At 43.3% G+C, this 142,608-nt stretch overlaps 6 protein-coding genes and 2 long non-coding RNA genes across 22 annotated transcripts in view; 2 read left to right on the plus strand and 6 right to left on the minus strand.

The window, feature by feature from the left end:
- LOC110087273 (uncharacterized) overlaps window positions 1-11,708 on the minus strand; it is a 15,692-nt gene extending 3,984 nt beyond the window's left edge. The window contains exons 1-8 of one of the 3 annotated variants that reach the window (XM_078388744.1): window positions 11,276-11,708; window positions 9,008-9,088; window positions 7,407-7,631; window positions 6,626-6,648; window positions 6,421-6,533; window positions 4,441-4,473; window positions 3,162-3,247; window positions 1,821-1,929 (exon numbers count right to left, since the gene is read on the minus strand). In XM_078388744.1, the coding sequence (XP_078244870.1) occupies window positions 1,821-1,929; window positions 3,162-3,247; window positions 4,441-4,473; window positions 6,421-6,533; window positions 6,626-6,648; window positions 7,407-7,631; window positions 9,008-9,088; window positions 11,276-11,668 (1,063 nt within the window). In that variant the 5' untranslated portion in view covers window positions 11,669-11,708. Of the gene's footprint in view, window positions 1-1,820; window positions 1,930-3,161; window positions 3,248-4,440; window positions 4,474-6,420; window positions 6,534-6,625; window positions 6,649-7,406; window positions 7,635-9,007; window positions 9,089-11,275 lie in introns of all 3 variants that reach the window. The other 2 variants (XM_072988853.2, XM_072988854.2) reach the window with 2 other exon arrangements.
- Window positions 11,709-23,688: 11,980 nt separating this feature from the next.
- On the minus strand, window positions 23,689-36,889 carry LOC140701258 (uncharacterized). Its single transcript, XM_020808820.3, has 5 exons — window positions 36,875-36,889; window positions 36,442-36,508; window positions 31,185-31,314; window positions 28,911-29,114; window positions 23,689-28,048 (listed from the first exon to the last, which is right to left on the minus strand). Exons 2-5 carry the CDS (start codon window positions 36,448-36,450, stop codon window positions 24,663-24,665), a joined length of 3,729 nt encoding a protein of 1,242 aa, XP_020664479.3. The 5' UTR covers window positions 36,451-36,508; window positions 36,875-36,889; the 3' UTR covers window positions 23,689-24,662.
- LOC144587607 (uncharacterized) lies at window positions 29,745-51,722 on the plus strand. The gene is made up of 2 exons (XR_013542766.1): window positions 29,745-29,855; window positions 51,505-51,722. It is a non-coding gene; the product is annotated as an uncharacterized LOC144587607 (long non-coding RNA).
- LOC110087267 (uncharacterized) lies at window positions 44,066-58,175 on the minus strand. Of its 6 annotated transcripts, none has more exons than XM_020808819.3 (6): window positions 57,420-58,041; window positions 54,965-55,025; window positions 54,760-54,841; window positions 51,651-51,854; window positions 50,181-50,360; window positions 44,066-48,384 (listed from the first exon to the last, which is right to left on the minus strand). In XM_020808819.3, exons 2-6 carry the CDS (start codon window positions 54,992-54,994, stop codon window positions 45,149-45,151), a joined length of 3,732 nt encoding a protein of 1,243 aa, XP_020664478.3. In that variant the 5' UTR covers window positions 54,995-55,025; window positions 57,420-58,041; the 3' UTR covers window positions 44,066-45,148. The 6 variants fall into 6 exon arrangements, with proteins under 6 accessions (XP_020664478.3, XP_020664477.3, XP_072845330.2 ...); XM_020808818.3 differs by having other exon boundaries at window positions 57,638-58,033; XM_072989229.2 differs by lacking the exons at window positions 50,181-50,360; window positions 57,420-58,041 and adding an exon at window positions 58,075-58,175.
- A 6,956-nt stretch (window positions 58,176-65,131) lies between these two features.
- On the minus strand, window positions 65,132-88,488 carry LOC110087268 (kyphoscoliosis peptidase). 8 transcript variants are annotated; one of them, XR_013542750.1, is made up of 11 exons: window positions 88,293-88,488; window positions 82,760-82,799; window positions 81,038-81,157; window positions 80,429-80,524; window positions 78,810-78,880; window positions 76,130-76,241; window positions 74,856-74,973; window positions 73,363-73,439; window positions 71,426-71,602; window positions 68,590-68,682; window positions 65,132-66,100 (listed from the first exon to the last, which is right to left on the minus strand). XR_013542750.1 is itself a non-coding variant. In XM_072989234.2 (10 exons), the coding sequence occupies exons 2-9, from the start codon at window positions 82,794-82,796 to the stop codon at window positions 68,622-68,624; spliced, it is 789 nt and encodes a 262-aa protein (XP_072845335.2). In that variant the 5' UTR covers window positions 82,797-82,799; window positions 88,293-88,449; the 3' UTR covers window positions 65,132-66,100; window positions 68,590-68,621. The 8 variants fall into 8 exon arrangements, 7 of the variants coding, with proteins under 7 accessions (XP_072845335.2, XP_072845331.2, XP_072845334.2 ...); XM_072989234.2 differs by lacking the exon at window positions 73,363-73,439 and having other exon boundaries at window positions 76,130-76,238; window positions 88,293-88,449; XM_072989230.2 differs by lacking the exon at window positions 73,363-73,439 and having other exon boundaries at window positions 88,293-88,447.
- Window positions 88,489-91,809: 3,321 nt separating this feature from the next.
- On the minus strand, window positions 91,810-122,695 carry LOC110087261 (kyphoscoliosis peptidase). Its single transcript, XM_072989241.2, has 17 exons — window positions 122,027-122,695; window positions 116,998-117,107; window positions 115,923-115,970; window positions 115,079-115,132; window positions 114,864-114,929; window positions 113,240-113,281; window positions 111,350-111,394; window positions 110,539-110,592; window positions 110,321-110,386; window positions 108,857-108,898; window positions 107,524-107,583; window positions 106,160-106,242; window positions 104,798-104,906; window positions 103,413-103,530; window positions 100,818-101,006; window positions 97,593-97,783; window positions 91,810-94,899 (listed from the first exon to the last, which is right to left on the minus strand). The coding sequence occupies exons 2-17, from the start codon at window positions 117,086-117,088 to the stop codon at window positions 93,992-93,994; spliced, it is 2,166 nt and encodes a 721-aa protein (XP_072845342.2). The 5' UTR covers window positions 117,089-117,107; window positions 122,027-122,695; the 3' UTR covers window positions 91,810-93,991.
- LOC144587609 (uncharacterized) lies at window positions 94,897-98,318 on the plus strand. The gene is made up of 2 exons (XR_013542768.1): window positions 94,897-96,290; window positions 97,940-98,318. It is a non-coding gene; the product is annotated as an uncharacterized LOC144587609 (long non-coding RNA).
- Window positions 122,696-126,040: 3,345 nt separating the features above from the next.
- Window positions 126,041-142,608, minus strand: part of LOC110087260 (uncharacterized) — a 22,256-nt gene continuing 5,688 nt past the window's right edge. The window contains exons 4-5 of the mRNA XM_078388777.1: window positions 127,576-127,903; window positions 126,041-127,458 (exon numbers count right to left, since the gene is read on the minus strand). Of these exons, the coding sequence (XP_078244903.1) occupies window positions 127,068-127,458; window positions 127,576-127,903 (719 nt within the window). The 3' untranslated portion in view covers window positions 126,041-127,067. The remainder of the gene's footprint in view (window positions 127,459-127,575; window positions 127,904-142,608) is intronic.

The raw sequence follows: 142,608 nt of genomic DNA on the forward strand, positions 1-142,608 counted from the left end.
GACGGCAAGAGGAGAAGGGGACGACCGAGGATGAGATGGCTGGACAGTGTCTGCGAAGCAACCAACATGAATTTGACACAACTATGGGAGGCAGTGGAAGATAGAAGGGCCTAGCGTGCTCTGGTCCATGGGGTCATGAAGAGTCGGACACGACTAAACGACAACGTGCAAAGATAAAGCAACACAGATGTTTTCGCAGGAAGGAGGAAGACTATTTATTTTGCCTGAGGGATCACAGCCTCTATGGAATCAGAAGATGCAAAAAAAATTTGGACTACAACTCCCAAAATTCCTGAGCCAGCATGGCCACCCACTCTATCGAATCAAAAAACACAATCATCTTCTACAGTTTTAACAGGATAGGTGTATTCCAATGCTCTTCCCACAAAGCAGCTTGAGATAAAGGTCAATCCACTTCTCTTCCGACCAAGCATTTAGTCCCTATTGCTCTTGTGCTAAGCATTTTAAATGTAACCGTCAAGTGGTCTATTTTAATTTTTAAATTTTAATTCAGTGGTTCCCAGCCTTGGCTCCCCAGATGTTCTTGGACAACTCCTCCAAGAAATCCTGGCCAGGACAGGTCGTAGTGAAGGCTTCTGGGTTTTTTAGTCCAAGAACATCTGGGGACCCAAAGTTGGGAACCACTGATTTAATTGATTGTTGGCTTCCAGGCTGAAGAGAGGGGGGGATTTCCTCTTAATCTGTGTTATTTTTTTTTCCAATTTTTCTTTTGAATGTGGTATGTTCAGACTATGCCTGAAGAAAAGGAAATGGACTTGAGGGAGGTCCATTGTTGGCAACAGACAACTGTTGCACTGAAAACAAACAGCGGCTAAACAGAAATGCCCTCCATTCCGCAGGGCACCTCCAGCATGCGAAGGACGAGTCTTGCCACTGGGCGTCTGGGTCTTCCACAAAGAGGTGGTCCTGTACCGCCTAAGACTCAAGCCAAGGCTACCTCTCTTACGTGATACCTGCACCCACTGGAACAGCCACCAGCAGCACAGAACGGAAAGGCAGAATAGAGGAAGGCTTAGGTACTCCTTGCACCATCTTTGTCACCCAGAGGCTTAAGTGAGCACAACAGCTCAAAGTGTCCAGGGCAGTGATTGTGGACCTTTTTGAACCCGAGTGCCCAAACGGCAACACAAAATCAACTTATTTATTTCAAAGCGCCAACACTGCAATTAAGCCTGAATTCTGAGGTTTTAGTTTAGAAAAAAAACAACTACCCCTGCACCGCATGGGTTAAATGCTTGTTTATTTTCCCCCTAGCGGTGATATTAACAGAGAAATACTTACTAGTCCTCCAATCCCCTGATGGGCTAGACCAGTAATAGCCACCATTGCACCCCTCTGCTGGGCCACTGCACCAGCAGAGGGAAGAGCCAAAATCCGGGATCAGAGGACGGGTAAGTATTTCTCAATTACAACTTATGGCTTGTGTGCCCACAGAGAGGTCTCTGTGTGCCAGCTGTGACATGTGTGCCATAGGTTTGCCATCGCTGGTCTAGGGCCATCTTCAGTGACCCTTCCTGGGCAAAGACAAGCTGACTACAATAGTGCCTCCTGCTTAGACTACTGTAGTGTACTTCACATAGGGATGCGCTTGGAGATGACACAGATGCTACCAGACATGATGGGAGTTTTAATTCAGCAAGACCTGAAAGGCTTCAAGCTTGTTAGTACTTTTCTGGAGTACCATATCATGCAATTCCAGTGTCCTCATGACATTTGTACATCCATTGGCCTTGGTGTTCTGCAACGCGATGGCATACTATTCTTATCATACTCAAACAAGAGGAACACAAGGCTCCTACCTGCGGAGACGCCAGTTTCCTCCTCCTTGATCATCCTGGGGACAGCAGTAGGAGTGGTCAGAGACTCCTCCTCTAAAAGCCCAGAGGTTCTTTTGAGTGGAGTCAGTTCCTGAAACACCAAGAGCTTTGAATTAGCATCTCCTTTTCCAGCTGTCCTCAGTTCACAGGAAAACTCAGAAAGAGAATCGGTTCCTGCACCAGAAGATATCCCGTCTTTAAAGCTGCTGCACTGTTAAAGACATTAATTCAGAGCTAAAATGCAGAATTTCCACTTGATGAATATGGTCAAAAATAAGAACAAGAGGAAAAACGATCAACCTCAGGAAGCAGGTTCTTCATTATGCCAGACCAGTAGCCACAATCCTGGGCATCACAAATACAGAAAAAAGCAACAGAGTTTAAGTGAGTTCCTATTTTAGACTACAACACCCAGAATCCTGCAGCCACCAGTGGCCATACTAGCTAGGCAACTCTGGAAGTGGTGTGTTCTTTTCAAGAACATATCACTTCTTAGAATGCTCACCCAAAGTTGAACTGGAGGATTCATCAAGTGTCCAGTCTTGCAAAACAGTTTATCTCAGGTTCTCAAGCCCCGACACGTGGAGCCTTGAACTTTCCTCACGTCAAGCAGACAAAAGCAAAGAGAGGCAGGCATCAGCTTGTGGAGGTTTTGTCCAAAAAGGCCCCTCAGGCTTTTCATCACATAGATGTTTTTCAGAAATGCCTCTCCATAATAACAAGCATTCAGCGACAGGCATTAAATGAACACTGAAATCTCTTACAGTGAAGAGAAATGGGTTTAGACTCTTTCTAGGCCTGCATGAAAAAGTGCTAGTCAAATCCCTGTTTTCAGAGAAGCAGCCATGTTAGTTTGTGCAGACATACTCAGACAACAATTAAAACAAAGAAACGAAAATGCTGTGGCACTTTAAAGACTTATATTTCAATGTGTGATTTTGTGGGTGCTTCCTGAAGAAATGGAAATAACCACAAAAGATCACATTGGCACACAACGGTCTACAAGGTACAACAGCATTTTCAGTTTTTTTATGTTTTGTTTAAAATATTTTTTGCCAGATCTCAAATTCCTATTATGCAAGCCTGATATCCAGCCAGATTCAGGATATTTCTTTTACCTTCTTTCATTTCTTTCCGCCAATTATCATTATACGAAAAAGCTTAGACATGGGGGGGGGGCTCTAACTAAATGCTGAGTGCGAGTTTTGTTTGTTTTGATTTTCCCCCCTGCAAACCTAGGGGTTTCCTCCAGTCTAGAATGCTCTTGCCTGTTGTCAGTGATTAAGGAGTATGAAGTGATGCTGCTTTCTTAAAATCACATACCTGAAGCATCTCAGCTGACATTTCCTTTCTGTCTTCCTGGGAAAGATGGCTCAGTGTAGACTGAAATGGGGATGTTATACTGTAGCCTGAACAAGAAGGAGAAAGATTATGGGATATAAGCTTTAGTCCATGAGGGAATGTGTTTGGGAGTGTGTGACTTACTGTTAATGGCTCCAAACAAGCAACATGTGGGGTTTTTTTTGGGGGGGGGGTTCACCAAAATGAATCAACAGCTCAGATATGAAGGCTACTCAGCTGCCTAAATAAAGTAAAGCCTTTGATTTAACTAAGTCAAGTGCCACTATCTTTGCTTATAATGCCGCTAACTCCACTGAGAATCAAGAAGTCAGCACTAAATGTGATGCACAAATTCAGGACACAGATTGACATTTCAAGTTCAAATTCCACTTCACACATACTGTACTCACACTCTGAAAATACTGAGGAGAAGGGAAGAGAAAGGAAAAATATAAAATAATACTTGACTGTGTATCATATGTCTGCATCTCAAGGCAAGATGTTGCATTTCTGGCATGTATCCATGCTAAAAGCACATACCCAGTTCCAAGAGGAGCAAGAAAGATGCAACAAACAGCATGCCACACCAGTGCTGTGCCTAGGCCAGGGTGAATCCAGGAGCCATTTCCCCCTCCACGTAACTACTAAAAATACAGGAGCCTTTTTATGTGGCTCCCAAATGAATCCAGGGTTTGCTATTATATATGTTGCACACTTAATATGTGTTTAGAAGGAAGTACAGGAAATCTATAGGGTCTTTCTCACTCTCTTTCATACACACATTCATTTTCAGTTGTCACCCAAGCACCTGTCCTCTGTGACTTCCCAAGTCTCCACCCCCGCTGGTCTCCAGTTCTCCTTTTGGTATGTTCCACTCTTGGCCTTAATTGGAGCTTAGGAAAAGCATCAGGGAAGTTGCCTTGTGTTGTATCCGGTGAAATATTAAAAAATGGGAATCTGTTGACCGAGCAACCTTTAAAAGGACTGCAGTTTGGAGCACCTGGCCTCCATGCCGAAGGTCTGGGCAAGATGGCTGCCTGCAACTCTGGAGAGCTACTCTTAGCTGATGAAGCTCATGTTGGCCTACATGACCGGATATAACACAAGGCGACTTCCCCGATGCCTTTCCTAAGCTCCAATTAAGACAAAGAGTGGAACATACCAAAAGGAGAACTACTGAAGTAGTGGGAATTCATCCTCTCCCCTCACTCACTGTTACTATTGTTTAGGGTGACCCCACAATTGTCCCCAGGTCACATACCTGCGTTGCCATTCATTTCCAGCTGAAGCTCCTCTGTGGAAAAGCAATAAAGTTAGGAAGAAAACAACACATGGGCTGCCGTGTGGAGAAGGTGGGAGATGACACAACCCTCAAAACACATCAGGGGTATCTTCCTCTTTTTCGGACTATAACCACCAGAGTCCCCTCCCCACCTGTCAAGATTTCTGGAAGCTGAAGTTCAGAAAAAGGACCCTCCCAAGCTCTACCTATTACTTATGATGATCAAAGCTATCATGACGATAGCTTTGGTCCTAGCAAGCAAAACTGTACAGTAAGTTTGTAAACACGGCTGCTATTTGCAAAGTTTTTCACCTCCTACACTTTTGCTTCTCCCAACAAACATACAGTATGAGTAACCCCTCCAGCTGTGCAGAAAGTAACTGTAAATGCTTGGAATATCCAGAGCATTTCTAAGGCACAGACAAATGGCTGGGCTCTTTGTGTGTGGTCTTTGGAGATAAGTATGTATTATCAAAGAGCCTGTAAGACAGAGACAGCACCACTGCTCAGGCCTTGTATCCGGAAATTCAGCACCTTAGATACATGCTTCTCATCTTAGAGCAGATTCCTCCGGTTAGGTTACTGTAAATGCACTCTTTCAGGGGCCATCCTTAAGTGTGGTCCAGAAGCTACTCCTAATGTAGAATTCAGCAGCTCAGCCATCAGTAGAGGGGTTGATCCTGTCACATATTTGGCACATTCCACACCTTTTATGGAGGACCTGTGCTGGCTGCCTGTTTGCTCCTATGAGAGCTTTACAGTTTTGCTGTTACCGTATAAAATTGGAAAGACTGCATTTTACCCTTACCAATGTGCTTAGTTTCTGGGATCATCAGAACAGATACTCCTGGTGGCCGGGGATAGCCCTCTGTTTTGCACTATGAGTCCTACCCTGGCACAAGTTAGCTGATATAGATGAAAAGCCACTCTTCCAAGCACTCCTTGGGGACAGAGATTATACCCATAGCCAAAATGCATTAAGATCTGGCTTATCCACAGAATTGTTTTCACTATCTAACCACTCAAATGCCACAGCTTCAAAGTTGCCCTCTCCTTCTTCTGGAAACCAGTGGTCCTTCCACAATGAACATATCCATTATGTTATGCAGCAGCCGCTTCTCCACACGTTTTGAGCCAGGCTCAAAAACACAACCGTTCCCACCACTCCATTCAGTAGGGTAATAAATGGATTAAAAAAAATATAGGACATATTCATGTCACAACAAACCATGGTTTGTATTAACCATGGTTTGCTCCTTAAGCTAAGAATTACATGGTAGACGTGCCAAACATACTGTGTCTCATCTGCCTTGCTTCTGGTTTTTTTTTCTTCCCCATCAGGGACAGTTCTACATTTTGGTTGAATGGGACACCACACAGCTAATTCCCAACCATTTTCTGACGGCAGTAACATTTACACTAAAGAGTACAATCTATTTGCATCAACCTGGAGGAGTTTGTATCTCTGTTCCCCTCCTCCATTTTTTAAAAACACTATTGCCTATTTGACCCAATTCTAACAAGTCAAGAAGCATGTCTAGGGAAGGAACCAAGGAGCTGGCTATGTCTCCTAGGCCCTTTGCCTGAATTTGTTTCAGAGTAGGCTGCTGGGGAAGTCATCCAGGGACAAGTCATAGACGTGGGCTTGGACACTAAAAGCCACAATCTAAACAAGTCAGAGTCCATAAGGCAACAGTAAGTCATGGATATAAATTGCGGATTGTGGCTGGCAAATAATAAACCATGATGTGTTAGCAGATGTGGCTTTGCACATAGTAACCAATCAGATCTCAGAAAATAAAGCCGCAGTTTTTGCAGAAATATAGGTGCAACGACATGGCCTAGTGGCCCAACTCAATATAAAAAGCTGCTTCATGCATGTGCAAAGCAACACAACACAACTTTGCCCATCTGGCTGTGCCAGGGATCTAAAGCCACAGAGAGGAGGCTGGTGCTCACCCTTGAGATGCAGCAGTGCCTCCTGCAGGACGGCCCGTTTCCAGGAGAAGCTGGCGAGCCTCTGCTTAAGTTCTGCTATCGTAAAGTCTATCTTCAACACTCCATCTCCCATGCTATGGAAGGAAAGAAAAGGAGAACTCCAAAGGCCCCGGCTTCTTACAAATCCATCAGAGATGGGCAAAAGAAGACGAAGAAGTGGACTGACCTTTTCCTGGAGATTTCAAAATCCTGAAAAGAATATATATATTAAAAAAAATGAAAAAATGGTGTGAATGCCGACCAAGAAACAGCCATGCTGCAAAACCACAAATATGGAATCAGCTGTTGGCTAAATATAGCAACCGTTCAAATTACAACATAACGTTTAGCTCTGCAGAAACTTCAGGAAACCCTGACTTCCAGAGTAGATAACATTCCAGCCCTCCACAAGTTTTAACATAAGGAACGATTTTGCAAAATAACACCTCGTTTTACCAACAAAAAGGTGCCAGTGTCTTTTCCAGGAGCAAAAAACAAAAACAATGTGCCCCCCCCAAAAAATAACAACAACCCCCATCTCCATTTCTAGGAGTGTTCTCTCCTTCCAATACCTGAGCCCTGTGGCAGCTGCTTTCTCTCCTTGGGACATCCTGAAGTCTGTTTGGAACTGACAAGGAACTGGGGGGGGGGGAATCGTTCTATCTTGTGGACAGAACTGGACCTGAAGACATTTACTGTGCCAGGCCATTGGTCCAGCTAAACGAATAGTGCTAATTAACTAGCAGGGGTAGCTCCTTTTCTAGCGCCCCCCCAAGTAGTCTCCCATCCAAGAACTGACCCAACTCAACTCTGCTTAGCTTCCAAAAGCCAGCGCACATCCAGAGTCTTCACAGCGGTGCAACAGTATCTTCTATGATGGCACTGGCAGGAAAGGGTCTGTTTCCCAGGGTCTGTTTGCAGGCAAGGTGCCCGTCCTTGTCTACTAAGACAGAGCCAGGCAGCCTTACCTGCGAGGATCGGTTCGGCAGTTGCTCTCTTCCTGGCTCCCGGAGCAGGTTGTGTCGCAGGGAATCCTCGTTGACAGCTTTGGGGACACTTTGCCCGTAGCTCCCCCGGAAAATGTCTCTCTTCAGCTCTTCCAAATGGTTTAGCCAATGCCTCTCCCACTCCTCCAAGAACCCCTTCAGCTCTTTCCATTCCCAGATCACCTGCTGCTCTTCCACTTCCATCTGCTTCTGTGGTCATAGGATCCAAACAAAAGAAAGCCCAGTAGATTAGAAAGCTCGGGCTCCACAGGGGTCCAGGAAAGGCTCCCCAGGTTGGGCGGGGGGGGGTTTCTTTCCCACCTAGCATGGTTCTGTGTAGGTGATCACGGAACAGAAGGAAGGCTAATGATGTGGGTGATCACTGACAATAGGAAGGCAATTAGACTTTAGAGAAGTTGCAAAGAAGTTGACAAGCAGATATCCACCGGAACCAACAAGCAGATATCCGAACCAGCGGAGCTTCAAGTCATGCCTTGAGGAGATTACACAGTATGTGGAAAGAGTTCAGATAGGATATTAGTTACCTAATCGCCACTAGGACTGATTGGAGAAAGTCTGTGAACTTATGATCTAAATCTAAGGGGAAAGGCAGAATGAGAGGTCACCCCACCTATCAGGAGCCGCTGATCTCTGCCAGGAGTGTTTGCTCTCACTGAAACAGGAATGTAACTAACGACCTTGAGCAGGGTCTCCCTCCCACAGTTCTGGTGCCTCTTGTAGCTCCCTGGGGAGTAAAATGCCTCCTAGCACAAAGATGACTTGTAGAGAAGCTTCACCTGTTAAATTTCTGCCTGTGACATGTCACTATTACTTGCAGCAGTTAGTTAAAAGTCTTGTGGTCTTCAAAATGTTATTTATTTATTTATTTATTACATTTCTATCCCACTTTTTCTGCATGGAACTCAAGGCAGTTAATGTATTTCTCCTCCTCCTCATTTTCATCCTCACAACAACCCTCCAGGTAAGTCATGCTGAGAAAAGGTGACTCACCCATCTGTTAATTTATGCCTCCCATCATCCACTAATGGTTATCCTATTTGGGGCAGATGGGATATGCAGTCCAGCAGCCAGAGGGCCACATGTTGATCACTTGTGGGTTAAAGCCTCAGACTAGGCCTGAGATGAATCAGTGGGGGGGGGGGGGCGGACAGACAGCTGCAGTCGGACTCAGAAGACCTGTTTAAATCACTACTTGATCACAGAGGGTGGCAGTCCTAAACCACTCCTTGAATGGCTCATACAATTCATTCAAGCAATTCATTCCAATTGCTTACACCTTGGAAGCAGCTCAATGACACATAACAACAAACTACTCTGATAGGACTGGCACAGATTAATCTCTGTATAAACATGGTGTTCACTGGTAAACCTAGAACTCACTACCATCTATTAGCCTGGCCCACTTCACAAGGTGCTTGTGAGGAGAGGAAGGAGAGGGTGAAAAGACTGTGCGTCCCTCCCCCCAAGCATCTTGGCTGAAAAGCGGGACAGCAAGAAAACAGAACAAAATAGAAATAATCAGGGACCTGCGGAAGTTGGAAGCATTAGTTCAAAAGACCCACCAGCAGTTCCTCTCGTTCCTCGTTGTGAGTTTTGGCTTTTCTTTCTCTCTTGGATTTATCCGGGTGCTCCAATGGTTCTCCCTGGGAAAAGCAAAGCGTGGCTGTTTACATCATAAAGCAGCAAAGAAGGCTGACCATCTTCTGCCTTTAGCGGTGGACAACGCTCGCCTTGGCCACGAAAAATCTCCACCTGCCAATTTATAAAGGTCAAACTCCACTTAAAAGTGCAACAGGAGGCCAGCCCCTTCATCTTTTGGGGTCCGATGGTAGCCCTAATTTCTGTAAAAAAAACTTCCAGTTTTTCCCCGTTTCATTAGTCTGAGGCCTAGAAGAAGAAAAGGAGTCAGCTCCTGTAAGAGCATCAGCATTTTCTGGACTATCATCAGCTTGGAGAGGAAGCCAGGGGGCTATTTAAAGACAACCTATGAGCACTGCTGCAGGTGTCTTCGCTTATCCTGCTTGCCTTCGTGATTTTCTACTTAGTTTGTGAAATCCCCAGTTTAAAAACTATTATGTGAACAGTTGTTGTGGGTTTTTTCGGGCTCTTTGGCCGTGTTCTGAAGGTTGTTCTTCCTAACATTTCGCCAGTCTCTGTGGCCATGGGCATCTTCAGAGGACAGCACTCTGTGCTCTGGTAATGCTGTCCTCTGAAGATGCCAGCCACAGAGACTGGCGAAACGTCAGGAAGAACAACCTTCAGAACACGGCCAAAGAGCCCGAAAAACCCACAACCATTAGATCCCCGCCGTGAAAGCCTTCGCAAATAAGTTATGTGAATAATTATGTTTTTTAAAAAATCCAAATGAAAGTCTGGACTTCAATTCAGGCATCAGACATCAACTCACTAGGTTATGTGGTTTTCTGTCCAAGAGTGACAGACAATCTGTGATGCTGTTAGACTGCAAGGCCCATCAACCCTGCCCAATATAGACAATACTGAGGGACTCTGGGAGTTGTAGTCCAGCATCAACTAGGAGGCCAAATGCTCTCCAGTCTTTGATGCCTGAACTATGCCTTAGCAAAACTGTTATCTCACAAGATGAAGTTATAATCAGTCCACTCACAGATTGTTAGGGTGGACTGACAAAATAATTGACAAAATGTGATTTGATCACTTATTGAAAATTAACTCGTATGCCGCCCTGCAGCCTAAAGAACTCAAAGACCTGTTGCATTTGCTTCTGGAACTTTATAATATATGCTGGATCCAAACAATGTTTTTCAGTCTTTGAGAGAAATGGAAGCTTTGTTTTCTAGCATGTGCTTTTGAATACCTAAATATTACTCCACAATATGCATGTACAGTATTTAGGTATACATACCCAGTGTATGCATATTTAAACTTCTGTTTTAAAAAGCCCAGGAAATTCATTCTTAAAAATACCCTCTGGTTTATGAATGTGGGATATTGTTCTTTGGTATCCTGTATTCAAAACGTCAGGTAATGGCCTGACACTGCAACACAGTATCATGCCTGCGTTGCCAGCAGGAAGATGGATGTCATGCTTTACATAGCAAAGGGCAGCCTGAATGCTCACAACACCAATGGCAACAGTCAAGATGGCCTTGCAGTGGATTCCCAGATGTTCTTGGACTAAAACTCCCAGAAGCCTTCACCACTAGCTGAGCTGGCCAGGATTTCTGGGAGTTGTAGTGGAAAAGCTTGAGAACCACAGACAACCTCTTGTACTGTACTTACTACCATTTACAAAGTGGCTTCAAACAAGGGGAAATCCCAGAAGTTGGGTCCTTTTCCCCCCCATCAGTTCACCATTTCTCACCCCAACACACAGCAAGGGTCAGGGTTGTTTTTCAACCAGTGTGAAGGGTAGTCAGCAAGCACACAAGGACATCCTGTAACCGCAAGAACAAACTTTTTTTTGTTTTGTTTTTTTAAATGTCAGCTCGAAAGTTAAAAAGCCTGGTGGATAAACGCCTCCCGGGGATAACAGGAGGCAGAGACAACAAGAAAATGCTGGACAGAGCAGAGTACATCGCTGCAGCATACAGCCTTCCCTAGGCTGGGAAACACCCCCCAACTAAAGCTTACTGGACTACAGTGCCCATCATCCTCAGCAATGTTAGTCAGGGATGACGAGCACAGAGAAAGACATCTGGAAAACACCAGGTTGGGGAAGGCCACCCCAAGATTGCCAATGCCTCCCCTCCCCTCTGTTTTTCCACCTTCCCCCCCCCCCGCCGCCGCCCTCGCCCGTCCAGCCCATCTTCCATCCATCAACCCCATTTCGGAGTATCTTTCTTGCTCACAGACATTCCCCAAAACACCCCCGCCGCCGTTCCCGCGATCGGGGCCGAACCAGGCGCAATGCTGGGTCCCTCCGCGTCGCCGCCGCCGTCGTCGTCTACGGCTGTGGCCGGCCTGGGAGCCTCGGGCCGCGTCCCGCCCTGCCTCCGGACCCGCTGGGCGATGGCCCCCAAGACCTCGTTGGGCTGAAGCAGCCTCTGCAGCGGGAGCGGCTCCCGGCACTGCGGGCAGCGCAGGCTCCTTTCCAAGGGGCCCCAGCACTTGGCCACGCAGGCCCGGCAAAGGTTGTGGCCGCAGCCGGAGACCATCACCGGGTCCCGGAGAAGGTCCGAGCAGACGGGGCACGCCAGGGCGTCCCGCAGGCCTCCTCCGCCGCCGCCGCCGGCATCCTCCATGGCCGCTCCCGCTTCGCCCAGCGCACAAAAGGATCGATAGGACGGGGGGGGGAGGCGGGAAAGGGGGGGCGGCAGGGGTTGGGGAAGGGGGAGGGGCTTCTCCCAGACCCCGCCCACGCTATCTAGAGGTGGGGGGCCCGTACGGCGAGGGTCCTTTCCTGCCAACCCCCCCCCCCCCTGCCCTGCGTAGCCCGTGAAAAACTCGTGCGGAATTTGGCGGAAGAAGCAACTCGTTCCGGCGGGGCAGCCCTGCTCGTTACTGTAACGAAAGTCCCTGCGGCAATGCCTATGCATTGCCGCTGGGACTTTCTTGGACTAGTGGAAAGAGTGGACTAGATCTATCCATGGAGGTGCTGAGTTCGAATCCCCAGTTGGCCATGGAAACTCCCTGGCGACGGTGCAAAATCACCTCTTAAAAATTTCACACACGTTGAAAATCTTACCAGCATCTCTGTTAACAGTAGCTAACACAATAGTATTACTAGCAGCTATAATAATCCGGTGCAAAGATGCTGGCGGGAATGAGGAACTCCTGGTACCGGCGCTGCTAAACTGGAAGCCCATCAGCTCTCTACCCAGCATAGCCCACGGTGAGGGATGATGTGAGTTGCAGAAGTTTCCTCAGAGGGGCGGCGCCTTTCTCATCTGAGCTGCTGCAACGAAAGCAACCCTAACCCGTGCCAGCGCCTCCTATTGAGTGAATTTCGGAATCTTTCAGATAGGGATCTCCTTGAGTGTTTTAATATATTTAAAAACAAATTATAGTACTTGGGAAGGGCTCACCTTGCTTTTTTTTTAATTGCAGCCATGGAAATAAAGTGTGCAAAAAAGTATTTTGTAGGCAGATTTCCAGGCTCTTTAACTTTGCAGCTACATCCTCTCATCCAGGCCTCCAGCACTACACCTTGCACTTAGTACGTAGGATGTACAGTATATACTGTACAATGAAATATAGTAGGACCGCAGTAGTCAGTGATATCACAGATAAAGGAGCCCTACTGTACTTGCAGAAAGGTAATACTGTCAGTCTGTGCTAGGGTATCACACAAAAACAAAAGAAAAAAAAACAGAAACATTCTGGCACCTTAAAGATTAAATGTTATATTGTAATATGAACTTTCATGGGCAAATCCTCTTTCTGAGACATCTGACAAAGTGGACTTGTCCACAAAAGCTGATCTTTTAATATGTGACTTAAAAGGGTGTGATCAGACAGGACTTTGTTCTGTGGTTTGGTCCAGTTAAGAGCAGTGGTTCCCATCCATGGGCAACCCAATTGTAAAAGCTCCTTCTCTATTCTTTTTATTGCAATTGACTGAACTAGCCACCCACCTATGGAAACAGAATATACATTTCACTATGAATATATCTGCCTCAAGAAAAGTGTCTCAATAACTCAGGAGGGCAAGAACATGGTCCGGCCATTGCGCCACATTCCCTGAAAGGAAAGCTTCTAGGGTTTTAAAAAATATTAATTCAAAGAAAAGAAAAATATCTAGAGGAGAGACCATGAGAGAGATTTAAAACAACAAAAACAACAACTGTGTATTAAGAAAGAGAGGGACCATTTTGTCCTTTCTAGAACCTGCTAGAGCCCGCCAGGGCTGCTGCAAGTTCTCCTGCCACCTGGGGCAGGAAGAGGAGCGCAGCCGGCCACTGCCCTCACTGTCGCTCGGGACCCACAAGGCTCAACCGGAGGAGGAAGAAGGTGGCAGGGCACCATCTCAATAACCCGGCTACTTCTCAGGCAGGTCTGGGCATAATGCCTCTCACACACTTCCAAGTCCTTGGGGGGTGAAGTAGTATATGGGGAGGGGGTGATTTTTTAAAAAAATTCACTAACCTTCCCCATAATGCCTCACACACCCCCAAGGATCTTGGGGGCTGAGGCATTATTGTCAAAGCCAGCTGAAGAGCAGCTGGGTTACGGAAGAGCTTGGTTGGGAGGAGAAGGAAGAAAGAGGCCAGTGGCAGGTGGTCCAGACGATGGAGAACAGGGTGGAATTCCATCACGTGAGGTGACTTCCTCAGTTAGGCGAATGGCTGGGCTGGCCTGAGAGGGAGGAATTAAGCAGTTCATTTGATTTGTGGGAGATTCAAACCAAACAAAGGGAAGAGCCTATTTACACACACAACATGTGTGAAATTTGCTCTCACACTCTGCCATGAAGTGTTTATAATGGGATATGATGAAAAGGCCTCTATTGTCTGACGTTAGCCATAGCAGTAATGTTAGAAAAAGCTGAAAGCAGCAGGGGTAGGAGTAAGACCAAATATGAGGTGGTTTGACTCAATAAAGCCACCGCCTTGCGTTTGCAAGAATGGAGCAGAGCCATTAAGGACAAGACACATTGGAGGTAAAATCATTCATAGGGTCGAACAGACATAACAACAAGAAGTCATAACAATGAAATGGAATTAAATGAGTTGGGCAAGGGGTGACAGAAGTATGTATGGTCTTCCTAGCCCAGCTGTGGAGAATCAGTCCTTAAACTGTCCTTTGGACATCAACAACAACAAAAGCTGTATGATAAAAGACATACTCCCATCTATTGGTGAAAGCTCTTATTGCACATATAATAATAAAAGATTGGGATGATATGGTGGATTTTAAACCATGTTTATCAAAAGCAAAACCCTTACATAAATAAGAATCTAAATGCCCCAGATGCAAACAATGAAAGGAGAAAGGGTACATTTACTCCTCAGCCTTTCACAGCTGACTCACAGGCAAAAATGAAGCCGGGGGAAGGGCTCCTTTTTCTATCCTTTCCTCTGCTATGCAGACCACGCAGGTTTGGGTATCAGCACAGACATCCAAGATGGACCCTGTTCCTAGAGCTGCCAGGTCAGCATCTTCTCGTTCCCTGAAGTTTGAGGAAAGCCAAGACCAGGGAGTTGATACTTGTAAATTCACAGGGGTGGGCAATGGTGTAAGAATGGCATGTTTCTGTAATAACATTCTGTAAGAAGTAAAAAAGTAAAGGTTCCCCTTGACAATTTTTGTCCAGTCGTGTTCGACTCTAGGAGGCGGTGCTCATCCCCGTTTCCAAGCCATAGAGCCAGCGTTTTGTCCGAAGACAATCTTCCGTGGTCACATGGCCAGTGCGACTTAGACACGGAACGCTGTTACCTTCCCACCGAGGTGGTCCCTATTAATCTACTCGCATTTGCATGCTTTCGAACCGCTAGGTTGGCGGGAGCTGGGACAAGCGACGGGAGCTCACTCCGTCGCATGGATTCGATCTTACGACTGCTTGGTCTTCTGACCCTGCAGCACAGGCTTCTGCGGTTTAGCCCGCAGCACCACCACGTCCCTAATTCTGTAAGAAGTATTCTGAAATAAATATTCTGTAAGAGTAAAATAAAAATAAGCTGGCTGGATAACTCTGGTTTAGAGGCTGTGAGTTTCATTCCCCCACTGGGCCTCCTGAGAGAAGAACCAATTTGTGAAGCCATGGAAAAGCTGCACCGTCCCAGGGTGCTCCTCAGAAGAAGGGAAAGGTAAACCTTGTGTGTCTATTGTCTATCTAGATAACCTTGGAAAGCGTTGCCACAAGTCAGAATTGACTTGATTATACAGACTGTGAATTTTGTTTTTATTTAAAATACTTGTACCCCGCTTTTCTCCTTAAAAAGGTCTCAAGGCTGCTTATACCCTTAAAAGACCATATTTAAAGCTAAAAAGAGGAAGCATACTAAAAAGATGGCTGTTGTAGGTTTTTCAAGCTGTTTGGCCATGATCTGGAGGTTTTTCTTCCTAACGTTTCGCCAGTCTCTGTGGCCATGGGCATCTTCAGAGGCCAGGAGTCAGAACACAGACAAGAAGACACGAATCCTGGCCATGAAAGCCTTCAAGAATACGTTATACTAAAAAGAATCAAGCAAACATCCTAGAAAGGGTCACCCTAAGTCAGAATTGATGTGACAACATGATGATGATTACTATTAAGAATAATATATTTCTGCAAGAAAATGAGACAATGTGGATTTCCAGCACTTTCACCATTGAAAATTGGTCTTATGTATAGTATTTAATATAGAGGAGCCCTTTCCTCCTTTCCATGTGGCTGCCACTCACTGTAAATGAAGGGCACTTGGGGGGGGGGGCAAGGTTTTAATGCCAGCACAGATGACCAAATAAGACTATCTCCTCTTCCACCACCAGTTGCCTTACATCAGTGTCCTGACCTGCAGACCTGGGGAAATATATATCAGTCCCATGAAACCCCAGCCACCACCCTGAAATCTGGCAATTACATATACCAAGGATCTCCCATGTACAGTTTCATAAACCATGAAGGATTTTCCCTCCATTTTCATTCTGAAATACTTTTTAAAGTATCATGGACTGGAACAGAATTATTTTTAAAGGCATTTCCCCTGAAATTATACTACAGCCTATTCTGGGGCTTTTCTCGTATGCTTCCAAATATTCCCCACCCGCAGTTTTATTGGCTTTCTAGAACCAGGAAAAGACACTTCCTTTCACAGACTTTTAAACTTGCCATTCATTTTTATTGTCCAGTTGGGTTTTTAAAATATCCTTCTAGAATTAAACTGATGTTTTTAAACCTTTGTATTGTAAAGTATGCTTGTGCAGCTGCTTTCTATTTTTATTCATTTGTTATCTCTATACCACCACCTTCTTTCCTCAAATTAACATACAGGTCACATACAGGGCCTTCTGTGCATTTTATTCTCCTGTGAGGTATGTCAGCCTGAGGAAGTAGGAGTGGCCCAAGGTCTCCCTGTGGCTTCTATAGCTCTGGAGGAATTTGAGCCCAGATCTCCTGAATCCTAGTCCAGCAGGCTTACGAATACACAGCCATCACCCTGATTATAGTGTTTATTATTTTTTATTATTATTTGGATATAATAATTCTGTGCCGTCAACTTGATTCGGACTTATGGTGAACCTCTCAGGGTTTTTCAGGTAAAAAAAGTGGTTTTCCCTTCCCTTCTGGTTAAACCGCAGAAGCCTCTGGGCTGCAAGGTCAGAAGACCAGCAGTCATAAGATCAAATCCATGCAACGGAGTGAGCTCCCGTCATTTGTCCCAGCTCCTGCCAACCTAGCAGTTCGAAAGCATGTAAATGCGAGTAGATAAAAGTAGGTACCACCACGGTGGGAAGGTAATGGCGTTCCATGTCTAGTTGCGCTGGCCACGTGACTACGGAAACTGCCTTTGGACAAATGCTGGCTCTATGGCTTGGGGATGAGCACTGCGCCCTAGAGTCGGACACGACTGGACTAAATGTCAAGGGGAACCTTTTACCCTTCCCTTCTGGGACAGTGCAGCTTGCCCAAGGCCACACAGGCTGGCTCTATTTGCAGGAAACAGCGGGGAATCAAACTGCCAACCTCTGGCTTCGCAGCAAATACCTAAACCACTGAGCTACCCAGACAGCTAAAAATACTATAAACATTTCATAAACAGGACAATTCACTTCACTTGCTGACCAGCTGGACCAATTTTTCTGATCTTTTAAAACTACATCATCATTAGTTAGCTCTGCAAAGACTATTTCCCTTGCCGGTTCACAAATGATTATGTATGTGCATTCATGTTTATAAACATCAGACCTATGCTCACATATATTTGGGGCTTGTACTAAAACAACAGCAAGAAACACTAGTTGCAAGAGAGAGAAAAAGACAAGAAGCCCCAGCTGATTCAATTCATTGCTATCATTTCAACACATTTTAAGATGCATCTCATTATCCAGGGAAATTTTATTTGTTACACATAAATTTTATTTGTGAGATTGCTATCATGCCTGTCTGCCAAAGAGCTGGAGGTAGCATGCATGACTCACCACCTCTCCACTTTTATCCTCATTGCAGCTTTGTGACATGGATCAGGCTAAGAGATATAACAGGCTTCAAAAAGTTACTCAGTGTGACCTTCTTGGATTGGGTCAGGGTGTTGGTACCAAACATCCTAGTCCATATGCTCTAACAAGTACCTACATGTTGTTATGTGCTGTCAAGTTGCTTCTGAATTACACCAACCGTAATACAGTAGTTTTCAAGCCATGTAAGATATTCAGAGTGTTACTGTTGCCACCCACTGGTAAGTGTCGATCATTGAATGGGGATATGTGTTCAAGTCTCCTGAGTCCTAACCCAACACTACATCCATGAAACCATGTTGGTTCTATGCTTCCTAAATAGCTACTTAGCACTACTTCACTTGGCTCAACCAAGGCAGTTCTAGTTAGCTCTTTAGGAAGCATGTGGATCAAACACTGTGGTGTAGAGTTATGAACTAGGATTCAGGAGGCCTGGGTTCAAATCCCTGTTTGGTGATGAAAGCACAGTGGGTAGGGGTAGTACTGGCAATACCATTTAGTGCATCGTATAATCTGAAACTCCTCCTAGAGTTGCCCTAAATTGGATGTAACACATGCGCACCAACAAGTATGTGGTGGGGTTTCTCCTTTGGGCTTCAAAAGTGGAAACCCACCAGTTGCATTGGGCCTGGAAACAAACAATGGAAATAGAATGCCATAGGGACACAATGGGATCTGAGCATCTGGACTTAGCTGATGATGGCAGATAAGGCTATCAATGACTACAGTTTACCTCCACCAAAAGAAGCAGTGTGACTCTGAATGCTGCTTGCTAAAAAAAAACGAGGCAGAAAATGCTACTGCCTTTACATCTTACCTGTGGTTTTCCTGGCGGCATATGGCCAGCACCAGCCAACAGTGTTGAACTAAATAAGCACTTTGGAGGCTGGTCTAGGATGGCCTTCTCACACACATCTGACTGCTGCATTTGGACCCAGAGCACAGGCACCATTTAGAAATTTAAAAAAAAAAAACAAGTTGGGCATAATTAGGAGTTGAAAATAAAACTACCAGGATCATACCATCCTTAATATAAATCTGTAGTGCAATCACATTTGTGTCGCTGCACCTAGAAATGATGTTGTCCTAACAGATGCTGTCCAAATTCTGTATTTGCTCGCCTTAAAATCATACAGATGAGGGAAATCTCAAAAGTAATCTAGTCTGCCCCACTGCCAGTCCAGGAAATCCCTATGCAATTCTTACCCTTGAACTGCTTTAAAAGTTGGTGTCCGATTCATGAAGGGCCAAACGATCAATTGCTACTAGTCGTGATGGCTGTGAACATCCTTCAGAACCAGAAACAGCTGGGCCCTGAGTGGCATACGAACTTTTTGGACTACAACACCCAGAATCCCCCACCAGTCCTTTGGGGCTTCTCTGAGTCGTAGTCCAAGAAAGTCTCATTTCTGAACTCTGAGCAGGAAGTGTTAATAAACTTTTCAATACACAGGCATGTCTGTGGGCAATATGCACACCCAACTGATCCACTATGGACAGGGAAGACCCTGCCCGAGGCAGCAGGGCAGCGTGGCAGGAGTGGGGGAATGGCACCACATCCCGCTTCCTGGAGGGCCTCCACGCTCACCTCTCCCTTCCCTTGCTTTGCATTAAGGATCTCTCTTCTTTGCTCCTGGTGCCCAGCCATCAGATGTCCTGACTCTCTCTTCCCTCCCCTCACGGGGCTGCCCTCGGGAAAGCAGCTTCAGAGGGCAGGCAGGCGGCAAAAGAAGAGGGAGGTAGAGGTGGGGGAAAGACAGCACTGGGGTGGCACTACAAGGGACCAGGAGAGAAGGTGATGGGAGGGGTAGCAGACTCTTCCTTTCTCAAGTGGTGGGAGAGCCCAAAATGCCACTGTATCATGGACTGGAACAGAATTATGGCCAGCATAGATAGGCTATGGGTCTAATCCATTTTAGTTTTTCTTATGTCCCTACTCCCTTGGTTTTGCCAGGAAAAAGAGAACTAATTGGCTGGAATTATAGCCCATTGTGACAACTAATCTGTTGGAAACCTTTCATTAGCAAAGAGGCTCCTGACTCCCCACAGGGATTTGGCCTGGGCAACCACATTTTTGAGCTTCTATTGTTTTACTATTAACTGCCCTGCTGGAAACAAGGCCCCTCCAGAATCTGCCAGCCACTTACTTAGCTTAAATACTCCCTCTTCAAAAGAATGACTGCAGACCAGGCCACATGAAGATCCCAGACCCTTAGACCTGGAGGGGCCCAAAGAAAAGTCATTATGAATCAACTACCTGGGCTATGGGGCTTACTTAACTAACAAAAGGGAGACGGAAAAGGCATCTTGGCAACAAAACCACATCCAGGAAGGACAAAAAGAATATGATGGTTTTCCCCCTTATTGCCCTTCAGTTCAGAAAAAGAAGGAAAATCTGAGAAAGCTTGAAAAGCTACTGTCTTGCCTTATCACCTAAAGCAGCTCTGGGTGTCTTTTAAGTGTCAAGGACACTGTTTGCATACCTAATGCAAGCTTTCTGCATCTGTATATCATCTCATTACACATTAAAGATACACATTTTGTTTGGCAACGGTCCAGAAAGGAGGCTGCACTCCATGAAAATTTATGCCCTATAAACTATTTGCCGTTATTTCTGCAAGCTATCCACCCATGAGAAATAACTTGCTCCAATGGTGTATCTTGTATTCCAAAGTATATTTTTACTTTGATGCTTGGTTTTGGTGTTAAATGCCATGCTTCTCTGTTGTGTGATGTTTAGTTTTGCTCAAGTAAACTGATAAAAATTTTCAGCCTTCTATTCAAGAGTTCAGTAATTAAACCTGCAAGTGGAAAACAAATGCAGGATCCTGCTCATGCACCCCCATGTAAATGAATGTGTATGAACAGGGAAGCAAATTTTTATATTTCACAGCCTGCAAGCTTCTCCACCGACATAAAGTGTTTTGCCACTTAAAACTTAATTTTATACTGTTAAAATAAACAATTTTGAATGATTGTTTATTGTTGTTATATTTTAATTGTTTTAGTCCACTTGCTGTGAAGCACCCAGAGTAGTCGAAGACTAGATGGGCGGGATATAAGTATAATAAATCAATAAATAAATTTAAAATATTCCCCTCCCTTTCCCTGCTCATTCCCAAATGCAATACAAAGAAATACAAATTCATAGTATGGTATTGAGTCTTTTTGCATTTGTGCTCATTGCTGCATTTCCAAAAGATTATTTGAATTTATTTTATAATTCCTTTATAATTGTAACCATATTGTACTTAAATACTGTATACATATATCATCATTTAATGATGTAAGCTTCATTGGTTCATTTTTAAGGAGAAAGCTAGAATAAAACTATTTTAGATAAATAAAAATAACTATTGGTATTTAATGGTTAGCAGCCTGAGCAATTCCTTTCAAATTTATCTGCTAGTATGAGTGCAAGATGATCATTCTCTTCATCCATTCTTTCCATAGCAGTATTGGCCTTTTTGTTGTTGTTGAGGATTAACTAGCCTAACTTGTAGTTTCCAGCATTCATTTCATAGACAGAAACAAGGCCAGCCCTTGGAGTTAGACATCTTGGAGTTGGACATCCCTCAACCCTCTATAAAGCTGTCAACCAGCTGGCTCTTCACTATCACTATGGCTGATTTGGTCTGCAGAAACTGGCAGGAATGACTGTCAAATCCCAGGGACAGGCTTTCTCATCTGTTAATGTCTGCAGAGGACAACACCATGTAAAAAGCAGAACTACAGAGGCTGCTTTGGAGGGGAATGCTAGCATTACCCCATTTCTGGTTCTTTTTTTCTACTGGATAAGGCTTTTCCTTCTGCCTTTTATTAATTACATCTGAATGTGTGAAGGAAATCTTTTGTTGTTGTTGTTTAGTTGTTGTGTCCGACACTTTGTGACCCCAAGGACCAGAGCTTGCCAGGCCCTCCTGTCTTCCACTGCCTCCCGGAGTTAGGTCAAATTCATGTTGGTAGCTTCAGTGACACTGCTCAACCATCTCATCCTCTGTCATCCCCTTCTCCTCTTGCCTTCACACTTTCCCAACATCAAGGTCTTTTCTAAGGAGTCTTCTCTTCTCATGAGATGGCCAAACTACTGGAGCCTCGGCTTCAGGATCTGTCCTTCCAGTGAGCGTTCGTTTAGTCGTTTAGTCCTGTCCGACTCCTCGTGACCCCATGGACCAGAGCACGCCAGGCCCTCCTATCTTCCACTGCCTCCCGGAGTTGGGTCAGATTCATGTTGGTTGCTTCGGTGACACTGTCCAACCATCTCATCCTCTGTCGTCCCCTTCTCCTCTTGCCTTCACACTTTCCCAACATTAAGGTCTTTTCCAGGGAATCCTCTCTTCTCATGAGATGGCCAAAGTATTGGAGCCTCAGCTTCAGGATCTGTCCTTCCAGTGAGCACTCAGGGTTGATTTCCTTTAGAATTGATAGGTTTGTTGTTCTTGCAGTCCAGGGGACTCTCAAGAGCGTCCTCCAGCACCACAATTCAAAGGCATCAATTCTTCGGCGGTCAGCTTTCTTTATGGTCCAGCTCTCACTTCCATACATCACCAGTGAGCATTCAGGGTTAATTTCCTTTTTATCTTAGGAAGGAAATCTGTCCCTCTCTAAAGAGCTGAAGATACTGTACTGGCTGCAGTTGTGCCAAACTATGTGGACCCATGAAGAAAAGCGAAGTTTACGCCAGTGTTCTGGCCATGCTAGCTTGTGTGTATTTTATCCCAATACATCTCAACACTGCATGACTGAGGAAAGCTGAACATGAGATATGAAACAGCAGGGAGCCAAGTTTGCATATAATTCTGAAAACTACTTTTCCCAGTTTATACCCACCTCTGCTTTGTAATTGTCCCCCCCCCAAAAAAAAGAGACACTTGCCTGTGGGCGCTCTTAACAGGGCCTTTTCTATTGCACCAAAATGATTAAGAAATTCCTCCCCAGGGAAGGTTAGTTTGGTCCCTTCTTTATTATTCTTCGCTTGAGCAATCAAGATTTCATTGTTCCTTTAATTTTTAAAAGTTCTTTTCTCTGTAGTGAACTCTTTGCTCTTCCTTTTACTTCCTTTATTGTTTATAGTTTCTGAATTTGTAAATCATCTCCAGTGACAAGCAAGGGGAGGAAGGGTATTTTTATTTTATTTATGTTATTATTTAAATTTTGTATATCATTCCCCATTAGTACCCAAGTACTACTCTGGGCAGTTAACAATAATAGACCAAGATAAAACTAAACTATTCAAAATCAACATTCATGTTAACTAAGTTTCATACCCAGTTACTACATATTTAAAACCCTAATGGATTTTCAGAACTTTAACCAGAGGCAGTTTCTACTAGAAAAAAACAGATGTTAAGAGGATCTCCCTAAAACAAAGGTGGGGGACATTTGACTCACTATGTTTTGATTTACAACTCTTATCAACCCCAAACAGCCTGGGCAATAGTGCCGGATTGTGGGAACTGTAGTCCAAAGGATCTCAAGAGCCAAACACCGCCCAGTCTTTGCTCCCCAAATCTTGAAAAATTTAACATGTATTTTAAGGAGTGTCTTCTAGTCTTCTCTTTTGGTTTTAGGCCTGGGGTCCAAAATATTTCCCTCAACAATAAATCCTAGAAGTTCATCATTTGCTTTGACAGGCCATGTCTCCCATCTATGGAAAGCTGTGGAATGGTGGGATTGAAGAAAGAGACTGCCATTAATTGTAATGCCACCATGTGATCTTTTCTAGCTCATCAGGAGAGAAGGCCTTCTCTGTGGCAGCTCCCAGGCTATGGAATCTCCTCGGGAGATCAGGCTGATTTCCTCCCTCCTCACGACTCCATGAAAGAGATGGGCTGAAATCCCACCTTTTCAGGCAGGCTTTTAATAACTGAGTCCCTGAATGCCTTTTTTTAAAAGTTAATATAATCTTTAGTGCTACCTTGCTTCTAACTATTCAATTGTATTTTAATTAGCATAAGGTTTTTTTTTAATATATAACTTTTTATGTTTTTAATTCTGTTCCTTTTAATATTGTGAGCCACCTTGGATCCCCGTTATCGAGAGAAAGGCAGCCTATAAATAAAATAAACAAACAAATATTTTTTTTCCAGAAGACAGAATATCAGTTAAAACCAACCAGTTATACTAACCTATATAAAATCTGTAGGGCACAAGCAAGAGAGAAATCTGAGATATAATTGAGTTTTATTACATAACAAAAAATTACAAAATATTTATAAATGGCATTAAGTGGTGAGAACGGGAATGGATCCTGAAAACTATCTAACAAAAGGCACTTCATAGTTCTTGCTCAACCCCAGAAGAAATCAGAGGGGTGGTTTCACAGGCAGGAAAGAAGGCAGTAAAAAATTAGAGCAGTAAAACAGTATCTCTCAAAATGGCTTTTAATCCTTATTTAAAACAGGTAGGCCAAATGCAGCCCATTGGCCGCACAAAAATTTCCAAGCCCCCCAATATTTATCCCTCCTCATAACAATAAACTGTGCCTGTATTTGCCATTTTATTCACTTCTGCCCCAAGGCTTGTTTTTAGGCCAAAAAGGAATTTTTTAAACTAGAAGTGACCAACAGAGGGAGGGATGTGTAATGGAGGTATGCAGGCCTCCAAAGCCCAATGTGGGGTAAAAAAATGGCCTAACAACATCTCAGAAGTTTCCCACCCTGAATTAAAATCGTATATTCAACATCATTCTAACCCACTCCCCACTTATTACTGTAACCATCTTATAAAAGTGTTTGGCTCATATTTTTCTTCTTTTGCTTCCAAAAGATTTGGGGTGGGTGTGTGGTGGGAGGAATATACTTATGATGGTTCAAATTAAAATTCCTGGCGTTGTTCAGAAAGGTATCACCTGGCAAGTAATAAACATACTTTGGTCATAGCCTCTACATGCAGCAAGAGTTGGCCTAGGCACAACGGATGAGCTATTGCATAGTGTTAGGAAGGTCTGCCTGGCTGAAAGATGTTACGATCCTCCACAGATGTGGAAGAAAATCAACCCAAAAAGCACATACATGTGTTCTTCTCAGTCTTGGCATAGCATGGTGAAGTGTACTGTAACACTTCCGTGTTGTTGCAGTGAGAACATGTGCAGGGAATCTTTGCACATGCTTACCTCACCCGCAGAAGGACCCTACAGGCTTACTCTGCAGCTTTTGAACTGTGTTTAGCTTTCCTATGCAGAATGAGCCCATTCTTGCGCGCAAATTTGCGCCCGCAGTCTGAGCACATGTAGGGCTCTTTTGTATTGTGGACCCCCAAATGGAGGATAAGGCTGTGGACGAACCAGAAGCTTTCTTTGCACTGCTGGCACGAATAGGGTTTCCACTGGCTGTGGGTTTTCCGGTGATGGTGGAGAGCAGAACTCGTGTTAGCACAGAAATCACATTCGGTGCATCTGAATGGCTTTTCTCCTGTATGAATTCTCACATGAGTTTTAAGGGACTGCACTGTGTAGAAGCTTTTCTTGCAATGAATGCATGCAAAGGGCCTAGTCTCTCTGTGGTTCTTCTCATGTACAAAAAGGTTTTCTCGGCTCCTGAAGGACTTGTTACACTGTGTGCACACATGTTTAGCCTGTTGACCAGCAATGATTTCTCTCTGAGAAGCACTACTTTGCAGTTCTCTCACTGTTTCAGTGCAACCTCCTCCTTCCTCACGACTATATGAAAAAGGTTCTCCTGCTGACATTGACTGTGCTTCCATTTGCTGTCCAATGGATGCTGTTGCCACTTTCTGAAGAGCTGCATTTGAGAAGCCATTCTGTTCGCTGTCACTTCGTGACACCAGTGGTGAAACTTGAGACTCTGCCTGGTCAGTGGCATTGTATGCCTGGCATTTTTTGGTCCTGCGGCTCTGAGAGTTGGCACTGTCTTCCAGTTCTTTTCCTAACATTTTCTGTAACCCTCTTTCCTGTTCAGAACAACCCAACCACTCTGATGTAGCACTTTCAGTAGCCTCCATTTTGGATTCTTCAGGCAATGTTCTCTGGAATGGCAGACTAACACAGGGTCTTCCTGATTTACCGTTCTTTGGGCTACTTTTAAACAACTCAGAGGAAACAGTTGTATTTGGGGGCCCTTGAGAACAAGCTTTTAGCTTTCTGCAAACTTGGGAGTTTTGGGATTTCTTGCAGACTCTGGAGTTTGAGGGTATCTTCCTTGGTGCCATCTCTACTCCCTCCTTCTGACAGAAGCAAGATCTGACTCGCTGACCAGCCGGACGTACCCCTCTCTTAGATTTTCTTCTTGGCATGGCCTGCGATCTCAACTGCCAACCAACCATTTCACAACTCCGGAGATGGACCTTTTCAGAATTCTTCTGTGGTTCATTCTGCTGATGGATGAAGTGTTCGTCTTCTTTGTAATGCAGAATAACATTGTCTTCTTTTCTTAGCTTCTTCTTTGGTGTCATTACCTGGTTGGCAGAGACTCCTCTGTAGTTTTGTTGACAATGTCTTTTTCTTTTTCTGGATGATTCTACATCTACCTTGACCTGCATTTTTCGCTGTTCGGAACCTCTAGGAGTTCCTGTTTTAGATCCTTTACCTAATACTGCCTGAGGTTCTGTTTCTGACTCACTGGTGTCCTCTAAAGAATCGTTTTCAGCTGTTTTTGATGCTGCCTGTCGTTTAATGTTTGCAGGTGGACCCCCATGGCCCTTCCCCTGAAAGTAAATATCATTCATGCAATTGGAGAACACATGGCTTACCTCAGCTACAGTGGGCTGTCTGTAGCCATTTTTTTTCAGGTGGGTTTTCACATGTCTCTTCAAATTCAACGTATGAACAAAGCCTTTTCCACACACGGCACATGTGAAAGGTCTTTGCAGCAAGGGTATCCTGTGATGTTTAAAGCCACTTCCTTTCAAATGGGTTTTCTCATGTCTCTTCAGGTTGTAGCTTTCAATGAAACCTTTATCACATATTGCACATCTGAAGGGCTTTTCCCCTGAGTGGATCTTTTCATGCCTGGTCACAGAATAATTATTGTCAAATCTTTTACTGCAGTAGCAGCATGACAGTTTTTTGGTGAGGAGATTCTCATGTTTGTGAGTGGACAGGGTCTTTTTTTTGGTACGTTTTCTGTCAGAGTCCAAGCATATGGAAAGCTTTTCTCTCACATGCCTTCTCTGGTGGACAGCAAGGTGGTTCTTCTGAGAAAAGCTTTCCGAACATTTCCAACATTGATATTTCTTTTTTTTCCTGTGGATTTTCATATGATTTATGAGAAAGGCCTTCTTTTTCATATGTTTTCCACAATTCTGACATTTATAACACTTGTCCTTTGTATGGCTTTTCTGGTACGTGGCAAGGCCTGAGTTGTGAGTGACAGACTGCATGTGGATGGGGCCCTTACACAGGTTTGGTTCTGTAAGGATTCCTTCAAGTGCAGTTAGGCTGTTTGTTCTCTTGATAAAGGCTTTTCGCTTCACATTGGTCTCCTGGTGTCGAAGCAGGTGGGGTTTCTGAATGAAACCTTTGGGACATTTATAAGAATTATAGGGTCTCTTTCTGGTATGGAGCTTCTCATGTTTAGCAAGTGGAACAGTTGTACTCGGACATCTCCCACGATATTGGCAGTCTGCTTGTTTCATATGAATCTTTTGGTGCATATTTAGACGATATTTAAAATGAAAGCTTTTCTGGCACTGGGGACACTTATAGGGTCTCAGTTCCCTATGAATTCTCTCATGATCCACAAGCAAAGTTTTCGATCTGAGGTATTTCCCACAAAACTGGCATTTGTACAGACTTGTTTGGGTTTCCTGATAGTTAGTGGTGCCAACATCTGATAAGCTGGTTATTTCACGGACGAGGGCTGTAGATGATCTTTTTTCAGAGGTTTCAGGTGAATCTTCCACTGTCACTTTCTTCTCAGGAGATGTATTAGTTTTTGGACCTTGGTGGATTTTTTGGTGTCTGGCAAGATGTTCTTTCCGAATGTAGCTTTTCCCACACTCAGAGCATTTATGGGGCTTTTCTGCTGTGTGTCTCCTTTGATGTAGTAAGAGGTGGTCCTTCAGCGTAAAGCATTTCTTGCACTCTAGACATTTATAAGGCATCTCTTCTGGGCAGGTTTTTAGATTCTCTGTAGCTCTGCTTGGATGGTTGTCATCCTTCTCTCTTGCATGGCTTCTCTGATGAGCAGTAAGCTTCTTCTGGATTGCAAACTTTTTCCCACAGAAAGAGCATTCATAGGTGGCATTCTCTTTAAAGTGTATTCTCTGGTGATTGGAAAGGGATATTTTTGACTTAAAGAACTGGCCACAGGTAAGGCAGGAGAACTGCTGTTCCTCTTCTGCCACCCTCTCCTTGACTGCGTTCTCACGGACGTCACCTGCTTCAATTAAGTTGTTCTGGCTTCCTTGGGATCTCTTAGACTGGGATCCATTATTAAGGGACTCTTTTGTCTTTACACTCTGGAATCTGTTCCCCCTACAAATGTCAAGTACACTTCGGCGAAGTATCGTCAGCCTATGACCACGCTGAGGTTTCTCACCTTCCACCTCACTCCTTTGGTCATCATCTAGAAGCAAACAGGAGGGGAAACAGGTTGCCAATAGCGACAAAAGAAAAGCAGAGAAAGAATTCAGCGGAGGAGAAGAGTGTGGAAAATGTATCAAAATGGAGATACGTACAATCTTCTTCCTCTTTCCTTAGAAGATCATGCACAGAGTTAGTATTTGTCTTTCCGTAAAACCTCAGCAACAGCTATGGAGAACAAAGTGTACAGAGAATACACACCTTTTTCCCAAGCTGAACTGAATGCCTGTAAGTTCCAAGAAGTGCCATTTAGCTTGCAAACAAGATGCACACTCCATCAATTTCCTTTAAAGTATTGGTAGCTTCGCCATCCCCATACAGTCGTGCCCGCTTTACGATTGCCCTGCATTACGACAAAATCACTTTACAACGTTTTTACGATCGCAAAATGATGGTCTGAATAGGCTTTTTTCACTTTGCGATGATCAGTTCCCTGCTTCGGAACCGATTCTTCGCAAAACGACGATATTCCTACAGCTGATCAGCAGTTTCAAAATGGCCGCCGGGTAAATAAAATGGCACCCTGCTGTTTTCTGGGACGGATTCCTCGCTGCACAGGCACCGAAAATGGCCACCCTATGGAGGATCTTCGCTGGACGGTGAGTTTTTAGCCCACTGGAATGCATTAAACAGGTTTTAATGTGTTTCAATGGGTTTTTTATTTTCGCATTATGACGTTTTCATTCTACAGCGATTTCGCTGGAACGAATTAACGTCGTAAAGTGAGGCACCACTGTACTGCCAAAAAGTTGCAAAGCAGGTTAAAGGAAATGATTCCCAGCCACCCACCCCCGGAATATGTCCATTGTTGCTTTAACTTAAAACTTTTTGTGAATAGTTCTGACCTGAACTGCTGGAATCTGAACTGGGGTACTTTGCTGGACTTCTGTACCGATCCCACCAGGCCCCTCCCTTTGGCCATCGCTTCAGTGTGGGCTTCACCGGGCCTTCATCTGTGCTCTCGTCAGAGCTCTGGAGATCTGGGACCCAGGCCACTTCCCCACGGTCCAGGCGGGTCAGCAGTTCAGAGCTGTGAATAGGGAATCCTCCTGCGGGGGATATGAACAGAAAGTTACAGCATCAATACATAAAAAATATATGAAAATAAGTAAATAAATAAAAAAGACAGAGGCCACAGCATAGTGGCAAAAGGCACTGGCTTTCTTGGTTTGAATCATCTCTCTGCCATGAACTCATTAGGTGGACTTAGGCGAAACTCCTGCTCCCAACCTATCCCTTTTCATCTGCAAGATGGTGAATAGGCTAAGAAGAGCCAAGGTGTGGAAAAAGAAAAAGAAACCGGTAACATCCAGTCATGAAAGATACAAAAGTCTCAAAAGGTATAAAAATGTAGATTTATTGTTATTTTTAAAACCTGCCCAACATATTTTGACTCAAACAGCTTCTTCACGGATTATACAAAGAAAGACAAGGGGCACAGCACATTAAGTGGATAATATGATAATAAGCACATTCAAGTGCTCTGTATTATTTTTACATCACGTTATATTCAAAACTTTAATGTACATTGTTGACAATAAGAACTTTCATAAAGCATGTTATTGATCATATTTCATTACTAAAAGGAGCCATTTTATTTGATACATAACCAGTAATTTCTGACGTGTAGTGAGTACTTTTTTTTTGGGGGGGGGGTGTCTGTTTTACAGCTCCGCTAAATGACTGATGATATAGGGGGAGGAGGCCCCATATTTATGGGTGTTATCTTGGACAGAAGATGCTGTCCACACAGGAAACAATAAGGATATGCTACCTTGAACTCACCAAAGGTAAGAAAAGAAACATTACTGTAATAAATAAAGAACACTAAGAGAAGTTATAGCATTGCTGTAAGGCTTATGACTAGGTAATTGATCTTAAGCAGTCTGAACGTGCTGATGATGTCAGTGTCTCAATTACATACACCAACCAACATAAAAGCGTACATCGCCATCCAACTGTAACAATGAAAACTGCACAAGAAAGTTGTCCAAAGTGTTCCTAAGTAATATTTGGCGTTGATTCTGCCACAGAGCCTATGGATATCAAACAATGAGGATGCCACAAAATACCAAAAGTGTGAGCTTTCATTTCTAAAGTTGGTTTCTCATGAAACCAAATTAGGAATTTCAACGGAACACACAGTGGATCTGGGTGTGCCAGAGGCCGTCTTTCCTTGACTGGCTGTTCTTTCAGTCATGTTGCCCTTACACAGGGTGAAACACAAAGCAAAATTCTGGTTGTGCTGAGGAAGCTTGTCTTGGATGTCAATTAAAAGGCATTTCAGATGCAGGTCCTCTGAAATTATGGGGAAGACTGAGAAGGGCTGCAAGAAGCTCCAAAATTGAAGGTTTCAGTCCTTAGAAAAGAAGTAAGGAAGAGATGCTCAGATAGACACTTTTATACAGTGGTGCCTCGCTTAACGGGCACCCCGTTTAACGACAAATCCGCATAGCGATGAAGATTTTGCGATCGCTTTGCAATTTTTCCCCATACGCCCCATTTTCCCCCAGCTGATCGACGGGGGCTTGGGAAGGACGGCGGGGGAGCCCCAGCTGGCATTTTCCCCCAGCTGACCGGCGGGAGCTTTGGAAGGACCGTGGCCGCGGTCCTCCCAAAGGCCTCATTTTCGCACAGCTGATCGGCGGTTCCAAAATGGCCGCCCGCTGTGTTGCCTCACTGTAGAGGCACCGAAAATGGCCACGCCATGGAAGATTTTTGCATAAGGTGAGTTTTTAAGTCCATAGGAACGCATTAAACATGTTTTAATGCACTCCTATGGGCTTTTTTATTTCGCACAGTGACGAATCCGGATAGCGACAATTTATCCGGAACGGATTATCATCGCTATGCGGGGCACCACTGTATTTCGAAGTAGGGATAAGGGTGGGGTCTTAGGAGACCCATAAAGTGGGAACTACTGCTCTTAGACATGAGCTGGAATATGACTTTTTTGGTACAAACAGATTAAAAAATTTAAAAAAGTTAATTAAAAGCAATTTTCGCTTTTCTTCTGATGAGATGTGGATGGCAAAAATGTCCCAAGGACCACATGGGCTGGATTTTGCCTGCCACCATCATAAAGCCATAATGACCATATATTATTTAGGAATTCTTACCTAGTGAAGCCTTGATCGTGTAGTCTTCCTGCATGGTATTCTTATGTAAGGCTTTCTGGGGATGACGGCTTACAAGGGAGTGTAGCCCTCTAGTTGAAGACACAGTCACTTCCACAAAAGCTTCTGGGACCTTGGAGAGCAGGAGGGGGGGAGAAAGGCCCTCATTTAGAATCTGCAGTGCTAGTCGCTAGATGGCTGATAAGGAACAATGTGGGGTAGTGGTTACAGAATTAGACTAGAACCAGTGACATGGCTGAGGGTCTTGACACAACCTCAGTCTATTTCTTTACTGTATATGTTGTAAATACCACCTTCAATCAAATAAACAAACAAACAAAAATTCCCTTAATTAAAGCTCAGAATTTTAAAAAAATTACAATTCCCAGAATTCCATAGCCATCCCTAGAAGGATTCTGAGTTTTGTGCAAAAGAGTACCTCTTCAAAGGGTGGAAACTAATTAATTAATACGGTGGAATATTAAACCGTTTATTGGTGGGTGATGTTTTAAAAGTTTTTTTTCCTTTAAATTGCATAGTTATCAAATCAGTCTCCAATAAACTTTGAACATGGTATAAAGCCCACCTGTATAACAACATAACAACTAGAACTGCAACTGGATAAAATTGGTAAAAACAAGAAACAACCCATTTTCTGGAAGGATCCTGAATAATGTCAAATTAACAGCTATCTCCAATTTTCAGAAATTCATTTGCTCATTTGCTCTTAAACTCTTATTGAATGTTTCTTCATTTGGCCTTGGATTAGGCCTCTGAATGCACACAGCAGAATACTGTTTCTTTCCTCTCTTTTTTGAAAGATACACATTTTGCCAAAGGCAAAAATGAGCTCCTGGATTGATTGCAGGTAGATTGATAATGGAACCTCCAGTATGACTGCATTTAGTTGCTTGCTATACATACAAATTATATGGCTTTTTTTTTTCAAAATCTAAAATCAGAGATTCACCTAGGATCATTTTAAAAACTTTTTTTCCTTGTTCTCTTCCCCCACCCCACATCCCACAGAAGAACAAGAAAACAACTGAGAAAGCACTTTAAGGAATAAAAAAAAATACATAGAATTAAAACCATATCCACCGAGATGCAATAAACCACCATCAAACAGTACCACCACCCTAAGAATCAAAACACTCAGAAATAAGCAAAACTAAGCAATCAGTTTCCCTCCTAAAATAAAAACACAGAAAATGAGAAAACTGCCTCTAGTTTGGAGATACTGGCAGCTATTATGGATCCTTTTTCTTTTTGCCCTCAGCCCTTCATTGTAGTTCACATTTTCATGTCTTGTCTCAAAATGGCTGTGATACAGGCACCCTCCTACAGAACTATTTACCATTTAAAATTTCAACCCTGACACAAAAGTTAACTGCACATGCAAATATGTGCCTAGTTCTTATTTTCTCAGTTTTCCCTGTACAAAACTCTGGACTGAATCCATTTGGTAGTCCTAAGTAGGGTAGATCTACTGAATCAAATGGATTTATGTAAGCAACTGATTCAGTTCTGTTCTTGTTGGGACCACGAACTGGATTTAAGCCTATGAATACTCATATTTTTGAATCTGTATTTCTAGACACACTAACGTAGGTGGGTTCCACTAAACAGAATGAATCTTACATGTGAGTAAACATCTATAAGATTCACCAGCACATTTCATAAATATACCAAATCGTATAGTTTCATACACTAAGTTTATATATGATCTATTTATGCTGTTAAAGTCTTAACATAAGTTAAAGTTATGTTATAGCACCATAAATATTGCATATATTCCTCCCTAGAATATCAGTCCTTCTCCCCTAAAAAGCAATGGCTAAAGATGACATTGCTGTTTAATCATTAAGCCGTGAACCTTCATGACCCCATGGACCAGAGCATGCCAGGCCCTCCCATCTTCCACTGCCTCCCAGAGTTTGGTCAAATTCATGTTGGTAGCTTTGGTGACACTGTCCAAACATCCCGTCCTCTGTCGTCTCCTTCTCCTCTTGCCTTCACACTTTCCCAACATCTTTTTGGGAAGATGACATAGTCTCATTCTAATAGAATTGATCCATGAAAGTTTACATTAAATATAACAGTCTTTAATATGCCCCAATATTTCTCTCTCTCTCTCTGATATATTTACACAGACTAACGCAGTTCTCTTTAAAAAGATTAAAAGATTTAAAGATCCTTCCTATAATCCCCCCCAAAACTGGAAATCACAGGTTCAATTATATGCAGATTAACATGAAAAATGTACCTGCACCATTATTTCACTTTTTGATTTGCAACATGCAAAGAACAATTCATAATCACTTCTACATTGAGCAGTAAATTAACTCAAAAAGGCTCACTATGACAATAAGGAAGGAAAGCTATGTACATCCATTTTTCCTTAAGAATTTATAGACAAAGGATAATTGGAAAAATAGTAGTATGTACCTTACATGACATAAATAAGTGAAAAATAAAATGCATTGTTTTGTGCTTATTTATCTGCAAGTAGGCCCTAGAGGAAACAGTGAGACTATTTCTGAACAGGTCTGGAAACTGCTCAGAGGTCTCTCCCTTCTATGGATAAATTAAATTTGAGCTATTGGCTGAAAAAAAATGACCCAAAGCAAAAGCTGTTCCAGAATGACAGGGAGATAAAAAGAAACAAATGGCAGGAAATTGCTTATTTGGGTAGCTTAATACCCTAAGGAATGTCCCACCATCTCTTTTCTTATGGAAGGAGATACCATGTTTTTAATTGCTGCATAACGATTGTTTAAGAATAAGCACACATCTAAAGCTTTCTCTCCATTATCATCAAGTTGAATGCTATGAATTCTGTTCAGTACCTGTTTGGGTGGCATTACATGTGTCTTTAAAACTGGGAAGTGGAGAAAATTTAGATTAAACCACAGTTCATGGAAAGATATTCTCTGGGTAACACAGGAATTTATGACTCAGTGGGATTAAATATGACTTGTTTCTCAGGATGTCCATTAACATAAATGCAATTTTAAAATTACATCCTGCCTTTCTGCCCAAGTGGTCAATGTGGCCCCAAATTTTCCATTACGTTGATGTGATATAAATATTTAATATCACAGTTACAACCCTAATACAACCCATAGTACTTCCACAGAAAGTGCAAGTCTGGGTTAACCTTCACCCCAAAGCTTCCTTCATTAAGTTCAGCGGCACCAGGTTGCTGTTCTTAAGACCACACAAGAGTGTAAGAATGGTTGTAGGTTTTTCAGCCTGCAAAACCTACCACAACCCTCAGATCCCGGCTGTGACAGCCTTTGAGTGTGAGAAATCTTTGCTGATCTACTACAGATCAAGCACAAGAGACCAAGTCTGTTTGTCTCTCTCATTAGAGAGAAAATAATCAGGCTCTATAGACCCACAGGTATTCCCAGTGTGGTGTAGTGAGTGACATAATCAGGCCTATACTAGACAGCACACAATTAATAAGGCCTATACTAGACAGCACACAATTATTAGCTACAAAGGACATTGGATGATTCTCATCTTACTCTTTTCCACCTTGTTGGGAAGGAGACTAGCCACATATTCATTTATTAGTTACATTTGCATCTTGCATTTCCTTCAGAGACCTCTCCTCCCCCCATTCATCCTCTGCACTGAGAAAGAGAACAGCCCAAAGTTAACCCAGTGAGCTTCATGGTCTATTATGTGCCCTAAGCTGTTTTGAGAAATGGAATAAAATGTAATGAGTAAATTAGGCCTCATCACTTTGTACTCATGAATGGACCCTTGATATTCATTTTGCCAGGTACCTACAGCAGAGCAGTTTGAAGCATTACAAAGAAGCTAATAAAGTACAGTACATTGTTACTATCAAGTTACAGTACTTCTGATTTATGGTAACCCTAACAGGGTTTTAAAAGTATATGAGATTAGTGGTTTACCACTGCTGCCCCCAGGGAGACTCCATGGCCAAGAAGGGATCTGAACCTCCCCCCCATGTCCTGAGCTGTATTATGAAGGTACAGTAATTCCTTTATCTGCTGTCTACCAAAGGTATTACCTACCATTGTCTTTAGATTGTGTACAAGGACCACATGGCTTTTTTCTTTCAAACTGCAGAATGAGACACCATCCGCTACACTACCAGCTCTTATTAAAGTAATCTCTTAACCACTTTCTTCACTACTGGCCTTATTATGCTCATATCTGTAGCTTTTATAAAGTTTACAGTTGAGGTCTGTTCACTCCCCCACACGATTGCTTTTTTAAATTTGTGCCAACATACATATAATAAAACAGATGCGAGAACACCTCAGTACTTTTCAGACAGAATTCTTGTTATCAGTGCCACAAATATTCAATACAGTTCACAGTTGAAACATTTTCTGAACATGTATGCACAGGAAGTAGGATCATGCCCAGTGAGCCCAGTACAACTCTTCTTATACTTGTTTACCCAAAGGTCTGGAAAAAAAAATCTGCTTTAGTGAATCATATCCCCTGTAGGCGGCAAAATAAAATAAAGCACAAAAATGTAAAATGTATGCCTGGGTACAGATGATAACTCCTCATGAGTGACCAGTCCCACCCATTGTTGTACAGTACATGGGTTCAGGCTAACCTCTGAAAAGCACTCCCAAGCATAAAAAAAGTAGTCATGCAGGAAGAAAGGCAGAATGAATAAACTGACGTGTTATTATAAAGGCACCCAAAATCAAGAACTAGAAAATGCCAAGCCAATCCTCCTGAGGCAAATAACGCATGACAATTAGAGGGGTTGATAGTCCTCCCAAAATAATCACCCAGTTGTCATGGCAGCTCACTATCAGCTAGTCTACCTCACAAGTTTGTTATGAAAATAAAATGGTGGAAAAGCCATATGTATACCACACTGAGCTCTTCAGAAAGAGTTCAAGTGTAGTAACAGAATAAACAAAATTCATTAGGCAGCCATTGTTTCTTCATCCTCAGTGCCTTTCCTACTTTCAGTAGATGCCAAATAATATAGGAATGCTGTAAGAATAGTTTGTTACATGAACAACTAATGCATTGAACAAGTGCTGTTTTTTGTGTCATAATCACCATCAGTACAACCGCTTTTCTCCATGGGAGAGGAACAACTTTTTGTAGCACCTGGACTGTATATTCCCATGTTGTAAAATATATACCTTCCCCACCACCATCACCTACAAGTAGGAAGCTTCTCCTATCATTGCACCTGGTTTTCCCTTAACATCTTTTTCACCCCCGTAAAACCGCTTTCTTCCCTTACTTGAGCCATATTCACAAGCGCCTTCCTGCCAACACGAGTTCAGGATGGTCCCCAGTCATTCTGCCACCTGTGGAGGAGAGCAAAAAAGACGACATTCAGACAAGACAGGCCCCTTTTTCACTTGCCACTCCAAGCAGGAATGTTTTATTACAAGTTTTCCTCCGCCACAACCCCAACACGCGCCAGAACGACAAATCCTGAAGCCTCAGGCCGGCCACCTGACCAGGCAGCGCGGCAACATTACTTTTGTTGACTACAACTCCCAGCATCCCCCCCACCCACCCAGCAGGGCCACTTTTACTTGCTCTCGTCCAAGAATTTAATTGAAAACCGCCTCACGGAGGCTTTTTTCAAGCCCGCCAATCCCACTCAAGCACAAAGGAGTAGCAGCATCCTGCAAAATCGCCTGGTCTTCCTCTCCTGCTTCACTCACCTGGGGCAGGAGGAGAGACGGCGGGCCGGCGTCCACTTCCTAAGGCAGGCGGCCCGATGCAAGGGCTGCAAGACGAGGCGGTGCTCCCTCTACCTGGAAGGCTCCTTCGGAGAGCATAAGCCGCCCTGCAGCGCTACCGGCAGCAGCAAAAGCATCTGCCCCAGCGGACAACCTCGCCTCCAATAGCCCGGTGGGTAGCCGGGAGTGGGGTGAGGAAGCCACCTTCCCGCCTTTAGCCGGAGGCGGAGCTCTCTAGCGGCCACCCGAGGTTGCCACCTTTCTTCCTTCTGCGCTTTTTTTTCTCAGGCGGGCCGCCCGCTAGGACGACACGAGTCCACAGAGAGGACCGTGGGTGGCGCGTGTTCATTCATTACCTCGCGCGCGTTAATAACATTATCCCCTCGCGCTCACATCCTTGGCAAGCGAGGGTGGCTCCCAGCGCAGCTGACGACGCTTTCAATTAAGCACACGGAAGAGGGAAGAACGTGGAAACGTGTCTGGTCGTGTCACGTCGGAACCCTTGTCGGTTTGAGGACGACGCCTCGGTTCTGTTATCCAGAGAGAGGCTTTAAAGGCTTTTTATCAGAAAAGCGTGCCCCAAGGCACGAGCAGAGGAGGGCCGTTTTTTTCCTCATGCGTACCCACCCTGCTCAACCCCGTTCAAAAGATGCAAAAAAAGCCCAGAGAACCTCGAGGCCTCTTTGGGCGCAAATCTAAACAACCCAAGTAACGCTAGAAAACCTTCCAAGGCTTTGTGTTCTTGGTGGCTTTCCCCCCCCCCGAACACAATCGAGCCCCGCCACCATTCCCTCAGATAGCATTCAAGATTCTCATTTTATATATATGTGAGGTTCTTAGAGCGGATTTCTAACTTTAAATAAAAGCTGGAAATCAATAAAGAGACAAACTACGTATTCATTTTCAAATGCCTAGTGCTTGGGACCAAGCTAGGAGGGGGTGCTGAGAAGTATTGAGCCTTTCCCCGAAAAAATGAGCTAGGAAGCTGTACTGTAACTGCCACACTATTCTACATATTCCCCCAGGAAGTCAATGCACTTGCAACATCTGTCCTGCAGCTTCTTAAGTCCCTGCTAATAAAATTCTTCCGACTGCTGGTGTAACCACTCTTTTGAAGCATCAGTTGCCTCCAGAACACTCCCAAATTGTCCCTTTATATGTTTTTTGAGTTTGGGGAACAGATACAGTAAGAGAAGGAGCCAGGTGGGGAACATAGGGTGGATGGGGCATCACTTGAAAGCCTAAGGAGGTCAGTTTTGTCATTGTTTCACCTGCAGTGTGACGATGTGTTGTCATGCAAAAGGATGACACCTTTGGAGAGCTTTCCTCAGTGTTTTTCCTTGATGTTTTGCCTCAACTTCATAAATAAAGCACAGTAATATTTTACATTGATGGCTGAACCCTGTTGGGGTAGTCCACCAGCAGAACTCCCTTCTTATTCCAAAAAACTGTTGCCATTTGCTTCTGCACTGACCTTTGCACTTGGAACTTCTTTGGCCTGGGGGAACCACTATGCCTCCATTCCTTAGACTGTTCCTTTGTCTCAGAATCATAACAGTAGATCCATGTCTCATCACCAGTTACCAGTTTGCCCAAGAAATCTGACTCATTTCTTGCAAAATGTTCCAAAACAGCCACCGATGACTCCACACATTTCCTCTTTTGTTCGGTTGTCAAAAGTTTGGGGATCCACTTTGCTGCCAGCTTTCTCATTTCCAAGTGGTCACTGTGGATAATGGCACCAACTCTCTCGTGATATTCTCAGATATGTAGCAATACTTTTGGCTGATATTCGGCAGTCCTCCATGGTCATGTGATGGATGACTTTCATATTTGCAGGCACAGAGACAGAAATTTCCACTGGGTTTCTCACTTTCCACACCAAAATGGCCAATTTTAAAATTGACAACCTAACGTTTAACTGTTGCATATGAAGGGCCACTGTCACCCATAGTTTGTGACATTTCATCATGGATCTGCTTTGTACCTTTCCCTTGGAAAAACAGGAACTTGATTATGGTCCTATGCTCTTCCACACTGAACTTTTCTGGAGGTGCCGCCATGTTCACTTTGGACCTGAACATGAAAGATAAGTTAAAATCATAGGTAGTTGATTTTTGCAGCATTGAATACAGACAAATTGGCCAATACACCCTGCAATTTATAGCTTCCTAGTTCAATTTTTTCTGGGTAAGGCTCGATACTTGTCAGCCCCCCCTTGTATTTGAAATATCAACAGTCTCAGATATGCAGATGATACCACTCTGATGGCAGAAAGTGAGGAGGAATTAAAGAACCTTGTAATGAGGGTGAAAGAGGAGAGTGCAAAAAACGGCCTAAAACTCAACATCAAAAAAACTAAGATAATAGCCACTGGTCCCATCACCTCCTGGCAAATAGAAGGGGAAGATATGGAAGCAGTGACAGATTTTACTTTCTTGGGATCTATGATCACTGCAGATGGAGACAGCAGCCACGAAATTAAAAGACGCCTGCTTCTGGGGAGGAAAGCGATGACAAACCTTGACAGCATCTTAAAAAGCAGACACATCACCTTGCCAACAAAAGTCCGAATAGTCAAAGCTATGGTTTTTCCTGTTGTGATGTATGGATGTGAGAGCTGGACCATAAAGAAAGCAGACCGCCGAAGAATTGATGCCTTTGAATTGTGGTGCTGGAGGAGGCTCTTGAGAGTCCCCTGGACTGCAAGAAGAACAAACCTATCAATTTGAAAGGAAATCAACCCTGAGTGCTCACTGGAAGGACAGATCCTGAAGCTGAGGCTCCAGTACTTTGGCCATCTGATGAGAAGAGAAGACTCGTTGGAAAAGACCTTGATGTTAGGAAAGTGTGACGGCAAGAGGAGAAGGGGTCGACAGAGAATGAGATGGCTGGACAGTGTCTGCGAAGCAACCAACATGAAATTGACAGAACTCCGGGAGGCAGTGGAAGATAGGAGGGCCTGGCGTGCTCTGGTCCATGGGGGTCACGAAGAGTCGGACACGACTAAAAGACTAGACTACGAGATGATACATTACTGAAACAGCGACGTCTACATTGGCTTGGGCATGTCGTGAGAATGACTGATGGTCGGATTCCAAAAGATCTCCTGTATGGAGAATTAGTGCAGGGAAATCGCCCCAGAGGGAGACCACAGCTGCGATACAAGGATATCTGCAAGTGGGATCTGAAGGCCTTAAGAATAGACCTCAACAGATGGGAAACCCTGACATCTGACCGTTCAGCCTGGAGGCAGGCAGTGCATCATGGCCTCTCCCATTTTGAAGAGACCCTTGTCCAGCAGGCTGAGGCAAAGAGGAAGTCACAAAAGTAGCAAAACCAGGGAGCTGGACAGGGGACAGATTAGATTTGTCTTCAGTGTGGAAGGGATTGTCACTCTCGAATTGGCCTTCTCAGCCACACTAGATGCTGCTCCAAGTCCTCCATTCAGAGCACATCACCATAGTCTTTCGAGACTGAAGGATGCCTAACCTAACCGGGTTATTTAATGGAGTCAATCCATCTCATATTTGGGCCGCCTCTTTTCCTGCTGCCTTCCACCTTTGACAATGTTATTGTCTTTTCCAGAGAATCCTGCCTTCTTGTGATGTGCCCCAAATAGGGCAGACTCAGTTTCATCATTTTTGTCTATGGAACAAATTCAGGCTTGATTTGATCTAGGATACATTTGTTCATCTTTCCGGCAGTCAAGAGTGTCCACAAAGCGCTTCTCCAGCACATTTCAAATGAATCATTTTTTTCTGTGTCAGCTTTCAAATCTGTACATAGTAATTGGGAATATAGTATAATAGTGAAATGATCCTGGCCTTGACTCCAGTGACACATCCTTATGATCTTTTCTAGTTCCTTCATTAATGCCCTTTCAAGTTTCAGTCTTCTTTCGATTTCTTGCTTGCAAGTCTCCATTTGGAATGATGATTGAACCTATAGAAAATCTTTAACATTTTCAATTCTTTCAAGTGTCTACATAAAAGCTGTGCTTCAGTAGTCATGATCTGTGTCTTTTTAGTGTTTAGTTGCTGTCCTTTCAGGACTGTACTATCCATTAAATGTTGGCTTAAGGTGCCCTCCTCCCAGTCTACAAGTTGTCCCAATGTTTAGGGTTTTATAGGTCAAACAAGCACTTGCACTCGGAAACCACTTAACCCTACGTGCTATCTACATGTACAGGAAAACACAATAGACTTAAGAGTGATGATTTGCAAAACAGATTCAGAGAAAGTATTAATTTTCTGGCCTGCTGATTTACTGCACTGTTCTGCTTGTATCTTCATTTTATCAATTATCTTGATAAGGTGTCCGTTGTTCTTGTATGGCGCATGAAAAACGTACAAAAAAGGGCACACAAATGTTTGGATTTTAAAAAAATGAGCTGTAAGTAGTGGATGCAAGGGGGGGGGGACTGTATGTTTAAAAATTAATCTAAGAATTTAAGTCCACCCTGCCCTGCCCTCCCCCAAAGTGTCAATTCTGGTTTGTGCATTAAAACACTGCAAAGGATCGGCAACAACCTATTTGACACACAAATTGCTGATTTGGGAGGCTCTGTGAAACAGCAACTTTTTTCCCTTCTCCCAGGAAAACCCATTTGTAGATCAGAGGAGGAGGAGTTTAGCATGGCTTCAGAAACAGTCCAGAGCTGCGGAGCTGACAGAGGCAGAAAGCCAGGCTTTCCCTATGTATGCTCGACGTGATTGGACTGATTGAAGGTGAAAGATTTTGACAGGCTGCCATCATCACCCATCCCAGGAATCACACAGATCTCATTCTTCACCAAATGATACTGGATTTCCATTCTGGCGTTTAGGATTTGGTCAACTTGTAAGTTATCACTTGGGTGCCTAAATAAAAAAATCCAACATAACCCCTCCACCCTGTTGCAGCAGCAAAAGGTTGGACAGAACACCAGCTGATGCATAATTCTTACACAAAGACACATTAATGGGGAAATGCCACCTACTGAATTGGCTCTCTGCAGTGCAGCTGTTAAAAGGAGAGGCAAACAGCTATGGCTCTTTGTTGGTCTAGAACTCCCTGTGAGCTGCAGGGGCAAATCTTCTACAAAACCAATGAAGCTTAAGCTTCAGGACCCCTAATCCTGGTGTGGCCTCCCGAAATTACTTCAGTCCCATTTTTTAAAAATTGTGCTGATCTGTAATGGAACAACCCCACTGAAGATGACGATTAGTCGTCTAGAGTGGTCGTAACTGACCAGATAGGCGGGATATAAAATAAATAAGTAAAATAAGATTACCCAGACATCATTGCTAGTTGCAAAGCCTCCCCCCCACAACAGTTCAAGTTTCAGGGCCCCAGAAATGTTGGTCTGCTACTGGTGAGGTGCAGTGGACATGAATAATGAACTACCACTCAGCAGACCTGGGTCTGAATCCTAGCTTGGCCAGGGAAACTCCCTGGGAGAACAGAACTGCTAGATAGCTCGCTAGTTTAGGTCTCTGGCTGTGAAGCCAGAGATTGGGAGTTTGATTTCCCTCTGTGCCTCCATGACAGGGGCTGGACCCAATGATTCCAGCTCTGCAGTTCTAACATTTTTGTGGTTGAACTGGTAAAACCACTCCTTAAATATCTCACTTAGCTTGAAAGCCCTATTATAGTCGCTTTAGGTCGGTTCTGACTTGATGGCACATATAAAAGAACTAGCCAGCATAGCCAATGGTGAGAAACCAAGATGGAAATGGGTACTTTGTTAGATTACAATGCCCAGAACACCTAGCCCACTATGGAGAGTGGCATGTTGCATCTCTGTTGAGGAAGCATGGCAACTGCAGTCCAAAATCTGTAGGGCCGTAGTTGCTCAGCCTTGTGGTTTCGGAGTATTCTGTCCCTAACGGATTCCTTATCAATTGTGGATACGCTGTGAAACGCAAATGTTGCTCTCTTCTGGAACGGCAAACTTTCATGCTACTTAGAAGCAATGATACACTTCACCTTGTGCTCTCCATCCCTTCTGTTTCTTGCCTGCGTCTCATTTTATGTAGAAGCTGCTATAGGCATTTTGAGGCTATTTTGTACCAACACGGAGCAGGAAAAAACAAATTGAAACAAGCAAAGAATCTTCTGTTAAACACAAGCTTCCTTGCTCATTATTTTTAAAAAAACCCCAACAGACTTAAAAAACGCCAGCATCATGATGTTACAGAACTGCCTTGGCCTATTCACACATATATCCCAGGAGGCCTGCCATTTTAGGACTTGTACTCAATGTTCACTGCCTCAATTTTCTAGCACTCTGAATTCTGCTAAAGGACAGGCCTGCTAGGGCTCAGGGGAGTAAGTCTGGCTTTAAAATGTGCACAAAAACAAGACAGCAAGGTTTTGATTATATCAATAACTCTGATGCAGTGTTGAGGACGCTGAAGTTTTCCATACTTCCGCCCACAGAAGAGCAGGGCATGGAAATCCAGATAGCAAACCCCGATTCTAGGCTTTACTACATGATGTTGCCACTGCGAGATCCATCACCCGAACTATTTTCATGTTGTTAACGTCTAAACACAGGGCTATTACCCTTCACAGAATAGATGGAGAAACCTTGGCCCTCCTGTGTATTTGTAATTCTTTACACAGCATAGATGGAAAACCCAATGTGGCCAGTTTTATGGAGCTGAAGAACCTATGCACCAAATTATTTAAAGGTTCCCCATTCTCACCCACAATCATTTCAGAAGACAGCAGCCCACCACTAACCTTTCGCTCCCATCAGCCTTATTTAGATGTGCTGCTTCTTTTACCTCAGCGTAGGCACACCTGAGGTCAGCCTACTTTTCCCCCCAGGAGTCTTTTTCACCTCCCTTGTAAACAAGGTGCAGAGATGGGGAATTTTACCTTGTTGACCTGCTATCCTCAAAACCCCATAGACAGGATGGGCACTGCCATGCTGACTGCAAGGTTCTGGGAGTCGGGAAAAAAATATGATTCTTGGCAGGGGAAGTCCATGGTCTAGGGGAGGACACTAGTACCATTTCAGGCTGGTCTTACTATGTCCAGACATATTGTACAACGACTGCTCATGCCATTCATTTTTCTTTTTTGAGGCTAGATATTATAATCGTCATGTGGGAACAAGCTTATAGTGCACTCATATGCTTCTTTCCACCCACCCCTCCAATACAAAATCTAGAAAAACAGATGTTGACAACAAAGGATTTATAAACACTGTTAAGGAGTTAAAACACCTGGTTGCCTTGTTTCCTATAAAACAGGTGAAGACACAAAAATGTCCATGCAAGAAGCCTGGGTTTGTTGAATTCTTGCTGAGCACAGACAGGGGATGACAACTATTCTTAACAATCCTGCACGTCAGGTCCATGTGTAGTGTAAAAAAATTGAGCATTGCAGACACAGCCTCCTTGGCACTCCTTGCAGGGCTTTGCTACAGAAGCTGTGTACACGTTTAAGATAATACTTCTCTTCTGGCTTTTTTCCCCCTGGCATATACATGTTCCAAATGATAAAAACAGAGCTCCGAATTAAGAGTTACTACTCTTAATTTTAACATCACATGATGCTTGCCAGATTAAATACTTATTAGCACTGCTGCCTCCTGAGGTGATGCTTAAGAAGAAATACAGGATTAATCAGTTGGCTGGATAGCTCAGTGAGTTGGGGTCTTATGGGAGCTGAGGGTTCAACTCTTCACTATCTCCCAGGGAAAGAGCCAGCTTGTAGAGCCTTGGCAAGCTGCTCCGTCCCAGGGAGCTACTGGGCAAAAGGACTGCTAAACAACCTCTTAGTACTTCATAGCTACAAAGCTTGACAGCCAACTTGACCTTATGGGCAGGATAATCATTCCCCTAGCACTGTCATGCACACGCACACGTGCCTATACACACACACACGCACACACACAAATGCACATACACATGTTTTCTTTTGCCAAAGCAGACTGTGGTCAAGTCAGTGTTCCCTTTGTTACTTTTCTTCTGCCCTACCCAGCGCCCATGTCTCTCCGCTCAGGGATTCTAAACAAAGGGGACTAAAAGAAAGAACCACACTGGAGTCCATCCATCCCTTGAGCTACAACACATGAGCGGTTTGAGGCTGACTGGGAAGCAAGATTCAAGTTTCTGAGGTAGCTTATCACTTGTACGAAGAACCAGGGCCTTCTGCAGCCAAACGTATATGAGATGGAGAGGTCCACAGTGCCATTTTTAGACCCACAAGGATTGTCCTGTATCATCACCAAACAGTCACTGGGCAGGAAAAGGGGGCACGTTAAGAAATCTGATTAACCTGATTTATACCATGGGAGCCTCGGAGTTCATTTTTAAAATGTGTCTCCAAATGTTTTTTAAGGGAAGACCCTGTCATATAACCTTTGTCGCACACCGCACACTTGTACGGCCTTTCTCCGGTGTGGATTCTCAGGTGACAACGAAGAATGGAGCTTGTTGTGACCCTTTTGCCACAGTAAGAACAGCAATAGGGCTTCTCCCCTTTGTGGGCCTTCTGGTGTTTGACAATGGCGGATTTCGTCTTGAAGCATTTTCCACATTCGGTGCATAAATATGGTCTAAGATCTGAGTGGGTGGTCTGGTGCCTTGCAAGGTCTTTGGAGAGGCGGAACGTTTTGTTACATATATGGCACTGATATGGCCTCTCTGAGCTGTGGATTCTTTGATGCCTAGTGAGAGAATATTTATCTCGGCAGGATTTCCCGCAGTCAGAGCAGGTATGTCTTTTCTTGTCCTTGATTACTCTCTGACAGCCGGTGTGGCTTGAGCTGTTCTTGATGTTTTTCCTCCCATCCAGCCTTTCCATAGAATTTTCTCCTAAGTTGGTGCTCTGATGCTTAGTAAGAGTTAAGTTGGCAATAAAGTTTCCTCCATTCTCAGAGCACGCAGAAAGATTTTCTCCTGTATGGACCTCCTGATGTCCTGAGGAGACAGAACCATCCATCCACTGGTTGACATTCCCTCCTGTACAGCTAGCTTGGTCTTTAGTGGGTAATGTGCCTTCACTGAAAGTTTGGTCGCCCTCCATACCTTTCATGTAATTTTCTTTCATGGGTCTGTTTTGAGGTTCGGCAAGGGTCGAGCCACCCACATTTCCAGAGCATCCAGGGGCATCTCCTCCCATGTCAAGTCCATGATGCTTAAAGGACATTGATTTTTCAAACCATTTATTAACATGTTCGTTAATGTGGCTAACTTGGTCTTTAGGAAGCTTCAAGTTGTCTGTGAAGGTTGTCTCACACTCTGACCTTAGAACAGCATGTTCTTTTACCTGGGTGGGCTCGGGTTTAGCATAGGTGGGGCCGCCTACATTCTCCAAACATTCAGGGTCCTTTCCTTCCCTCTGGACTTCTTGATGTCCAGGAAGAGCCAAATTGCCAGACCAATTGTTAGAATTGTTTTCTGCACCACCAGCTGGATCCTGAGCCAGATTTGAGCTGCCACCAAAATCTTTTCCAACACCAGATAAATTACTTGCATTTCTTTTCTCATGCATATCCTGATGCCTAAAGAGGGAATATTTGGTCCCAAAAACTTTCCCACAGACAGAACACTGATAAGACCTTGTGTCCATGTGGATGCGCTTGTGTCTGTTGAGAGAATAATTGGTGCGGAAGGATTTCCAACAGAATGTGCATTTGTAGAACTGCCCTTCCACGTGGATTTCCTGGTGATGAGTAAGGGCATATCTGTAGCTAAAGGCTTTCCCACAGATGCTGCATGAATAAGGTTTGGTACCCATGTGCAGCTGCTGGTGTCTACGAAGCGATGACTGGGTTCTGAACGCTTTCCTGCAGAAAGAGCATTTATGCTGATAGAGTCTCTCTTCAATGTGGGATTCCTGATGATGAGCGAGAGTGTATCTGTGCGCAAAAGCTTTCCCACAGACATTGCATTTATAGGGCTTACCTTTTATGTGGATTTGCTGGTGCCGATAGAGGACGCTTTTTGCTTTGAACACTTTCCCACAATAGGAGCATTTGTGCTGATGGAGCGGCCCTTTGACTTGAGTCTTCTGGATCTCAGTGAGGGACCTTTTACAGGCCAACCCCTTCCCCTGGCTACAGCTTTTGTTGGATCTGCATTCTGGGTGGATTTGCTGATGCCGCCTGAGGTTATAATGAGTCGTGTAGGCTCTCTTGCAGCTAGAGCATTCATAGCCCCTCTCCTTCAGAGAGGTCTCCAGCTGGCCAGCAGGCAGTTCTCCTTCCCCAAAGACCTCATGATGGGTGATGTTTCCTGATGGTTCACTTGCATGCATTCGCTGATGGTTAGCAAAGCATCGGGTGTCTCTGAAGATCTTCCCACAATCAGGGCAGGGATGGAGATTTTCTTGCACTTCGGTCTTCGGCTGCAGGGCCAGCTCTGAATTGGTACAGATGGGCTTTCCACAGTCAAAGCACGTCTCGCACTTCAAATTCATGTGGACGACCTGATTTCCAGCCATTTCTTCTTTGAAGGCATTCCCTTCAACTACCTGTTTATACTGTTGCTCTTGCATGTGCATCCTTCTATGGTTAGCAAAGCATTTCTCATTCCTGAACCCTCTTCCACAATCAGGGCACATATAGACATACCCTGTGTCGTCTCCTCTATCCATGGCATGAGACAGATTTGTTCCAAAGTGTGCTTCATGCTTTAGGTGTTCCAGAAGCTTCCCTGTTTCATCTGCTCCACAATGGGTGGAGGCTTTGTTCTCCCCATAGCTCTTGTGGCATTGTGGGCCCTGACAAGAAAGCTCCCCCACGTGCAGCCTCTGGTGTTTCATTAGGGACCATTTCTCCCGCTCATTCTCCCCGATGTCAGGACCCAAGTACCGATGGTCCTCCACGTGGTTCATGGACTGATGCATCACAAGTTCTTTCTCCTTCATGAAGCCTCTCCCACAATCAGGGCATTTAAAGAGATGGGCTCCTGAATGTACAGCCATCAGGTGCCTCACCAGGTATCTCTCCTCTGTGTAGCTTTTCTCACAGTCAGGGCACGGATAGGTCATTTCACCGGTGTGCATTCTCTGATGATCACTGAAAAGGGTTCTTGTGGCCAAAATCTCGCCGCAGTCTGAGCATTCGTAGGGTTCCCCTTCCGAAGGAGATTTTGTATTGTGCACTCTTCGGGTGTGGATAGTCAGCCTGGACCTCTCCAGGAAACTTTTGCCACAGATGGAGCATTTGTAAGGTCTCTCTCCGCTGTGGATTTTGAGATGCCGGTTGAGTGATGATTTCCTGCTGAAGCTCTTCCCGCATTCACAGCATACGTGCTGGATTTCTCCCAACTCGTTTTTTTGCTGGCTGCTTCTGTTTCGAACAAAGTCTCTGTCATTTTGGTCAGCTTGCCAAATGCCACCCGGCAACGGGCCATGCCAACTCTTCCCAGCTTCTTCTTTCCAGTGACTGGCATCACATTTACCCAAGAGAGCTGCACGGGGCTTGGCCACCCTGGGGCTTTCCCGCTGAACGTTTCTTTCTTCTTCTTTCTCGCTGGTTGAATCGTCATCTGCCAGGACAAGGAGAGAGAAGATCATTCTCTGACCTGGCTGGATAGAGGGCACTAAAGAAAGTTGCCTCACCATTCCTGAATGGAAGGATTTCTGTGTTCAGTTTTGTTTTGTTTTTAAAAGATGAGCAGGGAGTACATGACTGGACTTTGTAATGTTACCCAAGTTGTGACAAATCCCCATATTGTCTCTGATATGTTATGTCTCTGATATGTTATCAGAAACAATAGTGGGGATTATCCTGCATCCTGGTCTCCTATCCAGTGAGGAAGGGGAGTAATATGCTAACCTCTCAGCTGGCATTGGAAGATACTGGTTGAAAATGTTTCACACCTTCCCCTTCTTCAGGCTAGGAAGCAAGAGGAAAGTAGTTGTTTCTGGTTATGCAGTAGGGCCCCCATATCTGTGGGAAGGATATTGGTGGTTTCATTCATCCAGTTTGCTACAGCACTATAATACAACACACGGGGAGGGGCTGTGGTCTATGTTCTACTCCCTTGTTCACTCGTATCTGTAGCTTCAAGGCATCCAAGCTAGACTGTAGAACCAATTTCCCACCAATATGCGGGTCCTACTGCAGTTTTTTTTAAAAAAAGTATATAGTTCTTTTTTGTGGCACAGTGGTTAAACGGCTGTACTGCAGCCAAAACTGTGCTCATGATCCGGGGCTCAATCCCAGGTAGCCGGCTCAAGCATGACCCAGCCTTCTTCCAAGGTCAGTAAACTAAGTACCCAGCTCGCTTGGGGTGGGTAGGGGAACAACGTGTAGCCTTGACAATTAACTTGTGAATCGCCCAAAGAGTGCTTTAAGAGCTATCCGGCAGTATATAAGCAGCATGCTTTGCTTTTTCTTTCTTTCAAATATTTTTTTAAAAAATTTATTTTTTATTTTATTTTTTGCTTCAGTTCATATTACTTCTTACACTACAAATTTCTTGTATGAAAAGAGGTTTGGACTAGTTGCACATTTGAGATACCTTCCCACTTTACAGTTCTGCAATTCTATGATTACTTGTTGGTTTATTGTTACTTTTAAAAATAACAGTTCCGATAAGAACATGTCAGAAAGCATGAAAATCTGCTGTCAAAATGCCTGTAAAACAGTTTAAAATTCTTTTAAAAGTATCTTACTTTAAAAGTTACTTTAATTTCATTCCCTCTCATACTAATGAATTAGAAAACATAACATTCTTGTATGCTCACTACCGAAAACAGAATAGCTCGCTGCAGGTAACTACAACTTACTGCTTCCAATTTCTGCCAGAATCTAATGATGTTCAGTGTGGGTAGGGGACATGGTCGTCATGTGGGCCATGGAAGCCTCCCCATCTCATATGGGTCCCCCCCCCCTTTGCTGTGGAGAAAGATTTGACTTTCTTCTGTCTCTCATAATACTTGAACTCAGTGTCATCCTGTGAAATACTAACCAGCAATAGACAACGGACAGGCAAACCAACGAAGAGACTCTATCACTATAGAAAGTGGTGACTGCTGCAAATTTAAGAGTGTTTTAAATTCAATGAACAAATTCCTGGAGAAGGAGAGATCTATCGGTGGCTATTAGTCAGGACAGCAAATATGAACCCTCCAAATTCAGTGACAGAATGACACGGGGTACCAGTACCGGCTGCAAGGGTGGGTGCATTTACATAACATAAAGCGAACACCACATGACACAACACAGCAAGCCATGACCGGCCCATCTAGTCTAAGAACCACAGTTAAAACAATCTAGTAGGAGGACTTGACTTTTGTGTGAGCAACGCTGGCACGTCACTCCCTCTCACATACCTACCATAACTCCCCATATGAGCCTTCTCGACTCCTCTAAGATCTTCAGGGGAGGTCCTCCTCGTGGTCCACTGCCCTCTCAGGCATGTCTGGTGGGAATGCAAGAGAGGGCCTTCTCTGTGGCTGCTCCCAGGTTGTGGAATGCCCTCCTCTGGGAGGCTAGGTTGGTCCCCTCCTTCTTGTCCTTTTGGCAACAAGGAAAGACGTTTCCTTTTAAGCAGGCTTTTTAACTACATTGGACATTTAAGCTGGACTCGCCCTGAGATCTTGGATATTGGGGTCTTTTATGTGTGTTTTTTAAGTGTTTTTTGAAAAGTGTTTATCGAAGGATTATTTTTTTTCCAAGTTTAACTGCTTTTTAAACAGAATAATGAATTGTGCCTTTAACTTTCCTTGTATTTTAAGTATTATGAGCTGCCTTTGAGTCCCTCTATAGGAGAAAGACGGCATAGAAATTATATAAATAAATAACATAAATACATAAACCTTGCAACCGTATATGGTAGCTCATGAGCAAATTCGATACAGGGGTGTGTGTATGAATTTAAGTGTTGTAGGGAGTGTATGTATATCTAAATCCCAACAGTTGAGTACACAAGAATCATCAGAACCTTGAGAGACATTCAAACAAATTAAGACAGTTCTCTACTCCTACACAAATTTTTCCTACTCCCACAAGGGAAAGACTCTAACTGGAGGTCACTTAATAGACTTCAAAATGAAGTAGGAAGATCAAAGAATAATAAAGTAAAATGAGGTTACTTGGATACAGGACAAATTTTCTGTGACTGTGGAGAAATTCAATCAATGCAGCACGTATGTGTGTGCAATTTATGACCCACCACATGGATCAAAGAAGGTCTAGTAAATGGCCGAGATAACACTATTGAAGTAGTCTGCTTCTGGTAAAAAAAAATCTTAACATTTTGATTCATTTTTAATTTCACCTACATTTTATATAGATCCACAATTTTAAACTGTGCAAAGGTATGATATGAATAAAGAAAATGAAAGACTCCTGCACACTAGATGGCATGTAATTTAGCAATTTAAAACAATCGGCATTATGTCAATTGATTATCCCTATGACTTATTATTGATGGCATGGGTATATATTGGGTGTTTTAAAGTCATGTTTTAAACTTTTTTTGTTTTAGTTTGCATAAGAAGTCCTGAAGGAGTTCTCCCACCCACGCCCAGGAAAAAATCATCTACAAAATGTAAACAGCAACAAACTAATTCCAACATTATATTTGCACAGAGGAGACCTGCTGAAATTAATGGGACTTCGTATTAGTTGCAATTAATATTAAGTCCTGCTTTTTCAGGGGATCATCTCATCATCCAATTAAGATGGGATTTGACCAACAAAACATTACCTCCACCAAAACCAACATGCATCCAGAAGCCACCCCTAAATATAGGATGTTCTGGAGGCTGTGAGAAGATCCAGCATTTCAAAAGCAACTTTTACCTGAACTAGATGAATCGGAACTCGGCACGCTCACAGGACTCCGGTAGGAATTCCACCAGTTTCCTGTCTCTGTCCAGGTTTTTAGTCCTTGTTTATCTAGCCCTTCAGCAGTGGAAGGATCGCTGGAGTTCTGGAGATCCGGATCCCAGGCCTCTTGCCTTCTTTCCAGATGGGCAAGCAGTTCAGATGTTTGAAGAGGAGAAGCTGAAATGACAATGAGAGAGAAAGAGAGGGAGGGAGAGGGAGAGAGATGGAGGGAGGGAGAACAAGATGAGTTACAGAAACATTCTTCTTTTTCTGACAATGAGAAAAGAGGAGGAAAAAAAGAAAAGAAAAGCCATTTTCTTCTGTCCAGTGTTTACAAGCAGAAGAATGTCCTGCTTCCTATACCAGAGTGTATTTCTGGAGGTTAACCTTGTTGACCATTCCTGATGATATTAATGAAATATTCTACTGTTTGAGCATTTAATGAATTGGTTCTATTGATTTTTTTTCTATTCAAAAGGATTTTGAGATTTTTAAAAAAAGAAAATGATAAGTAGTATACAATTTTTCTTACAACTTCTGCCTTTCTAGCATTCACATCTCAAGAAGGCTGTTGTATAGCCACTTGATGGCCTACCCAAATCAAGGTTGTATGTAAGCACAGGCCACTGACAGCCAAGAATCCCATGCAGGTGAGCAAATGGGCTTGCAGTGGAGGTACTGCTCCTCTTTTACATTACAAAAAAGAAGGGAAGCGTCTCCCTCTTCCATAACATTGCCTGGGAGGCATTAAAAAAAACAAAAACCGATTACATGAATGTCCTTAGGATCGCATTGTGCTTATATTACTTGTGCTTTTAATATTTCTCTTCTTTACAGTATTTTAATATATTTGCTTAATTCTTTTTTAACATTGTAATAATTTATAATTTTAGCTTTTAACTTTGTTTTATTTAATACTGCATGTCACCTTCCATTCTTTAGGAGAAAAGCAACATATAAATATGGTTTTTGTTGGTTTTTCGGGCTCTTAGGCCGTGTTCTGAAGTTTGTTCTTCCTAACGTTTCGCCAGTTTCTGTGGCCGGCATCTTCAGAGGACAGGAGTCAGAACATATAAATATTTTAAATAAAATAAAATAATTTCTTATTATTTTGGTTGTTCTGGGTTTTTCGGGCTCTTTGGCCATGTTCTGAAGGTTGTTTTTCCTGACGTTTCGACAGTCTCTGTGGCCGGCATCTTCAGAGGACAGCAACCATGAAAGCCTTCGCAAATATATTCTTATTATTTCTTTAACTAGTAATAATCCTAATATCTATGTATACTTTAAGCTTAAGCTGTGGCCCAATATTTTTGTTTCTTATATTTTATATTCCTTTCCCTTTTCTTTTCTTTTCATGCTACCATTCTCCCCATAGAGAATGCCTTTGGATGGGCCAGTCAGAATGCAAGCATAATAATGAAAATAAATGTGCTGGATCAGACCAAAGGTCATGATCTTATCTCGCATAGTGTTCCCACAAGAGACATCCTCTGGAAGCCAGCAGAAAAAGAATGTCCTCCAGCCTACGGACCCTGATACCCATACTATAACTGTATTCTTATTTTACTATTACACTTCTTCACATTCCTCTTCTTCCAGAGGTTGGACATCATGATGGTTACGCTGTCTTTGCATGTAGCAACTCTAAACCATGATTCTGCATTGCATTCAAACTGGCTTTGCAGGTTGTTTAGCCAGCAAGTTTTTCTCCTTCCATCCCTTCTTTAATGTACCTTGAATGATCCGCTGTAACAATATGTACTTTCTTTTCTTATGACATGGTCAAAATATTCTAGCTTTCTGAATTTTATGTCCTATCTTTACCCTCTGCCATAACACTTTTTTCACAGATCACCTTCACCATCCAATAAATCCCTAGCATCCTCTGAAAAAAATCACATTTCAAAGGCTTCCATCTTTTTTCATAATGGCCTGGATTAAAGCCTACAATTACATGTCATGCAACAGAAATAAGAATACATAGCAGTGGACAATGCATTCTCAAATCCAGTATTAGTTTCTTTTGTGGCATTTTGGATTCGTCATCTTATGGGGATGCTCCAAACTACCTCTGTTCTGATTCTTATGATGTGACTTGACTCCCACTGTCTACTGAATCAAATTCAAAGGGACTTATATTTGCCAACGTGCTACATACTTTCACTTAGCTCTGTAACTAGATTTCATTGGCTGCTTGCTTTTCACACTGCAACTACCATAGTCTCTAACCACTGATCATACTGGCTGGGGCCTATGAAGTTTTCATTCTAAAACATGGGGGGGGGGGAACCAGGCAGCCCATCCTTGATCTCTAACATTGACACTGATAAAACACTCCTTAAATATTTAACATGCCCTGAAAACTCTGTTCTTTAGGTATCCGGCTGCAGAACCAGCGGTTGGGAGTTATTTCTCACTGTGTTTCCTTGAAAGAGGCTGGACCTAATTATCCATAGGGTCCCTTCCAGTTCTAAAACTATTATTAAATAATTGTGGGCTGTCAAGTCAATTACCGCTTTCCTAGGTAGAGGGTGCTCAGAAGTGGTTTTCCATTTCCTTCTCTGGGGGGATCCTGAAGCAGCTTGCCCAAGGCCACCCAGGCTGGCTCGTCCAGGAGGCACAGCGGGGAACTGTACTGCCAACCTCTGGCTCTGTAGCCAGATGCCTAATTCTCTGAACTATCCAGCCAGCTTCAAGACACTATTAGGGTCACTGAAAGTCAGATGTGACAAGGCAGCACATGGCGTTACGTAACTGCACAACTGTAACTGCTGATGTGGACAAACTCAGTGACTCTTCACCTTAGCTGTGTCACTCACACACAACTTCAATGTTTTGCTTCTAAAATGTTAAAGCAGTGGTTCTTAACCTTTGTTACTCAGATGCTTTTGAACTGCAACTCCCAGAAACCCCAGTCAGGACAGCTGGTGGTGAAGGCTTCTGGGAGTTGCAGTCCAAAACTCCTGAGTAACCCAAGGTTAAGAACCAGTGTGTTAAAGTTAAACCATCTCAAAAACCTGTACATGTTTGGAGCTCCAAAGAAATGAAATCTTGAACTTGAAGGGGGGGGAGGCCATCTCACCCATAAAAATGGTGTTGTAGCTCTCTTGCATCACTTCTCTGTAGAGGCTTCCTTGATCAGAGGCCAAGAGATCCTGCTCTATCTGAAAGACAGAGATAAGTTTCAAAGAATGGCAGGGAACACAATAACTACCCAATTCCTTCCCCACCCCACCCTCCAGCACAACTCCTCAGGGCAGGGTGTAGGGAGGCTGTTACTTATTCACCTGAGCTGATACTGCTTTGGCCATTGTCATCCAAGCGGGCTGGTCTTCACATGGAAAAGATCTAGATGGGGTAAAGTAGGAGAGTTGAGGGGGAAAAACAGAAATGAGATGTCTGGTGGGGGAGATTCAAGCTCCTGCCTCTTTTCTGCTGATACAGTCTCTGCCCTAAACAATGTTCAGTCAAAGGTTCCAACTAGGCCCTTTGAAATGAATCTTCACATGAATCCCTTCAGGCAAAAGGGTTCTCTCAAAGGGATCATCTTTCTCCTTTCAAAGGCCTCCATTAGTGTTGGAAAGCATGTTTTGAGAGAAAATGGAAACAACTTATTGAGGGACACCCAGTCTTCCTACCTAGCCTACACAATTCATTCCCTGCTCCGTCCTCATCTTTTTTCCTTCTTTAAAACCCAACTATTCCTTTAAAACCCTCGGCATAACCGTCAGCCTTTACCCTCTTCTGAAGCACAGCCTGTGTAAATAAACGGCTGTGTTGAAAATAAAATTCCAAAATCTGAAATATTTTTGCACGGACAAGTCAAAATGTCACAAAACAGAGGGACTTTCCAGTTCTCTAGAACTCTTGGGTTTGTTATTGAACATGCAAACTCTGCATTTAATTGCGATCTTAATACACTGTGATGGAAGAGAAGCAAACTCCCAGTGCGGTCCCTTTCATGCCTACTGAGAAGTCCTACTGTGCTCAAAAGGGTTCACCCCAATGTCAAATGTGTATATGCTGGCAGCCCATGCTGGAGAATCAATCTGGTGCAGATACTGGAACTGTAGAGAGGAAATAGGTCAGAGGTGGAGACATGTGGCCCCTGAAATGTGGTTGGACTGCAGTTCCCACAATCCCACATTGCACTATGATTGAGGCTGATGGGTAGCTGCCTACCCTGGAGCAAGACAATCAGGTTCAATCTCACCCTTCAGCCATTAAGCTCACTGCATCACCTATCAATATTAATATCTCCTAGCATAGCCCACTTTCTATGGTTGTGAGGGGAAAGGGGACAAGAATGATTTTTTTTTTGTTTCCTTGAATTCCTTGGAGAAAAGGTGAGAAATATTAAGAATCAATGAATTAATAAATATAGTTCTTGCCTGCTAGAGGCTACACATTTTCTCCAGCCCAGTGTGTTTTGTTTAAGACTGGAGGTAGATTTTACTGATCCTTGGCTTTCATTAAGAAAAAAAGAGGAAAAAATGGAAGACTGACCATTGTTTCCTTCTTTGCTCAGGTATTCATTGTTGCAACCTGAAACCTATGCAATACATAAGAAAAAGACATGCCTGGAGAAATCCATCTTGCCATGAACTTTTGGACTTTGAAGTTCTTCACATGCCTGATGAAGTGGATGGTCCTGATCTACAAAAGTTTGCAGTTTGTATGATGTTTTCAAGTGGTCTATAAAGGTATTGCCGACTTTTAAATCTGTATTTTGTATTGACCACATGGCTCCCTTTTATTTCAATAGAATTATGAGAATACCTCACAGAGCCCAATTGTAATCATTCAGCCAGCTCTCCAATTTAAAACTGTGACTAAATGCAGAAGTGGCTGCTTCAATATCAAGCCAGCTTTTCCTCCCACCTTCCACTCTGCTTGATGTCCAGCCCGATGAAGCGTTCTGGAGAACTCTAAACCTTTCTCCCTATCTGGCAACATTCTGATCTGTCCTAACCAAAGCATGGCTGCCTTGACCAACCATGCATTTTGGAGTATATGTGGACATTTACTGTTTCCTTGATTGCTGCTCTCCCCCCTTTTTTCACATCCTACACTCAATTTGGGTTCTTGTAGGCAGAAACCTGCATTTTGCTTTCTGTGGCTCTGTAAAACGTATATACAGGGAGCATAAGTAATAAAGAAGAAAGGCAACAGCAAACAATAACAAAACAATAATTATACTCAGGGACACTGTGGGCCATTCATTCCTTCCCTCCTCTCCACTTCTCTGAATCCCAGGTATTTAAATTTGTATTAGGGCTCTGGGCCTGGAGCAGTGGAGTTCCTCTGAGCATATCCAAAGCATTTTCTCCCACCACTAAGGAATCGCCACAGATCTCCGTTTTGGAGGAGGTGGGGGCAGAGCATTAACACCGGAGCTCAAGGCCTACACATCCAAGCTTATTCAGAGCGTGAGATTAAAATCGACAAAATCATTTTTAGAACGGCAAGACCTCATCTTCAGGCGGTTCCCATGGGGCACCCAAACGAGTCATAAAACAGACACACACACACAAAAGAGGAGATTGAGGAGGGGCAGGATTTTCGGACAGATCCCCCCCCCTCTTTTTTTCCCATGGCTCAGTCATGGAGCTTGAATACTCCTCCCCTCTCGCTGCAGAAAGAAATCGGTGCCTAATCCCAGGAAAGTTGCAGGAACCTACCCCCCCACCCCAATAAATCCTCCTTTTCTTTAAAATTATCCCACCACGACCCCTCACCCACCGTGGCTGCGGGGGATCTGCTTTGCAGCCCCACTAGCAGATCTCTTCCCGCCTGCGCATCTGGCAAAAAAGACATTTCCCCCCCCCAATTCCTTTGCCGCCCCATTTCCGCCGCCGCCTCCCTCCATTCATTTTACCCGAGAAGGGGGGGGGTGGAAGGTCTTTCCAGCAGAAATGGCAGCAGCGTCCGGTTCCAACCGGAGTCTGCCCCCCCCTCACCTTTAAGTTCTGCAGCAAAACTCCCATCACGGCAGGTATAGACAAAAGAAAGACAAATTTCCTTCCCCTGCTTAGAAGAAAAAAAAAGAAAGAGAGAGAGAGGGAGAAATCAAGCAGGGAAAGAGGGCGGCCGGGAGGGAGGAGCTGGAATCCCGGATCACAATGGAGTCAGCAGCAGCATCTGAACTTAAAAATGCTCAGCCCCCAACATGGGGACGGCGAAGGGAAGAGAAGGCCAGCAAGCCTAGCCTCCCCTCCCTCCGAAGGAACCCGGTTACAGAGACCTCTGGCGGCAAAGGATGAATGGGGCAAGCGCTTCGAGCCGTTTCCTAGTCTGCCTCCGCTTTTATGTGGGGAAATAGCATTCATTTTAGGGCTAGGGGGGAATCGATGGTGTTCCTGAGAGACTACACTTCCCATAGTTCCTTACCACTTACCCAGGCTGGCTAAGGCTTCTGGGAAGGGAAGCCCCAAAACTTCCGGGACCCCGAAGGTTCAGCCTGCGCCTCCATCCGTGCTCTATGATACGTCTCGATTCCAGAGTCTCTAATGGGAACACAGATTTGAAAGGCAATTTTATGCGGCCTGTTATGTTTCCAGTTCCTTTTCCTAAGAGGATTTAGTATTGCTACATTTGCTCAGGGGTCTTCAGTGAAGGACCTTTTCTAGCTCAAGAAAGCATGTTTACAGAAAAACCACTAATATAAATTTGAAAAAGTTACCAAGAGGAGACTTAACCTGTACATCAACCATGCCATTTTTTCCCCCAGTAGGACCTGTCATTCTGTGTGGTCAGTAATTTCATCTTTAATGACATTTTCCACCAGGTTACACTTCTCCCTTCAACAGCCATGGGATTAGGGGTGCTGAATCCCTGAGTAGTTCAAAGTCCATAGAATCATAGAAAAGTGAAGGGGCCTTACAAGGCCATCAAGTCCAACCCGCTGCTCACTGTTGGAATACAATCAAAGCATATCTGCCAGGTGATTATTTATTTTTTATTTTTATTTATTTGATTTATACCCCGCCTATCACCTGGACCACTGGACCACTCTAGGCAGCTTCCAACATAAAGTTTAAACAATAAAACACAACAAATACATAAATAATACAAAACTACAATAAAATAAAAATAGGAAAAATAAGAAGAAGAAAATCAAGAATTGGCTGGAGGGAAGGCCTGAATGAAGAACCATGTTTTTAATTGGGTTTAAAGATTGGGTTTTAAAGACTTATCCAAGTCTTTCTTGAATGCACCCAGTGTTGGAGCACTCACCACTGTCTGTACTGCTCTAACAGTTAGAAAGCTTCCCCTGATATTCAACCGAAATCTGGCTTCCTTTAACTTGAGCCCATCGCTCTGTGTCCTGCACTCTGGGATGATTGAGGACAGATTTTGCCCATCCTCTCTATGACGGCCTTTCAATAAACTATTTGAAAAGTGCTATCGCCCTCAGTCTTATTTTCTCAAGGCTAAACATGCCTAGTTCTTTCAGCCTTTCCTCATAAGGCTTGGTTTCCAGCCTCCTGATCATCCTCTGAACCCGTTCTGATTTGTTAGCATCCTTCTTGAAGTGTGGTGTCCAGAACTGGACACAATACTCAAGGTGAGGCCTAACTAGTGCTGAATAGAGGGGGACTAGCACCTCGCGGGATTTGGAAATTATACTTCTATTAATGCAGCCTAAAATAGTATTTGCCTTTTTGTAGCCATACCACACTGTTGGCTCATATTTAGCTTGTGATCTACGATGAGTCCAAGATCCTTCTCGCTTGTAGTTTTGCTGAGCCAGGTATCCCCCATCTCGTAACTGTGCAATTGGTTTCTTTTTCCGAGGTGCAGTACTTTGCACTTATCCCTGCTGAATTTCATTCTGTTGCTTTCGGCCCAGTGCTCCATCCTATCAAGGTCATTTTGAATTTTGTTTCTGTCTTCTAGGGCAGCGGTCCCCAACCTTTTTCAGTCTGCGGATCGGCTGGGGAACGCGGGGCGCCCCCTGCGCTTGAGTGCATGCACAAACAGCAGTGCCGCCATTTGCATACATGCACAAGTATGCACAGAGGCGTAAACAGCCTTTGTGGGGGTGAGTGCCTGGGGGGTGGGTGGGGCAGGAGGTCTGTCTTTGCAGCCTGGTCGGGCTCAGGACGGGGACCAGCACGGGCCGCAGAGCAGGGGTTGACAACCTCTGCTCTAGGGTATTAGCTGTTCCACCCAATTTGGCACCAGCTGCAAATTTGACAAGCATTCCATGCACTCCTTCATCCAAGTCATTAATAAAAATATTGAAGAGCAGCGGGCCCAGGACTGAGCCTTCGGATACCCAACTTGTTACCTCCTCCCCATTAGAAAATAACTCTTATGCCACAAAAAAGGTAACTAAAGCATAAACTGTTGATTAATACACACCTTCCCAAAACACGCATCAGCCTTCTGGTATGCCCCAGTACCCTCCTCGGCTGCCAATTGGATGTATGTAATGGGGTAACAGTATAACCAAACCATGCTACTCAGATCCATGCAATTCAAAGGAGAAGTGCACTTATAATATAACTTTAACTAGCCTACAATTTGCTGGATATATTGTTTTAAAAAATAGGTGTTGCACTAGCTAATCATTTTTCTGGTACAGGGGGAGGAATATACATAGGGGCAAGTTACATATTTTTGTGGGAAGATCACAAAACATCATCTCTTGACTGTTGTTCTTTTCCCTTTCACCCCCTCCTTCCTGCAGGATTCAACTGGCAAAAATCCTATTTTTGTCTTATACCTTTCCATTTGTTTCCTACCCTGTTTCCCCTAAAATAAGACCTAACCTGAAAATAAGCCATAGTATGATTTTTCAGGATGCTCATAATATAAGCCCTACTCAAAAAATAAGCCCCAGTTAATTGAAACTCAGCCCTCCACCATTGTGCAGCAACCAGAAGATGACATGACTGCATTTGAATAAATGTAGATGGTTGTACATGAAAAATATAAAACATCACCTGAAAATAAGTCCTAACACGTTTTTGGAGCAAAAATTAATATAAGACCCTGTCTTATTTTCAGGGAAACACGGTATTCACTTCCACCTTCAGTCCAAATTGGTGTTGTTGTTTTTAAAAGGACAAGACTGTAATCACCTCCTCCTGTGGGTGGTGCTTTTGTCCATTCCTAGGACTCTGATGATTCTCTACTCCAGAAATACCTCTAGATCAGACAGAGCCACTTATACACACACACACACACACACTAGCATGTATCTGTGTAATGGAGCAAGGTCTGTTCCGGGAAGATAGGCCATATGTAGCACACATTGCTTCCAAAAGGACTTCTTAAAGCAGTGGCTGGTATTGCCCCTCTAGAAGTACATTGAGAGGTGACAGGAAATAATGAATGAAATAAGGTGATACAGCACCAAACCCATCAACTTCATGGATATCAGCTCCTCTTTTTTTTAGATTAGATTAAGCATCCTTCAGTCTCGAGAGACTATGGTAACATGCTCTGTATGGAGGACTTGGAACAGCATCTAGTGTGGCTGAGAAGGCCAATTCGAGAGTGACAATCCCTTCCACATTGAAGAAAAATACAACCTGTCCCCCATCCAGCTCCCTGATTTTGCTGGTTTTGGGACTGCCTCTTTGCCTTGGCCTGCTGGACAAGGGTCTCTTCAAATTGGGAGAGGCCACGATGCACCGCCTGCCTCCAGGATGAATGCTCAGATGGCAAGGTTTCCCATGTGTTGAGGTCCATTCCTAAGGCCTTCAGATCCCGCTTGCAGATATCCTTGTATCAGAGCCGTGGTCTCCCTCTGGGACGATTTCCCTGCACTAATTCTGCATACAAGAGATCTTTTGGAATTCAGCCATCAGCCATTCTCATGACATGCCCAAGCCAACGTAGACATCACTGTTTCAGCAATGTATACATGCTAAACATTCCAGCTCGTTCTAAGACTACTCCATTTGGGACTTTGTCCTGCCAGGTGATACCAAAAATGCATCGGAGACAATGCATATGAAACGTGTTCAGCTTCCTCTCCTGCAGTGCACAAAGGATCTAGGACTCACTGCAGTACAGGAGTGTACTCAGGACACAGACTCTATAGACCTGGATCTTGATATATGCCGTCAACTTCTTATTAAGCCATACTCTCTTTGTGAGTCTAGAGAACATGGTAGCTGCTTTGCCAATGCGTTTATCCAGCTCAACATCTAAGGAGAGGGTGTCAGAGATCATTGAGCCAAGGTATACAGTCATGAGCAACCTCCAATTCTTGTGTGGAGTTGGTAATAGAGGGAGGCGAGTCCACGCCCTGGCTTATCAACTCCTAGATGATGGCTAAAATCAAGGAAAAAAATGCACTAAATATGAAACCAGAAGAGGCTAGGCTAAACCTATGGAGAACAAAAACAACACACCTTGCTGAATGGATGAATGCTGAAGAGTGTCTCCCATGAGAACAAAACTCTAGCTGAAAGTCATTTAATCAACTCTGAAGCAAAGAAGGTAAACTAAAAAAATACTCAAGTAATATGGGGCTACAGTACTTGGATGCAGGACAAATTTTCTGTGTTTTTGTCAATGCAACACTTTGTGCATGCAATTTATGCTGCACGATCCATACAAAAGAAGATCTAGCAAATGGCCCAGATAAGTCTATTAAAGCAGCCTGCTTCTGGTCAAAAAAAAAAATACTCTAGCCATCTTAACATTTCAATTTGTTTTTAATTTTACCTATATTTCATTCACATCCATAATTCAGAATTGTGCAACACTCTAATTGGAATAAAAACAAATTTAAAGCAGTGATTCTCAACATTGTCTTGACATGATGTGGTGTTGGGAGTTAGGCTACAAAGTGTCAACACATCTGGTTGTAGATCAACATTCCCTCTAAGCTGCGCAGCATTGTGTCGGGCGCATGCACCCACAGCCCAGTGTTTCCACCCCTTTGGTTCCGATCACAGAACGTATACTTTGCTTGTGGTTTCACCTCAGCAACTGTTTCACCTCATAAACTCTGATTTGCCTCAGACAGACTGTTTCCTGACAATTTTATCTCAGACTACGTAGCTTCAGCTCTGCCTCTCTGACTGAGACCTTTTTAGTTTTTACTTTAGAATTTGACCTCTGAATTTATTCTGGGTTTTTAGTTTTATGTAGACTTTATTTTTTCTATGCGCTTTTATCTTTCTATGGGCTTTTTACTTAGTCTGAGCCATCATAACAATGTGGGTTACCACACGCTTGGTTACCACACGTTGGAACTGCCATAAACTGGACTGCCAAAGTCTGGGCTCCTACAATCTGGATTCTGGGCCTGCCACACCATAGTAAGTAATCTCTTGTGCTTTGGGTTAAAATATCAAATAACATTTACTACTTAGAAACATATGTAAAATATAACATATCTTCATAGTGCTTAGACGATTGGCATTTGTCATACATATTGTTGATTTATTGACATACATGTTTAATAAATAAATAACTTTCACATTGTTATACTATTACATTTGCAAGCCCTATGTGGCCCTATAAAATCCTGTCACTGAAATCTTTATCCTTGTCAGCCCTATCTGATCACTATTACAAGTTTTAATCCCTGGCTTGTATTGGATCATTGTCTGAGACCCTGTCAGACCTATTACTGTACATGTTTGTCCCCCAATCACATATTTGTCCCTATCTAACAGATTTCTAGTTCAGCAGTCCCCAACGTTTTTGGGGCCACGGACCAGCAGGAGGGAATGAACTCCATGTGCGGAGGGGCAGGTGCACCACCGTGCGAGTGCGACACTCCCCCCACGAGCGCAACATGCCCACCATGCAAGTGTGACATGCCCACCATGCGAGCATGACACGCCCAGCGCACGTGCATGCTGGGGAGTGGAGATCCGTATCCAGGGCCCAGTTCTGGCAAGCCCACAGACCAGCACCGGGCCGTGGGTTGACAACCCCTGTTCTAATTGACACCTGCCTTATATGGCTACCTGGCTGACTCCAGAGACACATTCTTTTTGGTCAGAATGCTGTGTTGTGCAAATACAGCATTCTGGTCTTCCATAGCAAACACATTTAAATATACATATATGCATATACATTCTGTGTTGTATAATTATACATACTAACAACATCTATTTGTCAATTGACAAATAGGTAACACACAACATAAGCAGCATTTTAAAATGCACTTCACTTTCCCCCCTTCTCCATTTTATATGATATCATCATTCTGTTTACTTTTTCTCCTGAAAATTGGCATGAATCTGAATGAGCTCCTTCTGCCTTGTTATCAGTAGCTTTATTCCAAAACAAATGAAGTGTTTTGGTTTTGTAATATAAACTATCTTCACAGAGCATATTTCCAATGGTACTTTCACTTCTCTCAGCAATCTCTAGGCACATTTTAAAAGAACGTCTCAGTTTTAGGGCACCCCTCTGCAGTCCCTAAACTTAGGTTCTTTTGAATTCTTGACAAGCAGCAAATAGTAGTGTTGAACGTGTGTGTGTCTGCCAAAAAGGTGACAGAGAAGCCTCTGGTGGGACAGATAAGAGTGAAGCTTAAACTTGTTCCAGTGATGCCTTTGTGCAATCCAGCTACGGCAAAGAGGCCAAAAAATATGGTGGAGAAGGCCCCTTTCCCCCTAAAGAGCTGATTGTGCCAGAGATGCGATCAACACTCAGACTGACACAGTCAGCTTGGGCAGCGACAGTGCGGCTGCTTTTGCGGTTGGGAAAGAGATTTATGAAGAGTCCCAGACCCTGCCTTCCATATCCATATCTTGCAGCTCCGTCACATTTCAAGGAAGGGCTTACTCCTAAGCCCAATTTCCAGTAAAACTCTCCTGTGCAAAACAACATTGTAGTTGGGGAGAACTACCCAGTGACAGTGACAGATTTTACTTTCTTGGGCTCCATGATAATTGCAGGTGGTGACAGCAGCCACAAAATTAAAAGATGCTTGCTTCTTGGGAGGAAAGCGATGACAAACCTCAACAGCATCTTAAAAAGCAGAGACATCACCTTGCCGACAAAGGTCTGCATAGTCAAAGCTATGTTTTTTCCAGTAGCGATGTATGGAAGTGAGAGCTGGCCCATAAAGAAGGCTGACCACCGAAGAATTGATGCTTTTGAATTGTGGTGCTGGAGGAGACTCTTGAGAGTCCCCTGGACTGCAAGGAGAACAAACCTATCCATTCTGAAGGAAATCAACCCTGAGTGCTCTCTGGTCCACAGGGTTACGAAGAGCCAGACGTGACTTAACAATTAAACAACAACGAAAACCCTTCAAATACATGCACCTCTGACGTGGGGGAAGAGGAGGAGGTTGAGGGGACTCAGGTGGGCACTATTTCAGAAGTGGGCAATACTGAAATCACTCCTGCCTCTCCCGCTTCACTTGCTCTACCACTTGCCAGAACTGGTAGTGATGACAAGTTAGGAATCCCTATGAGTGTTGCAAAAATGCCTTTGTGTACATGACAAAACTGAAGAATCAAGTGTCAAAGACCAAGTGGAACAGTTTTATTCTGCAGAATAGGAGAATACATAGGGCTATTGTTTAAATGTTATACGTCTCTTCCCGATCAAGGGGAGAGGCACTTCTTAAGTGTACATCAGTTAGACACAGCTCCTCACTTACTTTTAAAACCAGTTTTGACTTAAAACCAATAGTTTCTGCTACCTCAGGATTTATCTTATTATTCATACATTCCAAGGTGTAGATAAGCAAGACCAAAATGTAAGAGGCAATTTCCTCACTAACTTAATTTCTAGATTACATGTTGCCTCTTCCTTGCTAAATTAATCTCTAAATTACACATTGCCAACAATATGACACCATTTTACAATTTTAATTATGCAAGCTACACATTGCTTGCCCACCCCCAAGTAAGCCGAGTACAGTACTCAATTTACCAACCTCAGAAGGCTGGAAGACTGAGTGAACCTTGAACCTGCTATCTGGGATTGAATCCAAGTCATGAGTAGTACCACAAGACTCCTATACAAGTACAAAAGGATGCAGAAATAACATTTGAATTGTATGGTGCTTATATTTAAAAAGTAACTGTAAGCAGAAAGTATCTCTGTGTACCAAAATAGTAACAGAGAAAGTAAATTAAAGTTGATTACATTAATACAGAATAAAAAAAACTATATTAGCATTTAATTTGCAGTAGTTGCATTTGATATTACATTAGGCAAAATTATCAGCAGTTTGAGATGTTACCTAGCTCAACCTAAAATGATGTTAGTACAATATCTTTACTGCAATATTTGACAAATAAGAAGCTGTTTAATTCAAGGAAACTATGATATACTGTACATTGAAATGAATTATTGTTTCGACTTCCCTTAATGAGAAGCATCACACTGATTTTTGGATACTGGATCAGCAATGAGAGAGGACCACTCATATCTGCACTTCTTAGAACAGATTCCAAATTCATATATGATGTTTTCCAAACTTCCTGCAGAGGCAAAAAAAACTTGAAATATGAAATTATAGATTACTTTTAAAATAATTTACGTAAAATAGCTCTCTCACATCTTATATAGGCTGTGTAGAAAAGAATCTGCAAAATAATTAATTTCACGAAACTACCACTGTTAATGAATGTTGAAAGCAGGAGGATACAAAAAACGTGAGGGCTGGGATTTTTGCCAGATACTGTCACAACTGAAAGGATGTGAATTGGCAACAGTGGACATTAATAAAATTATAACTGAATTAATCAGTAACTATTAATACACTATGAATTACAAGGAGCAATTTGCATCTACCTTCGCAAAAGAAGAATATAGATCAGAAATCACAAAATATTTTACAAATAAGAAATAGTCTAATTCAAGAAAATATGGAAGAATTGACTCCTGAACATAAAACGTTTTTAGAAGGAAAGAAGAACTAAAAATTATAAGAAAATTACAAACGATGAAGCCACTGGGTCAATTAGATGCAGAGGCAACTTTCATAAAACATTTGTAGATGCTGAGTGAGATACAGAGGGAAGTACCATCAAAATGATGATGAGAACCAACTCTGTTTCTCCCATCACTTCTGTCTGGGGAGATGAAATGGCTTCTCTGAGGTAGGTGGGAGCCAATAAACTGAATCCTGGTGGTACTTCTTTGGATAGGTGTCCAGCTACTAAATGTGCAGCAGATCTCAAATGACATTTTACCATATCTCTTGCCCTTTGAAAGAGCAGCTGTGTGGTTTGGGAGTATTCTTTGATCCAGCAATGTTATTTGAGGCTCAGATGTCCTCAGTGGCAAAGGCCATCTTTTCTCAGCTCCATCTATAGCAGTGCTACCCAACCTTATGTTCCCCCATATGTTCTTGGACTACAACTCCCAGAAATCTGGACCAGCAATGCTAGTGGTAAAGGCTTCAGAGAGTTTTAGTCATGGAACATCTGGGCACCCAAGGGTGGGAACCAGTACAGCAACCTGCTACAGCAGCTGTTTCTGGGCAGGAATAATTTGTACACAGTGGTTCGCACTCACACCCCGACTTGATTACTGTCACATGTGAAACACGGGTCTGCTCTTGAAAGCAAACGAGAAGCTTCAGCTAATGCAGAAGGCAGCAGCCAGATTTGTAAATGTGAATGGGTGTAGCAAGGCAGAAGCATAGTGAACTGATACCGAAGGAGCTCGAATGGCTACTTCTCAGTTCAGTGCAAGGCACTGAGGCTTACTGTTAAAGCCGTAAATGACTTGGGATACAAATATGTGGAGCAACATCACTTCCAAGGGAGCCTGCTCATAACTTAACAAACATGATCAGAAACAGTTCTTCTCCAAGTCAGGTATAATGCACACCAACAAGACCGACAATCTTCCCCCTTTGTGGTGCCCTTGCTACGGAGTGCCCTTACTAGGGAAATACAGCTTGTAACAATTTGATTTCAGTGTCAGGTTAAAGCCTTTCTGTTTGCCAAGGCATTTAAAGATACCTCATTTGTTCTTTATATTTTCCTGTTATTTAAAATGATGTCATATTCAGACATTTGAACTTCTTTAAATATTAGTTATTTAAGGTAAAGTTTCCCCTTGATATTTAGTCCAGTCGTGTACGACTCTAGGGGGCAGTGCTCATCCCCGTTTCCAAGCCATAGATCCAGCGTTTTGTCCGTAGACAGTTTCCGTGGTCATGGTCACGTGGCCAGTGTGACTTCCCACCAAGGGGGTACCTATTCATCTACTCGCATTTCGAACTGCTAGGTTGGCAGGATATTTTAGTTACTGATTAATTATTATTTTGATTACAGTATATTTGCACACTGCCCTGGCATCCACATAGGTGATGGGTGGATTTAAATTATTAAATAATTATTAAATAAATAACATATTAACATAGTAATGTTGGCCTACGTACAATTAATTAACCGAACAAGTCATCTCCAAAACCAGGCATTCTGCAAACCCCTGGATAGGAACTTGTGGAACAACAAATGGGAAGAACTGGTGTTCAGGTTCATCCAAATACCTTTGTACATGAGTCTTCTGCTAACCCAGAGATGTATGAACATTGTTCAGGAGGCATTCTTGCTTCCTTTAGTTATGCCTCTTGACATAACATACAAACAGGTGGTGTAGTAAGGGGATAAATGTTCCCGCCATTCTCCCCCGCCTACCTACATCATCTTCATAATCCACTGTGCAGTGGCCATGGTTACTGGGGAGGTGGATTTTTTGGCAAACCAGAAGTAATTGATTTTTAATTTATTTTATTATAATTGTATATATGTTCCTGTTAGCCGCTCAGAGTGGTATAGATTTACCAGATGAGCGGGATATAAATCAAATAAATAAATAAATAAATAAATAAATGATAACAAAAAAGGGCAAGCTGGATGCTTTTAATTGATTGTATCCGTTTCAATACAACATGTTTCTGTGGAGGCAGTGATCAGCCTTGCTGAATGAAACGTAGGCACACATCTGACATTACCTTCATGCTGGTGGAACCGGGAGAAGCTGGTTCTAGGAGTCTTCCACAAAGGGATACAGATCAGGACAGGGGAAGAAGTAAAGCTCACCATATCTGCAAAAGGAGGAAGAAAGAAATTGCTACTTCATAGTGTTTCCTAGTGAGCACAAAAGAGGACTAAGTAAAACTGTATTGAGAGAGAGAGAGAGAGAGAGAGAGAGAGAATAGATGATGTGGATTCAGGCAACCTAGTAGTTCACTGGGTGGTCTTGAGACAGCCCATATCCATGCCTACCAAGGTTAGAATAAGTTCCTGGTGGATTGTCCTCAGTATATTTCCAGTCTGTGTCAGTCAAATGTACATCCATCCATTTTCTATTTTACACTGAAATAGTCTAGTGACATTCCCCTTTTCAATCTCCGGAGTATTTCCAACAGCAGAGGTCGTTGTTGTCGTCGTTTAGTTGTGTCCGACTCTTTGTGACCCCATGGACCAGAGCACACCAGGCCCTCCTGTCTTCCACTGCCTCCCGGAGTTGGGTCAAATTCATGTTGGTAGCTTCGATGACACTGTCCAACCATCTCATCCTCTGTTGTCCCCTTCTCCTCTTGCCTTCACACTTTCCTAACATCAAGGTCTTTCCTAAGGAGTATTCTCTTCTCATGAGATGACTAAAGTATTGGAGCCTCAGTTTCAGGATCTGTCCTTCCAGTGAGCACTCAGGGTTGATTTCCTTCAGAATGGATAGGTTTGTTCTCTTTGCAGTCCAGGTTTGTTCTCCTTGCAGTCCAGGGGACTCTCAAGATTCTCCTCCAGCACAATTCAAAAGCATCAATTCTTCGGCGGTCAGCCTTCTTTATGGTCCAGCTCTCACTTCCTTACATCGCTACTGGAAAAACCATAGCTCTGACTTTGTGGACCTTTGTCAGCAAGGTGATGTCTCTGCTTTTTAAGATGCTGTCTAGATTTGTGATCGCTTTCCTCCGAAGAAGCAGGCATCTTTTAATTTTGTGGCTGCTGTCCCCATCTGCAGTGATCATGGAGCCCAAGAAAGTAAAAGTTGAGTCGCCTCTTGTGTTGTTGGAAAAGAGTGTTTGTGATGACCAGCTTTTTCTCTTAGCCTTTGCGCTGCTTAATTTTGAACTCCAAGGCCAAACTTATATGTTGTTCTTTTTATCTCTTGACTCCCTAGTTTAGCATTCCAGTCCCCGATAATGAGAAGAACATCTTTCTCCGGTGTCAGTTCTAGAAGGTGTTGTAAGTCCTCAGAGAATTGGTCAATTTCAGCCTCTTTAACATTGGTGGTTGGTGCATAAACTTGGATTACTGTGATACTGAAAGGTCTGCCTTGGATTCGTATTGAAATCATTCTGTCATTTTTGAGATTGTATCCCACTACAGCTTTTCCCACTCTTGTGACATTCTAACATTCAACAATTCCTGAACATGTAACAAGTGAATATGGAATTGTTATGCATTCTTTGTACGCATCCACATAAAATCGCAGGGCAAAAAGTGTGTGTGTGTTTAGTCGTTTAGTCGTGTCCGACTCTTCGTGACCCCATGGACCAGAGCACGCCAGGCCCTCCTGTCTTCTACTGCCTCCCGGAGTTGTGTCAGGTTCATGTTGGTTGCTTCGCAGACACTGTCCAGCCATCTCATCCTCGGTCGTCCCCTTCTCCTCTTGCCATCACACCTTCCTAACATCAAGGTTTTTTCCAAGGACTCTTTTCTTCTCATGAGATGGCCAAAGTACTGGAGCCTCAGCTTCAGGATCTGTCCTTCAAGTGAGCATTCAGGGTTGATTTCCTTTAGAACTGATAGGTTTGTTCTCCTTGCAGTCCAGGGGATTCTCAAGAGCCTCCTCCAGCACCACAATTCAAAGGCATCAATTCTTCGGCGGTCTGCTTTCTTTATGGTCCAGCTCTCACTTCCATACATCACGACAGGAAAAACCATAGCTTTGACTATTCGGACTTTTGTTGGCAAGGTGATGTCTCTGCTTTTCAAGATGCTGTCAAGATTTGTCATCGCTTTCCTCCCAAGAAGAAGGCGCCTTTTAATTTCAGGGCTGCTGTCTCCATCTGAAGTAATCATGGAGCCCAGGAAGATAAAATTTGACACTGCCTCCATATCTTCCCCTTCTATTTCCCAGGAGGTGATGGGACCAGTGGCCATGATCTTAGTTTTTTTGATGTTGAGTTTCAGACCGTTTTTTGCACTCTCCTCTTTCACTCTCATTACAAGGTTCTTTAATTCCTCCTCACTTTCTGCCATCAGAGTGGTATCATCTGCATATCGGAGGTTGTTGATATTTCTTCCGGCAATCTTAATTCCGGCTTGGGTTTCTTCCAGTCCAGCCTTCCGCATGATGTATTCTGCATATAAGTTGAATAAGCTGGGGGACAATATACAGCCTTGCCGTACTCCTTTCCCAATAGGTTCAAGTAAATGTGTCCTTCTGTTCCTACAATAATTTCTTCCTCAGTTACACATTCAGATTAAACAATTGTTTACATGTCAGTGATCATTCCCATGCCACTCCTTCTGCTTTTATCATGCTTTCACAACCATACATATTTCACTCCATGAGTTAGCACTCTTTGTAGATACAGACTCGGTGTTATCTAATGAAGCCCTCAGAAACATTCAGAGAAACTGAAGATCATTACATTCTGCTTATTTTTCACTCTTAATGCACCAAGCTTATAATGGCCCAACAGCCATCAAATCACAATTTTTAGCAATAGGTCCCAGCAAGCAAGCAAGCAAGCGAGCAATGGAATTTATTCCTGCCTCTTCCCCCATGTTTTTCATACCACGATTCATTTTTCTACTTCCTAACAGCATACATACTTGAAAGTGAATTTGTGGTCCTTCACAAAGCCACTCCCCCAGGTGCAGTCCACAAGGTGCCACTTTCCATCAAGGTAAACAGTATTCCAGGCGTGTCTCTTTTTTTTCTTTAAGCCTTTTTTTGGCCCTTTCCCATTGGAGATACCTGCCAACTTCTGGCACTGTATTCCTGCAATGCTGAGAGGAATAAATTATAATTTAGAAACAACCATGTAATCCAGGGGATTGTAGTTGCTATAATATTTCAGGAGTTGTTTTTTAAATCAACATACCTCATCTATTAGTTTTTTGTGGGGAAGTCATTACATCTTACGGTTTCTGTATGATCCTCCCAAGGTTTCTTCCCCAAGCTTGTTTTGTAGTAGTTTTTAATATTAACTTGAAACAAAATTGCTGCACCAGTGTGGAGTGCCAATGTGTTATTAAGGCCTTGCAGGGCTATTACTTTTTTTTTAAATTAATAACTTTGTCCTTGGATTCTTACAAAAATACCTAAGTAATTACCGTTTTTGGATTCCGAAGAGGCAGAGGAACTAGAGACCAAATTGCTAACTTGCGCTGGATTATGGAGAAAGCCAGAGAGTTCCAGAAAGATATCTACTTCTGCTTCATTGACTATGCAAAAGCCTTTGACTGTGTGGACCACAGCAAACTATGGCAAGTCCTTAAAGAAATGGGAGTGCCTGACCACCTTATCTACCTCCTGAGAAACCTATATGTGGGACAGGAAGCAACAGTTAGAACTTGGACATGGAACAACTGATTGGTTCAAAATTGGGAAAGGAGTACGACAAGGCTGTATATTGTCCCCCAGCTTGTTTAACTTGTATACAGAATACATCATGAGAAAGGCAGGACTGGATGAATCCCAAGCCGGAATTAAGACTGCCAGAAGAAATATCAACAACCTCAGATATGCAGATGATACCACTCTGATGGCAGAAAGTGAGGAGGAATTAAAGAACCTTGTAATGAGAGTGAAAGAGGAGAGTGCAAAAAAACGGTCTGAAACTCAACATCAAAAAAACCAAGATCATGGCCACTGGTCCCATCACCTCCTGGGAAATAGAAGGGGAAGACATGGAGGAAGTGACAGATTTTATTTTCCTGGGCTCCATGATCACTGTAGATGGAGACAGCAGCCACGAAATTAAAAGATGCCTGTTTCTTGGGAGGAAAGTGATCACAAATCTTGACAGCATCTTAAAAAGCAGAGACATCACATTGCCAACAAAAGTCCGAATAGTCAAAGCTATGGTTTTTCCTGTAGTGATGTATGGAAGTGAGAGCTGGACCATAAAGAAAGCAGACCGCCGAAGAATTGATGCCTTTGAATTGTGGTGCTGGAGGAGGCTCTTGAGAATCCCCTGGACTGCAAGGAGAACAAACCTATCAGTTCTAAAGGAAATCAACCCTGAGTGCTCACTGGAAGGACAGATCCTGAAGCTGAGGCTCCAGTACTTTGGCCATCTCATGAGAAGAAAAGACTCCTTGGAAAAAACCTTGATGTTAGGAAAGTGTGATGGCAGGAGGAGAAGGGGACGACCGAGGATGAGATGGCTGGACAGTGTCTGCGAAGTAACCAACATGAATTTGACACAACTCCGGGAGGCAGTGGAAGATAGGAGGGCCTGGCGTGCTCTGGTCCATGGGGTCACGAAGAGTCGGACACGACTAAACGACTAAACGAAACGAAATTACCGTTTTACTGAATGTCAAAACAGAAAGATACAGTATTTGAATATTAAAGAATTAAATAATATAATATTAGATAATAGCATTATTAAAACAGATTTAAAGGAACAAAAATACAAACCTACAAAAAAACCTCTTCTTTTTGAAAAAACTCTTCATAGGTGGCTAGTCAATAAGGGAAAGCCTGTCAGATGAGAAAAGTCTTTGCCTGCTTGTGGAAGGACAGCAAAAATGGGACCAACCTGTCTTGTGGGAGGAAGTTCCAAAGTCTGGAAGCAGGCACAAAGAATGCCCTCTCCCGTGTCCCCACCAAACGCACCTGTGAAGGTAGTGGGAGCGAGTGATAAGGCTTCCCTGATGATCTTAACACCCAGACAAGCTCATAAAGGGAGAGAAGCAGGTCTACGAATTGGCAAATTACTAAATATCATTGCAAATAGATTCAGAAGTTTCACCATGCATGTGTAGGAAAATTCAGTCCCCCTTGGGGGTGCTCATGGATGTCTCTGAGCCTGAATGCCCAGGTTTCAGCAGTGACCAGGAATGCCTTTGCACAGTTGAATCTGGTGCATCAGCTGCACCCCTTTTGAGGGGTCTGATCTGGCCACAGTGACACATGCCTTAGTTACATCTCGGCCAGATTACTACATCGCATTCTACGTGGGGCTGCCTTTGAGAAGTGTTTGGAAACTTCAGAGAGTCCAAAATGCTGTAACCATATTGTTAACTGGGGCTGGTTACTGGGAACTCTGTTGCAACAGTTCCAGCGGCTGCCAATCCATTTCCGGGCACAATAGCCATCCAGAGTAGTGGCTTGTCCCTGAAATGGATGTGGTACAAATTTAAACAAATAAAATAAAAAATAAAAAAATTCAAAGTGCTGGTTTTAACCTATAAAGCCTTAAATAGCTTGGGCCTAAGCTATCTTAGGGACGTGGTGGCACTGCGGGTTAAATCACAGACGTCTCTGTGCTGCAAGATCAGAAGACCAGCAGTCGTAAGATTGAATCCACGTGACAGAGTGAGCCCCCATCGCTTGTCCCAGCTCCTGCCAACCGAGCAGTTAGAAAGCATGTAAAAACGTGAGTAGATAAATAGGTACCACCTTGGTGGGAAGGTAATGGCGTTCCGTGTCTAGTCGTGCTGGCCATGTGACCACGGAAACTGTCTTCGGACAAATGCTGGCTCTACGGCTTGGAGACGGGGATGAGCACCGCGCCCTAGTGTCAGACACGACTGGACTAAATGTCAAGGGGAACCTTTACCTTTACCTAAGCTATCTAAAAGACCATATCTCCCTCTATGAGCCTTCCCCTTCATAGGTGGTAGGATTGAGAGATGGGGAGACCAGAGAAGGCCTTCTCTGTGGCTGCTCCCAGACTCTGGAACTCCCTCCCACAGGAGGCCAGACTGGTCCCTTCTTTGCTCTCCTTGCACAAGTTGATGAAGATCTCTCTCTTCAGGCAAACTTTTCCTTAACAATGAACTGTCTGAGAGGGTTTTTCCAAACTGGATTATTGTGCTATGTTGCTTTTAAATATATTTTTAGTATTGATTTTATTTACTGTTTTTAATATAATACTTGTTTAATTCTTTTAAAATATTTGTATACTTTTTGTTTTTAGCTTTTAAATATTGTGCTTTTAATGATGTAAGCCACCTTGGGTCCTTTTAAGGAGAAATGTGGTCTAAAAATATTTTAAATAAATAATGAATAAATAACATTGCAAATTACCTGCACATTTCTTTAAAGAGGTTAGCATACCCAGCGCAAATGGTCTTTCCTGAGCGAAGGATATCTGCTGGCTCACAAGATGTCTTGGCATTGTTATAGTAATAGTCTGTATCATATGCTGGTGAAATGAAGACATAAATTATACATTATCCAAAGTGTGAGATACCCATGAAAAAAGTGTACAACTAATCCCCACATGAACAGCAGGGCAAACCTAGTAGTAAGCCCGAATGATTCCTTGTATACTGTATTTATCAATTAAGCATATGACTCACATCCTATCAAAAATGGTGCTTATAGCAGCCACAATTTCAGATGGCTTTGTTTTATTATATCCAAATAAATATAGACATGCATTAAAATTAAATACTGATTTTAATGTTTTAAATTTTTTAAATTAGTTTTTAAAATTTTGTATTTTTTTCCCTCCCAGCCAATGGAACATACTGGAATGACACTATCAGCACACTCATGATAGCAGCAAACTTGAAGTGATATCTTTCAGTTGCCAGTAAGTTGGGCCCACTCAAGGGTAGTCTAGATTTCTCCCATTAGGGGACACTGGAATTCACTGGATTAGAAAATATCTCATTATACAAGAAGCACATAATGCATTTTGTTTTTGTTTTCTTTTATTCCACCTTTCTGGCTCTAAATGTTTCGGTAGAATTGAAGAGCCAGTTAAAGAGTTTTCCCAGAGGAAGTAGGTTTTTAATTGCATTTGGTTGCTTTTAACAAATTATTTTGTAAACCACTTGAGAGAGGCAAAATACTAGACATATATATATATATGGACTGATCAATCAAGTGTGCTGCTTGAATAATATTCTGGGTGGGGTAGAAGCTTGAGGCCATTTTGTTGTGTCAAAAGTCCACAGGTGGATTTTTGCTCTACAGGACAGCAGGAGCTGCGTAGGTCACTAACTCTTGTTGGATTACCGCCTCCATTGTCCTGGATCACTGGCTACTCTGCTTGGAACTGATGGGAGTGAAGAGTCCAATACAGTAACACAAGGAGAGCCATACGTGCTACACACCTAATGTGGAAATTTCTCATCATCCTAATTTACCTGAAAGATTCTTCTTCCTCTGACCACTATAAAACAGACAAACATTCCATAGGTGAGGCCCCTGAAGTATGGAGGTGTTCTGATGGGAAAAAGCATCGCCCATGCAATGTCTTTCTCCTGTATGGTGGTGGATCAAAGGCACAAAAAGAACTGCAGCATGTTAACAGCTGCCACTGCCACCTACCTACCTACCCGCCTACTTACCTATATGATGAGTAATCCATATCCAAATGGCTCGGACTTTCTCCAGATCACTGTGGGCTTTTTGGAGCAAGGCGCTCACAAGATCTTTCACATTGTCCTTGACATCAACCTGCTTTATGAAAAGCGAATATATCCCACAAACTTAATATAGAGGAAGATTGCCCAGACTATACTTTGTACTTAAATCTGCCACTAAATGAAAGGAAGTTCCAGTTGTAATTCCAAGTAGGCTAACCAGAGCATAAACATTGGTGAATGTAGTGGAACTTACATTGGAGTAAACATGCAAAGGACTGGAATGCTATGGGACGTCCTTCTGAGGAGACATGTACTGTATAAGGTTGAGTTGTAATAACTCAGTTGTATGTATATACTCAACTATATGGGAGTGTATCCAATTGAACTTGGTGAGGCATACATCTCAAGACAGAGGAACAGGATTGCATTGTAACTGTAAGGTAAAGGTTCCCCTTGACAATTTTTGTCCAGTCGTGTCCGACTCTAGGGGGCGGCGCTCATCTCGCTCTTCAAGCCATAGAGCCAGCGTTTGTCCGAAGACAATCTTTCCGTGGTCACATGGCCAGTGTGATTTAGACACGGAACGCTGTTTACCTTCCCACCGAGATGGTACCTATTTATCTACTCGCATTTGCATGCTTTCGAACCGCTAGGTTGGCGGGAGCTGGGACAAGCGACGGGCGCTCACTCCGTCGCGTGGATTCGATCTTACGACTGCTTGGTCTTCTGACCCTGCAGCACAGGCTTCTGCGGTTTAGCCCACAGCGCCACCAGGTCCCCGCATTGTAACTGTATGAGCGCATAATTACCCTATGAAAATGAATCTGGAGATGTATCAGGGAGTTTGAAGTTGGTTTAAAGTCATGTGGTAGCCAGGTGTTTGTTTTTTTGTTTTTGTTTTTTGGTATGGGCGTCATTTTGGGAAAACCTTTAATCCGTTTCTAAACTGTGTTGTTCCCGCCAACCTAGCGGTTCGAAAGCATGCAAATGCAAGTAGATAAATAGGGACCACCTCGGTGGGAAGGTAACAGCGTTCCGTGTCTAAGTCGCACTGGCCACGTGACCACAGAAGATTATCTTTGGGCAAAACGCTGGCTCTATGGCTTGGAAACGGGGATGAGCACCGCCCCCTAGAGTCGAACACGACTGGACAAAAAATTGTCAAGGGGAACCTTTACCTTTACCTTAAACTGTGTTGTAGATCAATCAAGAGGGCTACATGGGCTTTTATAATGGTTGCATTTGAGGCTTTGCCCTCGCACTGGTTGCTTCTCACAGCCACCAGCCGCTGCTATTATGCTGTTGTTTTTAATTTTTAAAAATTATCTCCTGAAATCTGGCATAGCGTTAGTTTAGTATGACAGATAGGAAAAAAAATTAAAACAGATTAGACTGCAAGGTTTAAGATTGATGCAGAAGCTTCAAATGGTGCAGAATGCGCCCGCCTGACTTCTCACTGGGGTGAGAAAATATCAGCATATTTCCCCCACTCTGGCTGCCCTGCATTGGCTGCCCGTTCATTTCCACATTAATTTCAAAGTGGTAATGATGACATATAAAGCCCTAAACAGTTTAGGACCTCAATATCTACCAGAACGCCTCCTCTAAATCTACCCGAACCACTTGTTCTAGCCAAGGGTCTAGCTGAGGGTCCTAATGCCAAGGGAGGCCCGGAGGGAAAGAACAAGAAACCGGGCCTTCTCGGCAGTGGCCCCTCACCTTTGGAACAGTCTGCCCACAGAGATCTGTCTGGCTCCCTCAGTGTTTTTAAGAGCAAGCTAAAGACCTGACTCTTTAGGCAGGCTTTTACTCCTGTCATCACCTAATTACATTTGCCATCTTGAATTATATTATTACAGTTGTCTTTATTTTATTATATTGTTTTTACTTTTGTGAATTATTGTTAGCTGCCCAGAATAGACTTCAATCTAGATGGACAGGCTATAATTTGAATAAAAACAAATTTTAAAAATTCAATTTCAAACATGCTAAACCTGATTCAAAAATAGGCTTTTAAAAATGTTTAACTGCACTCTGAGCCTTAGGGAGTAATCTTATATACAACTGCCTGACTACAAGCTCTATTCCAAGATTTACTTCTAATTAGATAAGTATAGATCAATAATCAATTAAATTAACTACTAGATTTGCACACATTTTAACAGTATAAATAAACACATGGAGCAAATATCACATGTGTTTTGTTTTCAGATGGGTGTGTGCTACTACTTGCTTACTACTTGATTAATAGGAGTAGCTCATGAACTAAATGGGTGGCACTTCCCCTCAAAAAAATTTGGGGGTGCCCACCTGTCCTCATCATGACCACCATTACACCATATCCCCATGCATGGAAACTATATAAAGAACTTCCATAACCAAATTTATCATTCTTTCATCCTGCATTATCTCTGGTTTTCTGAATCAGGTTTTACCTGATTATAAGTTTCCAGAATAGTTATCCCAAAATAATACAGTATTTAAATAAATGCTTCATTATTCTTATTGCATGCAATCTAGGGATTAGGGTTTGAGACACATCTTTCTACTATGACAGGTAGGAGGCATTAACAAATTCCAAATCTACATGGAAAGTCTCAGGGACACTGGTAACCCAGTGGATTCCATATAGCACTATATACCATTTTAAGTTTCAACATACCTTTGATGCATAAGCGTCTAGTTCTTTAAACTTCTTCAGATCTACTAGCATTGATTTATCCTTTGAATAATCTAGAGTGGGGGGGGGGGGAAATGTCACTCATCATTCTACAAGTGAGTCCATCAGAAAAAGTGCATCAAAGGAAAGACAAGATAGGCTTATAATTATGTTAAAAGAACAGAAGTGTGAATATCAAAATTACCTGAAAACAGAACATTCTTCTAATGCTCTCAAAAGTAGAAAAATGGAAATAGGAGAAATTAGAGAAACCACTTACACAATTGGCAGTGTTGTTCTGATTGCAAAGGACGAAATGGCCACAGCAAAAAAGGCAGTGCTGATCTTTGTACTTATTAGAAGTATTTCTTAGTTTACTGGTACTTTTACACAAATTTATTGTTGTTGTTGTGTTTATTTGCTTACATGTTTCATTGATTGATTGATTGATTGATTGATTGATTGATTGATTGATTGATTGATTGATTGATTGATTGATTGATTGATTGATCACACCATTACTGCAAGCAACTGGACAGTTTACACAAGATTAAAACTTACAAACCCTCAATACCCTATAATAAAAATACATTCAAAAACAAGATGCCAATTAAATAGACAATCACTATAGCCATAAATAATGTATAAATTACCCTGTATTGGGCATAACAATTTTTTTAAAAAACCCCAAGGCAGTTTATAACAACATTAAAAAGCAAGAGTGGGCAATTCAGGCTGATGTAGGGGGCAAATTCTAGGAATCTGTACGGGCTGTAGAAACTGCCAAAAGTGGAAAAGAAAAGAATAGATAAGGAAATTAGAAGTTACTGAAAGTTCACTTTTCTTGAAAAGATTTGGAAAATTAGTATCAGAGGGTGTTAAAAGACTGCAACAGAGGCCGTGAGCTTAAAAAGGTCAATTAGCAACCTTCCTCAGAGGAAAGGCATGGTAAAACACTTATGAGTTCCCTGTACATTGGAAACCCTGGGAAAAGTCATCATAAGTAAGAATTGACTTGATAGCACATTATTATTATTATTGTTGTTGTTGTTGTTGTTGTTGTTGTTGTTGTTGTTGTTGTTATAAGACTGACAAGCAGATCTTTATGAAATTGTGAGCTGCCTCGTATACCTTCACCAGGATAAAGGCAGTATAAAAAATTAACAATTGCTAATAGCTGCTGACTTGCAGCTATTAGCAATTGAATAAATTACGGCACAGCTAATATATGAATCCAATACAAAAAATATCTCAGGAACCTATATGGGGAGATAGTTTATTAAGGATTACAGCTGCCTGCAGTTGAATCAATGAGGCACTTTTTGACCAGTGTTTCAGACAAGGCAAAGAAAATTTTAAAATATTTTTATAAGGGACACAACTAAAAAAAAATCACTTCCCCTGCCCCTTCACCAATATGTTTTTGTATTTCAATATATTTAACTGTATTGTTTATTTTAATTTTTTTAAAAGGTTGGTTGCATTTTGTATTTTAGCCATGTTCTTGCATATATGTTTGTTGCAAACTGCCCAGAGTGGCCTTTGGCTAGATGGCCAGCGTAAAAATGAAAACAAACAAACAAATAAATAGGCATCCATAACAAAGGGCAACTAATATTTACCAGGCAGGTATTGTTTCTTCATAGTCTCTCTTTCACGCATCAGAGCACTCCACAAGTCTGTTTTATAACTTAACCAGGAATCGAACTTGAGTTGACCTAGATCAGATAAGAATAACATGTGACCTCATTTAAAATTTCAAATGAATTATATTCTTTTTTTTTCAATCTGAAGACTCCTTCTGCTCCCCAAAAGGAGCAGAAGAAGATTTCAATTTGCTAATATCTGGAAGTGGTTCACTTATTAAGTCCCTTCACGATATCTGAAATTCCAGCTGGGAGGAACCTTGACAGCCAGAAGGCTCAGGTATGGTCCATTCTCAGCAATCCCATGGACTGGCAATAGGCCAACCAGAGAAATCTTATCTGTATCAAAATAAATAAATAAATCAGAAGCCCCTGACAAGCTCAGAAAAGCATGGGTAGTAAAAACTCTGAGGAGAATGTTGTTCATTCTAGTGATTACGTGTGTGATCTTTAGAAAAAGGAGCGAACCAAGCTATCCCAGCAGCATCAGACATAAAATGACCATTTTATCACACTTTAAAACACCCACAGGAGCCTGTTTCAAACACCCACATATAACCATAACAAACAGCAACTAATATTTACCAAGCAGGTCTATTTTTTTCAACGTGTTCATTGATGTCATCAGAGTCTCAATGTCATCCATGAGGGCATCCGCCATCAACTCTATTGTATCACTTGACCAGGACTCGAACTTGAGTGGACCTGGATCAGGGAAGAACAACATGGCCAGAGGCTCCTCATTTTAAAATTTAAATAAATTTATTTTTTTTTTAAATCCAAAGGCCCCTCCTGCTCTCGGGCATATGAGAGCATGTTTCCCACATTATTAAGAGAATGAGCACCCCTGCCTCTATTTTCCTTCATCTCTTTTTTAGTTTTTAAAAATTTGGCCAGCAGAGGGCACAAGCAGAGGTTTTTTTTTTTTTTTTAAGATACCAATTTTAAAATGCTTTTTTTTTTCAGGGCTAGTTATATCTGTTTCCTTAAGGGCAATTGGTTCTAATCTCTTATACAGTTGTGAACTGTTCCTTGACTCAGCCATAAATTCTTCAACTAGCCTAAATCTCATGATGGGACAGGACTGTGAAAATGAGGTGGACTGAATTGCTATTCATTTCTTTCTTTCTTTCTTTCTTTCTTTCTTTCTTTCTTTCTTTCTTTCTTTCTTTCTTTCTTTCACTCATACCCCACCCATCTACAGTGGGGTCTTGACTTGAGAACTTAATCCGTATTGGAAGGCGGTTCTCAAGTCAAAAAGTTCTCGGGTCAAATCTGCATTTCCCATAGGAATGCATTGAGAACCATTTGATCCGTATCTGCTCTTTTCCGTCCATAGAAACTAATGGGAAGCTGCTATTCCGCCTTCGACCACTAGAGGGGGATATTTTGTTTCTTTTTTTCTTAGGTCAAGAAAGGTTCAGGGAAGGCAGGGAAAATACAGTCCAGGCAGTACCAGGCAGTCCGAAGACTGTCTCCCAATCCACTCTCTAAACGCTGGGAGGAGTGAGGAAGCAGACAGGCACCCTTTTCACTGGCCAACAGTTAACTGAAAGTTCAAATTTTGCACTTTCCCTGCCTCCCACATGTTTTTTTTCAGTTCGTAACTCAAATCTAAGTATGTAAGTCAAGTCAATATTTTCCTATGAGAGTGGTTCTTAAGTCAAAATGTTCTTAACTCAAGCCGTTCTTAAGTCAAGACCCCACTGTAGTGGACAAGATATTACTTTGGTCAGCTTTCAAGAAAGTAACATAAATATGCAGACAAAACTGAAATAATAAACATACAAAAGCAAAAACCCACCCTGAAACCCTTCTTCACTATGTCTTTTGGCTGCATACACTGAAACTAAGTGAGGTGGGGCCTTGGGCATCTCATTTGGACTTTTCAAAGTAGATGGAACTTTCTCCCCATTCTTAGACCTGTGAAAGCACAGGCATTTTAGAAAAAGGAGTGAGTTGGATGTTGTGGATGTTGGTGTCTCTAGACTAGAGGAAAGCCTTCTTCACACGGGCTTTATCATAGGAGATATCAAAGGGTTTCCTCAAAATACCTTTTATTCTGTATTTGCCCGAAGACCCAATCTCTGTTCATTTCAGTGAGGTTTCAAAGAGAAGCTTATGGATGAAGTTCTTTCTAAAGAGTAGCATTAAAATGGCCCAAAGTGGAATGGTAGCTTATGTTGAACGTGCAAATCTCACTTCCAAAATATCTCATGAGCCTATGTTGTCAAATCCTTTTTCTAAGCCACATAAGATCTAGACAAACATCACTGTTAACTATAACGAGAAAACAATGATATTTACCATGCGGGTTTTCTTTTCCAGGGCAAAGGAATTCCATTTTCTACAGTCATGGATGCGGCCAGCAGAAAGCAGAAGGAGAAAAAGTTGCAAAATCAGATAAAATTCTATTTAAAGTGAATCCAGAGAGGATTTTGCTTCCTTGGCTGCCTGTCTGCTGAAGATCTCCTTCCCAGCCACTGGCTGTCAGAAGCTTACTGAGGTGGGCAATGAGCAGAAATTCTGCATCTTCTACAAGAAATGGTTGCCGGTGGAAGTCTCTGCAGATGCTCTTGGTGAGGAATGGAAGGGATATGTTGTCCATAACAGCAGTGGCAATGATAAGCAAAGCTTCCCCATGAAGCAAGGAGTCCTTACTCACATGACCATGTCCACTTGCTACTCAGAAAGGGCCTCTCATGTTGCCACCCAAGGAGAATCAGAGAACGGAAACACAAATCTGCCAAAGCCACAGCTAAACAAGGTCTTACAAGTTCAGTGCTTTAATCCATCCATCTCCCCACTTGTTTTTTGGATACACTACTGGAGGAGGACTTTTTTAACAAGCTCAAGCTATATTTCAAGTTCCAAGCCCACCACATTAGTAGAAACAAAGTTTGGGGTTGGGCATTGAATCACTAAATAGTCACAACTAAGATGACCTTCAAGGGATGTGCCATTTCAAAATGTTTTGCCTTCAAATCCCAGAATTCTCCTTTCCAGAAGTTCTACTTGATATACCCACACCTTACAGACACCTAAAGAGGGCTCACCTGGAAAAAGGCTCATCTCAAAGGTTTCAGAGCCTAGCTTCATGTTCCAGAAGGAAATTGTGCTCCCCTCCAAAAAAATAAAATAAAAATAAAAATAAAAAACTCCACTGAATGGCACATCCCTAATTCTGAAGGCCTGCCTGAGTCATATCTCTGAACCACAAAGGGATATCAGCTCCTAATAATGGGCAATCTGAAGTGCTTCAATCAGCCTAGCATAGAATCCAACCTGAGAATTTTTTTCCCAGACATATTGCAGCAAAGACGTTGAAGACTAGCTCTAGGCTATCTTTTCTTTCCTTATTAACCCATTGACATCCAGTGTTGAATATACCCCCCGCCCCTTGTTTCTGTAATCCCTATGAAATATTGGTTCATCTGAAAGGGATGGGACTAAGAAAGAGCAGGGCTGTGAGTAAGAGATTTGAATCAGAAAGAGAGCTGAAGAGGCCAGAGCTGCTGTTGCCAGTTAGACTGCTATGGCCCTTACCAACTTCATCTAGGTATAATTGCTCATGTTGCCTATTATATAACTATGGATAAGAAGAGACTAGTTCCATGAAATTATGTTTGCAAATTTGATAAATAGATATATAAGTACACAAACAGAACTTGAAATTGTTACACTTCCATACATTTCTGTTTTGCATTATTTCAATCCACGCCAGTCTTGTTGATGCTGATTTTTTAAAATCATCCATCAACCTAGTTTGTTTTCTTCCTCTATGTCTTCCTCTGATCCAAAGCCATAATTATCATATTTTTTTAAATTCCATCACCCATCTATTTGTCTCATGGTGTGGCCTGCCCCTCTCCATTTTAACGACAGCCATTTGTTCTTTTATTTGGTGCCTGGATAACTCAGTGGTTTAGGCATCTGGCTGCAGAGAAGTGGTAAACCACGTCTCTGTATTCTCTACCGAGAAAAACCTGGAACCAACTTTGTCAGAATCACTTCTCCCTAAGAAGATAATTATCTCAGGCGAGGAGTCACTGTAGGCGTAAAACTACCACTTTTAGTACCTGAGGTAGGTCCTTTAACCCCAGAAGTGCATAGCCTTGGATCTACGGACAAAGCTCGACCTAAAAGAGAACCCTTGCCTACTTACAAGGCAATCCACCATTGACTGTGTGTGCTTCCTTAGACAGCACAACAGACTGGCTAGGTAGGACCTCTCTATCTAGTAGCTCTGAGTGACCTCTCAAATCTCCACTGGATTTAGGTGCAGTTCTGCTGTTCAAGAGACCAGTCCTCTCTTGAAGAATTATATTTGTTTTTATTAAGAAAATAAAGTAGTTTCATTAGAATACAGTTGTAGCATTAAAAAGCATACAGGCAGTTACCATGATTCAAATAAACTTACTATTCTTAGATAAAATAATAAAGACTAAGCTATGCTTAAGTAATCATTTTAATTCGTCTTCTACATCTTAGCATCCAGAAAAGCTGGGCGAATCTCTACGCACCTCCCACCCCTTCTCTTTCAAAAAGACAAACCTCTCTCTTCTTTCATTCCACAACATCACACCATCCATCTGTCACATACATGCACAACCATTTTTCTACATGTCTCTAGACCTCCCTCCTTCTGACACTTCCAAGCTGTCAACCAATTAAGATCAAGTGGGCGCACACAGTCCACCGCCCCTATTTCACATGAGATGTTGCAGGTGGCTTATCTCGTCTCAATTAAGAAGTATGCCGTGTTTCGTCTTCCCTTGATCTTCTTAACCTTGCTCCTTATCTCCTACCAGGCAGGCGGAGCTAACTTGGACAACAATCCCATGATTGGGATTCCTTACAAACGTGATGGTACACCATTACAGTATTATTATTTGTTCTTTTACATCTGTTATTTTTGTCTTTTGTAAAATAACCTGATTGCTCACTATATCTATGGATCCTAGGCAACAGCCTCTCCTCAAAGAATTACAATTCTGTACACATCTCCCTGGGAGAAAGTGTCACTTAACTCAGTGGGGCATAGGTCTGAACAGGCAAATACTGTATATACAACTGTGCTGTAAAATGGAATGGCTAGCCAAAAAATGTCACACACAGACAGACAGCACCCTAGAGGAGCACAGGGGTTTCTATTCACTCTGTCCCTGTTGATTTGCTCCCTTCTTCCAACTCCTGCACCACCACTTCTCTCTCATGCACATAAACACTGGGCGGGGGGGGGGGAGAGCCTGCAATCCCCACATTGGCACTTTCTTCTTCCCACTCCCTCACTTCTTTCTTCTTTCCCTTTCAGAATCGTCTTGTTTCTTGCACTGTCTCAAGTGCAATAAATACGGACCGTCATCTCCACTGAATACTACTAGACTTTCTTTTAAGCAAACAGGCCCAAGTTTGCACGGTCTGTGGGACTTGCCCTAGGGCCGGCTCTCCCCTTAGGCAGAGGGAGACAGACGCCTTAGGGGGCAGAGCTCCCCGCCCTCCCGGGTTGCTGCCGCAGAGCCATGGCACGCTGTCAGATTTTCGGGTTCTTTCTCCCGAGGAGGCAGGCAGCTTGCCACCTTCAGCCACTAGGGAAGGGGCTAGAGAAGACAGCAGAATCACGACAAGATGGAGCTTATTATGGTGCCCCATCTCCCCGTCGGGCGCTAACAACAACCACAACCACTCCCAGGGATGAACGGTTCAGTCGCCTCAGCACTCTTCGGGGACTCTTGCTTTATGCTCTGTTTCTTGTTGGTTTACCAGCGTCGACTTCTTTCCTCCTGTCTCGCGGAGAAGGGCAAGAGTTATTATGGTTAAAGATGGTCCTTACATTCTCGCCTCTGCCTCTCCCTCTCTTTCTCACCCACAGGAACCAGCTTGCGCGCCCGCTTTCTGTTTCTCTTTCTCTTCATTCCACCCTTTTCTTTTTCTTTCCTTTCTTTCTTTCTTTCTTTCTTTCTTTTTTGGACTTTACAAATGTTGAAGAGGCGAAACCTTTATTTAGACCACTTAAAATAGAACATCCAGCAGAAGCTTTCAGGAATAAATTCACTTCTTCAGGCCCAGTGCAGAAAAATTATCAATGAATGTCTCAAAAATGGGTTCTGACAGAGGTCAGCCAGCTGTATTTCTCAGGTGAACTCAGAGCTGGGTTCAACCAGTTTTGAGGAGTGGGTTTAAAAAAAAAAACAGTTTTAATTTCAGAATCTTGTTCTCCTCCCAGCCCTGTCAGCTGCTCTTTGATGCTTATAAGTGTCTGGGATGAGCTTCCTGTGGAGTCTATTCTGGGGCGTTCTTGAAAGGAACCAGTGGGATTTTCCACAGGGACTTTCCCTGGGGCTTTCCTGGATGAGGCGGTCTCGGGAAGTAGAGGCTGAGAAGATAGGGTGGATGCAGGGCACTGGGGAAGAGAGGGCGAAGAAGGTTCTCCATGTCAGGCAGCCTAACCTGTGCCCTGTTAGGCTGTTAGACTCCCAGCTCCTCTGGGTCGGGTAGAGACGGAGAGGGTAAAGAGGGTGAGCCATTTCGTTGGGTAGAGAGCGAGAGCCATTTTCTCCTTTGTGGCAGGCAGCAAATGTCCTAGGTCAGCACTGGGCTTGCCTACTGAGGGCCAAACTAAATGATACAGGTAACACATCATTACTGAAAACTCATTAGTGCTCCAGACAAGAGAGTCTGGCCCAGCCATGGACTCCGTAATTAGACAAAGGCTGCTTTAAGCTCTTATGTGAAAGGAAAGGGGTAGGTTAATCAGACCGTTTCCAGCAGGAATTGCCATTTCCCGTGACTGTCTGGTCTATACTGTCTGGTCTGACCTTTATAAATGCGCAGAAGAGATTTTAAAAATGCTTTTTTCCCCAGGACTACAGTTCCCAGAATTTCCCTAGGCAGCCCTACCAATTGTTAGGCTACAAAAGTTCCCAGAAATTTTACAAGAAGATAGAAACCCAATATTTTGCCAACGGGGGCGAAGTATAAGATGGCATTAGTACTCCCCTCCATTTCATATACTGTATAGAAACAAACAGAGCTTGCATTTGAATTTTGCCTTCAGCAGTCTGGGTCATTATTTTGTCTGCCACTGTGCTTTAAGAAAAGAGGCTAATTTTTTTGGGGGGGAGGCCACCTGACCAATCCAGCCGTCCTCTAAAGGGAGGAGCGCGATGGCTATGGGGCTACAGGAGGAGCTGTCTTCCAGCATCTGCTACTTGATACTATTGCCTCATTCTCCCTAAAAGTGGAGCCTGTCCTGCCACAATCCTTATTAATAAAAAAGGTGCACTTTTGAAGAGGTGGTTTGAATGGAGATGTTGCCCCTAAATCAGGTGGAAGAATAAAAGAGAAATGCAGAGATGAGTCAGGGATTCAAAATTTGATACAAATATATAGACGTAGCTGAGTAATAGGTTTCCGGCTGTAGAGCCAGAGGTTTGAAGTTCAATTCCCCACTGTGCCTCCTGGGAGAAAAGCCAGCCTTATGTAGCCTTGGGCAAGCTGCAGAGTCCCAGGAGAAGGGAATGCGCCCAGAAGAAGGGAATGCTAAACCACTTTTGAGTACTGTATACCTAGATAGCCCAGAAAAGGCTCACCATAAATCATAGTTGACTTGATGGCACATCATCATCAAGATAAGGGTAAGTGGGAAAACTGTGAAGCTCTAGAGAAGCTGTCTAGACTTCAGCTGAGACTAGGAGAGAGGCAGGGTGCAAAAAGTTGGAAGAGAAGCAGGTGTAGGAGGGAAAGAGAGGTGGCCGGAGCCCTGGGTGAGAAAGGAGAAAGAATCTGGACAAAGCGTTGAAGGGAAACATCCGTTGGGCAACTGCTATTTCTGCCATACCTTCTTGTCAGGTGGGAAGGATCTAGATAGATGCCTCTGCGAAGTCTTCTGCCCGGCCACCTGCTTGCTGTCCTGTGCTGCTTGTCCTTGGCTTCTTTGTCTGCCTCTTGTATTTATAGTCTCTTTTGCAGATGTGTGCAGATGCAAGCAGGACTCTGCAAGCCCTCTTTCTCTTTCTCTTTCTCTTGGGCTCTTTCCACTCTGTTCTACCTTTGTCTTTCTCTCAGAATCTTGCCCACATCACCCCACCCCAGTTTCTCTGGCTGTCTCAGCCGCAATCCGATGCAGCCGGTCGTGGGAGCAAGTTCCATTAGATGCTATGGCAATTAGGATTCTTGAGTACACATGCACAACCGTGTTCCCTTAAAATAAGAGAAGGTCTTATATGAATTTTTGCTCCAAAAAACACATTAGGCCTTATTTTCAGGAGATGTTTTAATTTTTTCATGTACAACAATCTTGTTGTTGTTGTTTAGTCGTTCAGTCACTTCTGACTCTTCATGACCCCATGGACCAGAGCACGCCAGGCCCTCCTGTCTTCCATTGCCTCCCGGAGTTGTGTCAAATTCATGTTGGTCGCTTCGATGACACTGTCCAACCATCTCGTCCTCTATCATCCCCTTCTCTTCTTGCCCTCACACTTTCCCAATATCAGGGGCTTTTCCAGGGAGTTTTCTCTTCTCATGAGATGGCCAAAGTATTGAAGCCTCAGCTTCAGGATCTATCCTTCCAGTAAGCACTCAGGGTTGATTTCCTGCAAAATGGATAGGTTTGTTCTCTTTGCAGTCCAGGGGACTCTCAAGAGCCTCCTCCAGCACCAAAATTCAAAAGCATCAATTCTTCGGTGGTCAGCTTTCTTTATGGTCCAGCTCTCACTTCCATTCATCACTACTGGAAAAACCATAGCTTGGACTATGCGGACCTTTGTCGGCAAGGTGATGTCTTTGGTTTTTAAGATGCTGTCTAGGTTTGTCATCGCTTTCCTCCCAAGAAGCAAGCATCTTTTAATTTCGTGGCTGCTGTCACCATCTGCAGTGATCATGGAGCCCAAGAAGGTAAATCTGTCACTGCCTCCATATCTTCCCGTTCTATTTGCCAGGACGTGATGGGACCAGTGGCCATGATCTTAGTTTTTTTGATGTTGAGCTTCAGACCATTTTTTGCACTCTCCTCTTTCACCCTCATTAAGAGGTTCTTTAATTCTCACTTTCTGCCATCAGAGTGGTATCATCTGCATATCGGAGGTTGTTGATATTTCTTCCAGCAATCTTAATTCCGGTTTGGGATTCATCCAGAATAGCCTTTCTCATGATGTATTCTGCATATTAGTTAAATAAGCAGGGAGACAATATACAGCCTTGTCGTACTCCTTTCTCAATTTTGAACCAATCAGTTTTTCCATATCCAGTTCTAACTGTTGCGTCTTGTCCCACAAATAGATTTCTCAGGAGATAGATAAGGTGGTCTACATTTATTCAAATACAGTCATGTCATTTTCTTCTGGTTGTTGCACAATGGTGGAGAGTGGTGTTTCACTTAACTGGGGCAATTTTTGGGGGTAAGGCTTATATTATGAGCATCCTGAAAAATAATACTATGGCTTATTTTCAAATTGCATATTATTTTCAGGAAAACGGGGTAGTATCAGGCAGACTTCTTCAGGGACTTTTTACTAGGGTTTTTCCCATGGAGTGTGCCCGGAGTTTCATTTTCTCTTTCCTTAAAACCAGAAGCTACAGCTGTGGATGCAGAATTATATGCTGTTGGTCAAGGATCTCTCTCTGTTTTTTCTGCTCCAGGCTGCTCACACAAAGGTTGGCAGTGTGGAATTTCCCTTCACCACCTTTGTGCTGGTGAGACAGAAAGGATCATAACCAAAAGTGGGGTGAATTCCACATGTACACAGTCCCACAGAAAAACATCACACCACACATGGAACACTAAGCAATTCAACTGTTACAGAATTTCATTTTATTTTTAGTAAGTACCTCCATTATTTTATGACACTTGGTATTAAGCAAGGGGGGAAAGACTGTTAAAAAAAGATCAGTAACAAAATGAAAAGTTTAATTTTCTTAACTCTTAGTTTTAAACTTTTAATTTCAATGTGATGATTGATCACAGATTGTATCACCAGGAAGAAAGTTATTGATTAGGCACAATGTTACATTTTAGAGTTTAATCGAGGAGCCTGATTTGATTTGTCACTCACACAGTTGTGGGTGGTAATATAAAAGCCAGGATTTACATTACAAAATGACAACATTACAAAACTTTAATGGACATTTTGAGGGCCTTCCAAAATGATGCATTTGTGGTGAACATAGCTTGAGTAAGGGGCTGCTAATGCTGAGTGAGCTGGATAATGCATTGAAGGTGCAGCTATATTAGCAGCAGGAAGTGAGCTAATATGGACCACTTTGGAATAGATGGGCTTGATTAGAATGATCTAATCAAGCCCGCCAATTCACATGAAATCACTCCTGCCGATATCCTGAAGTGGCTTGTTTATTGAGCCACTTCATGATATCAGCAGGAGTGATTTGTTCATTAAGCCACTTCATGATATCAGCAGGCTTATTTATTAAGCCACTTCAGTATATTGGTAAATTAATCACTCCTCTGCATCTTAGCAGAGGGATGGGAAGGGAATTGTTTTTTTACTGTATCACTACATTGCACCAGTTATCCTGAAATGTCTCTCTTTTTAAGCAACTTCATAATACAGGTACTGGCAAATTGACTATGGCCTGGTGCAGACTATATGCCATTTGGGTGTGACCTTCTAGTGACCCTATTTAGACCAATCTAAAATGGATATGTGCCCTGTGTTAACTTCTGGATACAACTTCTGAAAATTAGAATAATTAGCAGAGCATACTTTCAACTTTGGTGGGAAATCATGTGCACACTTATCAACCTACGAAAATAAAAATGGAAGCATTTATTAGAGAAATCCATTTAGCTCTAGCTAATTCAAGTGGAGATGTAGGAAGTCATAGCTGTCCCCTCATCTTTGGAACAAAGGCAAAATGTTTCTTCTGTCCAATCCCAGAGGAGAAAGTGAAGGAAAAGGAGAAAAAGTGACAAGAAAATAAGTGACAAGTACAAGTATATTTGTCTAGTATGAAAAAAATTTCATAAAGAACAGACTGGGGAGCCCAAGGTGAACCTTCACTCCTGATTTGCTCCACAGTTAAGAGCTGAAAATTGTTGTTGTTGTTGTTTAGTCAAGTCATGTCCAACTCTTCGTGACCCCATGAACCAGAGCATGCCAGGCCCTCCTGTCTTCCACTGTCTCCCGGAGTTGGGTCAAAGGTACCAAATTCATGTTGGTACCTTTGATGACACTGTCCAGCCATCTCATCCTTGGTCGTCCCCTTCTCCTCTTGCCTTCACACTTTCCCAACATCAAGGTATTTTCCAGGGAGTCTTCTCTTCTCATGAGATGACCAAAGTATTGGAGCCTCAGCTTCAGGATCTGTCCTTCCAGTGAGCACTCAGGGTTGATTTCCTTCAGAATGGATAGGTTTGATCTCCTTGCAGTCCAGGGGACTTTCAAAAGTCTCCTTCAGCACCACAATTCAAAAAGGGGCTTGAGCAACTCAGAGAAACTATGGGCTATGCCATGCAGGGCCACCCAAGATGGACAGGTCATAGTGGAGAGTTCTGACTAAACGTGGTCCACCTGGAGCAAGGAACTCCAGTATCGCTGCCAATAAAACTCTATGGACAGAAATAAAAGAGCTGAAAATACCTCACATCAAAACAATTGACATCCATCTTCTAAGGAAAAAAAAAAGCCAAAGATGTTGAATGTAAGCAAAATGAAGACCTTACAGGAAAGAGCCTAACAAATCAGGATCAAAGTAGAAGCTACAAGTAGCATGTGGTGGAATCTGATTAGGTTGCCTTTCCTCCTTCCTTCATGCCTGAGCAGGCAGGCTTGTACACAAAGTCTGTCTTTACCTTCTCATGGCTAAGAGAATGCAAGCCAATTTGCAGTATTATGAGGTGAGAAAAGCTTGTGGGAGGACAGACATCTTTTATCAATTAGAGGAACTTCACTTCTGACATGTTATCTACCTTACAGTTTGCACAATAGACACTAAATGGCCATGGAATTGGATAGCACATCTTCAGCTCCCACAGAACAATGCCTCCTGCTGCTGTTGTCATGTGTCATCAAGCCTTCTGTCAATTCTATGGAGATCTCCCAAATGCTCTATTATTGACAGCCCTGCTTGAGTCTTGCCAATGCTTTGGTTCCCAACCCTGGGGCCCCAAAAACTCTTGAACTGTAACTCCCAGAAGCCTTCACAACTACCTGTGCTGGCAAGGGGTTCTGGGGACCCAAGGTTGGGAACCACTGTGCTAATGAGTGTTGCCTTAATCACACATGTTCCTTCCAATTCCTACAAAAAACTGCCCTGCTCTCCCACTTTTTTCCTCCATGACAGATTTTCTGCAAGAAGACAGAAGGCTGGAATAAAGAACTGGAAAAAGCCAAGAGGACAATAATGGAATGGCAACAATGTCCGAAGTGTGGAGGAATTAAAGAACCTTGTAATGAGGGTGAAAGAAGAGAGTGCAAAAAATGGTCTGAAACTCAACATCAAAAAAACTAAGATCATGGCCACTGGTCCCATCACGTCCTGGGAAATAGAAGGGGAAGATATGGAGGCAGTGACAGATTTTATTTTCCTGGGCTCCATGATCACTGCAGATGGAGACAGCAGCCACGAAATTAAAAGACGCCTGCTTCTTGGGAGGAAAGCGATGACAAATCTTGACAGCATGTTAAAAAGCAGAGACATCACCATGCCAACAAAAGTCCGAATAGTCAAAGCTATGGTTTTTCCTGTCGTGATGTATGGAAGTGAGAGCTGGACCATAAAGAAAGCAGACCGCCGACGAATTGATGCCTTTGAATTGTGGTGCTGGAGGAGGCTCTTGAGAGTCCCCTGGACTGCAAGGAGAACAAACCTGTCAATTCTAAAGGAAATCAACCCTGAGTGCTCACTGGAAGGACAGATCCTGAAGCTGAGGCTCCAGTACTTTGGCCATCTAATGAGAAGAAAAGACTCCCTGGAAAAGACCCTGATGCTGGGAAAGTGTGATGGCAAGAGGAGAAGGGGACGACCAAGGATGAGATGGCTGGACAGTGTCTGCGAAGCAACCAACATGAATTTGACACAACTCCGGGAGGCAGTAGAAGATAGGAGGGCCTGGCGTGCTCTGGTCCATGGGGTCACGAAGAGTCGGACACGACTAAACGACTAAACGAAACAATGTCCGAAACCCTCCAAAAGTTTAATGCACGAGGCAGGCCAACTACATCCTTGCCCGGAAGTAAGCTCATATGGAAGACACACCCAGAAAGAAATGAGGAGAATTTGGGCATATTTTATTTCTATGTCTTTCTGGATCATCAAAATTTGCCAGTAGCATCAAAGGGAGGCAGTGGACAAGAAGTCAAGCACAACTCAGCTGGTACAGTACATCCTTTGCATATAGAAGTTAGCATCTTAGATGTCCAGCATCTCTAGACAGACCTAGGAAATAATCTTGCTGGAAACCCTTTAGAGATGTTTGATTGTCAACCAATGGCTAAATGAACCATTGGTCTGGTTCAGCAAAGGCCGCTTCCTCTGTTCCTATACCTCAGAAGCTGGTTCCATAATTAGCTTTCCTCTCAGCTAATGATTTTCTACTCGGTACTCCAACAGATACTGGTAGGTATTATCACCAGGCCTTTTTGATGCTCTGACTATCACCTTGGAGGCGTCCGAGGTGTTACAGAATCCTTTCCAAAAGCCCTCTCCACTGTGAGTCAGTGGGTAAATCTTGTCGCATGCGACAGATGCATCAGTCACGCCAGGTAACTTGAGCTTAAACTCCACCTGGCGGTTGGCTGGCAGTATACCAGCAAGAGGAGTCACCAGCTCATAGCCTTCCTCCCAGTCCCCGTACGTCTTTGGGAAGACTGGCCACGTGACACTCTTTTTTGAGCATGAGAGGAGGTAGCTGAGGGCGCACTGATGGCTTCCTGCCTCCGACGTTTTCTTTGCCCATATGTGAAATGCAAACTGCCCTGCATGGGGGAGGTGAATCTTGAACTCAACCTGGCTTCCGTAGCAGGTTGTCCAGATGTGACGCCTCCGAGTATCTTCCGAGAGGTGGCTGGAATTAGAGTCTAGCGTAGCAAAGACATCCAGGTTTTTACTCCTGGTGATGGTGACCAGGCAGCATCCATCTTCGGTATGAACAACTGGGCTACGCGGTGAGGCCTCCAGGATGCCCTTCTCCTCTGAAAGCCAGCTGGGCCCCACGGGCTGAATGAGGGCTTTGGGCAAGGACAGGCCTTTGTCTACAGAGCTGCATTTCAGGGAGTATTCTAGCACAGAGCTGTAGTTTTTCTCCTTGTCTTCTTTGGCAGCTTTGGCAAAAATGTTCAAACAATGAGTCCCTGTGTGCTGAGGATATACCTCTAATGTCATCCCATTTCCTCGCAGGGTCATTAAGCAGTGTTCCTTTGCCCCATTAAGGTCAGAAAGGAAGAGCGTTGGAGCTCGGCTTTCAATCGTAACTGTTGCTTTGCCATTTTCTGTCAAAACAAGAAATAAAAAAAACCAAAACCAATTTGGGATTAGTTAGCAGCTATAAAAATGTTTTTCATCATCATCATCATCATCATCATCATCATCATCATCATCATCATCATCATCATCATCATCAGTTTTCTTACCTTTGTGTCCCTGCCTCTTCCTGTGAGAGAAAGTGCTTTGCTTTTGTGAAAATAGGCCATAAACGGGCTTAGCTGCCTTATTATTTATTTATTAAAATAGTTTTAGGCCACTTTCTCCTTAAAAAAGGACCCAAGGCAACTTACAACCATCAAAGGTCAGTATTTAAGTCAGTAACGATGAGTATACAAGACTACAAGGATCAATGCATATAAAAGCAAAGCAAAACAAAAATAAGCAACAGCAAAATACACTTAACACAGAAAGGGTACAACCACTCATATTAAAAAACCCCCTCAGGCAGCCAGTCACTGAGGGAACTTTGCCTGAAGAGAAAGGCAGTCTTTGCCTGCTCACGGAAGGACAATAAAGATGGGGCCAGTCTGGCCTCCTGTGGGAGGGAGTTCCAGAGTCTAGGCGCAGCCACAGAGGAGGGCCTCTCCCATGTCCACACCAAAGGCACCCATGAAGGTGGTGGGAACAAGATGAAGGCCTTCCTTGACGATCTTAACACTCAAGCAGGCTCATAATGGGAGACACCTTGGCCCAAGCCATTTAAGGTTTTATAGGTTAGAATTATCACTTTGAATTCTGCCCAGAAATGAACTGGCAGCCACAGTGGAGCGGCTGTAACTGGGGTTGTGGGGGAGGGTGCTTGATCCCTGTGTCCTGCCCCAGTTAGCAATCCGGCTGGTACATTTTGGAAGTTTCCTGACACTTTCAGAGGCAGCCCCGCACAGAGTGCCTTACAGTAAATCCAGCTGGGATGGAACTAAGGCATGCGTCAATGTGGCCAAATCCGGAACAGGCACAGCTGACACACTAGTTTTGACTGTGGCAAATGCACTCCTGACCACAGCCAAAATTTAGGCATCCAGGCTTAGTGAGAAATCCATGAGGACCCACAAGCTGCGCACCTAGGTTTTCAGGGGGACTTTAACCACATCCAGCACAGGCTACCTCCCTGTTCCCTGATCTGCCCTTTGACTAACCTGCAGCACCTCTGTATATAATTATCTGTGTACAGTATAATATTTGAGAAAAATGTTGGCAGAGGAATCTGATGTCAGCCTCCTTCACTTATTGACAGAATAAGGACCTTCTTGATACATTATTTTCTGAATATCCTAACTATTTTTATAACTTGTGGTGATTTTAATGCTAGAATGGGAAACAGTGTTTGCACGATGGAAAAAGCCCTTGGCTTGGAGCTTGAAGAGGATAAAAGCACCTCCTGAACCTCTAAGACAAAGTAATCAACAACTCTGGCAAATTCCTCTTTCAATTGATTTACAAATTCCATCTTGTATGCCTAAATGGATCTTGCCTAGACACCTCAAATGGCCACTACAGTTTTTTAACAGATAAGGGTGCTAGTGTGGTAGACTATGTTATAGGATCTTCTGCCATTCTCCCTTATGTACACTCCCTAGTAATCGATGGCAGGCCAGAAAGTGACCATCTCCCCCTTAAGATTCTGACAATATCAGTGATATTAACAGAGCACAAAATGCTGGGGCACGTTTTAGGTGAGAAAAGGCTTAAATGGTCTATTAAAACTGATGACAGTATAAGGCAATGTCTTTGCTATAGGCATTGAGTGGTGCTCTCCCATTTAAGTCAACCTATTCACCTACATTAACATTTGCTATTCAAATTTCATTTTTAAAAGCACCACCTTCATTTTCAAGGTTGTATTTTGTTTCCCTTGATTATTTCACCCAACAACACATCCTTAGACACTGCATAGCTGCCCTCCCGATTCTCAGTCTTCTGATTTCTCATCTGCAGTCTCATCCCTTGGCCTAACGCCCAGGGAGGTCCAGAAGGAAAGAAGGAGGAACCGGGCCTTCTTGGCAGTGGCTCCTCCCCTCTGGAACAACTTGCCCGTGGAGATCCGCCTGGCTGTCTCTCTCTGGGTGTTTTGAAGAGTGAAGTTAACACCTCGCTATTTGGGCAGGCTTTCCCTTCTGCTGTATTTTTAAATTTTGATATTTTTGCCATCTTGGACTCATAGTATACGTTTATTGGTTTCACTGGTTTTAAAAATTTGTAATGCCACCCAGAGTAGACCTTTGGTCTAGATGGGTGCGGTAGAAGTCTAATAAATAAAAATAATAAATAATCTGTACCTGTTTTGAATGTTGCCGTAAACTGCCTTAAGTCACAGTTCTGGGAGAACTATGATGTATGTATCTGTGTAATAATAATCGCTATGTGATGTGGAGTGGATTCCAACTAGTGACTCTTTTCAGTGATTTTGAGGTATGGAGTATTCAGACGTTTTTGGAAATTCTGTTCTTCCAAGGTGTTCTGTGACCATGTAGTTTGCCCAAGTCAGCATATTTTGTGTGTGTGTGTGTGTGTGTGTGTGTGTGTGTGTGTGTGTGTGTGTGTGTGTGTGTGTTTATTCATACACACATGTACAAATATATGTATATATCACACACGCACACACATGAACGTGAAGAAACTTCAGTTCCCCCTCAATAAGCATGAGGATGCAACTGTGATGATAAAAAGGAGCAGGGTGAGTGATTCTTGTTGATTTTACCTGTTTCAATTGTGGATGTTTCTGCGGAAGACGCCAGCAGTCCCAGCGAATAAAACTTGGAGCGGTACCACGCATTACGTTCAAACTGCTGCAGAGTTAATTTCCATCTTAAAAGCTGCCACTCCTCTTCTTCTGGAAAGTGGTCATTAATGAACAGCGCAGGGTGGGTAAGGAAGTAAAATTCGTTGTAACTGCACGAAAGGAGGAAGTGAAATATTGTAGCATTTCATTTACTTTCTTTCATGAGTCCCAGGTAAATCTATCTGAGAAAGCTTGCGGCATAACTATTGCATAAATGAAAGGTGCAGAGACGTAGGATTTATGGGATCTACTTTGTTGTTCATTAGAATCCTGAGGTCAACCGATTGGAGTGATGTATAAAATAAAGGCTCAAGACACAGAACCGCAGAACAAGGTGCATCTAAGACAGGGGTGAGCAATTAATTTCTATAGGGGGGCCACATGAAAAATCTGAACTGTGTTCGGGGGCCGAACCAACTTTACTTAAAAATTAAATGAAACAGTAATGTTATGATTGTTTTTATTTTAAACTTGTTAATCTTCACAAATACTAAAGAGATTTTTTTGAGATATGTTAAAGATAAGCAACTGACCAACTTTAGACAAAAGCTATAAATGGTTTTGATGTTCAACTTGTTCAGTGAGATAAATCCAGTCTGTCTTGGGTTTGAACAAGTGCTTGAACACCGGACAACTGGCGGGCCGGAGAGGAGCGGCTTGCGGGCTGTATGTGGCCCTCGGGCTGCACTTTGCCCAGGTCTGATCTAAGACCACGCTGAGCCCAGGACTTTTTTTTTCCAATAAGAGATATAGGACTTGCACAAAACTATTTTTACAACCAAATATAGTTCTATCTCCCCCTATTGTTTCTGGGTTTTAGCAATGCATAGGTAATCTCTAGAATCATTTGCTCCAAGGCTCTCAACATGTGTCTGCCTTTGAAAGCAACATGGAAGCTTCAACAGGTACAAAATGTGGCAAGCAGGCTAGTATTGGAAGCAAGGAAGTATGATCTCCCTGATCCTGGCTCGCCTTCATTGGTTGCCTCTTTGCTTCTGTGCCTAATTCAAAGTGCTACTGCTTACTTACAAAGCCCTTCACAGTTTGGGACCTTGTTACCTGTTGGAGCATCTCTCCTTAAGATTGTCTACCCGGGGAACCCAATGTTTCCAAGCTTTGCATTTGCAGGTGGCCACCCAGAGAGAGGCCTGGAAAACAACCAGGCTTTCTCAGTGGTGGCCACAAGGCTGTGGAACACATTGTGTGTTGATGTTTGCTAGGCTCCCTCCCTTCTGACCTTCAGCAAAAGGGTGAATACTGAGCTTTTCAAAGAGGCCTTTGGTAACATCTCCCCCATGTAACATCATCACAGACTCCTTTGTTTTTAAATGGTTTTAATTACTGTTGCCTCTGGAGCCTTTCTGCCACTTTTAAAACTGGATATATGTGCTGGTGAGTGGACTATTATTTCTTTTTATCACTCTTAGCTGCCCAGAGTAGTGCTTTGTCACTAGATGGGCAGGATATAAATGCAGTGAATGAATGAATGAATGAATGAATGAATGAATGAATGAATGAATGAATGAATGAATGAATGAATGAATGAATGAATGAAGCCAGTTTGGGGTGGAGGAGGGAAGCGTCCTGCTATCTATATGGTTAATACTGGGATTTTGAAAATGTTTGTGATTTGTCGTAAATAACCAAGGATCTACCAGTTCAGTAGGTTGTGTCCAGAAATAGTTTAAATGCAGTGGTCCAGGCAAGACTAGACTACTGCAATGCATTTTTATGGGACTGCCCTTAAGGTTCATACAGAAGCTGCAGCTACTAGTGCAGAAGACCTTGACTAGATTTCCAAGTAGGATGGGACAAACTGTCAACAGCACATAACACTGCTGCTGAAATAATTACACTGGCTGCCTATCTGCTGCTGAGGTGGTTCTGTTTATAAAACTTTGTACAACTTGGAAGACCATCTTAAAAACCTATGGTATTTGGTTCTTGAAGATTATCTGAAAGGTGTCACCTTGTGGTGCCACATGCACCTACAGCCTCATGTGCAGTCATTCAAAGCAGACAATTTGGTGTGGTGAATGATACCTACTATGTAGAATACTCTTCTCTCTGATACTTGACATACAGTACTTGAATTTTTTCCTTTTTGGACACATGTGGAAAACTCACCTGGTTTTGCAGATCTTCCCTGTGCAGTTCAGTTTATTTCATAAATATCATAAATACTGCATTCTAATTTTGTGTGTTGTTACAGTGTATTTTTATTATTTATTTACATTACATGCAGTTAAAATAAAATATAACATAAACACGGACAGCTAGGGCCTCTGTGGTCTCTCCCACATGGGGTATTGGCACCTCTACTTACGCCTTCCTTTTATGCTGCTTGGTGGTGAAGTTCATGAGAGTTATTAGGAGTTGGGTCCCTGACAGTGGGCGGCCTAGCACTGAACAGCTTCTCTGTTACAACTATCGCCTTCCCCAGTGAGTTTCCGTGATCCAGACCGGAATTTGAATCCAGGTCTCCTGAGTCCTAGTCTGTCTCTCTACCCAATATAGTACACTGGCTCTCTCTGAACTGCATCAGCTTAGAATAACCAGCCTCCTTTACAAATCAAAATTCTGCAAAAGTGGCCACCGAAGATTAGATTAGGCATCCTTCAGTCTCAAGAGACTATGGTAACGTGCTCTATATGGAGGACTTCGAACAGTGTCTAATGTGGCTGAGAAGGCCAATTTGAGAATGATAATCCCTTCCACATTGAAGACAAATACAATCTGTCCCCTGTCCAGCTCCCTGATTTGGCTGGTTTCGGGACTGCCTCTTTGCCTCGGCCTGCTGGACAAGGGTGTCTTCAAAATGGGAGAGGCCATTATGCACTGCCTGCCGACAGGCTGAACGCTCAATGTCAAGGTTTCCCCTCTGTTGAGGTCCATTCCTAAGGCCTTCAGATCCCACTTGCAGATCTCCTTGTATCGCAACTGTGGTCTCCCTCTGGGGTGCTTTCCCTGGACTAATTCTCTATACAGGAGATCTTTTGGAATCTGACCATCAGCCATTCTGGCCACAGAAATAAAACTAAAAATAGAACCCACTCACTCCCCCCCCAAAAAAAAAACCACTGAGAAGTAACAATGGAAGGCCCCATAGTAGTATTCATCAGCTTGATGGCAACAGAAACATACCTGAAAGTGAACTTGGTACAAGAGTTCTCCACAAAGCCACTGCCCCAGGTGCTGTCCAAAAGGTGCCACCCTCCATCTAGGTAAACAGCATTCCAGGCATGATCGCTATCCCCCTTAAAGACTTTTCCTGGCTTGTATGAAGCCCCTTTGGAGAAGCCTGACAACTTCTTGCATCGTATCCCTGCAAGGCTGAGACAAAGAAACATACCATTCAGGAACATCATGATGGTCAAGAGGACTGTGGTTGCTTTCACACTCTTTAATCTGCTTAAAACGTGATTTGACCATGGCTGTACCGGTCAAATCATGTTTTGGATCAGTGCAGAGAAGAAGAAGCCACTCACTCTACGCCCCTCCACACGTTCTGTGGAAGATTTTATATTAGCTGCTCCCAAAACTTATGATGTTGTCCCTCATCAGGCAAAAACTATCTCATATATTTATTAATTGAATGAAGAAAGTATTGGAAAATGTAATTGTACAACACAAAGACATATCTGAAATAGATATCTGACATTTAATTGTTTTTATGAGTAAGCCAAAAACATTCTTGCTAACCAGCTCCACTCCAGGATTTCTCATACTGTATTTTCCTCCCATCTATTTGCTGCAGACTGGATTGACTGTGATTTTTTAGCCTCTGGTGATGACTAGGAAAATGGTACAGAGGTTTTCCAGGGATCTTATCCTTTTAATTAAAAGGTTCTTCCATGCACTGTTTTAACAAAAGGCTTATAGGCTGTTTCTTGTTAATTCACTATTGCCACAGCATTTCAGAATAGCTAAAATGAATCAATTCTGGTTCTCAGCATGAAAAGCAGCAGGAAGTTTTAATGCTTCAATATGCAGCAAAAAAGATGGCTTGTTTGAATATAAATAAATCAGTAAGCCATTTTCTTGTTTCATTTAGGAACTGTAGAAGCTCTCAATTTGTTAAGTGTAACTTAACAAGTATGCATTGCAATCATATAAAATAGCTCAATTTTCTCCGTAAGCAAAGATAAAACCATAGCTTAATACACAACCACAGGAAGCGAACTTATTATGGCCCTTCAGGAATGCTAAGGTAAAAAGGTAAAGGCTCCCCTTGACAATTTTTGTCCAGTCGTGTTCAACTCTGGGGGCGGTGCTCATCCCTGTTTCCGAGCCACAGAGCCAGCGTTTGTCCGAAGACAATCTTCCGTGGTCACATGGCCAGTGCGACTTAGACACGGAACGCTGTTACCTTCCCACCGAAGTGGTCCCTATTTACTTACTTGCATTTGCATGCTTTCGAACCGCTAGGTTGGCGGGAGCTGGGACAAGTGACGGGAGCTCACTCCATCGCGTGGATTTGATCTTATGACTGCTTGGTCTTCTGACCCTGCAGCACAGGCTTCTGCGGTTTAGCCCGCAGCGCCACCACGTCCCTATGCTATGCCCATACAATTAAACAAGAAGTCACTTTTTAAAAATGCAGTATAGAGGAAACTACTAATTAGCCTTTACTAAAATGTAGTAGTAATTACACAGTAGTTGTTGTTGTTTAGTTGTTAAGTCATGTCCGTCTCTTCGTGACCCCATGGACCAGAGCCTTCGGTCAGCCTTATTTATGGTCCAGCTCTCGCTTCCATTCATCGCTACTGGAAAAACCATAGCTTTGACTATGCGGACCTTTGTTGGCAAGGTGATGTCTTTGGTTTTTAAGATGCTGTCTAGGTTTGTCATCACTTTCCTCCCAAGAAGCAGGCGTCTTTTAAGTTCGTGGTTGCTGTCACCATCTGCAGTGATCAGGGAGTCCAAGAAAGTAAAATCTGTCACTTCCTCCATATCTTCCCCTTCTATTTGCCAGGAGGTGATTGGATCAGTGGCCTTAATTATTACAGGAAAGCTGGAAGCAGCAGCAAGTTATTTGCTGAACTGGAGGGACATCTTAGTGGGAGCTTGGCCATGAGAATTCTTATGGCAAAAGCAGAATATATTGCCAAGTAGAATGATCCCTTTAAATATGATTCCATCTGAAGACTAATCCACATGTAAATTTCCTCCACTCTAGTGAATTGTGGTTGGTTGTAGTTCTTACCTGGGTTTACCGGAATTTGCATCTGTACTTCAGTTTAGAAGGCATGTTTTTTGGGGAGAAATCATTTATTTCCAGGGGGAAAACCCCTTTCTAAACTGTTATAAATCAAACTTCACCATTTGAGCTTTTAAAAAAACTTAACATAAAGAGCTAGTTAATAGTCTTCTACCTGGAAACCTCTGACACAGAAATGAGACCCTATCTCTGCCCCCTGAAACAAATAAAATTGGTATTTCAGCTGGAAACAGAAAAATAGGGACAGACAGGGAAAAGGCACTGAGCAGATCAGATCCATGCCTTGTGTAATGTGGATGGCAACTTTAACATCAAAGCTACCAGTGCAGGACCCAGTACTTTCAGTACAATATTTGCCCATGGCTGTTTGTATGTTGCACAAAACAGCATTTCAATACAGTCTCAGAAGAGTACACAAAACAACAACAGCAACAGGGGGCACCAGGCTGTTGTCTCTGATATGGAGGAGTTGTCTGAAACCTTTGCAGGAATAACCCGTCAGTCACACTGACAATTACCTGCACATTTGTTCAAAAAGCCCAGCATATCCAGAACATACACTTTTTCCTGACCGAAGAACATCTGCAGGCTCACAAGACCTCTTGCTTGTGTCATGGTATCCTTCCACATCATATTCTGAGGAGATAAAGCCAAGTGTGAGTGAGATGCAGAGTTTGGAAAACTCCATTTTTTGCATGACAGCACCCAGAATCCCCTAGCCAACATCACCACTATCCATGTTGGCTTGGAGAGCCAGAAATCTTTAGTCCAGAAAAGTAATTTGCCCAAGTTTACCCCAAAACTAGGGAAAATGCACTCAAAAAGGTCTAAAACAGCCTCACAAGAAAGATGTCCTGTCTTTCTGACAAAATGGGACTCATAAGTGGCTAACCATAAACTTAAGATAGAATCACAGATACATTTTCCTTTGGAAAAAAAAACTCCTGCTACTTCCCAATAAAAATAAAAATTAAAATGAATTGATGCAGCTTGTGCTTTGGTCAGGTCACTTAGGAGGTTATCTTGAGATGCCACGAAATCCCTCCATAGTTGCAGGGCTAGTTTTCACCTTTGCTACAGAACTTTCTTCCCTCCCTCATGGCTTATTTGATAGATTCCGCCTCCTCAGGGAGAAGGCTCCAGCCCAGAGACCCGGACCAGGGACCCCCAATGCGGAAGCTTCTCTGCCGACAGAAAACCTTCTTCCCTCCAGACAGAAATGAAGCCTGGGAAGAAGGTTCCACACCCAGCCTCTGGCAGCATTGAAAGATCAAGGCCCAACTGAGGCAAAGTCAGCGACTGTAGCAAAAAGATTCCAGTAGCTGCTTAGCAGCATCTGGTATAAAGGAGGCACCCATGCAGCAGACAGATAAAAACAGACTCCAGACACTCGTGCGTTGCTGAGAAGCAACATCTGTTTCTGGGTGTTCTTAACCTTTCCCTCCTAGCTTTCAGTGTTCTTCTTCCCTTGATTCATAAACATCTGGACCTGCTTTCTGATTATGTCCCTGCCTGTTCCCTTACAATTTTGTTGACAGGTTGTTGGCCTTGCATTATGAAAAGAGCCCTGAATGCTGTCCCAAGATTATGTTTGCTTGTTCTCCGGACCGTGGTATCCAGTCCCCAGTATTCTAATTCAGCTTGGCTTTGGGAATTCCACACACACCTTGACCAAGAGTGCCTCTGAACAGGGGTTAAATCCTGACTCACCAGTACCAGCTGTATAAGAGCAGGACAGTTTAAGAACAAGGCACCCTCTGTCTTTGAGCAACAGGCATTCCACAGTATGATGAGGCCAGAAAGCTTCACCCGTGGAATGCCTGCCATTTATTTGGTTGGCAAAAGTATAGCACCTCCAGCACAGAAACAACAACAACAACAACCTGGCAACCCAGTAACCTACGTATATGATGGCATATCCACACCCAAATGGCTCGGACTTTCTCCAGATCACTGTGGGCTTTTTGAAGCAAGGTGTCCACCAGATTTTCGACACTGTTCCTGACATTCACCTGTTTTGTAAAACAGAAGTAGATTTGAAAGGAGTTTATATGGAAAAGTTGTCAGTTGATTAAAGAAAATGTAGGCTGCCATTCCAAACATACTTTGTGGTCCATAACGTCCAATGAGCTCCGTTGGATTCCTATCTGAGTTAAGTCTGGATCCAGTTCTCTCTGTTTTAGTCAATCAACTACGAATTAGCTTATCCATAATCTGCTATCTAGCCTTCTGGAATTTGCACAAAGGCCACATGGAGTTTTTACCTTTCCAATCATCAATCAATTTGCTGATTACAATTGGATACATACCCCTGAGTGTAAACAATCATTCTGAAGGAAAGACCAAATGATTCCAAACGACTTCCTCCTCAGCGTAATTGATCTAATCCTAATTTGAGCCCTCTGTGGCAGCTTTGAAGTAACCAGAAAATTTGATTCGGGCCTCCCTTTGCCACATGTGGTTTGGCTCTAGAGTCTCCTCTCAACTCCCAGAGATTTCTGGGAATAGTAGTTTGATGAGGTTACTGAGAATTCCAGGACTTGGGAAAGCTATTAGTCACGCTGTCTCAGAGATTCTGAGTTAAGCAGGGCAAAACGTAACTTTTCCAAACTTTGCATTTTGATAATATTATCACATTCCAAATCTAGGTGGGGAAAGAAAACCTCAGCAACACTGGCAGTCTGGCACGGGGCGGGGAATGTATGTGGCCTTTCAGAGGTTTGTTTGTTTATTTATTTTAAATATCTCTATGCTGCCTTTCTCCCCAAAAGGACCCAAGGTGGCTTACATCACTAAAACAGTACAGTATTTAAAAGCTAAAACAGTAAGTATACAAATATGTAAAAAGAATTAAACAAGTAATGTATTAAAATGGTAGCTAAGATCAATATTAAAGCATATTTAAAACAACAGAGCACAACAGTCCATTTAAACCCCCTCTCAGACCACCAGTCATCAAGGAAAAGCCTGCCTGCAAAGGAATTTTTTTGGCTGCCTGCAGAAGGTTGTACGTACTACGGTATATACTTCCCATGGTTTTTTCCCCTTGGCTATGCTGTCTAGGATTGAGAGTTACCTTTTAGCAACATCTGGGGTAGAAGTGTGCAGGTGTGTGTTTTTGGACTACAACTCCCAGAATTTCTCAGTCCGAAGAATTGTACAGGTTGTTGTCCAAAACCACAAATCTGCACGACTCTAAACTAGAAAAAACCCTGATCTTATAGATTCTATGCCGGAACATATACCACAATAAAATATAGTTTACCTTTGACGCATAAGCATCCAGATTCTTAAACTGGTCCAAGTCTAGTGGTATTGATTTCAGATTGGATTTATCCCATGGATGAGCTAGGAAAAAAAATGCAGAAGGGCCATTCTAGGAATTCAACAAATTTAAGATGAAGGAGGAAACAGAAGTGGTTCATATACAGTCAGTAAAGGTTAGTGTCTTGGAGTAATGAATCCAGTCTAGATTTTAGTCTGAATTTAAGGGATCTATCAAAGGTGTTTCACCTATTTGGGGGACAGCGTTCAGGTAAAACCAAGCCTAAAACTTGGATGGGCTGGTTTGCTCACTGACCTAAGGAGCTATCCACTTCCACTATATAGAGGCATGTGGAGCTTTCATCTCTGGGAAAGAGAGAGAAAGATGAAAGGTCACAAAGAGCCTGTCCACACAGGCATATGGTTTAGCTCAGGAAAAAACATCCCATCCACTTGTGTTTCCACTTAAAATTATCCATCCTCCCCCTTTAAGGGAGCTAACCCTTATCTTTCTGGCACAGGGCATGCAGCCTTTCAGGGACGGTTCACTAGATGCAAAATAGCCCTTTGTTCTGCCTTTGCAGACGGGTACCAAGAGTTAAATGAGACATGGTGGCACTGCGAGTTAAACTGCAGAAGCCTTTGTGCTGCAAGGTCGGAAGACCTGCAGTCGTAAGATCGAATCCACGCAACGGAGTGAGCTCCCGTTGCTTTTCCCAGCTCCTGCCAACATAGCAGTTCGAAACCATATGAAAATGTGAGTAGATAAATAGGTACCACCTCGGTGGGAAGGTAATGGCATTCCGTGTCTAGTCACGCTGGCCACGTGACCACGGAAACTGTCTTTGGACAAATGCTGGCTCTATGGCTTGGAGACAGGGATGAGCACCATGCCCTAAAGTCGGACACGACTGGACTAAATGTCAAGGGGAACCTTTACCTTTACCTATCAAGAGTTAAAATAGATTGCACAGAAAATAAGGACCTTTTAAACATCATCAGTATCACACCAAATTTTACAGTGTGGTGGCCCAAAGCTTGCTCTCTTTGGCTCTTAGATGGCAAAATTTTCCTTAGCCAGCATGGGCCCTGGCCTCTCAACCTTATATTTTTGAAGTTCTGCAACATAGTGCTTAAAAAGGTTAAGATATGGGGTGGTTCATCCAGCGAACAAGTGGGAACCCTTTATTCCAAAATTTAGATGGATGCCCCCCCGGCCTGGTTACAAAATGCCTACGTTAAGAGTGAAGGAGCAAATGGACAGTTTTCCTGTTCATCCAGAAAATCAAGCAAGAGGGGAGGCAGCATTTCACTTATGACCTACTAACGCTTGTCCTCTGACTCTAAAGGAGAACTGCTACTTACCATACAGGCCTTGTTGTCCCCCAGTGGACGTTGCTCCTTGCCCTCTGTCATCTTCAAAGCCTGCGGAAGTGTCATTGTTGGGATGAGATGAGCAGAAACAGGAAATGCTATGAAACTAGGCCCAGATAAGGAGGTCTAATCCAAGATCAGTCAAAACACAGCTCCTAGGTTGCATGTTAACACTCTACCTGTTTTTGCAGGCCCTGGCCCCTATTACTGTGCCCACGTTTGCTGTTTTACTGTACATCTTGACGGTAATTGGGGTGACCAGGTCTCGTAGGAGCCACCATGCCCAACCCAGCTTTGACACTGGAAACACAAGCGGCAACAGAGGCAGGAAGAGCAGCATCACAGAACCCAGTTTCCCCTTGCCCGTCTTTACCATCCCCTGATCAATACTCACATTTCCCACCCAGTTCTCTAGACTTGGACACTCAGGGACCCCAGTGAAGTCAACCAAGGGCCCAGTTGGATTTACTGTGAACAGAGGATTAGTGCCCAAAACGCAACCCCCTGGGAATGCAGGGGAAGAGGCAGTTGGGGCTGACATTGCAGCTTTATTAAAAACTGCTGAGAGTGACAAAACCAGGCTGGAACCCATGAAATTTTTGCCTGGGGACTCCTCGGCCACCAGGCCCCTAGAGGGAATCCTGTGAGACTCACACAAATGATACAACTTCCAGGCAGGTGAAAAGGAGGTGCCTAGAGTAGTCCACCACGACTAGATAGGCGGGATATAAATTAAATAAATAATAAATAATAATAATAATAATTTATTTCCCCCCCTCCTGGCTCTTGGTCACCATTATTATTTGGTTAGCTGGATTTTATTGAGGCTCTGGGCCCATTTACCTGGATTCTCCCCATGTTAATTCCCACTATTGTGTGATTCAGAAACGATGTTGAAAATCTTTCCCTCTCCAATCTTTGCCTGTTCTACCTTGATGACATGGCAAGGACCCATCTCTGAGTGCCAGATTTTGGCCTGGACGCCTCCAGGAATTTGAAACTGGTGACTTGGCAACCAGGGATGTTGACCAAACGTTGGGTCTGAATCCTAGGTCTGAGTCTGGGTCTTTGGTACCAAGCCCCAAGCCCCAAGTCTGAGTCCCAAAAAGGGAGGGTTGGGTTAGAGTTCCAAGTCACAAATCAAGTCCAAGTCACTGGAGAGACCAAAAACATAAAAATAACAAAACAAAACAAAACAAAAAAAACTGAGTCGAGTCCCCGGTGTGACTTAAGTCCGACTTGTTAGTAACTTCTACAGCTCAAGTCCCCTTCCCTGCTGGCAACCTTGCAAACCCACAAGTCTACTGTCCTACAAAGACCTTACCTTGGTTATCCTGCCATGTCTGTTTGGGAAACACCTGAGCTCCTGCAGAGAAGACAACAAAGAATACGTTAAGAGTTTGCTGAAGACTCTATTTGCATCCTTCGGCCCATAGACATAAATGGAAATGTTCTAATTTATCTCCTGCCTCACAAACAATGTCCATTGTCCACATTCATACAGATGAAAACACACCCTTGTGAAGCCTATTATGTACTCAAACTGGAACAGTAGTTGCAGGAACAGTGGGATGATTCCACTGATCCTTAAAAAAAGCAATATAAAAGAAGTTAATGTACTTGTAGATGAGAAACCACCTTTTCTGAAGGAAAACACATTGTAGGATGTTGAGGATGCTATTTCTACACCAACATAATCTGTAGTGAAACAAATAGCAGCCAAACAGAAGAGGGGACTCAGAAACTGAGGTTAAGCAGCAGAAAGACACAAAGAGAGAAAGCCGGTGTGTGTGTGTAAATGAAAGCAGAAAACATTACAATGACACTATTTGGGCACTTCAGAAAAAAGAAAGAGGAATGGTCTGGTTTCTGACATAACAAATGATGATCTGATGGCAGAAACTGAGGAGGAATTAAAGAACCTGTTAATGACGGTGTTAAAGGCAGTGACAGATTGTACTTTCTTGGGATCCATTATCACTGCAGATGGTAACAGTAGCAATGAAATTATAAAATTCCTGCTTCTTGAGAGGAAAGCGATGACAAACCTTGACAGCATCTTAAAAAGCAGAGACATCACCTTGCCAACAAAGGTCCGCCTAGTCAAAGCTATGGTTTTTCCAGTAGTGCTATATGGAAGTGAGAGCTGGACCATAAAGAAGGCTGATTGCCGAATAATTTATGCTTTTGAATTGTGGTGCTGGAGGAGACTCTTGAGAGTCCTCTGGACTGCAAGGAGAACAAACCTATAAATTCTTATGGAAATCAACACGGAGTGCTCCCTGGAAGGACAGATCCTGAAGCTGAGGCTCCAATACTTTGGTCATCTCATGAGAAGAGAAGACTCCCTGGAAAAGACCCTGATGTTGGGAAAGTGTGAAGGCAACGAAGGGGACAGTGTCATTAAAGCTATCAGAATGAATTTGACCCAACTCTGGGAGGGCCTGGCGTGCTCTCATCCATGGGGTCACAAAGAGTCGGACACAACTAAACAACAATAATAGTTGTTGTTTTTAATAATCCATCATCAGTCTCTGGAAAGCAAACGGCAAAGCAGGGTGCAGCAGTTAAATATCTGGTTTCTTGAACGCAGACGTTGTGTGCCTGCCCAACATGTTGAATGCAACATTAATTTATTGCAACCGACCTTCAAGACAAATATCTGCTTCTAGGTATTTTCAGACCATGTGCTTGATTTTGATTTAGATAAAGATTTCCTAACCAAGATCATGATTATAGTATCTCTGTTTTAAAGATCAATATTCACTGCTTTATGCACTGAACCTACTTTGGTCAGGCCGGAAGGTCACAACAGGCTCCTGCCGCTGATTGTGCCGTATGTCAGCTGTCTGTCCTATTCAAACAAATAAAGGAGCATCTCAAAGACTGGAAAAAGAGACAGTGGATGCAATCACATTAAAGAGCTCATTATGGCATGACAGTGAGCAAAAACAAACCATTCTTCTCCTATGGAAAAAATTAAAATTAAGGAAACATATTTCTCACCTGTGAATCTGGATTGCCCACTTATTGTTTGAATCCTCCCTTCTTCTGCTCGTGCTGTTGGGAACAGGATCCACCATGATTACCCTGATATATTGGGGGAATCGATACTGTGACAGCCCACCTCCCCCACTTTCCCAGTAACAGCAGTTTCTGGAGAAAAGGGAATTTAAATTGAGAAAATGGCACAGGGATGGTTCAATCCTCTAAATATCCACACAAGTGACTGTGTGCTCCAAGGGGGTGAAACAATGGTAGATTCATCTGGCTAGGCTTCCCTGCAGTATTGGCAGTTCTCTTCCTCTATCCTCTACTCTGTTGCTTCCCCATCCCACAGACTGATACTCTGAGGATTGACTTCACTGGCGCCCACATCTCTTCACTTCTCTCTCTCTCTCTCTCTCTCTCTCTTATAGAAACATAGAATATGTATTCCACTTTAATAAAGTTTTTTCCTTAAGACTGGCTTCAGTGATTACGCTAAACACCAGCTTTCATTACTTCTTCTTCTTTTTTAAAGCAAGGATTTGATTGTGTACATAATTGCCCTGCCAGATTCACCGAACTGTATAGCCGCAGCGAGCATTAGCAGATGATGTCTTCCATTTGCACTTTTCTTGTGTCTTCTGACAATGTCCTCTATCTGTTCTTCAATATTACCTTTCTGGCTATTAGACCAGGCGTTAATTCCACAGGTCAACACTGTTTAACCATCAGTAAGAGCAAGAGGACACAAGGATTTAAGAAGGAAGCACAGTTGTCATCAGTTATTATTGTTTTATGGTAGAAAGGGAAGACATTGACTTCCACTCACCAGTGTTGTGAACGTCTTCATCCACCTCGTCATTCCTTGAAAAGCCTACAGAGATATCATAGAGTTAGTTAGTAATCTGGAACTATAGAAGAAATGGCTGCCAAGTCCAAGCAGGGAATGCACCTCACCCTGAAACTGCAGGTACTGTACCCTCTCCAGTGTTGGAGTATGAGGATCAATAGCGTCCCAGTATGCAGTGGGTGATTCTGCCAATCACTCATTTCTACCCTGCTAATAGGGCACTATTGCGCCTTGGTAACTTCCTGCCTCTCCTCGCTCTTGTGTTCCTTCTTCTTTGAAGAAGGGCCCCTTTTCCAAGATGGAGATTGCCTGGGCACGCGCTCTCTGATGGCTCTCTCTCCATCCGCACTTGCATCCATGCCATCCAGCTTTAGGGGGTGGTTTATCCAGTTTAGAAACATTCTTCACAGCTAAGGAAACTTACCTGGAATATATAAGTCAAATACCTTCTTTCTTTCTCCACTCCAATACTATATTTTGACCTTTGCTACCTAAATACTAAAGTCTAGTTAATAAACCTTTTTCTAAAGTTATTGCAAGTGAAGTCCATGTTTGTTGTAGGTTTTTCAGGCTGTTTGGCTGTGTTCTGAAGGTTGTTCTTCCTAACGTTTTGCCAGTCACTGTGGCCGGCATCTTCAGAGGAACAGGAGTAGGAACTCTATCTGTGCTCTGGTGCAGTTTTGTGAGATAATTGAGTACAGTGGGCCCTCGACTTACAAACGGCCCTAGTTGCGAACATTTCGGGTTACGAACCCGATCTCATAGGAAACAATAGACCCTACTTGCGAACGCGGAATCAAGTTACGAACCAAAAAAGGGGGGGAGGGGAAAAAAAGAGAAAAAATTCTGCCCCTAGTGGTAGGCATGGACTAAGCAGCTTTGCATTCGTTCCTATGGGAACTAATGAATTGACTTGCGAACCGCCCCTTGACTTAAGAACCAATAACAGCCGGAACGGATTAAATGGTTTTCAATGCATTCCTATGGGGAAATGGTTTCGACTTACGAACTTTTAGAGTTACGAACGGACTTCGGGAACGGATTAAGTTTGTAAGTCGAGGCCCCACTGTATTTATAGCTGTGGGATCAGCTTTTGTCCTTTTCTGGAGATTGGGTGATTATGGTGGTCAGCATGTTTTTTGTTGTGAGTGTATTGTTGTGATAAGGGGGAGCGATGGTCTGTCACTGTGATGGATGGGTGTCGTTAGCTGGTCTTTGTGTGCAGTGATCACCGGCTCTTGTGCCTGGATAGAGTTTGTTCACCTTCTGCAGGCTGTATTATTCAGTGCTGGAAGCACATGAAGGCATATGGGAGTTTTGACTCCAGTCCTCTGAAGATGCTGGCCACAGAGACTGGCGAAACATTAGGAAGAACAACCATCTGATCCCAGCCGTGAATGCATTTAACTCCATGTTTTTCACTTTGTACGTAATTTAGCTCATCGAAGATAATTGTTCAGAACACACTATGAACACTTAACATGGTAGGAGAGGATGGTTCGTTGTGATCCAATTATTCTTCCATTTTGGCCTGGACACCTCCAGGAATTTGAAACTGGTGACCTGGCAACCAGGGATGTTGGCCAAACTTTGGGTCTGGATCCTAGGTCCGAGTTTTTGGTACCAAGTCCCAAGCCCCAAGTCTGAGTCCCTGTTGAAAACAAGCTTCCTGTCCCCCCAAAAATGGGGGGTTGTGTGGGTTCCAAGTCACAAATCAAGTCCAAATCATTGGAGAGACAAAAAAACCCTGAGTTCAGTCCCCGGTATGACTTAAGTCCGACTTCTTAGCAACCTCTACAGCTCAAGTCCCCCTCCCTGCTGGCAACCTTGCAAACCCACAACAAGTATACTGTCCTACGAAGACCTTACCTTGGTTATCCTGCCATGGCTGTTTGGGAAACACCTGAGCTCCTGCAGAGAAGAAAACAAAAAATACTTTAAGAGTTTGCTGAAGACTCTATTTGCATCCTTCGTCCCATAGACATAAATGGGAATGTTCTAATTTATCTCCTGCCTCACAGACAATGTCCATTGTCCACACTCATACAGATGAAAACACACCCTTGTGAAGCCTATTATGTACACAAACTGGAACAGTAGTTGCAGGAACAGTGGGATGATTCGGGTGATCCTACAAAAATGCAATATGAAAGAAGTTAATTTACTTGTAGATGAGAAACCACCTTTTCTGAAGGAAAACATATTGTAGGATGTTGAGGATGAGATTTCTACAGCAACATAATCTGTAGTGAAACAAAGAGCAGGGAAACAGTAGAGGAGACTCAGAAACTGAGGTTAAGCAGCAGAAAGACACAAAGAGAGAAAGCCAGTGTGTGTGGGTGTGTCTGTGTGTCTGTGTGTGTAAATGAAAGCAGAAAACATTACAATGACACTATTTGGCCACTTTGGAAAAAAGAAACAGAAATGATCTGGTTTCTGAAACAACAAATGATTTGCGCCTCCATATAGTTTCTGATGAAAGAAAGTGAGGAGGAATTAAAGAACCTCTTAATGAGGGTGAAAGGGGAGAGCACAAAAAATGATCTGAAGCTCAACATTAAAAAAAAAGTTCATTGCCACTGGACCCATTGCCTCATGGCAAATAGAAGAGGAAGATATGGAGGCAGTGACAGATTTTAATTTCTTGGGCTCCATGATCACTGCAAATGGTGACAGCAGCCACAAAATTAAAAGACACCTGCTTCTTGGGAGGAAAGCAATGACAAACCTCAACAGCATCTTAAAAAGCAGAGACATCACCTTGCCAACAAATGTCCGCATAGTCAATGCTATAGTTGTTCCAGTAGCAATGTATAGAAGTGAGAGCTGGACCATAAAGAAGGCTGACTGCCGAAGAATTGATGCTTTTGAATTGTGGTGCTAGAAGAGACTCTTGAGAGTCCCCTTGCCTGGAAGCGGAAAAAGCTTATCCATTTTGAAGGAAATCAACCCTGACTGCTCACTGGAAGAACAGATCCTGAAGCTGAGGCTCCAATACTTTGGCCATCTCATGAGAAGACTACTTGGAAAAGACCTTGATGTTGGGTAAGTGTGAAGGCAAGAGGAGAAGGAGGCGACAGAGAACGAGATGGTTGGACAGTGTCACTGAAGCTACCAACATGAATTTGACCCAACTCCGGGAGGGCCTGGCGTGCTCTCGTCCATGGGGTCACAAAGAGTCGGACACAACTAAACAACAATAATAGTTGTTGTTGTTTTTAATAATCCATCATCAGTCTCTGGAAAGCAAATCGCAAAGCAGGGTGCAGCAGTTAATTATCTGGTTTCTTCAACACAGACGTTGTGTGCCTGCACTACATGTTGAATACAACATTAATTTATTACTACCTACCTTCAAGAAAAGTATCTGCTTCTAGGTATTTTCAGACCATGTGCTTGATTTCGATTTAGATAACGATTTCCTAACCAAGATCATGATTATAGTATCTCTGTTTTAAAGATCAATATTCACTGCTTTATGCACTGCACCTACTTTGGTCAGGCTGGAAGGTCACAACAGGCTCCTGCCGCTGATCGTACCGTACGTCAGCTGTCTGTCCTATTCAAACAAATAAAGAAGCATCTCAAAGACTCGGAAAAGAGACAGTGGATGCAATCACATTAAAGAGCTCATTATGGCATGACAGTGAGCAAAAATAAACCATTCTTCTATGGAAAAAAAATTAAAATTGAGGAAACATTTCTCACCTGTGAATCTGGATTGCCCACTTATTGTCTGAATCCTCCCTTCTTCTGCTTGTGCTGTTGGGAACAGGATCCACCATTATTACCCTGATATATTGGGAGAATCCATACTGTGACAGCCCACCTCCCTCACTTTGCCAGTAACAAACCGGCCTATGTTGCCATGGACAAGCTGCACAGTCCCCGGGGTCCCTCAGAAAAAGGGAATGGTAAAACATTTTTATGTCATGGAAGCTACCAACACGAATTTGATGAAACTCTGGGAGTCAGTGGAAGACAGGAGGCCCTGGAATGCTCTGGTCCATGGGGTCACAAAGAGTCGGACACGACTTAACGAATAAACAACAAAACATTTTTGAATATTTTATACCAAGGAAACTCTGGAAATGGCTGCCACAAGTCAGAATCGATTTGACAGCATATAATTATTGCTATAGTTTGTAAATAGCTTACTTGTTTTTTGATTTTTCTCCTTTCTGGATGTAATCACGGGTATCATTTGCAAGGGTGATTTCTCAGGCATGAAGTTCTCCCTGAATCACATCTCTAGAAGATTAATAGATATCTACTTTCTAATAATGAGCTTTCTCTAAAGTCTAGTGTGTCCCTTGGCCTTAATCTCAACTATCACGCTCAATTAGAAGATTCCACTCTCTTGGTTCTACACGTTGGGAAGAGCCTGATACATATTACCTTTCTGGCTATTAGACCAGGCGTTAGTTCCACAGGTCAAAACTGCTTAACAATCAGTAAGAGCAAGAGGACGCAAGGATTTAAGAAGGAAGCACAGTTGTCACCAGTTATTATTGTTTTATGGCAGGAAGGGAAGACATTGACTTCCACTCACCAGTGTTGTGAACATCTTCATCCTCCTCCTTGTCATTCCTTGAAAAGCCTACAGAGATATCATAGAGTTAGTAATCTGGAACTATAGAAGAAATGGCTGCCAAGTCCAAGCAGTTTCACCCTGAAACTGCAGGTACTGTACCCTCTCCAGTGTTGGAGTATGAGGATCAATAGCGTCCCAGTATGCAGTGGGTGATTCTGCCAATCACTCAGTTCTACCCTGCTATTTGGGCACTATTGCGCCTTGGTCATTTCGTGCCTCTCCTCTCTCTTATGTGTCTTCTTCCTTGAAGAAGGTCCCCTTTTCCAAGATGGAGATTGCCTGAGCACATGCTCCCTGATGGCTCTCTCTCCATCTGTACTTGCATCCATGCCATCCAGCTTTAGGGGGTGGTTTATCCAGTTTAGAAACATTCTTCACAGTTAAGGAAACTTACCTGGAATACGTAAGACAAATGCCTTCTTTCTTTCTCCATTCCAATGCTATATTTTGACCTTTGCTACTGAAATACTAAAGTCTGTAGTTAATAAACCTTTTTCTCAAGTTATTGCAAGTTAACTCCTTGTTTTTGATTCTGTACTTAATTTAGCTCATTCAAGGTAGTTTGTCAGAACACACGATGATCTCTAACATCCATCTTGAACCATGAGCCATCCCTGCATCACTCCTCTTCCCCTTCTCCTCCTTTAAGGTGCCATCAGATCCTTTGGCATCCTTCCCCTCTAATTTTCTATCAGGAGGATGACTCCGTGGTCTCCTGGACTGGAGAGCCACATCAATTAAGGAGAGTCTCTCTGTGTGCCATGTAAATTATGGCCTGCTGCCTTCTCACATGCTTCTCTTGCAACAGGGTCTACCGCAAGACCACCTCACTCTCACACTGTCATCTTTTTTTTCTATCTCCTCTCTAACTTCCACTTTCCCAATATGTTTATCCTATAGTACAGGTTTGGCATGGGGTACTTTGTGGCATTATAGGTGCCTGTTGCCTGGAGAATGGAAACAGCGGAGGCTCCAGTGAAGCCTATGATATGTGTGTAGCTGAACTGTAGCACATTCATTTCCAACAACTTACATAAGTAGCAGAGATAGAAGGGCAGAAGTGGGAAGCAGAAGATTGCCAGCAGTATCTGCTGAGTGCGAGATAGATTCTCATGGAAAGCCATTCTTCTCCTTGATGTTCAACTGAAAGGAACAGCAGTAAATCAATTGAAGATTTCTGTCCCATTATAGTGTACAGAGGAAGAGATGAACAGATATTTATATACAGTAAGTATGTACTATCATGTCATCAATATGTGTCAAAATATTCTTGACCTTCACAAAGTTAGTTTCTGAACAGAGAAATTATATACACATATATGTATGAGTAATATATTATATTACAGATTATATATCGTACATATATGTGTGCATGCATGATATATAATCTACTGCTCCACAGTTATAGAATGTCCTCCCCAGAAAGCCAGGTTGGCCCTCTTGCTCTTGTTCTTCCAGACCGTAATTTTTAGAAAGGCTTTTAACAGCTAAAAGGGCAGTGAAGAACACACTATTTTATGTATGTTTTAACTTTTAAGGTGTTTTTAACATTTCACTAATTGTTTTAATACTTATACTGTATGTGCTTAATTCTTTTTTGATGTAATAACCTATTGTGTTTTTAACCAATTTAGTCTTTTAATAACTTATGAGTCACTTTGAGTTCTGTAATTGGGAGAAAGGCAGTATCTAAATAAAATACATGCATACAGACAGACAGACATTATTTGTTCATATGTACCATCTAGTCATTTCTGTATGGCAGTATAGGGTTTTTGAGGTGCATGAGATATTCTAGGAGTGGTTTACCATAGCTACCACTTAGTGAATTTCCATGACAAGTGAGGGTTTTGAACCCAAGTTCTCTCGAGTCCTACTTTGGCATTCTATCCACTGCATCTCACGGTTTCTCATGTAAATGATATATACACTGTATTATTCTCTCACTCCCCCATTCAAAGTGACAGACTCACTAGCCCTGTTCTCTGTTAAAATACATTAACAAAGAGGACAGTGTTCTCATAGCCTTCTTATGTGCTTCCAAAAAGCATCAGGTTAGAAAACAAGATGCTGTTTAGGGAGATCTTTGTGTAGCACAGAGAGAACGAACTGCAAACAGTTAATTGTAACTGCCAGAGGATTTGGGGAATTGAAGGCCTACAGAACAAAACCCCAGAAATCTTCAAAAATTCCCCCAGCTGCGTAGACCTCTGGGGGCTCTGACTGAGAAATCAACGTTTTGATAGGTGTTTTCAAGTTCTTAAGCTAATGAATTCAAACTGCAGCAGGACTTTTCATCTTGTGGAGAAGACAGAGGAAACAGGTAGGTGGGGCTAAGCTACAAAGTTTTAGGGGCCTGGTGGTATTTTACCTTTTATGGAGCAAGAAATGCCCTGATGTTCAAGCTGGATTCTGAAAAGGAAGAAGCACTTGAGATCATATTGCAAATTTCTGCTGGCTACTGGAGCACACCAAAGAATTTCAAAAGAAAAATCAGTTTATGATTTGTAGACTACAGCAAAGACTTAGACCATGTAGATCATGGGAAACGATCAGTTGTTCTGGGTGTGCCTCAGCTCTTGACTGTTCTGATGCATAGGTAAAGGTTCCCCTTGACAGTTTTTGTCCAGTCGTGTTCGACTCTAGGGGCGGTGCTCATCCCCGTTTCCAAGCCATAGAGCCAGCGTTTGTCCGGAGACAATCTTCCGTGGTCACATGGCCAGTGCGACTTAGACACGGAACGCTGTTACCTTCCCACCGAGGTGGTCCCTATTAATCTACTCGCATTTGGATGTTTTCGAACTGCTAGGTTGGCGGGAGCTGGGACAAGTGATGGGTGCTCACTCTGTCACGTGGATTCGATCTTTCGACCACTTGATCTTCTGACCCTGCAGCACAGGCTTCTGTGGTTTAGCCCACAGCGCCACCACGTCCCTGATGCATACATAACCTCTATTGTGGATAAGAATTAACTGTAATCTGTATTGTGGATAAGAAACTACCATTAGGACTGTTATGGGAATTGTTTAGTTTCCTGTTGCAATTTAATGTAAAATCACTTCTTAAACATTTCAGTTATTTTTAAAGCCCTATTACAGTGGGGTCTTGACTTGAGAACTTAATCCGTATTGGAAGGCGGTTCTCAAGTCAAAAAGTTCTCAAGTCAAATCTGCATTTCCCATAGGAATGCATTGAGAACCATTTGATCCGTATCTGCTCTTTTCTGTCCATAGAAACTAATGGGAAGCTGCTATTCTGCCTTCGACCACTAGAGGGGGATATTTTGTTTCTTTTTTTCTTAGGTCAAGAAAGGTTCAGGGAAGGCAGGGAAAATACAGTCCAGGCAGTACCAGGCAGTCCGAAGACTGTCTCCCAGTCCACTCTCTAAACGCTGGGAGGAGTGAGGAAGCAGACAGGCACCCTTTTCACTGGCCAACAGTTAACTGAAAGTTCAAATTTTGCACTTTCCCTGCCTCCCACGTGGTTTTTTTTCAGTTCTTAACTCAAATCTAAGTATGTAAGTCAAGTCAATATTTTCCTATGAGAGTGGTTCTTAAGTCAAAATGTTCTTAACTCAAGTCGTTCTTAAGTCAAGACCCCACTGTAGTACACTATGAATAAATTCTGACTTGATGACACATGACTAATTAATTTTTGAGAGGCTTCCTGCGCAGAGCCTAATGGACCAAGACTACCACAATTCTCGTAGAGTTTATCCACATCTATTCATTTCCTGTCTTCTCCACAGGCTGAAAATGGCTGCCAGAGTTTATTAGCATAAGAACTTTAAAAAGACTTTGATTTCTTGATTGAAACCCCAAGAACTCTGGCTTGGAGAACTCCTGCAGACTTCTGGGGACTGCAATCTGTGAATTCCCAAAATCCTATGCTTAATTAAATTAAATTAAATTAATAGTAATGACGTAATATATTTATAGTAATGATGTAACAGCGTTCCGTGTCTAGTCGCGCTGGCCATGTGACCACGGAAGATTGTCTTCGGACAAACGCTGGCTCTATGGCTTGGAAACGGGGATGAGCACCGCCCCCTAGAGTTGGACACGACTGGACAAAAAAAATTGTCAAGGGGAACCTTTACCTTTACCTAATGATGTAACATAGGTATACGATCAATGTCAAAAACGAATTAAATTTAAAATTAAATTAATTTTAATTTAACTTTAAATTTAATTCATTTCTTGACATTGATCGTATGCCTATGTTACATCATTACTAAGTTAGCAAGGATTAACTTCGTTCCTTTTGCAGTGCAGCTGTAATTTTCTACCATTATTTTCATAGTCACATGGCACTTGGCTTCACTAAGTAGTGGTGGTGGAGGAGTAGCAGATGGTTCCAAATGTTGGATCATGCTATGCCCGGGTGTTGCAACCTGCACTCTGTCATGGTCGTTGAAGCCACCAACAACGTGGACAGGAGAAGAGTGTATGATTTCACTACAAGTCACCAGCTTGTAGATGTTACTCCTTTCTGAAGTAAATTAAAAGTTAACTCCTCTAGTTACTGAAACAAAGAAGTAGGTCGGTCTTCACATTTCAAAAACATCCAAGGAATTAGCTATATTCGTCAGTTCCAGCAAATGTGGAATCTTAATGACTAACAAGTTTTATTTGACATATTCTTTTTTGGAATGTCAGTCATGTCTTTGACCCTGCGCTGAAGAGGCAAGAGAGCTTAGACTTCCCCTATGACCAGGTAAGTTAAACTGAGCTAGACTAAGTCCCCCTTCTCACAATGATCAAGCAAAATTGGACCACTTTTTTGTGTAGTTGAATAAGAGTGTAGCTAATAAAAGTATTAAGCTAGGACTCCAGAGACCTGGGTTAAAATTCCTCTTTGGCCATGGAAATTCACTGGGTGGGGTTAACACTAGTAAAACTAGTTTTCAAAGCAAAGCAAAAACTGAATATGGCAAACATCTCATGTACCTTGAAAAACCTATTAAAGTCATCATACGTTGAAAACTACTTGGTAACATATACTGTAACAACTTCCCATGTGTTTCCATTTGCTTAAGTTGTTAATTTTTTGTCATTAAATTTCATTTATTATTTATTATAACTGCCTCAGTTGGTTCATGTTAATCAATCAATCATCATCATGAGTAATAGTCAACTAAATGTATGACATAACTGAACTGAATATGGCAGCCTATTATTTATGCAGACCATGAACCAGGCAGATGCAAACACAGTCCTGCAAGTAAGCAAAATTCCTCAAGACCAGCTTGCCTGTCTTAAGTCTTCCCCCTTAAAAAACAAATCCTGGAGTGGGGAGGTCTCTTCCCTATATTTGTATGTATGTCTGCCTACTGAGGATGTGACTTTAGCACCCTCTTTTCTTAAGAAACAAAGCAATGCTACTGGATACATTGCTTCTCCCAAAATCTCCCAGTCACAATGGCCGTGGGAGGTTCTTAGAGTTGTTATCCTACATAGTAACTTTTCCAGGATTTGGAAGAGGGCTCTGTCTATGCATATTGAGGAGCCAGCAGTTAGGTGAATGGAGTGGCTCTCTCTCTACCTTAGCCCTCCAGATGTTCTAAAAAGGACAGCTCCAGAATCTCTAGCCACATGGTGAATGTTCTGCTGATATCCAAAATATCTGGAGGCCGAAAGGTTGAGAACCACTGGTCTAGTACATTTACCTGCATTTAAAAATATCCACTTTTCTTTACTAAAGTACAAAAAAGAAAAATTAAAAAATAACTCACCCTCCTGCCAGCACCACTAGTTTTACAAGCTCCAGTGCCACTCAGTGGCTATTTATCTAGCCATTCCCCCCATCTTTTGTTTACACACAGATACAAAGTGGAACCCTCATATCCAGAGAATAAAAGAGCTGGATAGTTATTCTTGGTGCCCTGAGAAATCTCACTCCCCAGGGTACACCTCAGAGGAGCTTCTGTGTGCGAACTCTCCTGGGCTGCCCGTTTACAAAGCTTTCCTGTTACTACCCACATAACCAATCACCACCACAGTGGTTTGTCTCATGTTCTTTGTAAAAAAAACCCAAACAGATGAGGAGGGCACCTGAGTTACCTTTTTGTGAGCTGATGGTGACCAGATTTCTGGCTAGATTTCTCCTCTTGAAGTCAAAAAGGGGCACATTTCTTGGAGATATCTTGGAGGAACAGACGGGCACTTTTTATTTCCTTGTTGGGGAAAGGCTGAACTTTGCCTCTATAACAATGCCTATGCAAGCAACAGTATTATTTATAGAAAAAGGCAAAGGGAAAGCACTCTTTATACAGCCAGGTGTGTCCGTTCATCACCAAGGCATGTTTGGGGAAAATGATGTTTATACTGTGACACCAAACATTTAACAAGAGGGACCTGGGCTCCAAGAAACACCTGGAAGCACTAGTTGACTTCTGATGCTCCCTGTGTAGCATGCTGGATGGTAGCTTGTGTAGCAGCAACAACAGTGAAATTAAAGTGGCACAGTAATGGGGAAAGGGGGGGGCTATATGTGAGCGTTGAGTTTCCTGGCTCAAAACAACTGTATCCCAACCTGACCAAAAATGCCACATGTTGTTTGGTGTCATCAAGTTGCTTCCAAATTATGATAACCCTAATACAGATTTTTTTAGTATGTGAGATGATCAAGGAGTGATTTGCCATTGCAATGCCCAATGAACTTCCATAGCTGAACAAAGATTTTAATCCAAGTCTCCTGGGTGAGACATTCCATCCATTACACCAGTGGTCCCCAACCTTTTCCGAGCTATGGACCGGTTGGGGGTCTGGGGTCTGTGCATGGGGGGGAATGGGTTGCATGCTCACACATGCGTGGGGGGCAGGGCATGCTCACATGTGTGGGTGGAGGTGCTTTTGCGCACGCATGGGTGAGCAGGCCCTGCATGCATGCAGGTGGCTGGGCCGTGCATGCAGCTGGCGGCACATGGGGGGAGTACATGTGGGGGGGGCGTGTGAGATCTGTTTCCACAGCCCGGTCCTGCCAAAGCCACGGACCGGCACCGGGCCATGGAACGGGGGTTGGGGACTTCTGCGCTACATGCTGCTTACAGCAGCAGCCGCAGCAGAGCCACTGTATAACTACTTTGAAGATCTGTGCGGCTAGTATATCTGGCGATGCATCTCTCAATTCCTCCATTCCATCTTTGTGCCTGTAGCTTCTGTGGCCAGTTCATCGCCTGCTGGTCAGCCTTCTGACGGTGAGCCTTCCTCTGCTTATCTAGGATGCTCCTTAGATGCCAGACACTTGGCCAGCTGCTTGAGTCTGTACTTGAAACATTACCAGCTGGATAGAACTAGACAGAATTTGTGTTTCTTTGGCATAGCCTTTTTATAGCAGTAATATGGGATTTTATAGAGAACCAGTGCATAGGCACAGTTAAAAATGAAGTGAGCCTTAAAATTATTGGGGTAAGGGAACCCTGGAGCTGAAAAGTTTGAAAACTCATAGCCTATGATGCTAGAGGTTAGACTGGCTGAAGTGGGAGTTCTGGATTTGGAACATGAAAAATTTCCTTTTTTTGGGCAACAACTCAGAATTCTCCACCTGCCCTAGTCATGCTGACCGGGGGATTCTGGTAGTTGTAGTCCAAAAAATGAACTTTTTCAAAAGGATCCTTTGAGGATATGTTTGTGGCCACAATTGTCCAAGCACAGAAAAAAGAAACCTCTACAAGGCATATGCCTGTCACTGAAGAAATATTGACATTGGTTTACTGCATATTGTCCCATATCATGTCGATTTGTTTGTTGATGGTAACATGAGCTTGTTTCTCTTTATCAGTGCCAGGGCAGGATACTATTCATATGGCCCCACGGTGAACTGCTTTCATATGTTACAAAGCTGCAGCACAAAATTGCCCCATTACCCACATATACAGCTAAGCCACTGCATTGAGGAAGACTCCTCAAGGTATAACAGGAATCAGCTGTCAGTGAGATCAGTCAGTTTGAGCTGAAAGCGTTTCTTGTATATTTGAAAGCTGTGGCGGGAGTGGCTCCATTCATTCTGTCAGTGAACAAAGGTCCAATGTCCCATCAGGGAAAGCCTCTCTCAGCTGTAATAGAAATTTGAGCAGTTTACTTTTTAGGAATACATTTCCCAGAATCCTCCAGTGTCTTTGCCAGCCAGTGGATTCTGGGAATTTTAGTTCTAGAAGTAATTTTTCCAAGTTTAGTAACAGGCTGAGAGAATATGCATACATCTTCCCAGCTGCAATTCTTCCCCAAACTTAGTTGCCATATATCACACCTAACCTTATGGGAGAAAACCCCATCTTCCATTAGCAATGGCAGATAACTGAGGCTCTGGGAAACAGATCAGAGGTTCAATTACCATATTTCCTGTACTGGGACTAGAATCCTCACAGACCCCATTGTTTTGAGAAAATGTTTGCCAGCTCATGAGAAGTGTGTTGCTTATGTACTGCCTCATAGCACAATTTAATTATGTAGGCTAGACACTGCCCTGTAACCCCAGTGAACTAGGTATTCATTTTACCAACCTCAGAAGGATGGAAGGCTGAATCAACCTTAAGCTGGCTATCTGAGCCTGTCAGGGTCAAACTCACGTTGTGAGCAGAGTCTTGACTGCAGTATTGTAGTTTAACCACTATGCCAGAGCGGCCTTTTAGGCCAGATGGGCGGGGTATAAATCAAATAAATAAATAAATAAATAAATAAATAAATAAATAAATAAATAAATAAATAAATAAAATGTCACAAGGCTCCCCTTTTATAGACACCAAGCAGTTCTCTCTGCCTCCCGTAAGCACCTTGGAGGCTATATATTGGTACATCGCTGGAGATGCCAGCTACTGCTCAGTCTCAGAAGCAGAAAAGGAGGCCTAGTGGTCAATTGATCTGACTGGCAAGACAATTCTCGTGTTCCCAAAGCCAACTGACTTGGCTGGCCTTGAAGGAAAGAAATAGGTTTGTAATACACGGAAATAATTCATATTTTGAGACTAGCTGCTTTTGAGGCATCCGCCACCATAGTTCCCAGAAAGCACCAAGGTCACCTTCCTTTTCCAGCAGGAAACTAGGCCCGAGGTCGGCCTGTCCACGGCCATGAAGCCTGTCTACTCCTGCCTCCCTTCACATGAGGCCTACTTAGGTATCTGTCTGGCAGGTGGAACTCCCAGAATGGAGAATTCTGGGATTTGGAGTCCAGTACCCCCACACACGCACCTTGACAGCGCACGCCTACGAGTCATTCGGAATAAACTCATGCCACTGTTTACCTTTCGTAAACACAGAGTTCTGACTAGACAGTTTCTTCTAGACCAGTTTAAATGACAAAAGAAATGGGATAAGATCATTGCACTGGGACAAAAAGAAATATGTGCAGCTACAGCCGTAGTTGGGAAATACTTTGACCCTACTAATGTTTAGATTTCTACTTCCAGAAGTCCCAGCCACCATGTCCAATGGTAAGTGATCATGGGATTTGTGGTTCAAAACATCTGCAGGGCCAAAATCTTCTCCACCTCTTATATAAAGCATGGGGGAAAACCTCTCTCGAACTGCGTTGGAAACATGCAGAATTAATTAATTAATGTTAAGCTGCTGCAGAGGAATCAAAGGGCAGAATGACTATGAGAAATGCCCAAAACACATTGTAAGCCTTCAGATCTGTGTGAAATGAAAGGCAGCAGGATTATGAGACCATGGTCCTTCATGCCTAGCTAGAAGCCTCTGAAGGCAACTGACACAGGGCAACTGTGTTTTTAGGTATGCCTGTCAGATGTCAGCCCAGCTGTTGGCAGAAGCAAAAAAGGAGGCTGCTTGGGAGGTGAATCTTGGTGGATCCAAAAATATCATAATGAACACTTGTCCACAACTTAGGTATCCCTGTGATTACTTTTTTGGAAGCTTCCAATTAAACTCCCATATATTGTTACATTTAGGGGAGATTCTGACTTTTAGAGACATGCAGTAGCTTCACCCCACTGGCTCCTCAGCCAAGTAGAAACACCAAATGTCTGAAACTGTACCTGGAGTAATAGAAAAGTGGATGAAAGGACGCGCCTAGATACTGTACATCCTCACTGCTGGAGAAAGACGTGTACACCTGCCTTGATGCTAAAAGGTACATAATTTATTTTCTTTTCCTTCCAGTGGGGCAAAACAGGTGGTTGGGCTCAGTGGCCTTACAGGCCCCTTCCAACTCTATTATGCTCTGACCGAAATGGTCAAGTTGGAAAGGCAAGAAAGGAAGGAAGAAAGAAAAAGAGAGAAAGAGAGGAAGGAAGGAAGGAAATAATGAGCATTTCTTCCTTTCCTTCAGCCCTGATGATACCTGGGTAAAATCTGTAGGAGGCCGTTCCTTTGCTTCCGCCTTACTGCCCTTACGGCAAGACCGCTACCCCAGCGAAGCACTCTAGACCTTTCAAAAGTTATTTTTTTAAAAATTACTATTCCCGCAATCTCCCAGATAGCATGAATGAGAATTCTGCTCCAAACTCTTTCCTAGACTCTGTTGATCTCACAGGAAATGTCCCCGTACTTCCTCAGAGCACAGACGTTAAGTCCGGGTAGAAGGTGTTAAGGAAAGCAGAGAGGGGATACATTCTTTAACATGCTTGCTAAACGAAGATGCCATATTGCATGCTCAGTACAATAATGTCCATTATACATAAGAACATCATATAGTAGCAGTACGGCTTATTATAGGGCAATAACATGTCTGTTAACTGAATTGTTCTTTTTCTTTCCTCTTTTTTTTTTTTTTGTTTTGAGTCCATAGCCTGCACATTTTAGATCTCATCCAGTTAAACAGGGTGTTTAATGACGGCTCTGGGTAGGGCAGAAACCCTTGTAAAATGGAAGTAAGAAAAGCCCAGACAAGAGAGTTCCATTCGTATCCGCCTGATGACTCCAGATGGATTTACGACTTTAGGGGCTGGAGGGAAAAATCTACCTTTCCTCCCTCTTCCATCACGGCACCTTAGCAAACTTGATGCCTTATCTTTGCTACTGCAAGAACATAAAAAGGCAAGGAACCCATTAAAATGTAGCAAGTGCCTGAGGTGAAGGCACAGTGGTGGTAGGGGGTTTGAGAGGCTCCCGCAGAGTCCGGCTGAGTAACACCCATGCACGCCATTCAGTACACTTGGTTAGGGTAAGGCCACAGGGGCAGAAAAGAGACTGGGTTTTCTCCAGCATGGATCCGCTGATGTCTCTTGTGGTGGGAACTCCGGCTGAAGCTTTTCCCGCAGTAAGTGCATGTGTAGGGTTTCTCCCCTGTGTGGATGCGGTTATGCTGCGTGAGGGTGGATTTGTCAGTGAAGCTCTTCCCGCAGTCAGAACAGGTGTAGGGTTTCTCCCCCGTGTGGATCCTTTTGTGTCTGATCAGGTTGGAGCTGACGTTGAAGCATTTCCCACAGTGGTTGCACTCAAAGGGCTTCTCGCCCGTATGGATGCGCATGTGCTTCACTAGGTCAGAGGTCTGGTTGAAGCTCTGCCAGCACTCCGCACACGTGTGAGGGATTTCAAAGGGAGAGTTTTGCTTCTTAGAGGCTCTGGCTTTTTTGGATTTGCCAGGAGGCAAGGCGTTGGCAGAGGAGCCCTCCGGGTGGCTGCATCTGCCTTGCCGTTTTCCCGGCGGGCTCTTCAGATGGCGTTTGTGATGGGAGCTGCGGCTGAATGTTTTCCCACAGTCAATGCACTGGTAGGGCTTCTCTCCGGTGTGGGTCCGGACGTGCTGAACCAAGGTCGACTTGTCGGTGAAGCTCTTCCCGCACTCGGAGCAAAGGTACGGCTTCTCACCGGTATGGATTCTCTGGTGCCTGCTCAGGTTGGAACTCACGCTGAAAGTTTTCCCGCAGTCGGAGCACTTGTAGGGCTTCTCTCCTGTATGGATTCTCTGGTGATTGATCAGATCTGAGCTCTGCACAAAGGTCTGGCCACACTCCGTGCAGATATTGGGGTTCTCTCCTGAGCAGGTTCTCTGCGGAGCAGTGGTGCCTTTGCGTTTCCTGGCCTTTTTATCCGAGCCACCTCCTTTCCCCTTGCCCTCTAGAAAGAAGAAGCTCTGATGGTGATCTTCTGATTTCCTCCAGCCCTTTGGATGTTTTTTCTGACCTGGGACCTGGGGAGATTTCCCTTTGGATCGTTTGGGTGGCATCCCGTTTGTCTTCTGCAGATGTTGAACAGTTTCCTCCAGGTCACAGAAGCAGTTCCATAACCTGTTCGGAGAAACAAGGACATCAGGTTCACAGATGGTACACACGGAGGTGATGGAGAACTTCCTCCCACTTATGACCACCAAAGCCAGCTTCTGCCCCTAGCTCCAGAATTTGCACTGATGCCCACCCCTTTGCTCTTTGCCTTTACTCCACAGACCTCTCTACTCTATCCTTGCTCAAATAACATTTCAAAACACCTCTGCGCTCCCACTCCCATCCTGGTACTTAGCGTTGCAGTCTCATTTCCAGAGTTTAAGGAAGTTGCTCCTTTTAGACAACAAGTCTAAAAAAAAATGGCTGGGATATTTTGGAAGCTATATTCCAAAAACTAGCTTCTCTGTATTTTTTGTCTGCCTTGCATCCAAGTTGAGCATTGGATTATAATAATATATAAGGAAATTATTATAAAAGGAAATTTATTTAATAATAATAATAAAATAAAATAAAATAAAATAAAATAAAATAAAATAAAATAAAATAAAATAATAAAATAAAATAAATAAATAAATAATAATAATAATAATAATAATAATAATAATAATAATAATAATAATAATAATAATAATAATAATAATAATAATAATAATAATAATAATAATAGATCTTTAGAGTTGGAAGGGACCCTATGGATTATTGAGTCCTGCTCCTGTTAAAGAAGCCCAGTGGGGAATTGAACTCTCAACCTCTGGCTCCCCAAACCACTGAGCTGTCCAGTATTTACACCCATCACTGGAACTGCGAAATATGGAGGAACCCTAAAAAGAGGAGATGGATCCCCCGATAAGCTCAACTCTGTGCACCCATCCGCAGGTCCGTCACCTTCCCTTTGTACTCCTCTGCCAGATTCTAACCTTCACTCCCCTCTCCTGTCTTGTTCGCATCATCACTGAATTATTTTTCCAGGCCAGGGGCTGCCAGTATTTCTGCTGTGACCCTTGGAGGGCTCCTCCTTTTAAGAAAGGCTGCCTAGAAGAGGAAATTCTACCCGGGGCAGCTCTTTTCCCATTACTGCACCTCCTGTGATTGGGGGGGGGGGGGGCAGAAACAACCCATCCCCGGTGGAATTTTGCCTTCTGTAACATCATCCTTCCAAGGCACAGCAGCCCTTGCTGGCTCTGAACCTGGCGATTTCTTCCTGGTTTCCCCCCCTCTGGCAGAGACGACCTCAAAGAAATCGAAACATCATCATCATCATCATGATCATTTTGCATTTTGGGGTTTTTTTGTTTTGAAAGGCAGCCCGTTTCCTCCGAGACAGGGCCGAGAAAGAGGAGGGCCGCGCTTACTTTGACAGGCTCCGCGAAGGGAGAGGGGTGTGAAGGGAACGGGCGTCGGGATCCCTCCCTTCCCTTGGAGGGAAAAGTTACAGCTCTTCTCCTTCCCCGAGGATGAATGCTTTTTCGGGGCGGAGCTCTCTCTTTTTTTTGCTTCCGCCCTACGAGGATCTCCTCCCGGTGGGGCGTGGGATGGCGATCTTAAAAGGTAAACCCGATCCAGGCCAGATCCGCGCGGAAGCGACCACGGCACCCACCCGTGGAGGCTTCGGTGGGAGAGAAAGAGAGAAAAAAGGGGGAGTTTCCCCCTTTGGTGGCCTGAAATCCGCGAGCGGGAATCGGGGCCAAGGGTTCTTCCCGGGCCCCGATCCCCTCCAGCCGGGGCCAGCAGCAGCTGCAGCAGCAGGAGCCGGGGGTCCGCTCGGGCTTTGGGGGTCGCAACGGAGATGGAGGAGGGGAGACAGGAAGCAGCATCGCCGCCTAACCTGGGAAGCCCAACCTCAAAAGAGCGAGAGAGGAGGAGGAGGAGGAGGAGGAGGAGGAGGAAGAAGAGGCAGCAGCGGAGGGAAGAAGGAGGGAGAGCGTCGGCTTCCCACAACTAGAGTCCTCTAGTGGCCGAAACCAAGCTGGTCCTGCTCACGGACTGGCCTCCCCGCCTGTTATTTCTTTCGACTACATCTCCCAGAATCCCCCAGCCCAGCAACTCCATGATGGGGACGGGGGGGTCTTTGGAAGTTAGAGTCCACCAAGTTAGGGCTCCCAACCTGTCCTCCTGGAGGCCTTTGGGAAAGGATGGATGCTGTCCTCTCCACTACAAAGGAGGAAGAGCCAAGCAGGTCCCTCCAGTCAGCTTTCCTACCCGGCATGTGGGTTAAGGGGGTGTCATTCTGTTCTTCCCCTGAGTCCAGGCCAAGACTATGGCTCACCGAAGTGAAAATAATAATAAAAATGTGCCTAAAAGCTCACAGTGTGATCACTGGATTTACAAAAGCCAGCTGGATGGCCAGTTGACAAGCCGGCTCTAGAGATTTTGCTGCCTGAGGCAAGAAAGGAAAAAAGATGACTGCCCTCTCCTGGTCCTTTTACAGAGGAGGAGGAGGGTGGTAGTTGAATCATATCACAGAACTGGCGAGGGAGCATCAATCTCTGTGACACAGACGTCCACAACCTCTTGGGGGAGTCCAGGACAGGAAGTGTGGCGTACACAGCGCAGGGAAAAAGTAAGAGAGATGCTGACTCTGCTGCATACTGAGCGCCTGCTAGCTCACTCCGCCTAATTATAAAGGCTGCTTTGGAACTCCTCCTCAATGAGCACATCACTAAGGACAGACAGCCCTCCTTGATATATAGTGTGCCTGACGCTATTAAGCTTCTCCCCAACTCATCTATAAAGAGGATATGGGGTGTTTTGTAATTAAAAACCACCAAATGTCAGACTTGTGTGGATTCCGTTTTACTTAAGAGAATTGTGAGGCCCACTAACTAAACCTGAGTAATGGTATGTGCGTGCTGCGTTGCGCTTAACATTATTTTTGTCTTTGTTGCACAAGGAATTGGATAAGCTGGGCATTCCTAACCTGTTGTCCTTGCCAGCATGCCAATAAAATGCAGAGAAATAGTCTCTAGGAGCTGATTCTGACATCACACATCACAAATATTTACCGTAAGACAACATATAAGAATACTTCCTTTACTACTTTGGACCGATAAGAAAATGACCCCCGCCCCAAAAAAAAACACCCTGAAAAAGGCTTGACAGAATGCCTCCTTAAATGCCACTTGAAAGTCAATTTTTAAAGAAATGTCAGAACATTCCTTGATTAAAGAGTATATTTATAGTTCCTTGCATTACTTTAAATACTACTTCATAACTATTCATTACCTTGCTTATTAGACAAAAGGTAACTAATACTTGAAATCAGCTGCATAATGATTGGACTGCTCTTTGATAATGGAACATGTTTTATACAGTATGTTAAATTATAAAATAGGGGGGAAAGAGAGTCTTGTGGTATATTCAAGGAATTGAGATTTCTCACCACCCAAATAGTCTGCATTTCAAAGTTTGAAAAATTGTCATCACTTTCAGGGAAACGAACGAACAAACAAGTAAATACAGAAAACCTTAGGATCATCAGAAACAATGTGAAGGAAGAAAGAAGATTTTTGAACAATTGAAAGAATAGTTTAAGCCTACTGCTGGTATAGAACAATTCCACAAAACACATTGGAAAATTGTGCAGTGGCGATGAGGTTTGGCAGCTCTTTATAGGATGAAAAGCAGGGGTTCATTCTGTGATTAGTCAAGTGCTTGCTTTTACTTCAAAGATACACGTCCTAACAATTCAGCAGACCAGGTAGACCAGGAACAGATGTTAGGGATATCCTGTATTCAAAGCCCAAAGTGTTAATGTTGCAGAGAGGGGACTAAGGCAGTCTTGCTCTGTCTGTGAAGTCAGGCTTCGAAAGAATCCCCTGCTTAAATCTCGAAGACCAATTACCAGACTAAACAAGCAAATCTGCATAATCCCAGAGGGGAGAGAGGCTTGTGCTGTGTCACTCAAATCCCCCTCTTCCAGTTATGAACTATCTCTAACCTCTGTTTCAACCCCTAGAATCCACTACCTATATCCTGTTGTTGTCCAAAGTTCTGAAACAGGAGATGCACCTTTGGCATTAGTCCAGACCACGAGACAAAGCATGTAGAATCCATATTGTTATAATTATTCCACAAATGACATTGCAGTGGCTAGTTAGCTGGTCAGATAAGGATGGGAAAGCCAGGCTTCAAAACATCACTCCAGGTTTGAGGGAGATGTCACCAAAGTCCTTAGCCTCCTTTTACTTGATGGGATCAATACATTAACACCTTGTCAAACCATTTTAATTTTTTTTCAGATTTTTATTTTGTAACAAGCTATAGGCATGCTTTGAAATGCAAGATTACTTGGTTGGTAAAAGACACAGAGTTTGCATTATTGCAAAAAGGAGGGGGGAAAGCCTGAGAGAAGTGACAGTGATGTGATCCATTCTTGTTTCTTCTCTTATGTACACTTTGAATTGGTAGTTAAAACAGTGATGGAGGGGCAACCTGGTACTACTTTCACAAATTGCTCAGTATTATTCAGATGCACACATTAGTTTGTTTGTTTTAATGGCCTATATGAATTTTTTTCCAGACCAACTATCCCATCAATAATAGATCTGAAGGATATGGAAGAAAACAATCCTGTCTGTATTGACCTGTTGGTGCTCAGAATGCCTCCAAGATGCTCTGTAGATGTATTCACACTCAAGCTCTCATCAATGATCTGAGAAATCAAAGGGAAATTTAAACCTAGATTAGGAACACTGGAAGAGAACCATACTATCTGACCAGAATAAAATAAAAAGAATGTGGTTAACAATATACTAAAAACCTATGCAGAAGAGACAATAGGATGACAGACTCCTTTGGAGAGGAATCCTTTGTGGAAGAATCTGTAGTTTTAGAAAATGAAATGAAAGTTGCTTTGGAAACACTGGGAAGAAAAAAAATCACCAGTAGAACTGAATCTCAAGCCTAAGAGACTGAATCTGTCAAAATCCTAGCAAGAATATGTCATCAAATAAATAAAACCAAATTATGGCCCATGGACCAGAAACATTCAGTATATATTCCAATCCTCAGGAAATGAGTTGCCAAAGAATGTGTTAACTATAGGACCATTGCTCTAGTTTCCCAGGCAAGCGAAGTGATGCTTATGGTGTTGCAACAAAAGTTTTTTCCTTATATGGTTTGAGAAATTTCTGATGTTCACGATGGATTCTGAAAATAAATAATATTACAAATATCCACTGGCTACTAGAGCAAACCAAAGAATTCTAGAAGAAAATCAATCTATGCTTTATATATTAAATCAAAGCCTATGACTGTGTCAATCATGAGATGCTATGGGTTGTCCTGCAAGAAACTGTTTGTCTTAGCACTTGATTGTCCTGATATTGTGGACAAGATTTAGGGACAGAGAGAGACAGAATGGTTTCCCATAGGCAAAAGTATTCACAGTTAAAGAACAGAAAAAACAAGCAGTTATAACAAGAACAAAATGCTACAATTTGTGCATCTAAGTCCTCAGCAACAATACAGGAGATGCTTGTAGAACTGCAACATTCAAACAAAAATTCAAGCTCTCTTTCTCAACTAGGTTTGGTGTCCATAATGTAGAAGAATCAGCTCCACATGCAAAGTCCTCAAAACCCTAAAATAAAATATAAATTAATTGGGCATGCATGAATTTATTATGCGGATTCAACCCTTCCCAATACAAACGTATAGGAATTACTGTATACCTATACAGTACAAAGTTGGAAAGGGCCTTAGCAGTCTAAGTAGCAACAACAGCTTCAGCTTCTTTTTCAGCTCTCCCACTCTTTTTGATCCAAATCTCTTAACAGCCCTGCTCTTTCTTAGTCCCACCCCTTTAGGCTGAACCGATATTTCATAGGAATTGCATAGCTGCTCCTCCTCCTCTTATTCCTTCCTGTGCACTTGCTTGCCACATTGCTTCCAGTTTGCCCAGTTTTTTCTTTTTCTGGGGGAGACCCCAGCGGTCACCACCAAAGTCTCACCTTCTCCCATCCCAATAAAGTGCCTGTCACCTGGGAGAAGAAAGAAGAGACAGAGAGAACCTAGAGGGAAAAAATATTCACTCAGAGCCAATCAGACAAAGAGTTTCCATATGAGAAATCCCCACAGAAAGATGAGATAGCAGACAAGTGGACAATTACATGCTCTTAAAAAAGAAAGAGAGAAATGAGGAAACAGGAGAGAATGTGTTATAGAAAAAGGTTGGATGAGCAAGATCAGAACTTCTGCCTTCCACTGGAAATACTGTACTGGGGACAAATGTGCAGCTAGAGAAGGAAAATTTGGCTTATTTGGATTCCAGTTTCCAGAGTCCTATAGGTAGAGCAGCAGCAGCGATCTCTCCATACAATATCGCACTTTTCATTCAAATCTGGCTCAAAATCTTCCTAGATCTTTATTACATACAACACCCACACAAACACACACTTTTGCCTTGAAAGCTAATTAGGCACCCCTTCATATATATTGCTGCTTCCCTCTCCTCACCCTCCTTAGGACATTTTCCGCTCAAGCTTGAGAAAAGCAGAGGTGCATGGAAAAATAACATGCAACCTCCCGCTGCTCTCTTTCATGGCCTGGCATCCATCCTTGTGTGGAGAGGGAACCCTAAGCTTTGATTACCACTCCCCAAATAATCTTAGAATTTATTTGCGAAGGCTTTCACGGCCGAGATCTAATGGTTGTTGTGGGTTTTTCGGGCTCTTTGGCCATGTTCTGAAGGTTGTTCTTCCTGACGTTTCTCTAGTCTCTGTGGCCATTGGCATCTTCAGAGGACAGCAACCTGCACTCTGGTGTAGTTGACTTGGGAGTGCAGTATTTATGGCTGTGAGATAGGCTTTTGTCTTTTCCTGTAGATGGGTGATTAGTGTGTATTGTTGTGCTAAGGGGAAGAGATTATCTGTTCCTGTGGTTGATGGGTGTCATTAGCTGGTCTTTTGTGTGTAGTGATCCCCTGTCCTTGTGGCTGGGTAGAGTTCGTTGACCTTTTGCAAAACCTTCAGAACACGGCCAAAGAGCCCGAAAAACCCAGAACAACCAATCTTAGAATTGCAGAGCTGGAAGGGACCCTCTGGATCATCAAGTCCAGCCTCTGTGAAGGAGGCCCGATGGGGAATCGAACTCCCAACCTCTGGCTCTGCAACCAGAGGCCTAAACCACTGGGCTATCCTGTGTCAGCTATTTTTTCCTGCAAAATAAGCCCCAGAAACCCAGTCCAGACCAGGAGCCTCCAGTGAGTGTAGAGATGGGATATTTATATTTGTCTCCCTGGGGAGACGGATACACATATCACCACCCCAGGTGGTCAGGCGCTTTGGGCCCACTCCGCAGAACCACCTAGTCCACTTGCCATTCATGGCATGCACAGCTGTCCCCATTCGTGCGATGCCAATCTCAGAAGCAGCCTGGCCAGCATTTCCCCGCCTCCCTGGGCTGCTGACCACTCAGCAGCTAAGCAGGGAGACGCATCGTCCCACCTCCTCACTGGAGTGGTTGGCAGCCCAGGGAGGTAAGGAAGCACCGGCTGGGCTCCTTCTGTGATTGGCACAGCATGGATGACAACAGCCCTGCGCCTGGCGAGCAGTAAGTTCTGGGGAGGTGGGTCCAAAAGTCCTGGTCACCTGTGGTGGCGATCTTCGTATTTGTCTCCCGTGGGAGACAAATACGAATATCCCACCTCTACTAGGTCTTTCATTTCCTACACTATCGTTGCTAGAAAAAATCTCTAACTCCCTTCATCCATTACGGAACGGCTTGTCGCTCAGAGGGAACGTGGGTGAAACAGAGAAACCTGGGGGTGGAATAGGGAGAGGAAGCCCTCCTGACCGATGTTCTTCTTCTGCAAGGCCTGGCTGCACACCTTCCAGATGCCCAGAAAGATGGAACTGCTTTTACAGGCTCCTCCTTGAGGTCTGCCTTGGCCATGGCTCCCTGCAGCTGTCCAGATTCTTAACAGACCTTTCTGAGCCCAGCTAATTGAAACAGAAAGCACAAATGTACCCAGAGGAAATGTTTGCATGCACAGTCCTATGGCAAGCTGCCCTTTGCAAACTGCATTCTACACAAAAGTTCAGGCTAGCTAATCTTGATGTCCTTTTTATACCTCTGATATCGTCCAGTCCTGGCAATTAGCTTGGTTCAGAGCGATCACTGTGACACAACTCTCTCTCTCTCTCTCTCTCTCTCTCTCTCTCTCTCTCTCTCTCTTTCTTTCTTTCTTTCTTTCTTTCTTTCTTTCTTTCTTTCTTTCAATGATGGATGGAGTAACTGGTCTGCCTGGTGGGTACTTTCCAGGATATTCCCCGGCCCTTTAAAAATGGATAAACTATTATCCTACCACTAGACTACAACCTCTGCTCCTAATAAGAAGATAGCTCTTAGCCTCACTCCAATCCGGCTACTCTTACCTTGTTTTGGCTGATTACCTGGATCATGGATTGCTGAGGAGGAATTAGCAGTGGATGGATGGATGGATGGATGGATGGATGGATGGATGGATGGATGGATGGATGGATGGATGGATGGATGGATGGATGGATGGATGGATGGATGGATGGATGGATGGAACCACAAGAGAAAACCTTCTATTTCCTTGGAGTCTCGCTGCCAGGAGAAAACAGGCATGGAAATGCAACAAATAAACAAAAATACGTAAAGGGCTGCTTTGGGAGATGGGTGGCTGGATGGCAGTGATGGCTGGGGCACCGTGGAAATAATGGGGACATCTTCAAGATGGACGAGACCCCTGCTGCCACTGCAGCCACCAACATGTGCTCCCTGCCGTGAAAATGGAGCTGACCTCCCAGGCTAAAACAATCCTGCTGGGTGGCCAGAGTGGCAGGCTAGCATTCCTCTTGCCTAGGGGGAGAGGACTCAGCAGTTCAATTTCCCCTGCATTCAAACATGTGTGTGACAAGGATATTTTTGCTCCAAATTGCGGATTGTTGTTGTTTAGTCGTGCCCAACTCTTTGTGACCCCATGGACCAGAGCACGCCAGTCCCTCGTGTCTTCCACTGCCTCCTGGAGTTGTGTCAGATTCATGTTGGTAGCTTCAGTGACACTGTCCAACCATCTTGCCCTCTGTTATCCCCTTAAAGAGACCTTTTAAGACTTTATTTTCTGTGGGTCACTCCTGCCCTGGCACCTTCCTTATTCATCCATAGAATGTATGGGCATATATTTTGGTTGTGGTTTATTTGGGTTTTTCTACACAGACTCATTGTAGCAGGCTGGAGTGGGCTGGTAGAGATCAAGTGGAGGTCTACTGTGCCATTTGGTGCAATTTTCACATCCAAATGGCATATACACTTCAAGTGACACTGTTTGGTCTGGCTTCTTCCTCTGCCTGCAGGCAAATCCACTGCGAAATATAGTGGTGCATTCAACTGTGGGAAGATTCCAGGAGGAAACTTCCAATGTTTATTTAATTTTTTTTATAAGTAATGCAGCACACCAGCTATGCCCTCATACAGTATAAACAATTTTTTTTAGTTCCGCTGCCACTCTAGAGAAGCAAAATAAATGTTTAAATTCTCAATATCCTGAAGTGGCTCTCTTCTTAAGCCACTTGGTGATATAGGAAATTCAAAGAGGAAGGCAAATTGAGAGCAGAAGGCTTGCTTTGTTTTGCTCCCACTGATGGCATGCACTGGAAACAAGCCAAAACAGAACAATCTTACACACACCAAAATTAGAAGCCCTTGACCAAGACATGGTCTAGAGGGGCGGGGTAAAAATCAAATAAATAAATAAATAAAATAAACCCAGAAATGTGTGGTGAAAAGGCTGGTTCGCTCTAGCAGACGTTGTCTGATCATCAGCTTTAGGAGTGAATCAATCTGTCCGTGAAGTGGAACAAAAAAGAGACTAAATGCCCTTCCTTCCTTGTTTGTTTGATATCTTCCAGTTTGGGCTGAATTTGTATTATTGTTGGTGATGGCTTTGTTATTTAATTTAAAACACTGAAACAATGCAAAGCCTGTTGTATTGGGAGTGCTTATTTAAAAACTAGCCCCACAGGACTAAGAAATCAGTACACTTCTCCATGTTCCACCTGTATGTGAGCATTCAAATACAGTAATAAAAGAAATATGGGATTCTGGGGGGATGTACCGCTTTACCACCACCACCACCGACACCCCACTTATCTACTCCTGTTTTCCCAAAGCTTTCTTGATTTCAGCAGCCTGGTTTAAAGAGGAAAGATTATTCCTGTTCTCATTATTGCTGAGCCATGGGGAACTTGGACCTCTCGTTGATCTATTCCAAGTCACAAAGAAACCTGTCAGTAGATCCCAATTCCCAAACTATGTTCTCACCACATCTGCTCCAGCCCGGTGCTCTTTGTGCTTCTGTGTCTCAGGCAAGAGACCATACCCAATCCTACTTCAACTAAGATTACAATCAGTACTTTTAGCAGACTGAGCAGATGTTCATGAGCTTCCTTGAAGTTGGCTATAATGGGAAACAAGACATTGTACTGTACAAGATGGATAGTTGATCTCACCTTGCAGGGCTTTCTGTATGTTCCTCTTGCTAGCAATGCCAAAGATGTAAACCTATGGCCTACAAAAGCACAGGCAGTACACCAGACCTATGATTTGCTGAGTTTTGAAATTTATAGGCTCTAGGATAGATACATGTTACAGGACGGATGGCAGAGGGATCAAATTAGGCCATGCTGATGCAATCCCATTTCTCCTACAAGCTTATGTCTCTTAAGTTATGGTAAGAAAAAGTGACTTACCAGCCAGCTTGTACTATGGAACCAACATTCCCTGTTTCTGTCCCCCTGCATGGGAGGCCTTGCTCCGTATATGCAGGGGCAGGCAGGGCTTCAGTTGAATTGGGAAGTAAACAAACTGGTTGCCGGCTACCCGTGCGCAACCCTGACGGAGCTCTGGGTAAACACACATGCACACAGCTTAGAGGGAACATTGTATGGAATTCATCAGAATGGTCAATTCTTTGGTGGCTACAGATAATGGTGTCAAAGTACCCTTTGTCTTGTGTTCTTGCTGGGTCCTGTTGCTCTGCCATCTCCTTGATCAAGGATGGACAATATGAGCAAATCAAATGAATGAATGAATGAAATCCTTTTTCTGACCTCATGAACGATCTTGAGTATTACCAAAGGAGGCCCCACTTCCCAGGATGGAATGTTCCCACGTTTCTGGACTATGACGACCCTTCCCACTGGCTTGGGTTGATGTGAGTTGCAATTCAGAAATGCATGGAGACCCAGGATTTTGTCCTCCCTCTACTAAATCTGCAAGAGTTTCCAACCTGCCCTATAGCAGATGGAAGGAAGGAAGGAAGGAAGGAGGAGCTGCCCGTTCAGTAGCAACAGAATTAAAGGTAAAGCATCTTTGGTTTATAAGCTGGCAGCCCTCTCTCTATCCGAGGACCTATTTTGGTAAAAGTCAGGATGATGCAAGAGGTAAGCGGCAGTGCCACGATCACAGAAATCAGAACATAAAAGCTTCAAAGAAGGCATACTGCACAACAGTAAATTGTAATTTATTTATTTTTTAAAGATTTCGTTCACCAGGGAAAATGCTTAGATACTATGTTGATTAAGTTATCATAATTCTCCGTTCACTTCAACAGCAAGGCTTGCTTTTAGAATCATTACATCAAATTACCTTTTTTTTAAAAAAGGAAAAATGTGAATCACACACACATTGTTGTGCTCTAAATGAATTGCTGTAACTTGGGAGTGGGAGGGGAACAGGTTTCCTTCCCTTGCCCACACACACACACACACACACACATACACACTCCTAATTCAGAGTCCCAGGTCCCCCGACAAAGCATACTTTTAAGATCCTGCTGTTTGAGCAAGGCTCCCATTTAATTCATTCGAAGGGAGAGGTTCTAGGTGTTCAGAACTGTTCCTTCATTGAAGTTAATTCGGAAAATATTTGCACTGGGAAACAGAGGGGCAGAGCAGGGTGGGGGCGGGAGGCTCAGTGTATCGGGAAAGACAGGTACAGGCTACCAGCAAAACACCATTGAAGGCAGACACTGTCCCTTCACCCATGCTCATCATTAACCTTCATGAATACCAGGTATAAATAACATGGTAGGAACTCCAACGATCTCTCCCCTCCCCACCCCACCTCAGCACAACAATCCAGTTCTGGTCACCCTGCTAGATGACCTGTTATGGGAGGCTGAGCAGGGCGGGGAGGGAGTGCAACCCCGTTGGTGCTCCTAAATCTCTCATCTACGTTTGATACCGTCAACCACAGTATCCTCCTGAACCGGTTGTCGGGATTGGAGGCCTAGCGTTATGCTGGCTTCGTTCTGCCCTCAATGGCGAGTGCCAGAGAGCCCAGCTTGGGAAAGGTGTTTTGTCCCCATGGATACAACGTACACAGGGGTCGGTCATCTCCCCCGTTGATGTTTACCTTTTACAAGAGGCTGCTGGGAAGAGATCATTCAGAGATCTGGAAATTTTTGTGATCAGTATACATACTCTCTCTCTCTCCTTTTCTTCTTCAGCAGAGGAAGCTGTACAGACCCTAGTTATGGACCAGGCCAGGGCAAATAGGCCGAAACTGAATCCTGACAAGACGGAGATCCTGTTGTTGGGAGAGCATCCTGATTCGTGATGGGGGTTGTTGCCTGATCCTGATGGGGTCACATTCCCCCTGAAAAGGTGCAAAACTGGTGTGTGCTTCTGGACCCGGCCCTCTCGATGGAAAAAAGAGATACTGGCCATGGCCAAATCTGCCTTCTTCCATCTGAGGTAGACTGCACACCTCTGCCCCCTTCTCGACAGGAGATCCCTAATAACACTGGTTCACACATCGGCAATCTCAAGGATTGACTACTGCAATGCTCTCTACTTGGGGCTGCCCTTGAAGGCAGTTCAGAAGGTGCAGCAAATGCAAAATGCAGTGGCCAGGGCGGTCACTGATACATCTAAATTTGACCATATTTCACCCATCCTGGCTCACTTGCACTGACTACCAGTATACTTTTGGGCCAAATTCAAGGTACTGATGTTAACTTATAATGCCCTTTAGGGTTTACGACTTTGCTACGTATCAGAGTGCTTCTCCCTCAAGTCATTCTCCCACTCCACCTGGACCTCCCAGTCTTTGATACTGCAGATGGTCATCAACAAGAAACCAGGCCTTCTCGGTAGTGGCCACTTCATTCTGGAATTCTTGTTCCTGTGGAGCTGTAATTGACCTCCATCCTCCTGAGTTTTCAAAAGCAAGTTAAAGCCTCACCCCTTTGCAAAATTATTTTGTAGCAAGTTTATGCCGGCCCATGGTCTGACATTCCGAGTCTGGGATTCTTCCCAGACTAGAGGTTTTATGAGGGTCTTGTTGTTTATGTTCATTTTAAAAGCTCTGTATATTCTTCTTGTTTTTTGGAAGCTGCCCACAGTAGTAGCTTGTCCACTACATGGGTGGTGCACACATTTAAGCAAGTTAAATAAGTAAGTAATCCACATTTGTCAACAGAGTGAATTTAAGAGCCAGAGTTTGGAAAAGTTGCTTTTTGAATTATAATTCCCTGAAATCTCCCAGACAACATCAGTTGCTGTGGGATTCTAGAAATTATCTTTCTCAATCCAGACTTTTCCAAGCTTTAGTAAAAGCATAAGGACTACTTCGGTGTTCCAGAGTATACAGTATGTGCACCTAATCCAACTCTGGACATCAGCAGGCTATGATGGAAGATTTCCATCCCAGCCACAGTCATGGATTTTAAAACACAACCGATCCACTGCCCATTAATTAAACACCCCCTTTTTAAAAATCACCTGCACTAATAGCCAAAATCTGCCTGGTGCTGTAGGATCTTCCACCATTCCCGAGCCATAAAGCTTTCTTTTTTAAAAAAAATGAGCTTTTGGATGTGCCTAGGATTACAAGCTTGTCCCATCTCAAGAGAAGACCAGTGTCTCTGTGGATTGATCCCAAGGCCTGTTGTGCCAACTCTAAAACACTCACATGTAATGGCCAAACACAGCAAGCCAGAAGGCTATGACAGTGCTGCAACAGTATTTCAGAGATGATGCCAGCAAACAAAGCAGCAGAAATATTCACAGTGGGGTGCTGTGCAAGGCCAACTTTGGGAAAAAAATATTTTCAAATGCTTTAAAAAAATCTACAAATAATAGTGAAAACTTTCTAATTTGCCTCTATTAACCAAGAGTTTGCCTTTCTGGAATACAAAATACACACAGCTAAACCAAAAGTGAACCCAAATGGACTCGTATATGGCCTTGAAATACTGTTGTGTTTTCCTCCTGTATCTGTAGACAAGGGGAGGGAACCCTAATGTTTGCCCTCCCCTCCAATGTCACTCAAGATGGCAAAACACCTATGGTACAAGGGGTTTCATTAACCTGCAGAATCAGCTGCTACAATAGGTTCAAAAGGTTAGGTTTCCTAGCACTCTATTAAATGACAAACATTTTTGTAAAGGATACCTACCAAAAGGATAAAAGCTAACCACAAAAATTACTTAGATATATCAAACAACAGTCTTCTATGAACAGCTAATTCCAAACTTTTCCCCCATAGCGTTAC

This window comes from Pogona vitticeps, chromosome 2, assembly GCF_051106095.1.
Source record: "Pogona vitticeps strain Pit_001003342236 chromosome 2, PviZW2.1, whole genome shotgun sequence".
Taxonomy (NCBI): domain Eukaryota; kingdom Metazoa; phylum Chordata; class Lepidosauria; order Squamata; family Agamidae; genus Pogona; species Pogona vitticeps.

Coding starts and splice junctions, on each gene's coding strand:
- LOC140701258 (XM_020808820.3), bottom strand. Junction 29,115..31,184: donor CACGATCAAGGCTTCACTAG/GTAAGAATTCCT, acceptor TATCCCCCGCAG/GAGGATTCCCTATTCACAGC. Junction 28,049..28,910: donor TTCAGATTCCAGCAGTTCAG/GTCAGAACTATT, acceptor GTTTGCTTCTAG/ATGATGACCAAAGGAGTGAG.
- LOC110087267 (XM_020808819.3), bottom strand. CDS start 54,994: ATGACAATGGCCAAAGCAGTATCAGCTCAG. Junction 51,855..54,759: donor CTACAACACCATTTTTATGG/GTGAGATGGCCT, acceptor TTGTCATTTCAG/CTTCTCCTCTTCAAACATCT. Junction 48,385..50,180: donor GGCTCATATGGGGAGTTATG/GTAGGTATGTGA, acceptor TTGTCCTGGCAG/ATGACGATTCAACCAGCGAG.
- LOC110087268 (XM_072989230.2), bottom strand. CDS start 82,796: ATGGAATTCCTTTGCCCTGGAAAAGAAAACCCGCATG. Junction 76,242..78,809: donor TAGACGCTTATGCATCAAAG/GTATGTTGAAAC, acceptor CTTTTCATAAAG/CAGGTTGATGTCAAGGACAA. Junction 74,974..76,129: donor ATGGATTACTCATCATATAG/GTAAGTAGGCGG, acceptor TCATTTCACCAG/CATATGATACAGACTATTAC.
- LOC110087261 (XM_072989241.2), bottom strand. CDS start 117,088: ATGGCTTTCCATGAGAATCTATCTCGCACTCAGCAGATACTGCTGGCA. Junction 115,971..116,997: donor CTTCTATCTCTGCTACTTAT/GTAAGTTGTTGG, acceptor ATATCTCTGTAG/GCTTTTCAAGGAATGACAAG. Junction 101,007..103,412: donor CTTTTTGAACAAATGTGCAG/GTAATTGTCAGT, acceptor TCTTTGTCTCAG/CCTTGCAGGGATACGATGCA.